This window comes from Rhineura floridana, chromosome 8 (genome assembly GCF_030035675.1).
Source record: "Rhineura floridana isolate rRhiFlo1 chromosome 8, rRhiFlo1.hap2, whole genome shotgun sequence".
Classification (NCBI taxonomy): domain Eukaryota; kingdom Metazoa; phylum Chordata; class Lepidosauria; order Squamata; family Rhineuridae; genus Rhineura; species Rhineura floridana.
The window spans coordinates 47044748-47188926 of NC_084487.1; the positions used below are offsets into that span (position 1 = coordinate 47044748).

The following is a 144179-nucleotide window of genomic DNA, read 5'->3' on the forward strand; positions in this document are numbered from 1 at the left end:
TGCCTCTCATGGGCTGTGGCTCCACCTACTCTTGGTTTCCCTGTCTTCTGCCTTACCAGTGCCAACAGGAAACAGCCACCATGGCTTAACACCACCTTCTGGTTCTGCCGTTCCAGAGAGGGCCAGAGCCAGTCCCCTGATCATCCTTGTTGCCCTCCTCTGAACCTGTTCCAGTTTGTCTGCATCCTTCTTAAAGTGTGGTGTCCAGAACTGGATGCAGTACTCAAGATGAGGCCTAACCAGTGCCAAATAGATGGGAACTAATACCTCATGCGATTTAGAAAATATACTTCTGTTAATGCAGCCTAAAAGAGCAAACCGCCTAGAGAGCTTCAGCCATGGGGCGGTATATAAAATGTAATAAATATTTGCCTTTTTGTAGCCGCATCACACTGTTGGTTCATATTCAGCTTGTGATCAACAACAATCCCAAGATCCTTCTTGCATGTAAAGCCAAGTATCCTCCATCTTATAACTGTGCATTTGGTTTATTTTTCCTAGGTGTAGGACTTTGCACTTATCCTGGTTAAATTCACTCTATTTTCAGCCGAATGCTCCAGCCTATCAAGATCCCTCTGAATTTTGTTTCTGTATTCCAAGGTATTAGTTATCCCTCCCAATTTTGTATCATCTGCAAATTTTATAGGCATTCCTTGCACCTCCAGGTTTGTCTCAAACGAATCCCACAGTCTTGGGCATTGGCAATGGTATATTAGCATGTGACTTATCTGTAATTATATTATCTTACAAAATAATCAATAATGCTATTTTGCTGTGTTTTGTCACAGTAAAAAAATGGCATTGATCACCTATCAGTTTCCAAAGACCGTGTTTAGCCAGGGTAATATGAACACATATAGCATATTAACAGAATAATAATTAGGGAAAGAAATGAGGGGGAAATGCACAGGTGGATTAAGCATTTAACTGTGTATTTGAAAAAAAAAAGGAAAAATCAAGAATGGGGAAGAAATTAACAGCCTGATTTACTCAGAAGACCCACTGGATTCCGTAGTTCCTGTTGAACTGTGATTACAGCCGACTCTGCAATTAGAGAAGTTTAATACTACACAGACTGAAACTGAAGTGTGCCCTTCATTTATCTTAACTGCTGTATGGGGAATATGTTTTTTTTTAAAATATTATTTGTGTAAGTGGCTATAATTTTTCAGACTGGCATTTGATATTATTGAGTAACAAGGAAGTCTATGCCTCCTATTAATTTTCTTGGTTTACAGATTACAGTGCAATCCCTTCTGCTTGGAAGTCTATTTATATGCAAATACTTGGAAGTAAATCTTATGGAATGCAATGGGGTTTACTCCCAGGGAAGTGGGGTTGGAATTGCAACCCAAGTCACCACTGGGCTTCAACTGGGAGGAAGAGTGGGATATAAATCTAATAAATAAATAAATTATAGACATAATAAATAGTAATAATGTTGGAGAATTTTGTATTTCTCCTTGGGTTCTTTTGCTGGGGGTCCTCGAATAAAATTTTAAAGACACAGGCTTGGAGCAAAAAAGGTAGGCCTTTATTGGATGACAAGTGTACACTTGGTCAGTCTCCCTCCTAGTGAGTGGAGAACTGCCACTTGGCACTGTTTGCCTGGGGTTTTTATACATTTCAGGAAAAAACTTTAGCATCTACCAACCAGGATTTAACACATCAGAATGACATAGACAAGACAGTATTACGCAGGTATTACACAGGCATTTGCATAGGCATTGCATAGGTACTGTACTTCTCTGCATCGTGTTCTAGTGAATTTGGCAATGTTCAGTACTTCACATGAAAGTACACTTTCACAGTGAGCTAAGTACTCCAGCAAGTGAGCAAGCAATTTAGTTATGCATTTTATTACTGCAATTCTTTCTTTCTACATCTCAGGGATACTGAGATGTTCTGCACAGTGTTATCTATTATTTTGAGTACAAATAGTGCCAAACAAACCAGTACGGTAAAGGGAGTAAGCTCCAAAGAGAAAAGGATCTGGCTTCCTACTAAACTATTAAAATGTTATGAACCTTTGTAGCTTTATGAAATAATATATTTTGCTTATTATTTATGTATATTGAATTCCCCATTAGCCATACATGTATGTATATATAAAATTCCCCATAATCTATAAATAGAATAAGACCGGCGTTCGTTCTCTCTCTCTCTGGTGTTGCAGATGAACTAGTGGGCGATAGGACCTGGAGGGATCCCAGGGAAGCATTTTGCCTTGCTGATGAGGCTGAGCTAGAGAGAGCTAGAGAGACCTGGAAATGAAAGTAAAAAAGACCAAGAGGCACATGGAGGGAGCTGTATCGGCAACAGCTCTAGGAAAAGAATGCTGCCTTCTATAATTAAATAGCAATTACTAGTATTATTATTAAAAGTAATAATGCTCTAATAATATCTCTAGTAATATCATACTATTTAATCGAGGCGAGGTGATCATAGTGTAGAGGGCATACCCAAGCAGAGGCGGTGAGTTGGTTATTTTGTTGTTTTTCTGTGAAGGAAAGGAAAGAAGGAAGCAGGGTGGATGAGTGGATTGGGGGAGAGAGGAGCGAAAATTTGACAAAAGACCTATGAAGTAATATTGGTAGCTTTGCAGATGATTAGCGGAAATATATCTGATACTGCGTTCTGAATATTCCTGTATCTCAGCCATAACCGAATATGATACCAAAGTGACACATTTCTTTAAAAATGTGTTTCGGATCAAACTCTTAAGAGGTGAAATTCTAATAACCTGTACTCCCTCTTTTGAGGTTGGCGGGAGTTCGGAAGTAAATGGTGAGAAACCTTTTGAATGATGGAAAACTTATTCCACTATTTTATTTAGGGTCTGCGGTTCTAGGATTTTATTGCTTGTTAAAAAGCACTAATTATATGCAGTTGCAATGAAAAATATTTGCAAGAAATGCTGGTCTCAAACGAGAGGGAGTTGTGTAAGAAAGGTTTGACTGTTGCCTGATTTGGCATTTTATAATCTGACTTGTAAAAGTTACGTGTTTAGCACAATGCAAGTGTTCATTATATGTGTGCCTGTGTGTGTGTACATATTTTATGAGGTTAGATTTTCAGTCTGGAACCAGGCCTTACATCTTATTGTGAGTTTAGCAGTACCAAGGTGTGTGTAGTGAGATTGTGGCTTCCAAAGGCAGGCGGCTCTCGTCGATTTCCGCGATCGAGGCGCATCTGATACCGGTTACTTTTGCTAAGCGAGGCCGGGGATTGGAGGCCTTGGATTGGTGGGAATGGGATCGATTCTATGGAATCAAACCAATAATTTGTGTGTGTTTTTAGGGCTGTTAATGGGGGTGAGATAAAGGGTAACCGTTTGAAGGAGCAGGGCAATAAAGGCAAACAAACTAGACGGAAAACTCTGCCAATGCGCATAAACATACTACAATCCCCATCCAAAGGGTTAATAATGTGCGCTAATGCGCCTGTTGCATTAGTATACTGTAATAGCTAAATCAAAATATATTGAAAATTGGGAGAATGAACACTAGGGGAATGGGAAACATGTTTAAACGGTTGCTGTAAACGAGAATCTATTCCCTCCCCCTCTCCTCTCCCTGCATATTGCTGGGATCTTTCTGGTGCCTGTAAATACTCGGAGACTGAAGCGCTGTAGAGACGAGTGTTGTAAAAGTAATATTAAATTATAGTTTGCAGCTCAAGACTACACTGTTAGTGTATGATATAGATGGCTGCAGCTAACCTGCACATCTTTCTTAATACAAAACAAAATAGCACAATTTGCATGAATGCAAGGAACCTGTTCTGTTTGTGCCAGGCCTTTTGTACAATTCTGGAGTCTCCTTATCGCATTCAGATTGGATGATAAAAGCTTTTTATTACTGATCCCAAATGTTCAGGTTTGGAGAGAAGTTTGGAAAACATGAGATTTGAAACCATCATAATAAATGTGTACTGTATTCCTTTTTGTTTGTTTTGTTTCTCTTATGCATTTAGAGCGTGTTATGATAGCAGTTTCAAGCTTTTACTCTGCAGTTTTGTTCTTTTTATTTTATTGATTTATTGTATTCATATAACACCCGCATATAACTTATCTGGGCAGGGTATAGACCCAATTAAAAATATAAAAACAATCCAAAGTTTAAACAATAATTAAGACCAGTAATAAAACTGCAAATAAAATAACATTCTTTAAAGACCAGCGTACACAGCAGCTAAAAACATTTTAAAACCAGCTAGGGGAGTAATTTGGTGGAAGGATCTGAAAGCACCATAGTATGACTGTGTCCTTTGTACATAGCAGTGGTAGCTGCCTATACATAGTTAGACCTTCTATTCCAGTATTGCCTACACTGACTGAAAGTGACTCTCCAGGATTTCAGACAGGGTTCTCTCCCAGGTCTAAGAGATGCTGGGCATTGATCCTGGGACCTCCTGCATACAAACCAGGTGCTTTTTCTCTGAGTTATAGCCCTTCCCCATATTAAATTGTAATTAAAAGGCCTGGGAGAACTACAACTTGGTCCCTAAAAGACCATAGCACTGACATCAGGTAAAGCTCTTTGGGGAGGATGTTCGATAAGTGAGGCACCACCACTAAAAAAGCTCTCCCCTTTAGTAGATGGGGGAACCTGGAGAAGAGCCTCTGATGAGTTTCTCAAGATTTGAGATTCTTTGTATTATAGCAGCCAACAAAATGAATTTATCTCTCCATACCTTGGATAACCTTGATTTAGGATGGTTGATTTCGGTTTGCAGCAATTGGTCATAGAACCACTGAGATTTGTGGACATAGTTTTGATAAAGAATCTTATAGGCATATAATACCAAGCGAGGATCATGTATGTAGGCTGAGATGCAGAAAAGGTGGAATAAGGTATCTGGGGTAAGGGAGTTGGGTGGAATAGAAAAAGGCATAAGATGGTGTTAGTACTTAGCATCTGTACTGGAACCCATGTTGGAGTAATGGTCAGATGGGGGATGGATAGTAGTTAGATTTGTTGATTGAAACTAGGTTTGCTAGAGATGGACACTCGCTGTGATAGCAGAAAAGCTAACTAGTCAATAGAGGGTCACCAGTGGTCAGACAGACTGACTCACTTTACGTGATGTTAGTGTGAGTTGGCAAGGTTAAACAGTAAAAGAGATGTAGGTGAGTTGTGCAACTTCTCCTCTTCCAGAAAATCTCAGGCCTTTCTTGATTATGATTTATTTGTGCAATAAATGGGGGCATTGTCTTCCCTATAATGAACAACTACTTTTTGTTGGGGCAAAATGATTCCACCCCATGCAGATCAGTGCTGTGTGAATTGTGGTTGTATGTCATGAGCACCTATTGGCTAGTGCCTGTAACCTCAGATCACAAGTGACATTTTTTTCCTGCTTCCTATTATGCTACCTCATTTTTGGAACTTCAGAAAAGAAATTCAGAAGCAGAAAGTTTCCAAGTGTGCTGCTGTAGCAGGAGTACTCGTGTAAATCATTAACAAACCCCCAAACCACTCCCCCTCTCACAATAATGATGTGTTGACTTTAGGCTGTCTGCTGCACCTCTCTAGTGCTGGAGTGCCTATCTATCAAAGAAAAGTGTGGTGAAAAGCTCTCCTCCCAGCATTCAAGCTACTTTATCCATTAATTTCATGGATATATTGCATTAGCCTAGTGCTAGTTTAACAGTATGATCAAATTCATGGCTCCTCAGAAGTAAGTTCCACTGAGTTAAATGGGACATATTATCAGATAAGTGCATGTAGGATCTCAGCATAAGAGAACAACCTGGACGGTAAATAAACTTGATAACTCGATCAGAAAGAGATTTATTATAATACCCAATAACATACTAAGTACTTTACAAAATAATAAATAAAAATGTTCTTGCCCAAAGGGACTTATGTAAAAACTGTAAACAGACAAAAAAGAGGGGAAGGAAAGGACAGGTAAGTAATGGTATAATCAAGCAATCTTAACACCTGAAGGTTACAAAATATAATTTATATTGAAACAGTATAATGATATTCTAAAGTTTTGTTTAAATTTAATTAGGAATTGCTACTATTCTGAGAAGGACTCTTACAAAAATGCATTTCCACACTATACCATCAGCATATTTAGATTATAGTTCTGTGGAATATATGCGGGCAAAGTTATCTGGAAGATGTTATGTATTACCTTTCGGATTGTCTGCTGTGTAAGAATCCCAAAGGTAGATCTTTTTTGTTTATTGTACTAGTAAGAAATTTACCTCAAATGATGGCTTCTGACATGATTATATATTTGTTGGTTGATACTTTTATTAATAAATAATAAGCTAATGGATAGTTTTTCACATTTATCTCAAAAACAGCCAAAAATAGTTTCAAAAACAGTATCAACACCCAAGTTAGGCTTCAGAACAATACAAAATGAAAACCTAAGGCAGAGACCTTTTCATCCAGTTGGAAAAGCTTGTATAAACAAAAATTTCTTCAAATGTTTCCTAAAGTATAGGTAGTAGGCACCTGTCATATCTCAACAGGAATGCTCTCCCACAAAACAGGGACAGGCACACTGAAACCCCTGCTCCAAGTTATTTCGGAGTAGGCTTCTGATATTTTGGGGACTTGAAGGAGAAACACTCCTGCAAAACACAGGACTGTAAGGTAAAGTGGTCTCATGTAACCTGGACCTGAGCTGTATAGGGCTTTATATGTTAGTACCAAACTTGAACTTGGCCCAGCAGCAGAATGTTGGCAGGATTTGCGTTGGCTGCCAAAGTGCTGGTGATAGATTGCCACCACAAGCAACGTAGCTGCCATGTTTTGCACTTGCTGCAGCCTGCAGACCTACCTCAAGGGTAGCTTGCCCAAAACATCCATCCACCTGTCAAATTTGGCCTGCAAGGCGGCTTGTGGAGCCAAAAAGGTTCCTCACCCCTGGTCTATAGTCTGATTTGTGTTGTACATCATGGGATGTGCTGAATCTCATTTGGGCTTTATTTTTCTATGTTAAACTTTTTTGTTTTAGTGAAGACACCGTGGTTTTAGCAAATAAAAATATTCTGCCTCCAGCAATTTGGAATTCTGCTGTAGATTCAACATATCAGTTGATCAGTTGAAAACTCCTTTTAAATTTGCCTAGTGCAGTTATGTTTAGCTGAGAACAAATGTTCCTGCTAAATATTTGTAATCTGAAATGTCAGAACAGCATGCTGAATCATAACATTTGTGTGCTTTGAATTTTTCTCATGAACAATTTGGAAGATGCAAGCCAAAAGGAAAACATGTAATGTAGTTAGGCGGGTCTTTGAATCTGCATTGCCATGAATTGTATAGTAATGTCTTTAATGCATAAGCTGATAGTTTCTGTGGTATCCTGGAAATAAAGGATCACCTGTAGAGTTTGTTTTTCTAAAAAGTGGGCACTTGAGGATGTGTGAAAATTGAATGTTGAAAAGATAATGCATGAGTCTATCTGAGAGAAGATGTGTGGACAGAAAGTAGGATTTTGCCATTCTGCACAGACCTCACTCAGCCCATTGATGTTCATTGGGGCTAAAATGGTAGTACATCAACTGAGGCCATTTCTGGGCAGTAGGGATCTAGCAGCCTTTATCCTTGCTTTAAAAAGTTCAGGGATTGACTACTGTAATATGCACTACATGGAGCTGTGTTTGACAGCATTTGCATCACCCAGTCTTCTTTTATTTGACTATTGGTTCCTGGGCCCACTTGAGGGTGTAAGCTATTGCCTATAAAGTTCTAAATCAGCCTTGTCCAACCATTGGGCCACAGATGTTGCTGGACTACAGTTCCCATAATTCCTGACCATTGGCCATGCTGGCTGGGGCTGATGGGAGTTGCAGTCTAACAACATCTGGGAACCCAAAGGTTGGACAAGGCTGTTCTAAATGGTCCGGGCCCAGCATCGTTGAGGAAGCAGCTGTGAAAGATATTTTTGGGCAGGGGCCATTCCTCTATGGTGGAATACATGCTTTAGCATGAGAGATGGGCAACCAGATGTTGTTGGACTTCCAGCTCCCATCAGCTGCATCCAGTGGTCAAAAATTATGAGAGGTGTCCAACAACATCTGGAGAACCAAAGTTTCCCCACCCCTGGTTGACATGTGCAGTTTCAGGTACTTCTAGTTAAAACTATTTTGTATAACAGGGCTGGGCAAGATCTCTGCCTGAGACTTTGGTGCACCATTGCCAATCACAGTCTAAAACACTGGGCTGGATGAACTAATGGTTTTGCTCAATAGAAGGCAGCTTCATATGTTTGCCTTTCTGTATATGAATCCTCTCGCCTAGTTCAAGGAGAGGCCCTGGTCCCATGTGCCATCTCCCAGGCATTTTAAATTGTGTTTTAATAGCATTTTCATCATTATTTTGTATTCTGGATGTTGTTTGGTTCTTTTATTGTTTGTTGTTTTGTTTCTTGATTCATTGTATTTATTGTATTCATATATTGTGCTTGTTTTTATCTTTCTGTACACCGCCCAGAGAGCCTTCGGGCTTAGGGCGGTATATAAATTAAATAAAATAAATAAATAAATAAATAAGTGAAATTGGTTAGGGCATGGAGAAGAGGCTTTACAGAGATAGCTTTGTGTGTGTGTAGAGCTTTACCTGCATGATGCTTCAGCCAAGGCTGTACACTGAACTTGAGAGTGAGTCTCACTGAATTCTGTGAGAGTTATTCCAATTAAACCTAGCTTGTTGTTGTTATGTGCCTTCAAGTCGATTACGACTTATGGCAACCCTATGAATCGGCAACCTCCAACAGCATCTGTCATGATCCACCCTGTTCAGATCTTGTAAGTTCAGGTCTATGGCTTCCTTTATGGAATCAACCCATCTCTTGTTTGGCCTTCCTCTTTTTCTGCTCCCTTCCCCCTCCCACAGTATTATTGTCTTTTCTAGTGAATCCTGTCTTCTCATTATGTGTCCAAAGTATGATAACCTCAGTTTCATCATTTTAGCTTCTAGTAACAGTTCTGGTTTAATTTGTTCTAACACCCAATTATTTGTTTTTTTCACAGTCCATGGTATGCGCAAAGCTCTCTTCCAACACCACATTTCAAACGAGTTGATTTTTCTCTTATCTGCTTTTTTCACTGTCCAGCTTTCACATCCATACATAGAGATCGGGAATACTATGGTCTGAATGATCTTGACTTTAGTGTTCAGTGATACATCTTTGCATTTGAGGACCTTTTCTAGTTCTTTCATAGCTGCCCTCCCCAGTCCTAGCCTTCTTCTGATTTCTTGACTAGTGTCCCCATTTTGGTTAATGATTGTGCCGAGGTATTGATAATCCTTGACAAGTTCAATGTCCTCATTGTCAACTTTAAAGTTACATAAATCTTCTGTTGTCATTACTTTAGTCTTTTTGACTTTCAGCTGTAGTCCTGCTTTTGTACTTTCCTCTTCAACTTCCATCAGCATTCGTTTCAAATCATGACTGGTTTCTGCTAGTAGTATGGTATCATCTGCATATCTTAAATTATTGATATTTCTTCCTCCAATTTTCACACCTCCTTAATCTTGGTCCAATCCCGCTTTTCATATGATATGTTCTGTGAATAGATTAAACAAATAGGGTGATAAAATATACCCGTCTCACACCCTTTCCGATCGGGAACCAATCTGTTTTTCCATATTCTGTCCTTATAGTAGCCTCTTGTTCAGAGTATAAGCTGTGCATCAGGACAATGAGATGCTGTGGTACCCCCATTTCTTTTAAAGCATTCCATCGTTTTTCATGTTCTACATAGTCAAAGGCTTTGCTGTTATCTATAAAGCACAGGGTGATTTTCTTCTGAAATTCCTTGCTCTGTTCCATTATCCAGTGTATGTTTGCGATATGATCTCTGGTGCCTCTTCCCTTTCTAAATCCAGCTTGGATGTCTGGCATTTCTTGCTCCATACTGTATATGGTAAGAGCCTTTGTTGTAGAATCTTAAGCATTACTTTACTTGCATGGGAAATTAAGGCAATAGTTTGATAATTACTGCACTCCCTGGGATCCCCTTTCTTTAGAATTGGGATATATATTGAACGCTTCCAGTCTGTGGGCCATTGTTTAGTTTTCCATATTTCTTGACAGATTTTGTCAAAATTTGGACAGATTCAGTCTCAGTAGCTTGTAGCAACTCTATTGGTGTGCCATCTGTTCCTGGTGATTTGTTTCTTCCCAGTATTTTAAGAGCAGCTTTCACCTCACATTCTAAAATTTCTGGTTCTTCATCATACGGTTCCTCCATGAGTGAATCTGTCATCCTGGCATCTCTTTTATAGAGTTCTTCAGTGTATTGCTTCTATCTTCCTTTTATTTCATCTTGATCAGTCAGTGTGTTCCCCTGTTGATTATTCAACATCCCTAGTGGTTTAAATTTCCCTTTCATTTCTCTGATCTTTTGGAATAGGGCTCTTGTTCTTCCCATTTTGTTGTCCTTTTCTATTTCTATACAATAACTATTGTAATAGTTCTTTGTCCTTATGTACTAGTCGCTGTATTGTTGCATTTAGGGTTCTGACTGTGTTTCAATCTCCTTTTGCTTTTGGTTTCCTTCTCTTTAACCATTTTAAGAGTTTCTTCACTCATCCATTGAGGTCTTTCTCTCTTTTGAACCAGAGGTATTGCCTTTTTGCATTCTTCCTTGATAATGTCTCTAACTTCATTCCATAGTCCTTCTGGTTCTCTGTCAACTAAGTTTAAAAGATCCTTATTTGATCTTTATATTCTTCTGGGATGTTATTTAAGGTGTATTTTGGCATTATGGTTGCTTTGTTGTTCTTCTGCATCATTAGTCACAGCGCTACTTGTAGTTGTCCTTTGTTCTTCCCCAGTAGCTCAGTGAGTGCCTTCTGACCTGGGGGTCTCATCTTCCAGCACTATCTCATGTTGCATTTTTGATACTCTGTTCATAGGGTTTTTGTGGTAAGAGGTATTCAGAGGTGGTTTACCTAGCTAGGATTATACATTCTTCTTAGCCCCATCCTTCAGAAAAGTTGTATGATGGCTTTCACTCTAGAAGATTTTTAGTGACTCAGAATGGAGTTTTGATTTTAGTACAGTGTGTGATATTTGATTATAGCTTTTATATAAGCTGATTTAGTAAACGTGAGGGAAAAAATCATTAATTAGATCCCTGATTTTGCAGATATAAGAAGAGCCCTGCTGGATCACATCAAAACATCCCATTTTCTGTTGTGGCCAACCAAATACTTTTGGGAAGCCTGTAAGCCTAACATGAAGGCCACAATGCATTCTAGCAACTGGTGGTCTGTGGCATACTACCTCTGAACCTGAGGAGCACCTTTTACTGATCATACCTAATACCACTGATACGCAAATTCAGAGAAGATATGTCTCTGTGAAAACCTCCAAGAAATTGAGGAATGTTACCTCTTATACCTCCCCTAGTAAATCAACCTAGTTTGGTATGGGGATGGGATGGCATACTGTGCCGGCTAAGAGGGCAGGTTAGCTTTCTGCCCCTTGCCGCAATCAAAACAATACCCAAAATCAGGATGAGAAGGGTTGGAGGAGGAGTTTGTACTTCCCCCTAGCAACTCTAGTTTATGGAGCCTGTATTTTGTATTTGAGAAACCTTGTCAACTCATACACTCTATCAATATGGGAGTGAGCCTGGTGGGAAAAGGTATGGCACATTGCTCTAATGTAGCATTTAATGCATCAGAACCAACTTGATAGGGGAATCCCAACAAAATACACTTTTAAAGGCATATGGTGGCCACTTTTGCAGTTTGCCAATACTGATCAGTTGTATGTGTAGACCTAGAGGTCAGCAGTCAGCTTTTTGGACAGGTATAATTCAAGAGTGCTAGTTATAGAGGGTACACTTGTTATTATGGGGCGGGGTGCTTTTGTTGAACTGGTACTATGCTTCTTCTGGGAACCTTGTTATTTAACTATACTTTGTATTTACCAGATGTTTGTTAATGGTTTGTTTGATTTTTTTTTTACTGTTCTTGCATAAATGTATTCATTGCACACAATAAAATTCAATAAAAAAGTGTTTAAAAAAATGGGAATAACACCCTACCAACTAGCCTTGTCTCTGATTTGGATAGTCTGACTAGCTCTGCCCCCTGGCATTCATGCGTACAGCACAACTGTCTGCTGAGAGGGAGCATTCATGTATATGCAAAGACTCCCTTCCTGCAGACATGCAGACAGTTTGGTTTTATGCAGTGATGCCAGGGGTGGGGCTAGATAAAGTGCACTACCGTATATTGAGGGCAGGGCTAGTTGGTGTGGATTTGCTCCTACATTGATAGAACACTTGATGGGTTCACCTGAAAGGGGCTATAAGTACAAGGAATTCCACACAGGTGAGTGAGCAGGCTAACAGAGGTGGGAAGGAACATTCTGCGCCTCCTCTGCACCCAGTGTAGAATGCAGTGGGCTGCATTTAAGAGGAGAGGAGTTCACTGTCCCTTCTCTGCCAGCTTGCAGCAGGTAATTGGCTAGCTAGTTACTTTTTGGGAGGTTTATTTACAAGACTAATCAAGGGCATTCCCGGGGGGAGGAGTCAGAAGAGCCCTGCTGAATTGAACCAAAGGCCTGTCTAGCCCAGCATCCTGTTTCTGCAATGGCCAATCAGATGCCTGTGGAAAGCACACAAGTAGAACATGAACACAGCAGCACTTTCCTGCAGTTGTTCCCCTGTAACTGGTATTCAGAGGCATGCAGTTTCTGATCCTGGTAGCAGTATAGATAGGCATTATTGCTAGTACCTATTGATAGCCTTATTCTCCATGAATTTGGCTAATCCTTTTTTTGTTAGAACATAAGAAATAAGAGTTATCGGTCTTCAGCTGACCCACAACTGCATCATACCCTGATCTAGGGAGGGTTGCACTGTCACACCACAAATGTTTTCTTGTTTTATTGAGGGGCAAAGAAAGTAAGGAAGAAAGATTAATACATTCCAAGGGGGAAAACTCCTAAAAATTGAATGTTATTGTTTAAGTTGGATCCTGGGTGGGCTGAGCCTATAACTCAGACAAACTGTAAAGGTTTAATATGTGCTTTTCCCCGCTGCAGTGACTGTAATGGAGAGACAAAAAAGGAAAGAGGAGATAGAGAAGGGACTTCAGTTCATCCAGTAAGTGAACAAGTTTGGAAACTCTGATGTATATTTATAATTTATTTTTCCTTCCAAAGGAAGACCAAAGTAACTGACACAATAAAGTGTAAATTTCATAAATAGTAGCTGCCATCTAATACACTGCCATCAAAATGCCTAATAAAAAAATCTCTGGAAAGAATCAAGCTAGAATTCCTGTAATGCTTCATAATTCCAAAAATATGGTATCACTACAGAGGAAGTACCACTCGATACATGGAAAAGTGTTCTCAGTCCTTAGTGAATGTATTTTATTTTTTACATTTGTAAGGGAGAACTATGAGATACCAGAAGTTTGCAATCATGACTTTCCATTTCTCTATTGCTTTGGGTAAGTAAGGCTGCAGATGGCAACCCATTTGCTCCAGAAATTTCCCACTAATTTTAATAGGATATTCTAGAGTAAAGGGATTGTCATGACAACTGACTATGATTGTAGGCTCCACACTTGATGACTGCTTCCAGTTTACACAACTCCCTTAAAAATGAGGCTAAAGAGTGACCTCAGATAGCCTCACTGAATAGAACAGGTGCTTCCCCCCCTCCGCCTCTCCCTTTGTGGTGTAGTAGTAGTAGTAGTAGATTATTATTATTATTATTATTATTATTATTATTATTATTATTATTATTTATACCCCGCCTTTCGGCCAAAGGCCCTCAAGGCGGCTTACAAAGAAAAATAAACACAGGTATAAAAATACAATATAAAAATACAATAAAAGCGATACAATTTACAAAAATTAAATAAAATAACAAATAACATTATAATAACAAATAAAATTAAATAACAAATAACAGTATCATTATTGGCACCGCCAAGAAAGAGGAGGTGGTGTTAGCGGGGGCGGTAGCTCCCGAGAGGCAGAAGGGCAACAGGCATTTGTTACAGCAAAGCTGTGCAAGAAGAGTTTGTCCTTTCCTAAGGTGATCAGATGCTTCTGTTTCAAAGGAAAACAACTTGGCCTCCCAGCTAGCATACAGTACAAATCAAACTGTTTCTTAATACCTCTGCTTGCTTTTCCCGTTCTGACATGTGCTAAAGTTCCAGTATGCACTTGAATTCCTTCTGCAAAATGGTGACAGTCTGCACATACCCATGGTGGTGGAGGTTATTATGGTGATGCAGCTCTTTTGGACCCTGCCCATGGTGCTTCTTCTTGGGCACTGATGGTCTTTCTGTCCCCAATGGCAATGTAAAGCCTCTGCTTATACATGCTGTTTACCCTGGCATCGGTTGGCTTGGCCAGGTCAACAATAGGGTAAAAGGCAGCCACTCCCTGGAAGCATCCATATTTGTATTTTGGAACTAGGATAGTTCTGCTTGGCTAAGATAGGAGCTGTGAACCAAAAAGTCCTTGCTTCTAATTTTGCCTCTGTCATTATACAGGCAGTGGGGTAACAATGCGTTCTACCATGTTAAATCGAGATTACCACCACCACCCCAGGCCCTTCTGGCGGTTCACATCAGCACAAAAGTTAGGTAATTTTAGACTCTGGTCAGTACAACTTCATGGGATAGAGGGGTCAAACTCAGTTGAAATCTGTGGTTCCCACACAGCTTCCTCATCTGTATAGACTATGGAGCTGTTAACTAGCTACACTTTCCTGAAAGGCCTGGGTACCTAAGCAACAGCCTTGACTTTGCCTCCTTTCATTTGTATACTGAAAAGTGTTGGTTCATGCTATTGAAGAAGCTAACAAAATACTTGACAAACACAATTAACTGAACTGGATACTGTGCTTATGATGTGGGCAACTAGTAGTCATTTGATACACTGAAAAACAAAAGTGTGTTTGGGCTGGTAGCTGATGTGGAAAAAGTATTGCCTCCACAGTGCCACCTAGTGATGCTGACCTTGTCCAGGGGATATTTTCTCATTATAGAAAACATTTGACCTTTTGGAGGGCAGTCTTAATGACATAAAGGAGCTGAAGTACCCTGACTTATTTATCCCCTTCAGTTTAAGTTGCCATCGTTGATGGTGTAGGAATGATATCATGCTGGCTAATAACTGTAGTTGGTGGTATCATTGCTCACTTGTTAGGCAAAGGACTCTATTGTCTTGTGCTAGTCACTTCTACTGCCTTGAAAGTAAAAAGAAATTTAAATAAATACAGATGTTCAGCCAAGTTGTGGATGATCCCATGTTAGCAGCTTTCTGAATGTTGTTACTTTAAACCTGCTCTCTTGCACAAACATAGTTGTTAAAAGTGTGTGTGTGTGTGTGTGTGTGTGTGTGTGTGTGTGTGTGTGTGAGAGAGAGAGAGAGAGAGAGAGAGAGAGAGAGAGAGATCTTTCAATTAATGTGGATTTTTGTGGTAAAGTTTTTTTTGTTTGTGAATGTAAGTGTGATTGTAAGTGAGATTAAAGTATTGTATACCCACAGGTAATTTTGTACAAACCATAGCACTAGTAGCCAAAGGAGCAATGCAGTGTCCCACATGTATTGTTAATAGAGGGTATGGAAAAAGGATGCTAAATGTATTCTGCAAGCTCATTTCTGAAAAGTGAGCAAACCAAGCAACAATGTTCATAAATGAAAAAAGAGATGTTCCCTATTTCTGATTATACTGTACACTTAGAGCTGCGCCCTTTTGCATATCAGCCTGATGCATGTATTTGTACATTTCTGTATTTCACAACCTCTTTCTTTTTGTCTAGGTCCACACTACCCCTGAGCCAAGAAGATTATGAGGTAATTTTAAGATTTTTCTTTTAAAAAAATAGTACCAAATGATGTATTATTACCAATATGCTTAGTCATCTTGTCAAAATTAGTGTTTGTGACTGGGGACAGGGTATGGCAGGGAGGGAAGCGGAAGTAGTTACTGTTGTGACTGGATGGATATAGTTGCACATAGAACAGGGGTAGGCAGGCCCAGCACCATCGGGCGGTCAGGTGAGACATTGGCTGAGGGCCTATGCAGCTTTCAGAGTTGTGCATGCTTGTGTCCAGTAAGACTTACACCCAGGTAACTATGTAGAATTGCAACTTTAATCTCTTAAAACTGAATCATGACCATCCATGAAACCTATAGAGCTAAAGGCTGCTTTTGTGTGTTAAAAAAATTACTGGAAAATGTCCAACATCCATGGTTATGCATTAGAAATAAAAACATAACAAGTTGCTCTGGGCTTCCTACTGGATCCAAGGACTAGGAAGTTGTAATGGCACTAGGATTCTGGAGACGCCATTCTGAATTGCATTGGGATTATCAACTGAGCCCGTGTGGGTGGTTTTTGTATTCCTATTTTGTACCCTCCAGCTACCTGAGCTCCCACAGGGTTCAGTTCTCAAGCTATTAACCTAGCAAAATGGGCATTTACTTACCAATGATATTTTGGAGTTGGACTAAGTTACTTATGTTTGTGAATTTCAGAGGGTCTACTCTGAGTATGACTAACATTGGGTATTGCCTAATATGCTTTTATTATGCTATGCTTGTTCAGGAAATAAATGAATTTCAAAATGGGGAAACTGATTTAAATCAAGCCCACTTATGCACTGTTATTGCCTGGCTCTTAAGGCTCCTCATTTGAGACCTGCAGCCTCTGGCAGGTTATCCTTGGCAAGTGTCCCCTCTCCAATCTTAATTATAAGGCCAGGCAATTCCCTAGGTGGAGAGCTGCACCATAGTCAGTACAGGTCCTGGGTTTTTTTGTCAAGTCCTTTCTACACTCTGTTGTGACATCAGCACACTGTGCAGTATGGGTAGGTGCATAGTCTAATATTGTGATGTGATAAAGCACAGTACAGTATAATTGGGGTGAGAGAGAAAAAACAGGCATGGGCTGTGTTCGCACATCATGCTAAGCCATAAACCATGGCTTAATGTGCATGAGCAAATCATGTCTGCTGTACTCTCCCCACTCCTCCAGGCTGACATTGGAAGGAAACAAACAGTTCATATGCCCATTCACAACAAAGGAACAGTGTTTTTCTCACAAACCTGTAATTTGTTACTTTCTAGGATTGTCTAAAATAGGTACCTCCTTTATATTTTTATGAAAGAGTAAATACGGTGATTTAGATACTGCTTGGGCACTGTAGAAAGAGCACCATAGTATGGCACACTGAGGATGGTACACTGAATTATGCCATAATTCTTGTGTCTTTTTTCTTTCTACAGGCCTTTTTGCAAAAGCTGGTGCAAAACCTATTTGCAGAGGGCAATGATTTGTTCAGAGAGAAGGATTTCAAGCTGGCGCTGGTACAGTATGTAGAAGGGCTCAATGTGGCTGAATATGCAGCTTCAGATGAGGTGACCATTCCAGTGGATCTCTTATGCAAGCTGCATGTCAACCGGGCTGCCTGCTACTTTGCCATGGTGAGTACTTTTATGGCTAGTTCATGCATATATGTGCTTCATTTGATTTCTCATCGCTTGATAACTTGCTGCTGAATATGCAAGGAGGTTTCAATTGCATTGAATTAATTTTGGGAGAAATCAAAGTTTTTAATGCAATCCTATTGATTGAGGTTGCAGTCATCAAGTGATGATCGTGTTTGTGATTCATTCCTTCACCCCCTTTTTTTTAAAACTGACTAAAGGCAATACATATCAAGGAGAAGTATGGGGAAACTGGTCCAATTTTGAAGGTGTTAATGTGACACACTGTTCTAATATGGAAGGGGGCATAGCACACACATGATTTCTTGTTGTCTTTGCCTACACCAGTCTTAGCATGCCTACTTCTCTGAAGTTTGTCACTTTGTGTCTGGTACTTGGTGAGAATTGGCATGGGGGAATGCTGCGCTTAGAGCCATGCTGATTAAAACATGAGGCAGGCCTCCCAAAAGCCATATTAATCTTTTGTGAGAAAACCAACAAGGGATTATGTGGCACATCTATTTTGGTGTAAGAATTCATGGGCTACAATGTTTTTGTAGATGTATGTTTTCCTACATTAACAGAGGTGTGTGTGTGCATCTATATATACACATGCGCACACATGCACATGCAACTCAGATGTAATTACAAACCACGATTTGTTATAAGAATGAGCATCAGCAATCCTCAGACTCATGCACTCCTTCCTTTGCACATGAGGGAAGATTAGAAACAGAAACTTCTCATTTTCTTCCAATGTGAAGGAAGGGGAGGATGGAGTGTGTGAGGTTGAAGTTTGCTGCCTTATGCTCTGACAAGGACAAAACATACGAATGGAGACACTTGTACACACATATCTATGCACATACCTGTGTGTATGCATGCATGCATGCGCACACACCACATGGACAGAGTCTGGAGGCAGGAACAGTTTTTGCACTTTGATATCCAAAAGCTAAGAACTGAGAACTGGACAGGAGGATGAAGTTCTGGTCAGGTCAACAAACTTCTGGCCAAGTGACAACATTTACAACTTTAATTTTCTTCAAGTCTTTGGACTGTAGGAAGTATGTATTGGAAATCATGGCAATATCCAACTAAGTCATAATCAGAGTAAACCCATTGAAATCAAAGGACTTAAGTCTACTCTGCACATGACTAATGTTGGATATCACCCCATGTGTTTGCTGGTCTCATGAAGGAGATGGGGAACTGCTAGTCCCTGTTTGACAGGCTAGGTTGGTTGTCAGCTGCTTGGGCTACAGCCCATATTTATTTAGCACTCTGTTTTGCTCCTCCTTTCCTTTCCGTACAGACAGTACTTAAGAGCAGCGGATTAGTTGGGACAGATCTCACATGGAAAAGACATGGAGGATCTGTTTATGTTAAAGTTCTCATGGTTATGATGGCCTCTTTTTCCAAAAGGGCCTGTATGAGAAGGCTCTGGAAGACAGTGAGAAGGCTCTGGGATTCAGCAAGGAGAACATCCGTGCGCTCTTCCGGAAAGCCCGCTGTTTGAACGAGTTAGGGAGGCACAAGGAAGCCTATGAATTTAACAGCCGTTGTCTGCTCTCCCTCCCGCATGTAAGTAATGGTTTACACATTTGCAGTTATTGAATATTTTTTATGGAAAAGCAGCTTAAATGCCTTGAAATAAATTATATTCATACTTCAGAGATTCCCCCCCTCTCCTTTAATTGGCTCTCTCCATCTTTCTTTTTAATCCAGAGAGCAATCTACAAATCTTCCAGACCTTGAGCAAACTAATAAATAGAGCATCCTAGTACAAATATGGCAGGTTATCATAGTCTTCAGCATTATTGCACATGCAAACTTGATCATATATGACAGCTTCTGCAAAAGAGTTCCTGCCATCTCTCACTGCAAGTTCTTCTTGTTTTTCCCTTGCTTTCCTGCCTCTACATCCCATCTATCCTAGTTGCCTTCCCCTGTTCTGTTCATATCTTGCTCACAGCCACACTGGTACAAGTTTTAAAACAGCACTAGAAGTGGAGCAAATCATGCTAAGTAAATGGATGCAATGTTAACTTACACAGTTCTGCAAATGGAAATAGGATATTTTGGCACAAGTGTAGGCATAGTCTAACACTATGCCCCCCAAAAAAGGACTTGTTTTCATGTGACACTAAACCATGGTATAGCCCTATGTGCATGAGCTGGAATAACCCTGAGCAAAGTCGCACGCTCCCCCTACCTCCTGTGCTGTTTATTAAAAACACTGCTCAATTTCAAAATAAGCCATCTTCAAGCCATGGATTATGGAGCTGCTTAACGAACCCTAGTTTGTGATGAACCTTAATTCCTTGTCCTGGCAACATGACAAGCCGAGATCTGTGGAAAGATCTGAAAGGAGCTGCACAAATCCTTCGCCCAGCTGTGCAGAACGGGGACATGTGTAAGTCTGAGGCTTTGTTTGGGTTTACTCAGCTCATGCCTGTAGTGCTGGTACCCTGAGAATGCCTCTTTATCTCCTTGGTTGCTTAATGTTCGGTCTGTGGGTGACTGTGCAAAGCAGGAGGCTTTTGCAAGCACAACAGAAGAAGCAAACCTTGCCATGCAAGCAACTCTCCTTAATAAAAGATAAACTTGTTTTCATTGTCTGGAAGGAGCAAGAGCTTCTGAAGGATGCAATGCCTTACTCAGTACCTGATCAGTTTACAAACAGCTAACACAAGCATGCATCTCTATTTTGCTTGGCAAGAACAAAAGCATCTTTCCGACTAGCACTGTCCCTACCATTTATATGCATCTCTTAAGATGAGGTTCCTCTACCTCCATTTTGCATGTAGTGCTCTCTTAGCACTTGTGCTTTTGCTCTTGGCGCTCAGGGTCGTGTACAGTCTGGAGCTAAAATCCTTATTCAGTTTTTGTACTGGGCCTGTAACTTTCTTCCCTATGCTTCCCCCTGGATCTTACGTGCTGGAAAACCTCAAGTATCCTGTTAGCATACTCATCTTTTGTTTTTGGAAACTCTTCCTCTCACCAGCCCAGATAATCACCCAGATAACACCTCCCCACAGGAGGCAAAGTCTTTAAGTTCTTGTCTCCAGGAGTCCACATTGTTAACTTACTCAGCCACTGACCGCCTTGCATGGGATGCTCCAAGAAAGACTGTGCCTCTTCATTGTGTATGTTGTTTTCTCTAGTCTAGTTGGGGACCCAAAAAGGGAACTCAATTCTGTGAGTTTCCCTCGAGAGCCCTTTCCCTACTTTTTAACATTTTGGAAGAGTACTAGCAAACCCAGAGTGCTTGCTTTGGTACCACACCATGCAGGGCTCAGGGCAACCTATGAAGGTGTACCTACTTCTGGTCCTCCCACTTCCTCACCTATAATAATTGCGAACAAGAGAAATTCTTTAACAGAGAGTGTTGTAACACCCAGATATTTGTGTTTATCTTTTCCAAGAAGTTTGACATATTTCAAACTTTAGCGCAGTGACCCTAAAACATTGGCTTACTGTGAAAGCCAGGAAACCTACTCCTCCTTTCCTTGGAACAGGTAACTATCTATATTTTAGCCCTTCTCTTTCCTCTTTTTCCCAGATCTTGCTGTACTTCCTGCCCTCATATTTCAGTTGATGTGGCCTGATGATGTGGACAAAGTGCTTGCAACAAGGTGGCCAGCAACGTGTCTTCTCGACCCTTGCCTTTCTTGGCTTATTAAAGCTTGCCTAGGGAGTATGACAGAGGGTGTGGTCAGTGCATCTTTGTGGGAGCAAGTGGTCCCAGCTGCCCTGAAAGTGGCGGTGATCCATCTATTCCTGAAAAAGCCCACCCTGGACCCATTTGTTTGTGACAACTACCGCGCATTTGCGAATGCCCCCTTTTTAGGGAAGGTGATTGAGAGGGTTGTGGTGCAGCACTTGCAAGAATTCCTGAATGAAACAGATTATCTTGACCCACTCCAATCTGGGTGCAGGCCTGATCATGGGACTGAATAAGTCTTGGTCGCCCTGATGGATGACCTATACCGGGAGAAGGACAGGGGGAGTGCAACCCTATTACTCTTATGTGATCTCTCAGTAGCTCTTGATACCATTGACCATGGTATCCTTCTGAGCTGACTTGGTGAGATGGGTACTGGAGGCGTGGTTTTATAATGGTTCCGATCCTATCTCTGGGCTCGGTTTCGGAGAATAGCATTTGGGTTGTTGTCTCTCGGGTCCCTGGCAGTTGTAGGGTGCCACAGGGTACCATCATGTCCCCAGTGCTGTTTAACATTTATATGAAGCTGTTGGGAGCGGCCAGATTTGGGGCAAGTGGTCAACAGTATGCTCATGATACCCAGCTCTATTTCTCGGTAACAGCTGAATTAGGAGAGGCCATGCAAACCCTGGACTGGTCCATGGACTCAGTGGTGGGCTGGATGAGGGCCAAGAAACTGACTCTGAATCCTAGTAAGACGGAGGCGCTGTGGGTAGCTGATTCCCGAGTCTGGATAATTGGTCAATTGCCTGTTTTGGATTGGGTCATATTCCCTCTGAAAGAGAAAACTCATAGTCTGGGAGTGCTCCTGGATCCATCTTTGTTGCTAGAGGCCCAGGTGACCTCAGTGGCTAGGAGTGCCTTTTACCAGTTTCAGCTGGTAAGACAGCTGTGGCCCTTTCTGGTCCAGGTTAGCCTGGCCACTGTCATGCATGCTTTGGTAACCTCCAGGCTCAATTACTGTAAGCACTCTCTGTGGGGTTGCCCTTGAGGTTAGTCCAGGAGCTGTAGCTGGTGTAAAATACAGCAGAGCAACTGGTGATTAGGGCAGGATAGTGTCAACATGTTACCCCGCTGCTGAAACAATTGCACTGGCTGCCTGATAGCTATTGGGCTATGTTCAAGGTGTTAATCAGGGTGTATAAAGCCCTATGCAGGTTGGGACCAGGATGCCTGAACGATCATCTTCCCACTTATATACTTAGTTGATCACCCCACTGCCGGTGAGGGCCTCCAGATACCATCTCATCAGGAGGTCTGTTCCACACAGCGTAGGAAGCACACCTTTAATGTTGTGGCAGCTACTCTTTGGAATTCACTCCTCTTAAATATTAGACAGGCACCGTCTCTCTTGTCTTTTTGGTGCCTGCTGAAGACCTTCCTCTTTCAACAAGACTTTTAAGTAGAGACCGTATCCCAGTCCACATCTATGTTGGAATTGTTTTAAAGAAGTTTTCCAAGTTTTTTTAAAAAAGTGTTTTTTAAAGATTTTTGTTTTTATGATTCTTTAAAGATGCTTTGTTTTTAAGGTGCTTTATTGATGTTTTTAAGGTTTTGTCATTTGTTTGACATCCTGGGCTCATTCTGGGAGTAAGGGTGGAATATAAATCTGATAATAAGTTGTAGTTGTAGTTGCCCAGACCCCTTCCATTTGTATTTCCCCTGTTGCATCTAAGTATCCGTTGCAGCCTGTCAAATCCCTTGTGTACCTCACTGCTCTTTATATGGCAATAGTTTTTCCTTCATTTCTGTCTGTTTCTTTCTCTTTCTCCATAGAAATAAGCAAATACATGGCTTGGTTCCAGCAGGGTGGTGGTAAAGAAATCTATGCCTAAGGGGTTTCTTTTGCTCTAACCAATCATTTTATTATCTGTAACCGTCTTGGCTGTTCTGCGTTGCACAGCTGTTTTACTCTCTCTACTGTTTTGGAGCTTTGTAGGAAACAAACATCTTTTTTACCCAAATTGGGACTATGCAATATTTTGCTAATTCCCTACCTAGTAATTAAAGTGTAGTGCAGCCTTTCCCAACTAGTGGGCCACCAGATGTTGTTGGACCACAACTCCCAACAGCCTCAGCCAGCATTGCCAATGGTCAGGAAAGATGGGAATTGTGGTCCAACAACATCTGGTGGCCCACTAGTTGGGAAACACTGGTGTAGTGCAACACCTCCATGGTGTACTACAACTCTGGGCTCAGGATCTTGAAATATCAGGGCTTCTTGGTGACCTGTCTTTGCATGCGTGTTTACATGCAATGTGTGATCAGAGACAGTGAATGAAACTGAATATATGTGTGTATTGTTGTTAATGATCAATTTAACCTACTAAGTGGAATGCTTCTATCCCCTAGAAGAAAATTAGTCACTTTCTTGATATATTTATTATGAGCTTTAAGCTGGTACCTCACATTATTTGCTTGTCTTAAGGTGAAAACACCTGGGGTTTTTTCATTGCCAATAAAAATGAGAGGCATACAGCTTCAGTTTCTCTGTAGCTGAAACTCTTGTATTTTTGCAAAGAATCGAGTGAAATACTTGATACAAAAAATGTTCTCATTTTTTTTCTCCCTGAAGGATGAAAGTGTGGCACAACTTGGCCAGGAGCTTGCACAAAAACTGGGATTAAGGGTCCGGAAAGCCTATAAGAGACCTCAGGTATAGTATTTGTGTTCCACTCTTTTTCCATATAACATATAACCCTACATGTGTATCATTTTATTCTCCCAATAATCCTTGGAGATAGATTAGACTGAGAGATAGTGATTTGCCTAAAGGCTCTCCTGTGAGCATCATGATGGTTGTGCAGGGCTGTGGGCTTGGGGTTTCAAGATCCAAACCCAGTGCTCTGCTCTAAGCCTGCACATCCACCAAGCAGGATTCAGCGGGATTCACCCCTGTTTATGTAGTCCTAGAGAGAGAGAGAGAGCGCAGAAAAAGGAAGTGTTTGAGTTCTGGCAGGCCACCATTCATGGCCAGTGCTCATTGTTGGCCTTGGTGCAGTTGAGCAGGTCTGGGGTACAGATCCTGTGTGACCCTCCAGATGTTGTTGGACCCAAACTCCTATTAGGCCCAGCCAGCATGGCCAATTGTCAGGGATGATAGGAGTTGTTATCCACCAACATTTCACCAATTTCTGAAGAGCCACTGCTTCCCCATGTCTGCTCTAGTCAGTGCATCACGGTGGTTTTGGGGGAGTGCTAATTGGTGTGTATATTTGAGTGTAAAAGACTTGTGAACAAACCAGAAGGCTGGACTGATGACCACTCTGTGCTCTGCAGGCCTCTGCCAACATTAGAAACAGTGTTTAATTAGAAAACACCATCTGAATTCAGCTAGCCAATTCAGAACAGAATCATATTGTTTGGCTATCTATGAAGACTTCAGAGGGAGTGTCTCTCTACCTCCTCTCCTGTCAAAGCTTATCATTATTAGTTTTACCCTTCATGAAATCCCTACCCAGTAGTCAAACAGAGCTGTCTACTCACAAGTTATGTGCTATTCCAAACACAGCAGTCAGTTCTGTGATGGAAATAGCATGCAACTTGTAAGTACATTGTCATGTGCCCTGGGAAGCTAGGATTTGCTGCAATTTCTGGTTTGTGTACAGGGTGTATGCATAATGCATACACTCAGTGCCAATTTGTATGTTTACCTGCTCTTTTTTATATGGAAGTGTCTTTGCATCAGAATCTTGTAAATGCTCTTTTTTCAGTTAAGTGCCTGCTACTTTCTCTCTTCCTTGCAGCAGGAATTGGAAACATTTTCTCTACTCAGTAATGGCCTGTCATCTGCCTTACCAAATCAGGTAGGCCGTTATTGTTCAAACAATATTTTGTAGTGTGGAGTGTACCTGTTCAGCATGTCAGCCAGCCATAACCTCATCCATGAAACTCTTTCATCTCTCCCCCCACCCTTTTCCCCTTAAAGAGTTTTGTTGTTCTCAAATTATGGGGTTCCACCAAATATGCTGATATTTCCCTCTTGTTTCTTAGTGATTCTGTTTGGTTAGAATCTTGCTGGCACTCACTGGCTGAGTTTGCTATTAGAAGGAGTGATACTATCTAGGAATGTTTCAGTAAATGCAATTGACAGCCTTCTAGAATTTTAAACATTTCTTCCTCTCTTTTTAAGTGCGTATTATTGTATAGTTTAAAATGCTGCCCTACTATGCTGAAAATGATAGTTTTGGTAAAGCATTACCAGGGCCGGTTCCAAGGGGCAGTCAGGTGGGGCACTGGCCCGAGGGCCCCTGAGACTATAGGAGCCCCTGGGGGGGCCCTCTGCTCCCCTTCCGTGATTCGCGGCAGGATCGCTGCCGCGGATTGCAGGGCAAGAGCTTCAGGGCTCTGCCATTCCCTTCGTTAACTTACCTTGTTCTGCGGTTGCGCACACAGCGGTGCCCTTAAGAAAGATGGCGACTGAGGTTTTCCTAAGGGGCTGAAGCCTCTGCCGCCATCTTGGCTGATAAGTTAAAGAAGGGAATGGCGGAGCCCCGAAGCTCTCACCGTATGTGAGTCGCGGAAAGGGAGCGCTGGGGCCTGGGGCAGGCTTTTGCCCAAGGGCTCCAGAGTGTCTGAGGCTGGCCCTGAGCATTACAAACTTCTTTTTTTCCAAGTCATCCTAGAACTGAAGTCCCAAAATTGAACAGTAGCAAATGTTTTACTTGCCTTAGCCTGGATCTGATTCCCCTTCTTTCTCTTGCTATATGTGTTAAGCTTCCCTCCCTCAGGCTCTGTGGATCCCTTTTAAGGATTTTTAAGAGACCAACCTAACATTTCAGACTGAGCTTTTGAAAATGTGTGCCTTCCACTGAATAGTAAATATGGAATAGTAAATTTCACTTCATGTTTCTAATGAGCAGAGCAGTCCTATTTCCTAATTGTGCCAGAGCAGGGGAGATAATCCACTGCTATGGTGGTGGGATGGTTGCTGTATCCTATACTTGCCAAGACAGGAAGCGCACACCACTTAAAAATCCCCCAAAGCCCCCCATTCAGTGACTGTCCAAATGATATGGAAGGAGCCATTGAACTCTGCTTAGTGGGGACATGCCCCTAGTGCATCTCCCTGCATTGAAACACACAGTACCCCCCCATTCCACAAGCCTCAGCAGCACTGCCAGTTCCTAGGCATCCATTCAGGCAGATGTTTGAACCCCCTAGTCCTGCTCACAATGAGTGGTGGCTGGTCCATTAGGGCATATGGGGCACTGCTGCCCCAGCCAGCCCCCACCTGCCTGCCTTCTTATTTACATACAGTCCAGGGGGTGATCCTGGCTGTTAGCTCCCTCCACATTAGTCTCAGGGCTGCCATTGTAGAAGCAGGGAGGAGGATGGGGGCTAAACTAACATTAGTTGGCTCTGTCTGTCATTGGCTTTGGCTCCATCTACCGTTGGGCTCTTTGCTTTCTGCCCCACTGGTCTCAATGGTCACCAGCCACCACTGGTCACAATCACTGTTTTGAAGTGAAAGCCTCAAAGGGGAGAAAGGAGGAGATATAACTAATTAGTATAGCATCCATATAACTCCCTGGGCATGGCACCTACAGGGAGTGTACACAGCCCTCCCTGGGAGAAGGGTTCAATATCCTCCCAGGGAGGAGAAGTCTTTCTTGCCAAACAGCCAAAACATGAGGCTGTCATGAACTTGTAAATTTGTTAACCTGGTTTTCTTGTAACATGGCTCGGATACAGGGAATTGTGGGAGTTACATCTTGGAAGGAGACAGGCCTCTGTGAGAGGAAAATGTTAAGTTTTGTTTCCAGCTGCAAGCAGTTGAGAGGCCTGAACAGAAACACCTGTTTATCTCTGCTAATCTGCTGGGAGCCTGGTACTCAAGGCCATGTGTGCCTGAGAAGGTTGAGATCAGAGATGGGAGGGGGCCTGCAAGGCACGAAAAAGCGAAGAGGCTTCGGGAATAGGATTGCATCAGAAAGCCCCCTGATTGGTTAATTCACCCTGAACCGTTGTGGTCTTTTCCTTAAGTATAGGGGCTGAGACCCATAGCTTTTGTTCCCCCTGGACATTTTACTGGATGTTCCCCTGGGGCGTCCTTGGGATACCTATATGGGGTTCCACTGCTTCTTACCAACCTGATGCTATTCTCTCTGAGGAGAGATGAGACTTACCAACAACTACCTCTTCAGTAAGTAAGAACAGGCTGGTTAGTTTATTATTTTCTGTTGTGTGTTGAACTCTCTTATGTTATACCTAAACCCCTGGTTGGGTGTGGTTTTGAGGAATTGTTTTGCTGCTACGTCTATATTAAATGTGCACGTATATTTTTAATAAAGCTACTTCTTATTAACCTGGTGTATTCATTGAGGGAGATAAGGTTGGTTCTGAATCCAGCACCTTGACCACTGACCACAAACTACCAAGAGTAAAAGCACAATGTTCTTTGGTTTTTCCAGAGGTTTCTGGACAAGGAGTGTTTGTTTGGCTCTTGTCTTTTTGAACCTTGGTTTACCTATTTCTGGGCTCTGAGTTCCCCTAGCTCAGAGTTGAATCAGTGAAGGGGTGGTGGCAGCCTATCTTCTACCTTGCAGGGTTCGTGTTGGGTTGCACAGCCTTGGCAAGGGGAATTTGGTGATTGGGTTCCAGATCAATTGCCCAAGGTGAGGGAATTGGGTCTGAAGCATGCACCCCGTGGCTCTTGGGGGCGCGAGGGCATGACAGAGGCCATTGGCAGAGAAACTGGAAATAAATCGTTATCAAATAGAATAAGCTATTTAAAGGTAAGGCACATGCAGAAAAACCCTTTACATATAATATCTAAAAACTTTATTGACATCTAGTTGTTACTGGATTTTACAAAACCTGCTGTGAGCCCTAAATGGTGTGTTTTCAGTTGCTTTTAGAATTCAGTCTTGAATACAGTACTATAAAATCTTGTGCAAGAGAAGCATTGCATGAAACAAGCATACATAGGTGACTGGCCCTAATGATGTCTTGATGAGAGATGGCTATTTAAATAGCTTTAAAAAAATTAAATCTCTCTCCAAAAAACAACCCCTCCCCCCCCAAAAAAAACCTTTTTCATGAAAGACCTTCCATGATGGGAAACAGGAATATAAAATAATACTCTTTTTGCTTTCTCTCTCATATTTGAAGTCTCTTAAATATTTGTTTTCTTGGCATTTTGATTATTTTAAATCTGAAAATGGACCAAACATGTTTGGCTGCTTTGTTTGAAGTTTGATTTATTGCATGGTCAGCAGCCTGGACCTGTGCAAGTCCCAATGAATTCAATGGGACCTATGCCCAAGGAAATGTTCATAGGATATTGCAGCCTCTTGGTTGGTGCCAATTGTTCATATGGGGGTGCTGACATAGTAGGGGTGGGTGTTCAGCTTTGTCAAGTAACTTACTGGCATTTAACCCTGCCCTGGGCTCCTTCTGGGAGGAAGGGTGGGATATAAATTTAATAAATAAATAAATGCATTTGAAAGGCTGCTACAAAAAGGGCAGTTAGGTAAGACAATAAAAGCACTGTGCTTCCTGAGATTAGCTCTGGTTTATATGACTTTTAAGCATGATAAATATACTGAATCTTGCAACTGGCCTCAAACAATGGGTTTTCACTTTCCTGTGAAGCATCAGTACTCAAAGTACAAGAGTACAGTGAAAGTTCATCATGACAAAGGCCTGTCGAAATAATTGAAGGTGAAATTAAATAACTTGTCCAGTTGTATTCATTTTGAGCTTCAGGACATGGTCTGAAAGCACATGATGCAGCAACCTTACTGGAGTTAAGCTGGTTTGGGTTTGATCAGTGTCTGGGTGGGAGACCAGGGAACCTGCCTTGGAAGAAAGATTGAATACAAATGAAATCAATTGGGTCCATGTTCCCACTGCAAATAATATGCACTTTAATCTGGCACCTTAAGGTTTTCCATATTTGTCTTGATGCTAAGAAAACTGGAAACTAATTGTTCCCTAATTGGAATTAGGCTTGGAATTTATTGCACGTATGTTGCACAGGAGCATGGACTCTGTTCTCCTGTATATTTTCTCTCCTTTTCCCTAATTTTTAAAAAATCACATAAAAACTCTAGAATTTGTGAAATTTAAACCTTTTTTCTTTTCTTTTCACATGCTTATAGACTTAACCCAGATGCATACACTTAACTTCAACAACTATTTTTACCCAGAGCTGTTCAGGTATTTCAAAGTTGGTGCTACAGTCCCACTAGTGTTATCTGAACTCCATATAAAATGACGGGGGAAAAGTAGACTTACCCCCCCCACACTGTATTCATTCTGAGCTGTCATTTTTCAGTTAAAATGGAAATTATTTTTTTTTACCTACTTCCGCTTTAATTTTGAATTGGACTTGAAGTTTTAAATTGTGTAACATATTTTAAACATTTGCTTTTGCCATCTTTAATTCTGGATGTGATTCAAACTGTTCTAGTTGTGTATAGGAAGGTTCAGTAGTAGGCTTGCATGCTCCAATATGGGACAGGCTGTAGTTTATTTAATAGTTAAAAAGAGGGGGGAGGTTCAACATGTGCCTAGAGTTGCAATGACAAGTGAACTGCCAGAATTTCCAACTTATTGAAGGCATAGAAGCCCTATTCTGTATGAAATTTGACAACCCCACTCGCTAATAGAAAGGATTAGCAGCCATTTTCTAGATGAAAGGGAAACTAAAGCTGCATATGGTTATACACAGCTTGAGTGCTGAGTCCATTTCTCAGTCCATTCTGGATATGCACTGAATCCATTTTGGTCAGACGTACAACTTCTTCCAGGGAAGTGTGGGAGCAACTAATTGTTCCACTTATGCTGAAAAACAGGAAGTAGTTCTTCCTGTTTTTCAGCAGAAGCTGACTGTACGGAGTGCTGACTGGTTAGCCAGTAGTCCTTGTGGTAATCATGAAGTCAGCCAGCTGTGCAGAGTACTTATTGTCAGACGGGCCAGCCAGTTGCACAGTTCACATACTCCAGCCTGAGCAGTATCTCCAATTTTTTAAATCTGTTTAAAAGAAAAGGGGGGCAAAGAACATTTAACTAGATGAACATGTGCCTCAGTTCTTTTTTGAATAGTTGAAAGCCTGCCTGAAGCATGGTGGGGAGGGTGAAACTAAGAGAGGAAATTAATGCTGGATTCAGAGCCAAGTATCTGTGTGTCAGTAGAGGAGTAAAGGCAGAGGAATCAAAACTTGCTCTGCAGAATGAAAAAAACCTGCACAGCTCCTTTAGTTAGGTACATCACTGTGTACCCTGAATTAACTCTTTGTAAAAGGTGGAGAAGAGAATTGAATGTTAAGAATAACAACCTTTTTTTTTCAAGAGGAATTTGACTATACTGTGTTCGTTCTTTTTACAGGCTGTTTCTAACGGATTAGGCTCTGTAGATGACATTGAAACAGGTGATAGTTTTATGTTCCTTTGATTCATAGCATTCTTTGTCTGTCTCAATGACTCAAGTACCTTTGATTTTAGGAAGTCTCAGGACATGTATGCAGGACCTCTGGCTCTTCTGCTCGGTTTGCCAGTAAGGAACATAACTGGAGTTGCAGGAAATGTTCTTGGAGGGAAAAACAAATTCTCTTTCTCTTGTGACTTCCCTCCCTGAGACAGCTTTGGGAACCTTGCACTGGCCTTGCAGCTGTTCCCTTCACCTGTGTAGGTGGGCAGAAAAAGCTAAAGTGGCCAGCACATGTGAGTGGTGGTGATGGAATCCACTGCAGGAGATGTCCAGTTTCCATGATACACATTTTGCAAGTATGCTCTAAATGCTGGGAGATATGAGCGACCCACCTGTTATAAAGAAGCCGCTGGAAGCATGACTTTAGATTGTAGTCTGTCTGAAAGACTGGCAGCTGTATTTTGAAGGCAGGAGACACTATAGACCACAGGCTTTGCATGCAGAAGGTCCCCGGTTCAATCCATGGCATTTCCAGCTCTTTTTTTTTTTAAGGATCAGCACAGGAAGCTGCCTCCTACTGAGTCAGGCCATTGGTCTGTCTAGCTCATGATTGCCTATACTGACTGGCAGCGGCTCTCCGGGTTTCAGGCAGGGTTCTCTTCCAGAACTAACTGGAGAGGATGGGGATTGAATCTGGGAACTTTTGCATGCGAAACAGATGCTCTGCCACTGAGCTACAGCCCTTCCCCAAAGTAGGTGAAGAGAGTGTAGGTGATTGGGAGGAGGGGGGGAAGAGACATGAGAGAGAGAGACCTCTCCCTGAGACTCTGGCAAGCCACTGCCACCCAGAGTAGAGAGTATTGGGCTAAATGGGCAAATGATCTGGGGTGGCATCCAGTAGCTTCTTATATTTCAGAGATGAAGATTCTCTGAGCTTTATCACTTGATTGGTTTGTGTGTGTGTGTGTGTGTGTGCGCGCTGTCATTCAGATGTGCTCCAATAATTTGCCTTGCAGACAGCTCTATGGACCTTCAGTGTGTCACTGCTCCCAATCCTGCCTCTGTTTATGTGAGCGATGGCTCTGCCTTTTCATCAACCGACTTGAACACAAAAGGCACACCAACTTCACTCCCTGCCGTCACCCTGCTCCCTTCTGCAGATGCTGCATCCGTGCCAGGGTCTGAGAGTGTCGATGACTTCACTGAAGGAGGAGTTCTTGGGGATGAACTGGACTCAATCCTGGATTCTATTGCAGATGGGTCGCAGTACCCTCTAGTAAGAAAGGATTTGCTAGGTCTATCTGTCCATCTATTCTCTGCTTTCAGTTCCTCCGTTATGGTCTTCTCTTACTTTTTTTCTTGAGCACGAGACCATTCTGTGTATTTCCCCCTCCTTTTGCTTTCTGAGTATCTGAGGGGATCTAACAGGAGAGCAGAACACATATTATACATTTCCATGTGTCAAGAACTTGCAAGTTCCCACTAGGGTCAGCTCTCAAGCCCAGGGCAATTGATCCCAGCCAGGCACTCCCTTACCCGGGCTGAGTTAAACCAACTCCAACTCTGCAAGGTAGGTAGACTGCCACCACCCCTTAAACCTGGTCACCCACTCCGGGCCAAGGGGAAACCCAAAGTGCCAGAAGTATACCTGCCAAGGATTCCAAAAGACAAGAGCCAAGAATGCACTCCTTGTCTTGGAGCCTTAAGCCAAAATACCCCACTATATGGTCGTCTGTGGCTAATTGGCGAAGGTGCTGGATTCAGAGCCAGTTTCCCCCTGAAATGAACACATGCTGGTAAATAAAGAGATAGCTTTATTAAAATAAAATATAAGTGCAAAAATGTAACAACAAAATAATTCCTTAAACCAGACACTGCTAGGGTTAGGTAAAAATACAAAAGGCAAAGAGTTCAAGTCACAACAATAACAAAAAATAACAATGCTGTCTAGCCTAACCTATACTCACGCAATATAGGTAAACCAGCATATTAACTTCATGGTTCCACATTGATAGCAGATGGGAGATGGAATCCCAATATCGGGTAGCACCAAAGAACACTGGGGAACAAAAACCCAGATTCACAGTTATAATTTGATGGGGAAAAGCCCAGCAATAGCCAGGCATTAATTTGCCAGTCAGAGGGCTTTCTGATGATGACATCTTCTGGAACTTGTGCGCCTAATGGTCACACTCTTCTCCAACCTTCCCAGGCCTGTGGCCTTGAGGTACCAGTCTCAGGCCGACAAGCAGGTGTTCTTGCTCACTGCCTAATTAACTGAGTTCAGCTATGAGAAGCAATAGTCTTGTGGCCGTAATTCAGGCAAGATGTTCTCCCCACAATTCCTTGCCACAGAACCATTTTAGTTAACAACCCCACAAACCAGGCGTTCTTGACACCATGTGGCATTGTTTATCACCTCAGGTGCAGAAAGGGGGTGTGTGCATCTAATGTTCCCAATTGTATACCTTTGGTTATGTAATTGGAAGCATGCTGCAGGGTTGTGCACTCCTGCCCACACACCCTGGACAGGGTGCAAATTGCTCTCCTCCAGTCTTAGATGCAGTTAATGTTGGATTGTGTCTGCGTTGTTGTGTGAAACAGCATACATTACGTTGTAGTTAAGTTGCTCAAGAAACCGTTCCAGAGGCATTAAATCATGTAAGAGTCTTTATTCAGACATTAAGGCCAGCGGCTTTAAGATCCCCCCCGCAGGAGAGAAGTTCTACTACGTTCAAAGTACAAAACTACTACAGACAGCTCAGCAGACAGCAGCAATAGTAAAAGCACTTTTTCCCAAGCTGTTATCTCGTTACCATGACAACCACTGTCTGGCCTTGCTTCCCAGACCATACTAGATAAGACTGCTTCTCACACTTCTCCAAAACTTGCAGGCTTCATGGAAAACAACACAAGGTAGTAATGCCTATCAGTGACAGCCCAACAGTCCCCCCTTTTCCATTAAGACTGAAATATACACATAAAACACATTTTCATAATACATAGTCAAACAGTAATACATTTCTACAATACATTGTATCATACCTTTTCAGTTCAGTACAGTTCAGAATTACATCTCAGTACATGTCAGGACATCTCTGTACATTCAGCTAGAACTTTATTCAATCAAACTTTGGTTCAACACATGTAACATAAAGTGTCTCAGGATCCATTTCAACCTGTTTATGCATTCCTGGGCTTGTAATCAATCCCACTGTAAATCTGTCAGGCGGTCTGCCTATATTCTCTCTCGTGGAGCGTCGTAAAGGAACCAGAGCTTCTGCTCTCTCTGCCCCCCCATTTGTGCTTAAGCCTGTGCTTGTACTTGGCACCGCTTGCCCAGGATCATCCATTTCCTCAGCTTTTCGTTTCTTTGATCTGCGTCTTCCAGAAATGAGCTCATTCAAAGCATCTCTGAGAGGAATTTGTGTACCTTCCACTTTAATGTCAAAATCTGGCTTAAATGTCTGTTGTGATTGTGTTCGTGTTTGTGTGTCATTTGACCCTGTAAGAATAACTGTCTCTCTTTGATCCCAAGGCTTTTCTGAGACTTCAATGCTTCTGCTCAGAATTAACTGCTGTGTTTCTGGATGCCAAACTCTGAAATATGCATTCTGAAATCCCAAAACAAAACCTTGCTGTGCTCTGGGCGCAAGCTTGCCCCTCCTTTTTCCCTGTGGAATGTGGATCCAGCACCTTGCCCCAAATTTTTGAATGTGTTGTATTTTAGGCTTTCTGCCAGTCAGTTTCTCATAAGGAGACATTCCAAGTGCACTATGTAACAGCCTGTTGTGAATGTAATTCGCATAAAGAATTGCCTCTCCCCAGAAAGAATTCCCTAAACTGCAATCCAGCAGCATGGCTCTCATTGCTTCCCCAAGCACCCTATTTTTTCTCTCAGCAGTTCCATTGGAAAACGGGCTGTGTGGAGCAGTGAAATTCTGGTTTATTCCCTTACTCTCCAGAAAGTCACTCAATGCTTTACTCGTAAATTCCCCACCTTGGTCTGAGCGTATAGCCCCCACCGTAACACCGTGTCGAGTTTCGATTCTCTTAATGAACAGTTTCAGCTTCTGCTCAGCTTCACTTTTATGCTTTAACAGAAAAACATGACAAAATCTTGAAAAATCATCTACCAATACCATGTAGAATTTCGCACCTCCTCGTGAAGCATTTATTGGCCCTGCTAAATCAACATGTACTAGCTGGTAGGGAGCTGTTGTGGTTCTCTCAGCCTCCCGGTTTATTGGTGCAATAGTCATTTTAGCTTGATTACAAGAATCACAATCCATTAACTGACCACAGTCTTTCAAACGCATGCCTTCACTGTGCAAAGGGGTTTTCTTTATCTTGTCAAGGTTTACATGCCCCAGCCTTTGATGCCATTCATGGACGCAGCCCTGATGTACCTGTGCCTCAGCGTTTAACACAGCACACCCTGCTTGACTGCTCTTTATTACAAACTCTGAATCATCATTAAGGCTTCCCTGCATGCACACTTCAGCTCCCCTCATTATAAAACATTGGTCTTTGTGGAACAACACTGAATAATTACAACTTACCAGTTTGCTAACTGATAAAATATTATGAGCCAAGTCCGGGACGAGCAAACAGTCTGTCATAATGCCAAGCTTGTCAAATTTAATCAGACCACATGCTTTTACGGAATTCCGTGATCCATCAGCAAGTAAAACAAAATCCTGCTCATCAGTAGACGTGTAAAACAGACTCCTGTCCTTAATTAGAATATGGCTTGCTCCGCTGTCGAGCAACCAGTTCACAGGTCGTAAATCTTGAGAGTTCTGTTTACAAACAAAGTTCACACTGCCTTGCTTCAAGCCTCCGTCCCTGGAGTTTCGCTTGACTGGACAATCGCGCTGGAGATGTCGACGGTCTCCGCACACAAAACAAGCCTTCAGCCTCTGTTGCTGCTCCTGTTTATTATCCTTCGGCACGGCATTTTTCACCTCCTGCCTCCGGACAGCTTCCAAAGACTCAGTTCTTTTCGCCTCCTGTCTCCGCTGCCATTCTTGGGTCAGTTTTTCCTCAATAAACGCAACGTTCAAACCTCCGTCAGGCATGGCTTCAAAAGCCATGACCATATTATTCCACGTTCCATCGAGTGAAGCCAGGATCAGATAGGTCTTCTGAAGTTCAGAATGTTCGACGCCTCGGTCTGTCAACTCAGCAAACAGGCGTCTGAATTCCGTGAGATGCTCACTCATGTCGCACTCACCCGTGAAGCACATTTGATACAGCTTCCGTGCCAAACACAATCTAGATCCCGCAGTCTGTTGAACGTCCCACATCTGTTTGGCGTTTGTAACATCTCTCACGTGTAGCAGTTGAGAGTCAGATAGAGTCAGAAGTATAAAAGCCTGCGCCCGCTCATCATTCCTAATCCAAGCCGCTGAAAGGGGTGCAGGGGGTGTACCTTCAATAGCTTCCCATAAATCTTCTTTTATCAGCAAAGCCCTCATCCTCGGCTTCCAGCTGCCATAATTCTTCTCATTAAGTCTTTCCATCGGCAAGCCTCCCCCAGACAGGTTTACAGCCATGTTGCTCACCTCCTTCTGGTGCAATCAATCAAGCTGCCCTCTCTGGAACTCAGTCTGCCGTTCAGACCAGCAACTTACTCCCGTGTAATGCGCTGTGGTTCGGAACCATCCTCTGCTACCACTGTTGGATTGTGTCTGCGTTGTTGTGTGAAACAGCATACATTACGTTGTAGTTAAGTTGCTCAAGAAACCGTTCCAGAGGCATTAAATCATGTAAGAGTCTTTATTCAGACATTAAGGCCAGCGGCTTTAAGATCCCCCCCGCAGGAGAGAAGTTCTACTACGTTCAAAGTACAAAACTACTACAGACAGCTCAGCAGACAGCAGCAATAGTAAAAGCACTTTTTCCCAAGCTGTTATCTCGTTACCATGACAGCCACTGTCTGGCCTTGCTTCCCAGACCATACTAGATAAGGCTGCTTCTCACACTTCTCCAAAACTTGCAGGCTTCATGGAAAACAACACAAGGTAGTAATGCCTATCAGTGACAGCCCAACAGTTAAGTGATCCAGGGACATCAATACTGACCATGGTTAAAGTTGCCCAGGGTTCTCTCTCCACCCCCCACCTTCAAATCCTGGTTACGAGAAAACCTGGGTATCAAGGAAGGGGAAGTTCATAGCTTAATGGCAGAGCATGTGCTTTGCATGCAAAAAATCCAGGGTTCAGTCCAGTTAAAAGAATCTTGGGTAGCAGTGCTAGAACAGACTCTTGCCTGCATTAGGTTTTAGAGAGCCACTGCCAGTCGGAGTAGACAGTACTTTGCTAAATGTACCAATGATCTCACCAGAGCTTGGAAAAGTTAATTTTTTGAACTACAACTCCCATCAGCCCCAGCCAGCATTGCCACTGGATTGGGCTGATGGGAGTTGTAGTTCAAAAAAGTAACTTTTCCAAGCTCTGAATCTCACTCAATATTATGCAGCATTATATGTACATCTGGGGCCATTTGGTTGTCCCTGGCTCTGTCCTTCTAGCAGCTTCTGTAAAAAGCAAGCAGGATGAAGCTTCTGGCAGGCTAGTCGACAACTCTTTCATATGCTCCTTGTCTTGCTCTGCTTTGATTCTCCCTGAACCTCCTTCTCTATCCCACTGGATCTGCTTGTCTGTTGCATGCCTACCCCCCCTCCACAATCCAGTTAATGCCACCAATGTCCTGGTTTGCCCTTGATACCTGGTTAGTCTTAACAGTGGTTAGCTTTGCCACTATAATGCTGAACAGCAGGGGGGGCGAGATTTCCTTTTCAGAAGAGAGAGTCTGTGTGAATCTGTATCCAGGCACTGGCTGGTATTGTTGCCATAATAGGGAAAGTTACTGTAAACTAGTCTTGATTCCGACTGTCATAGTGCCCTGTACTACCTGACTTGTGTGTCTACTGCATTTTATCTCTTCCCCTCTAATTGTAACGTGTTATCTTTCCCACTGAAGTCTTTGGTCCAGGGTGCCATCCCTGCCAGTCTGTCTAGCGAGATGCCCCAGTTGATCCCCGTGTTTCCAGGGGGTACTCCGCTGCTTCCTCCTGTGGTGACAGCCAGCATTCCAGTCTCTACGCCACTCCCTCCTGCCTCCTTTGGCCTTGTGATGGATGCCACAAAGCAGCTCTCCTCATCATCTGTGTTGGATGCCTTTGAATCGCCTGTAGGTGGCAGTGGCAGCTCCCCTTTGGACTCACTGGATTCGCTAGACTTGCTCCCATACACAGAGTCCCGGCTTGACGTGTTGGATGCTTTTGGAACCAATAGGGGATCACTGGATGCGTTGGATTCCTTTACTATTGGTAGGTGTAGGGCCCATTTTGCATTGTCTTGTGAGTCAGGAAGGATAATGCAGCATAGCTTCTAGGCATATCCCTGCCAGGAATTAGCTACCCGAGGTTCATATTACATGCTCCTCTGCTGCCATATAACTCTCTTCTTCCTGCTACTCTTCCACTCAAGGCAGTCTTTGACCCTGTATCCTATCTCCATATCAGATTGTAAACTTTTCTTTTTTCTTTTTTAAATAGGCAGGACATGCGGGTTTTAATAAATAAATGAATAAATAAAAGTGTCTGTACAGTGCCCAACGTGGTTAATACTATATCTTAAATAGCAGCAGTATTAGTAGATTGTTGAATTATAGATTAAGAGAAAGTTACAAAGAATTACAGGTTAATGCTGGGAAAATTAACATGGAAGGGAATGAAGAGATGGAGGTATGCTTCAGTACAGTCTAACTCTAAAGCAAACGTTAAAAAAACCTTTCCCTAACAGTGGTACCTAACAAACTAGAAAATCATTTTCCTCTTATTGAGAGCTGCCTTTCTGGAGTAATTTGAAACTTAAGACTGGAGAGACAGCTCACAGGGATATTCCCCCATGCAGACCCCATTGCAATGAATGGGGGCTGTAAAACAACATTACAATGAATTTTTTTCCTAACTCTTTTTTTAATCACTGAAAGTATTTGCATAGAGTGCTGAAAGAATGTGGAACTTGATTTTTGCTACCTGTTGGGAATTTCAGAAAAGAGAAGATACTTGTATAAGGTAGTGCTCCTGTAGTTGGCAGCAGTGCTTTTAACAATGGCCAGATATCTTAGTTTCTCTCATGTTTTTCTTCCATTGTTAAGAGGAAATGAGCACACACGAATCACAGCAACCTGCTGGTATCCAGAAATCGCGACTTATGGTAAGTAGTTCTCTCTCTCAAATGGGAGATAGAAGGGAATAGGTCTTCACTTGCACCATCAGAGCAACCTTTAGTACCCAGATTTCATCCAACCTATTACTAAATTGACATAATAGGACAGCCACCCCAAACTACTACTTTCCTATCCTGCCTAGAATTCATGGGAACATTCAAGATTGTATTTTGGATTGAACACAAAAGTTTGGAAACGCAACTCTTTGCAGAGTTGTGGTAGAGAGTAATCCTCCTTGCATGTAGAGTCATGATTGAGAAGGGCTAAAGTCTGTCTGTCTTGACTTGTTCATTTTGAAGTGAAGATTGCCCTGGATTTTCCCTATGCACCCTTGTAGGGTAGTGACAGACTGTTTGGGACTGTGTTAATGAACTTGGGAACAGCATGGAAGGGAATGGATTATCTCTGTGCTGCAAGGAGAGCAGTGTTTGTTTTAATTAAATCTTGCTACAGGTGCTGAGAGTTCCTTCTCTGCTATCTGTTGGGTGTTGAGAAAAAGTAATGACCTCTTTTGAGCAACTTACTTCTGCTGGCTTGCTTGTTTGGGAATTGAAGAATTGAAGAACCTCTGGAGAGGGGTGCATTTGGTTGTCATTGAGATTTACAAAGGTTTGTTTTTATTGTTTTTCCAGGTAAACCATAGTGGGCCAAGTCATACAACAGGACCCAAAGTAGTAGAGTTGCTGATGTCTCAGCCAGACTCGATGATGCCTAACACAGCCCTTCTTGTGAAGAATCCTCTGGCATCCACTCACATCTTCAAACAAGCTTGCCGCATCTGCTATCCCAAAACAGGTCATCTGCTGCTCATGGTGACATGGGCCAAATGTCATTGGCAAAGATGAGCTCTTGTTAATCTTGTCCTCCCCTTGTAGGACCCAAGGCTGGTGATTATACCTATCGAGAAGGTCTGGAACACAAGTGCAAGCGGGATGTACTTTTGGGCAGACGGCGCAACTCGGAAAATAAAACCTGGAAGAGAATCCGACCACGCCCAACCAAGACCAACTTTGTGGGATCGTATTATCTGTGCAAAGGTAAATTGAAAGAGACAGATGCACTAGGGTGGGGACTCCTTCAGAGAGGAAAAGGGTTCTGTGCAATATGGGGTAGGAAAAGGTAGGGGGCTTTTGTATTGACTTACCCTCTCCTTCATGAACGTGTACACACTTTTTCATTATTAATTACCAGGATGTATACTTTGCCCTTCAATCAAATTCCCACAAGTTTTTAAAAATTCAATAATAAAACAAGCTAAAAACATACGAAAATACACAAAAAGCCACAAAAAGGGCAGCATAAACCCCCCAAACACCACTAGCCAAGATCAAACAGATCAAATTTAAAAGCCTGAGAAAATCAAATGGTCTTTGACTTGTGCCAAAATGGGTAAGTAACAGGCCAGCCTGTCTGGGGAACGCATCCTGTAGTTGGAACACTGCCGCTGATGAGGCCCTTTCCCCAGTAACCACCTGCCATACCTCAGAAGGCAGAATTATTCATACATTAACACGGACATGTATGAACAAGGATGTGAAGACAAGGTGATTTCTTTTAAAGTCTCTCAGGTGAGTGTCAGGATACGAGAGGGGTTGTAAAGTCTCCAGTACTGTTTGTAGGAGCTATGCCAGTAATTTTCAAAATGTATTCCAGGGAACTATGGCTTCTTCAGAAACTTATCAGGGTACCTCTGTGAGAAGATTAGTGATGGCAGGCAGGATTCCCTGAACAGCAGCATACTTGCTGCTAGTCATCTTTCCCTGCAATATGCAGCTGCAGGAGAGAGTGTTGAGGCTGTCATGTCCTGCGCAGTGATGGTGAGACCCTGTAGTGTGAGCACTCTCGGAATCTTAAGCAGATATAAAGAGGATCAGTTTGAAGATAATATGCTGAGTGAGAAGATAGTTTACAAGGAGTAGAAATACTTGGGAAAAGTCAAAACTTGATTTGCACATGCATGTGGTTGTTGCACTAGTTCCTACTGATGGTGAAGGAAAGGAGATTGTGTCTCCTTCAAACACTAACTCACTAATGCGTTCTGTGGTACTGGCTGTGTTCATGCTTGCCTTTTCAAAAATTTTACATTCTGTTTATTGTAACTGCTTCACTTTGTAACATCTGCAAGCTCAGCAGTTCATTTTAGATATAACTAGTCCTGTTTTCCCTCTGCCTGTGCCTGTAAGATCAACATTGAGGCAATTCCATATCACTTTACTATAATTTAAGTAAGTAAGTGTGGATGAGGTTCCATGACACTCAGCTCCATTGTATCTAACTAGAAGGACATAAGTAGTTACTCTGGGCACTTGCAACTGTTGTGCTCATCCTTTAATTATGGCTCCCTTGGAATGCTTAATGGTGATTCCCCTGGGAGCTTGGAAGTACAGCTATTTTTCTACAGAAATAATGAACTTGGTCTTAACATCAGACTACTGGTAAAATGCAAAACTCCCATGTGATGGGGATTCTTCATTGGGCGCTCCGCTGACTAACATGCAGTCTGTTTACTTAGTTGTCATGGTGGAATCTTAATTCTGTAATGCTTGACAGGATACCTCTCCATATGGAGTCTCCTGTGCCACTTCTTTCTGCATCACCAAGTCCAGACTTGCTTGGCCAACAAGGTCTGAATAAATTAATCTCTAGTAAACATGACCTGGAACTTGAGTTATTATGATGAAGGATTATACCAACCTTCTCCAGCCTGCTGCTGTCCAGATGTTATTGTTAGTTGGTGTGGTCCATCAACATTCAGGGGGCATCCAGTTGGGAAAGGCTGGGTTACACCAAGATTTGACATTTTGAACTTAGTTTCTTTTTAACTGCTTGTGAACTTGGAGTTGGGGGGAGAGAAGGAAACAAAATAAGGGGCAGCAAGAGAGCTTGGTTCTGATCCTAGCCTCCACTCCGTGTGTGGTGGTGTGATGTTTGTTGCTTTGTAGATATGCTTAACAAGCAGGACTGTAAGTACGGGGATAACTGCACCTTCGCGTACCACCAGGAGGAGATCGACGTGTGGACAGAGGAGCGGAAGGGAACTCTTAATCGCGACCTCCTCTTTGACCCCTTGGGTGGGATCAAGCGGGGCAGCCTGACCATTGCCAAGATCTTGAAGGAACACCAGGGCATATTCACCTTCCTCTGTGAGGTACGGAGTAGAAGGCATGCAAGATGTCCTTCTACTGCATTCTTCTCCTTATCTATTCTAATTGCAGAACTGGACTATTGGGCTATTCCATCCAGAATACCATCCAGTGCTGACTTTAGTCATTTTTTTGGTTTTCAGATAAACCACCAAAATATTGCTTGCTCTTTCACACACTTTCTCTCCATACTGGGTTGCAGCTCAGTACATTGTTTTAAAGAGACCCAGGAAAATGGCACCTCTCTGGAATCCACTGCCTAGTCTACTGCAGTTACTTTGTACATAGCTTTGTGGCCAGCCTAAAGGCAGCCTGCAGAAGATTCTGCGAGCGTTGAACTACTGGAATTGAAAACAACACTGAGAAATGGTATATAATTAGGATAAGCATCTTGTTTTCTGTAAGGAGCATTGCAGAAAGCCACTGTGTTTTAGTGAATGGGGTGTTGTGCTTGGTCCTGCAAGATCTGGGCTCATGGACTTATTGAGTGGACTTGGGGAGATTGCAACCTCCTAGCCTCAATTCCTCATCTGTAATTATAATGACCTATATTTACAGGTATTCTGGGAGAATGATTTAGAAGCAAAGGAAGTTGCCTTGTACTGACTCAAGATTGTTGATCCCTCTAGCCCAGTATTGTTGACCCTAACTGGCAGCAGCTGTCCAGGGTTTCAGACAGGACTCTTTCAAATTTCAGGCCTTTAGGCAAAGGAGGCAATGTACTAAACTGCTATAGAAAGTCTTGTTTTAAAAAAATAATTTGTAGGGACTGAAGAGTCTGAAACCTTTTTCTAAATGTGTGCTTGCAGATCTGTTTTGATAGCAAACCCCGGATAATCAGCAAAGGGACCAAGGACTCACCAGCAGTGTGCTCCAACCTAGCTGCAAAACACAGCTTTTATGATAACAAGTAAGTGGGCTAGACTTGTCACAGAACATAGGAAGCTTCCTTATATCTAGTCAGAGCATTAGTCCATCTAGCTTAGTATAGTTTACACAGACAAGCAGCAGCACTCCAGGGTTTCAGACAGGGCTGTCTCCCAGCCCCACCTGGAGATGCTGGGGACTGAACCTCTAATCTTCTGCATGCAAAGCATATACTCTACCACTGAGCTACAGCTAATTGTTTGGCTAGTAATGCCCAATCCCCACCCAATATGGGAATAAGTTTGGCCTATCTGGTAGTATTATGCTAAGACTCACTAGTTCCGTATTCATGTATTACCTTTAGCAGAGTGGAAACAGTTGCCAGATGGTTGTGCTGTGGCTGCTGGAATTGTCGGCTGATTGTTTAAAGCAGCATTCCACACGGTGCCGTTGTATTAACTATCACAGCTAAGCACTTCAGTTTTGGAAGAAACACTTTTGCAGTGTGTTTTCTGATGATTATGTATCTGCCATGCTTCCTGAATAATGTATGAATCAGGCCTGAAATATAAGTTTATTTTGTATACTATACTATACTATGCTGTGCTATACTAGACAAAATATTTTATATGTAGTCTGATTCATATATTACTCAGGAAGCATTGTAGATACTTTATCATCAAAACTCAGCACTTTTCTATGGTGATTTAAAATCAGCACAGTTGTTATATATCTGCTCTGCTTTTTAGCCAAAATTGGCTTCCAAAGTGATTTATAATTAAAATCCACAAAAAGATACAATATATTAGGGATTAGTGGAGGTGTTTTATGGCAGTCTCTTGACAGCTAACACTGCAGTCCAGGTTTGAGGTTCTTCCTTCTAGAGCAGGTGTGGGAAACCTTTGGCCCTCCAGTGTTTGCTGTACTACAACTCCCATCAGCCCCAGCAAGCATGGCCAATGGCCAGGGCTGATGGGAGTTGTAGATCAGCAACAACTGGAGAACTAGACGTTCTCTACTCTGCTCTGGAGGCAAGGGGAAGAAGGAACTGCAAACTCAGGCTCAGTACTATTTATATCACTGGTGTGTTTTTAAAAAGTACTTTTATGAATAAATAATCCTGTCCTTGATGCAGGTGTCTGGTTCACATAGTTCGTTCCACCTCTCTAAAATACTCCAAGATCCGCCAGTTCCAGGAGCACTTTCAGTTTGATGTGTGCCGGCATGAAGTGCGTTATGGCTGCCTGCGCGAAGATAGCTGCCATTTTGCTCACAGCTTCATAGAGCTTAAAGTTTGGTTGTTACAGCAGTACTCTGGTGAGTGTGCCACTTGGCTCAGCCTGTGGGCAGGAGAGTGGAGAGGGAGATCTGTAGCATCTATGGCTCCTGAGATTACCTCCCTGGGACTAGAGGGTTGAACCCTTGATGTATTAAATTCCTACATACATGAATTATAAGAGCTGAGAAACTTGATTTGAGCTGCTGGGTATTGTTGCACACTGCAGAGAATGTGAGCTCCAAAGTGGATCATTGGATGTCACTGCCAGCTTGGCAAGAGTGGCTGGAAATGGTGTGTGCTTGTGTGCGTGTGTGTATAAAGTGTGGTGGTGGTCTTTGGACTCTTATGACCTTTCATTGCTGCTTCTGCAGTACCTGCAGAGGAGAGGGAGGGAATCATAAAGATGAACAGAGCCATTTTCCCTCTCCCCACCTTTGGAAAGGGTACCTGCGCACCACAGCATGCTGATTTGTCCCCAAGAAGGGGAGGTCCATTTTACCTCTTGTATTCCCATCCAGCCTCCCTCTTGGACCAGGCACAAGTTGGCTGTTCCTAGTAAAGTTTTGTTGAAGTATGCATGTACGCTGAGGGAGGAGCCAGGGCTCTGTTCCAGTGCTTTGCTTTTTGCTTTATAATACGTATCAAAGAATTGTCCCCCTGGGGTCCCTTGTCCTTAGTTCCCCAAGGGGGGTCCTTTGCTTCCGAGAACAGTGCCAACTCTTCTGGGTCTCTGCTTCTCAGGCAGAAACTGTCCTTCCTTTCAGAACACTTTGATTCCTTAAAGCTAATCACCCTCAGACAGGCTACAACGAGGTACATTGGCATAACAAGGGAGATAAGTTCAGTACAGACAAAAGAATATAACAAAGGTCTATCTAAGCTAAGATCCTATACTTACAGTAGCATATGTCCTATTCTCCCAGTAGAATAGCCTGGTTCCCAAACGGCTTTCTCTGTCACACTTCAGGCGAGTTGAGTAGATGGGAAAAGGGAACAAAGGGTGAAGGGGCATCCTTCATTTTTATGGAGTTTATCGGTCAACGGGGGGGGGGGAGGCAAAACGCCATATTCTGCCCCTCCCGTGATCCACTCCTTTGGACGTAAGGGGGCTAGACAGCATCACCCAGGTGTCCTGATCTATAACACCCCCTCTTCCTGACTTTTGATCTCAGGAAGCTGATAAGAGATAGCAGCTAAGGTTTACTTGCATCTTCTTGCAAGGTTGCAAATTGTCTGTCTGACACTGAGCTGCGGATCTCCCCCAGTAGGGAGTCCTAGGGAACCACAGGCTCCCAGAATTCTCTCTGCTTGACCCATTTCAACTTGACCAAAGTTAGCTATTCTTGACAGTAGGTATACTTAGGATTGTGGCCAGAATCCTATTCATACATTTTTACTTGTTAGCAGATCCCATTGAACTCTGTAGGACTTGCTTATGAGCATGCTTAAGACTGTTTAGTGCTGTTAAAAACCATGCTACAGAGGAGGCAAACCTCACCCAGTCACCAGCCAGTTTGACGAAGGGAGAACCCTTTTCCAGTATTAAACCATTTAACTTTAAAATTTCAGGTGGAAGATTTATCTTTTTATACATGGAGGGTGGGGCAACTCTCTTACCTCTTTAATATATGTCTATTTTCTCCAATATCCAGTTTAGTCTAGTGGGTTGTCAGTGTCCAGTGAGATATAGTGATGGAGCTCGGGTAAATTCCTGGAAAAGAAGCATCTACATCTCAGGAACATTGGTTGCCTTGTTAGTGGCTTTAGCATGCTATTGTGTTGACAAGGGATATTTTGTTTGTGAGAACCATCTTTAAGCAGGACCTATTGATGAAATTACTTGAATGTTGAAGTCTGTTGGTTCATTGCTTTTTAAACAATGCTAAAAGTAAAACCATTTTTTAATATCTGAGAAGATTCTAGAGTTAGGAAGATCTTAATATTAAGTTTGTTTTATTATCCCAGGGATGACCCATGAGGATATTGTACAAGAATCTAAAAAGTACTGGCAACAGATGGAGGCACATGCCAACAAGGCTAACAACAATATGGTAAGGAGCTTCAAAGTTCCAATGTTATGGTTGTGTTTTATGAGAACACACATGCATTGATCATTGGCAGCCTTTGATCAATGGGAGATAGCCTTAGGAACTCTAATTTCAGGAGGGTGTACCTTCTGTACTTGTGTACATAAAAAATACATGAAGCTTCCTTAATCATCCACACAGAATCCTGTTCCGGGAAAACTGTGCATAGTTAAAACTCTGGAATTTGCTACTACAAGATGTAATGGCCACCAACCTACGGTAGCTATAAGGGGGATAACACAAATTCATGGAAGATACAGTTATCTGTGGCTACTAGTCATGATGGTTATGGTACCTCCAATACCAGAGGCAGTATGCCTCTGAATATGTTGCTGAAGAACAGCAGGAGAGGGCTAATGTCGTGCATGTGGGCTTCTCAGAGACATCTGGTTGGCCTCTGGTCTGCTCTAGCAAGGGTCTCTTTCTCTGTGTTCTTTTAAGTGCTTTATAGAGATTAAGCGGATACTATCTATATAGTGGTCCCTTAGGAAATGAGTGAGAGAGCCAGTGTGGTGTAGTGGTTAAGGTGTTGGACTACGACCTGGGAGACCAGGGTTCGGATCCCCACATAGCCATGAAACTCACTGGGTGACCTTGGGCCAGTCACTGCCTCTCAGCCTCATGAAAACCCTGTTAATAGGGTCGCCATAAGTCAGAATCAACTTGAAAGCAGTACATTTACATTTAGGAAAGGAGTGAAATTGGGTCTTACTCTAGTATATTCATATGATCAAATAGTGTACGTATTTTACCCCTTCCTTGCTTTAAACTCTTCTCTCTCCCTCATTCAGAATAATATGGGGGTTAAAGCATGTTAAGGAGTTTGTTAAATTGAAATAATTGTTTATGTGAAAACAAGTCATATGTTCTTCTGAACAATTAAGCCATGAGGTAGCTTCCAAGGAAGGGGGGAGAGGATGTTTATGGGCTGTCATTGTGAAAGGCTTTTCATGCTGCAGTGGAGAGAGAAGGCATCTCAGGTGGAGATCATGATAGTAGGAGTGGTTGGCATGGTAAAAGGTGTGGCAGCATTGTACAACTGGCTTCTGGATGCCAAGCATCTCTGCTGCCTTCCAAGAGGGGGAAGTGCAGGGAGCTCAGTGCAAGGCGGGCACGGCACCGGAGCCAATCCTACACTCCTGCCACTGTGCCCACACTGCATGGAGCTCCTCCCCCTCTCAGTAAGCAGCTTGGTGTCCAGAAACCAGCTGCGTGATGCTTTTGCTGCCATGGCAACCCCTATTGGATCCTGAGGTTTATTGCAGCTATTACTCTCTCCCTTCTCCCCTTCCCACCTTGTACCTTCAGCTGATTGTGCGTGCTGGTATCCGGTGTGAAGCTGTCTCGGTGCAGCACTTTCATTTGTTTTTGTTTCGTTTTGGTTATTACTTTTAACGAAAAAGAAATTATGCCCAGAAAGCCAAAAAGGACAAAAACAGGGACAAAGCAAAATCCATAGACCACATACCTGTAGGCTGATATTCAAAACCAAAATGGCACAGCTTTTTAAGTACTGCTGTGTAATTATAACCTGTTGCTCTTCTCCTGGGTGGCATTTTGGAGTCCTGCACAAGTGCCTAGCTAGTGAGTAACAAAAGGAGCCCAACCCTGGCCCTGGATTAAAACAGCTTTTGGACTAGAACACTAAGTTCTTTGCCCTTTAATAACTTTTGGAAGGTGTGGCTGATAAGAGGAGAGCATGGGCGGGGAGGGGAGACTGTAACTCTTCCCATAATTTAAAAGTCGGTGGATGAAAATACTAAATGATGTTGCCTACCACTAGGACCCTGTTCACGTGTAACATTCAATGAGTGTACAATCTGTGTACAGTTGAGCTGTACACTCGTACAGTTATTCACATATAACATTCAACGAGTGTCCAGACTATGTACCTGGTTACACAGGTAGTACACTACTGGGCTCCTGCTGGGAGGAAGGGTGGGATATCAATCAATCAATCAAAGTAGTTGGGCTATACCCTCGTACAGTTATTCACATGTAACATTCAATGAGTGTATAGTCTCCGTTATATATACATTTGCTGCCAGGAAAAAAAAATAGCTTCAATGACACTTATTAAATGCACTATTAAAGCAATTCCCTCTTACTGGCAACAAGGCAAGGCATGCTGGGTCTGTTACACTTCCTGAATGTAAATGTAAACCAAACTTTTTTTTTTTTTTAAACCTAACAATTTAGACAGCCCATGCCTAACTCTGGCTTCCCTGACAGGGATCACTCCACTTACCTGTGATTAAACCCCATTGAAGGAAATGGGATTTACTTCTGAGTAGATATTTTTAGAATCACAGTAGGAGCCCTCAGAAGTTGCCCCCCTTATCTTCCCTCACTAGGTTTCTGCTTCCCTGTGCCTCTTTTTGCCTTCTCTCAGAACAGCAATTTCCCCTTGTCTAAGACCACAAGAGGCTTGAACTCCACTTAAGTTTGTAAAACAAACTTAATTTGTTAGAATTAACCATTTAGACAGTCCATTCCTCGCTCTAGCTTCCCGGACAGAATCCGGGAGGAGGCATCCAGAAAGCATGAGGAGCACATGCAGCTTATGAGGCCATATCAAAGGTTAGAAAGCAGCTGGTCAAGGAGGATTTCCCCATGGTTAGGGTTCAAGGGAGAAGGTGATCTTAAACTGCTCACACTCTCCTTACCTGAAGCTGCAGCCTTCCAAGGCTGGATGACTTCCCTTCTGATACTTGCTAACGTAATATTTTGGAGTACATTCGAACCAAGGATTCTGAAGTGAGAAATAAAACATTCAATTCCTTCTGGACCCTTGTTCTCTCTGAGAAACTGACTCATTCAGTCAGGCAAGCAAGGTGCTAATCTAAGACAGGGATTTGAGATGGGGTGGTTTCCTGTCCTTTCTTAATGAATCCATTGACGTTAAGAAGCCACCGACTTCTTATGAGTTTTTGGAGAGACTCTATTCAACATAATGTTAAGCCAAGGAGGATCCTAATGGGTTGAACCTTAATTACTCATTCCCTACTTGTGTGTAACACATTTACATGAGACTTGTATTTGGTTTCCATTGTATCTTTATTTTCCTGTTGGTTTTGCCTTGGGCTGTATGATTGTTCAAATCAATAAAACAAAAATTTGAAAACACAACATTCTGTTTTTCACCATAAGAACATAAGAAGATCATTCTGGATCAGGCCAATGGCCCATCTCGTCCAGCATCCTGTTCTCACAGTGACCAGCTAGTTGCCCATGGGAAGCCTGCCAGCAGGATCTGAGTGCAATAGCACTCTGCCCTCCTGTGGTTTCCAGCAACTGGTATTTGATAGCATACTGCCTCTGACTATAGAGGCATAGCATAGTCATCATGGCTAGCAGCCACTGATAGCCTTATCTTCATGAATTTGCCTAATCCTGTTTTAAAGCCATCCAAGGTGGTGTCCATCACTGCCATCAACCATGATGGGAATTGAAGTTCAACAACAATCTGGAGGGTTGCAGTTCTCCTGTTACTGGGTGATTGATGTATGATTGTGTTGTAATACATTTAGGTTTAATTGTATGAGTGTGGATAGTTTTTATTTAATTTATAATGTATGTTGGAATATATGAATGTGGATAATTTAGGATTTAAATCTTTCTTCATTACTGCAGTTTTAAAGGAGCAGCTAGCAGTCTCCGGGGTACATCGGGTGATTTTCTTGTTTTTTGCTTTTATTATTGGAGGGTAGGCCTGCCCTTCAGGCAACAGAGATAGGGGCATGTGTAAACCTAGGGGGGATGTGATAGAGAAGGATGGGGGCCAAGCCATACCAAGTTTGGGCGGCAGGTGCTGGATTGATGTTAGTGGCAGACCACGTCAACTTAGAGGAACAAGGGATAGATGCTTAATACCCATCCCCTGTTCTGGGTCTGCCCAAAACCAGAAGTCAACTGGGGGAAGCAGGATCCTACCGACCTTCGACTGCTGCTGTGTAACGCCAGGTCTGTAATACAAAAAACATCTGTCATCCATGATATGATTCTGGATGAGTGTGCAGACCTGGTGTGTATCACGGAGACCTGGTTGGACGAAGCCTCAGCTCCCATTCTTGAGGCCATGTGTCCACCAGGTTTCCATTGCGTGCAGCAACCGAGGGTAGGAAGGCGGGGAGGGGGAGTGGCAGTCATCTATGAGGAGTCTCTGGTTTTCACCAGGCCTCCGCTCCCAAGGACCAAGTTCATTGATTGCATGTACTGGAGGTTGGGCCCGAAGGGCAGTTTGGGGATTCTGCTTGTGTACCACCCACCCCGCTGCACGGCAGACTCCCTGACCGAGGTGCTTGAGGTGGTCTCGGATGTACGAATACTGACCCCAGAACTGTTAGTGTTGGGGGACTTTAATGTGCATGCCGAGACCACTCTCATTGGAGCCCCTTGTGATTTCCTGGAAACCATGGCTTCCTGGGAACTGTGCCTTAGTAATATTGAGCCCACACATGTAGCCAGTCATGCTCTCGACCTTGTATTTGTCCTGGGAACGGAGGTGAGTGGTCTGAAGTTGGGGGCTATTTCTTCTACCCCCGTGTCATGGTCAGATCACTATCTGGTGAACTTTGATCTCTCGATGCCACACACCCTCCGCAGGGGTAAAGGACCTATTAGAATGGTCCGCCCCAGGCACCTGATGGATCCGGTTGGATTCCTGACTGCGCTTGGGGACTTGGAACCTGATGTAGGTCGCCTGGTCGAAACACTGGTGATGGAATGGAATGAGGGAATCACCAGGGCATTAGACCGGGTGGCTCCGAAACATCCTCTCCCCCTGAACAGAACCCAGACAGCACCGTGGTACACACCCCGGTTGCGCAGTCTGAGACAGGAGGTGAGACGACTAGAACGCCGGTGGCGGAAATCCCGTTCTGAGGATGTTCGAACACAGGTTAGAGCAGCAATAGCTGCCTACCAGGTGGCAATAAAGACAACAAAGAAGGATTTCTTTGCTGCCTCTATTGCATCTGCCGAGTGCTGTCCCAGGAAGCTGTTCCAGGTGGTCCGAAGCCTGGTTGGTCCAGTTGCCCAGGAACCCCTGGAACATTCTAAGGCTTCCTGTGACAAATTGGCAAGGCACTTTGCCGATAAAGTCGAACACCTAAAGAACTCGATTCCGTACGCCGTGGATGCAGTAGATGATCCAGAGTTGGCCAGCTGCAATCCGGTTCAATGGGATCAGTTCCGGCCTCTTCCTTCTGAGGATGTGGACAAGGTACTTTCAACTGTAAAGCCTACCACCTGTCTGATTGATCCTTGCCCTTCATGGTTCCTTATGAACTGCAAAGAGAAATTGGGCGAAGGGATCAGGGCGGTGGTAAATGCATCCTTGAAGGAGGGTGTAATGCCATCGGCCCTCAAGGAGGCAATTGTAAGACCTATCTTGAAAAAGTCCTCCTTGGATCCCCAAGTTTTGAACAACTTTTGCCCCATTTCGAATTTGCCATTTTTGGGCAAGATCATTGAGCGAGTGGTGGCAAATCAGCTGTCAGCACACTTGGAGGAAACGGATTATTTGGATCCATACCAATCGGGTTTCAGGACTGGACATGGTACTGAAACAGCCTTGGTCGCTCTGGTGGATGATATGAGGAGGGCATTAGATAGGGGAGAATTCACCTTTCTTGTCCTCCTGGATCTCTCAGCGGCTTTTGATACCGTTGACCACGGTATCCTGATGGATCGCCTGGGAGGTTTGGGAATAGGAGGCACTGTTTTACAGTGGTTCCGTTCCTTTCTCTCTGACAGGCATCAACAGGTAGCATTGGGGGATGAGGTTTCAGACCCTTGGCCCCTCACTTGCGGAGTGCCACAGGGTTCTATCCTCTCCCCCATGCTATTTAACATCTATCTAAAACCGCTGGGAGCCATCATCAGGAGATTTGGGCTGCGGTGTCACCAATATGCTGATGACACGCAGCTCTATGTCTCGTTTAAATCTTCACCAGAGTTGGCTGTGGAGACCTTGTCCAAGTGCCTGGAATCCGTGAGTGGATGGATGGGAAGGAACAGGCTGAAGCTCAATCCTGACAAAACCGAGGTGCTTCTCGTGGGTGACAGGGGAAGGTTGGGTATTGTTGACCTGGAACTCAGTGGGATAAGATTACCCCTGAAGGATCAGGTCCGCAGCCTTGGGGTTGTTCTTGATTCCAAGCTGTCCATGGAGGCACAGATTTCGGCAGTGAACCGGGCAGCTTGGTATCAACTACATCTTATCCGGAGGCTGCAACCCTACCTCCCTATTCATCAGCTCCCACTGGTAGTACATGCCCTGGTCACCTCTCAATTGGACTACTGCAATGCGCTCTACGTGGGGTTACCCTTGAAAACGGTCCGGAAACTACAGCTGGTACAAAATGCGGCGGCTCGTCTGCTCACAAATAGCCGCTGCCGTGACCACATTACGCCGGTGTTAGTTCATCTACACTGGCTTCCAGTTGTTTTCCGGGCCCAATTCAAGGTGTTGGTATTAACTCCCTATACGGTCTCGGCCCAGTTTACCTGAAGGAACACCTCCAGTACCACCAATTAAGCCGCCTGACCAGATCAGCCACGCAGGGCCTTCTCTCAGTACCACCAACAAAAACAGCTAGGTTGGTGGGAACTAGGGAGAGGGCATTCTCAGTGGCGGCCCCCACTCTCTGGAACTCCCTCCTGTTCGATCTTCGACATGCCCCCTCCCTGGATGCATTTCGCCGAGCATTAAAAACTTGGCTTTTTGAACAGGCCTTCGGGACCTCCGGGGTGGGCTAATCTTTATCAATATTACTGAATGCCTGTTGTTTATACACTGTTTTATGATGCTGTATTGTATTTGCTCTGTATTTTAAATTGTAATTTTACTGGAATTTAATTGTGTACGTCGCCTAGAGTGACTTCGGCCAGATAGGCGACACAAAAGTTAAATTATTATTATTATTATTATTCCTGTCTGTGAGCTAGTGGGTGTCTTGAACAAAGACAAAAATGTCCAGTTATTAAGCAATGCTGCTGTGTTAGGTACAGCTGATAGCAATGAAGAATTTTTAAAAAACATAGTGCAGGCATGTCAAGGGCATGATAATCGTGTTGCTGATACCTTGCTAATTAAACTCAGGGCTCTACAGGACACCAATGTACAGAACGTTTGTAGATTTTAAAATGGAAGAGAAATACATATATAACCAACCCCAGACAAGTTCATCACAGCTTTGTCAAAGCCCAGACACCACTCTACTAGCTTTTAGCTAACTTTCAAAGGAAGCAGCAAGAACTCTGTGCTGCTGAGGTCTAGGCCTAGTGCAACCAACAGCGGAAAGTTTACTTTTTCTTTTTCTCAAGTCTAAGCAGGTTAACCTGGCATAATGCTTATTCATCTGTGCTTCAAGCTAAATCTCTCTTGAATGGAGAGGGGGTGCAAGAACTTCCATGGAGAGAGGGACTGATGTAGAGCCACATTAGGGGAATGGATTCTGTGTCCCCTGGAACTGTGGTGAAACCACTCACTCCCTTTTTTATACATGTTTTGCTCTTATGCTATCATGGCTTAGGTTTGGAAAAACTATAAAGTACAACAGGATGACTTGCTCTCTTATAACTTTCACAGATTGCAAAAGCATCCTACATTTTTCTAACTTATGAACTAAACACATAGCTGCCCAGGAACTAATTTCATCATGTCTGAACATGTTCATTTTTGGATTTAACTGGAGCAGCTATTCCATATAGCTAGCTTCACTCTGGACTACCAATAATGCAGGTTAATGCTGAGTTGCTTATTTATTTATTTTTGCAACTAAGTGTGTGAATAATTGTGAGTGACTGGAGAAGTGTTGACTGAATTAGGGTTGGGTTACAAGAGAATAATAATCCTGTATTTTTAAGTGAAATCAGACCCAACCCACATTTGTGGAATGCTACCTTACACTGAGTCAGACCATTTGTCCATCTAGCTCACAGTTGTCCTCTCTGACTGGCAGCGACTCTCGAGGGTTTCAGACAGGGGACATTCCCATCCCTGCCTGGGAGGAGATTGCACTGGGACCGCCTGCATGCTAAGTAGATGCTCTACTACTGGGCTACAGATCTTCCCCAAAGCGTACTCAGTGGCCATAGAACACTGGAGGGGGAATGAAAACTGGAGGAAAGGAGAAATGGAAAAGAGTATCCTGAAAGAAAGCATGGCTGGAACTCTAAAAGATGCACTCCATACTATAACATTTTGTTGGTATTCTTATTTGTGTGCTCTACCACTGAGCTACTGTCTTTCCCTTTCTCCTTGTGGTGTGTCTTCTGCCTTATTTGGAATAACAAATCGAAGCATTGCTGCGCCAAAGCATTTAATCATGTAGTTGATATGTTTTAGTTGCCAACTATATATTGTTATGTTGGCCTCACAACAGTGCTGTTGCTAACCTGAAGCCCGATGGGTTTAGTTGATCCATGGAATTCTTAGGAACCTCTAATTTCCATATAACATTGACTAACTTGTTAGCAATCTGTCAGGTATGTGTCTTGCCTTTACAAATACAGTCATGTACAGTTGGTGCTTTGGCTTCTTTCTTCAATTCCTTTAACCTCTGGGAAGATGGATTTACCTGGCAAGGCTTCAGATGCCAGACCTTTGGGCTACTCACCTGAAAAGGCCTGTTTAGTCTGTGCTTGCCTCATGTTCTTGGAAGTTGCTAAAGCTGGGTAGAAGGAGCTTTTCAAGACCTTAATCAGTGTGATCTTCGTATGTACCTGACTCAGCCCCTAAATCACAGCCCTTGAATCAGTCTTCTCTTTGCATATCTTGGAGTGTACTATCTTGTTGGCCAGTAGTTGAGATCATAATGTTTTCTGGATTTTTAGGTAGTATTGTGATTTTCTTTTTTAAGGTGAAGACAGTGGTTTTGAGACAGATGGCTAAGAGATAAATTCCATCTCCTATAATGACTTAAATAGATTTATTTGGTGGAAGGGCCCTGATATTAAGACAGATGTTAGCTTTCCTCATGGTTAATTAGCTCAGTAGGAGGAATAGGTGTCTAGTAGTGAAAGGGCCTTTTTTTAAAGGTTTTGTGTTTTGTCATTGTTACTCCTTTTTGCACTGTACCTCCTGCACTGATCCAGATTAGCCCTGGTTTACCATTTGTACTTGCTGTGATCAGCAGGGGGATTGGTACTGTCCCTATGAGGCTTGTGATGGCCTGGTAAGCTTATCCAGGGTGCTTGAGACGTGAACAACACACTGATGCGATAGCTGTATCTTACTACTTCCACTATTTCAGGCTTCTTCCTGCTGTAGGCTTGGCGCATGCAAGCAGGCAGGAACCCATTTTCTGAGAAGATTTCCTTGGCCTCCATTTGACAGTTTAATTTTATTTTAACTTTGTTTTGTAAGTCTCATGAGTTTGTTTATAAAGAAAAGCCCCCCTGGGCTCGTACTGGGAGAAGGGCGGGATATAAATCAAATAATAAATAATGAAAAACAGGATATTATTTTTTCTTCAAACACTGGTAGGACTGAGGATTGTAAGTCACTACTGTGATTAATAGTCCTCTTCCTCTAGAGTTACTGAGTACCACAACCAATTGAGCCCTCCTTTTCCTCTTTTCCTCCCTGCTTTTTTTCTGGAGTGAATTCCCATATCTGAGGGCAACAGTACATGATCCACAGTCCTGAGAGACCCATCTCTTAACATATTTCAGCATCTGATGATTCTATGACTTCTCCCCCTCCCCTTCAATTTCTTTCACAAATTGTCCTTGAGTTATTAGCAGCTCTTTTCTCCCCTGCTTGTGTTACCAGTCATTCATACCTTAAAGTCACATAGTGCTGTGTATCTTCCTTAGGCAGAGAGAGTTCACATTTGGTAATAATCTGTGTCTTCAAATGGCGAGTGAGGTGTGTCTGTGTATGTATGTGTGTGTGTGTATATATATATATATTGTTGGAGGTAAATTTTTCCACAGTAATAGTCATATGTTCCCTTTACTGCACTCTTGGGGCTTGTTTACTGTCTTCTTCTGTGTTGCATTTTGTGTGTGCTTACGTTCCTGTTGGTTCAGGTGTGTGCAGTGCTTGTAACCCCTATATGGACATAGGAAGCTGCTTTATACTGAGCCAGACCATTGGTACCTCTAGCTCAGTATTGTCCACACTAACTGGTAGCAGCTCTTCAGGGGTTCAGGCATGAGTCTCTCCCAGCCCTACCTGGAGATGCCAGGATTGAACCTGGGATCTTCTGCATGCAAAGCAGATTCTCTACCACTGAGCTATGGCCTTTCCTGAAGTGTGACTGAGTCCAAGCCCAGGACTGTAAAGGAAGTCCCCCTGCCCCAAGGGGCTGGGTGCTGTTGCAATTTCAGATCTCACAGGTCAAATATAGGCTCTGGCGTGGATTGTGCAGCCCAAACTGTTGATTAGATACAATGCTGAAGAAATGACTTATACTAGCACATGAAGAAATTAAGTTCCTGTAGTGATACAATTGTAAATTCAACAGTGAAGATCATAAAAAGATTTGCTGATTTTACTATGAGTTTTGTATTGTGCCATTTCATCCTCTCTAGCACCGCATCCCACATTACTAGAAAACAGGAGCAGATGGCTTATTACATTCTTCAAGAGCATGGAAAAAGTGTGTCGTTGTATGTACATCAGAGTGTGTGTGTTTTATCTCCAATCCCTTATGTATGGTCTCCATCACCTTTTCACTTCAGAGAATGTCTGTCTGGAAGTTAGCAGCAAAGACTATTTATATAGCACCATCCATTCTAATCTGATTTTGTCATATTGCTAGGATTTATTTTTACAGTCTTGTTTTGCTGTTAGCTTTATTCTGCAATCCTCATAAAAGTGTGTGTGTGTAAAGTAACGTGCATTGTTTTAGTGAATCTAGATTGTCCGGTCTTGTAAATGAAGCAGGCTCCTCTATAAGCTTTGTTTCTCCCTCCTTCCCAATCTCAGGCTTCTACCAGGGCTCCCACATCAAACACTTTTGACCTCCAGATGAAATTTGTTTGTGGCCAGTGTTGGAGGAATGGGCAGGTGGTGGAACCAGACAAGGACCTCAAGTACTGTAGTGCCAAAGCACGCCACTGGTAGGTGCCCTTACCTGTTCTACTCTCTCTGGAATTTCTTCCCACTGTATGTTTTGTAGTGTGCTGTCTGTTATTGAAATAACTGCTGAGGTTTCCAAGGGATTTGTTGGTGTGTTTGTCTGTGTGTTTGTCTGTGTGTGTGTGTGTGTGTGTGTGTGTGTGTGTGTGTGTTTGCAGACTGTAGAAATTATCTGTGGCTGTTTTTAACTCTAGTTGTGCTAGGTGTACCTACTCTTCTGGAGGAACCTGGGTGAAAACATGAGAGTGATGGTTAAAAATGATGGATGGTTGCTGGGCCGATTACTTTTGTTCTTTACTGTTCAATGTATGTTTTAATGCAGTGTATTCCAAATTCTTGATAATGGTCAGGGGTTTGCATTTTTTTTCTTTCTGAATTTTAAAATTGGAGGTACACTTCAGTCTTTCACTAAAAATGTTTCTATCATTCCTTGATTAACTCCCAGAGCAGTGGGCAAGTGGTTGCAAGCCAGTCCCAGGGAAGGAACTGCACTTTCTAGGCAGTGTGTCAGGGATTTCCCCCATGCCTGACAGCTCTCTGCTCAGTGTAGGGTATCCAAATTAAGCCGCTTTCCTTTTCAAGTAAAGTGACTTATTATTATTGATAATAGCAAGGTGCCTTCAGACACTGCCATGGCCTTTGATGTAGCAGCTTAAGTTTTCATGGCCTAATTGTATATCTCTTGCAGCACACTAGTGTGCCCAGACGTGCAGTTTTGAGATCTCTTCGTTAATGTCCATAGATTAGACTGCCATATCTGAGATGCAGAACTAGATGATCTGTCTTAAGTAAGGCTTTTCTTATGTGCTGCTGCTTTGCACAGTTTATTTTGTTAAGGGCCCCCACCTACATGTCACAAAGCTGTCCTTTCATAGAATCATAGAATGGTAGAGTTGGAAGGGACCTATAAGGCCATTCAGTCCAACCCCATGCTCAATGTGTGTAATTCTGGATTCACCACCTCCAACTGTTCATTGGTTGTCATGAAAGCCAGACTCTGCTAATAAAGATCAATTGACTCTAAATGTGTTTTAATGGTGGGACATTTTCTTAGCATCTTTTTGGGCTTGTCCCTTCCTCACAGTTGGACCAAGGAGCACCGTGTCCTGCTTGTAATGTCCAAAGCAAAGAGAAAGTGGGTGTCTGTCCGACCATTGCCTTCCATCCGCAACTTCCCTCAGCAATACGATGTAAGTAGCAGCGCTGTTTTGCAGATGGCACTTAGCAGAAGAACATAATGAGAGCCTGCTATATCAGAACATCTAGTCCAGCACTCTGTTTTTGCAGCGTCCAACCCGTTGCCCATGGAAAGCCCAGAAGCAGAACCTTAGCACAACAGCACTCTTTCCCATTTGTGATTCCCAGAAACTGGTATACAGAGTCATACTACCTTTAACAGCAAAGGTAGAATATCACCATTCTGGCTAGTAGTCACTGATAGCCTTATCCTCCACGAACTTGTGTAATCTTCTTTTAAAGGCATCCAAGTTGGTGGCCATCACTGCCTCTTGTGGGAGTGAATCCCAGAGTTTAACTATGCACCGTATGTGAATAAGTACTTTCTTCTGTCTGTCCTGAATCTTCCAACATTCAGCTGCATTGGATGTCCATCAATTCTAGTGTTATGAGAGAGGAAGAAGAACTGTTTTGTATCTACTTTCTCCACGCCATGCATAATTCTGTACACCTCTGTCATATCTCCTCTTACTCACCTTTTCCTCTAAACTAAAAAGCCCGAAATGTTGTAATCTCTGCTTATAGAGAGGTTGCCTTTCCTTTTATCCTTCAGCTCTGTATGCAGTGAGAAGGGAACCAGAACGCAGATGCTGGAGAAATAGGTGCTTCATAGGCAAGAGAATGACAGAGTTGTTGTTAGACCAAACAAAAAAAGAATTTGCTGGCTGAAGGCCAAGATTAGTCAGTGGTGCAATCCTGAGAGAATAGTTTGATGCCTGTTGAAATCAGCCATGAAGATTTGGTGTTTGATTAATAGCTTTGTCTCATGAAAGACAGGTTGGCTCTGGACTGGAGTTACAGTATTTCACTTCAGGTCGCCTTCCCCTAATTCAGGCGTGTGTGTGTGTGTGAAAAGAAGCTTGTGATATTCCTGAGTTTGTTTACCATCAGAAAAGGTACAGCACCGGTTTCTGGGGCATGAAGATAAATTGATTTCCAGGTCCATTCAAGGATGTGTTTTTAGAAAGCACTCTTCTTTCAAAGAGAAATAACAAAAGGAACGCTAACAATGACAACCGTCACAGGTGAACATGTGACAACACTTTGTTGTATCCCTCTTTTTTTCTTAAGGGATGGGAGGATTCAAAATAACCACATCTTTGGCAAGTAATAATACATGCATGCATTCACACATGTATGTTCAGACTCTCGGCCAGTGGTGGGGAACCTTTTCTGACTGGTGGGCTGGATCAATATCTCCCCAACTCCTGTCGGGCCAAATTGGACAGGTCGGTGAGGCCGCCCACCTGTCAATCACCTGATGTCATAGTGACATCAGGTAATGCTGTGCTTTGAAGCCCTGATTGTCAGGACTTCAAAGTGCAATGGAGGGGGCTGCTCTAAAGCCCTTTGCTGCTTACAAAGGGCTTTGAAACAGCTGTGCTATTCCTTTAAACCTCAGTGTGTGGCTTGCTCAGTCCCAGCACTGCTCTTTGAACCTTTGTGCTGTCAGAAGAGAAAAAAGGCTGTATTTAAAAGGCAGGGAGCAGGTACACGCTTTGGGAAGCAGTATGGCTGACAAAATGCTTATTTGTGCATCCTCCTAGGGGGCACATGCAGCCAAACTGAACAGATATTAAGTGCCACTTGGCATGCTCCTCCCAGAGGGAGGGAAGAAATACGTCCTTTGCAAACTTATTTTTTGCCATCAAAGGGATGGCAAAACACTTATTTAAATGCAGGCTTCTCCCCCACCCAGGAGGGAAAAAGAAACCTGCATGTACAGTAACAGGCTTTATTTGGCTGCCTGTGCCTATTCCTTACTGGGAACAGGCCTAGTCAGCCAGACTGAGCAGAATTTAACCTCCATTCATCAGCAGAAAAGCAGGGGTTAAATCCTGCTGCACTGTTGGAAAGAGGCACCCGCATTTAATGCAGAATTTCCTGCCCTCCTGCCCATCACCTGATGTCAACTGATTCACAGGTGGCATGGTTTGGGGAAAGTGTCTTCACAGGCCAAAATGGCAGGCTTCTTCTGGGAGGAAGAGCAGGATAGAAATTTACTAAATAAATAATAAGATTGTCCTGTGGGCTAGAGCTTCCCCACACTTGCTCTAGGCTTTCCACGTACCCCTGGAGTTAAAATGGTTCTCCTTTTAGGATTTTTTCCTACAAACATGCTCCATTGCCTTTTAAAAACTTTTATTCTGCTGTGAAGGGAAGAAGAATTTTACTGCTGTATTCTTGATTATTAAGGGCATGAATGAGGAACTTTTGGCCCTCCTGATGTTGTTGGGACTCTAACATCAGCCAGTAGTCAAGGGTGATGGGAGTTATAGTTCAGCTACATCTGGAGACCACAGGTTCCCCAGCCCTGACTAAGAGGGCGGTTCTTGTTTTGTTTTGTTGGAAATGTTCATTAAATCTGTTTCTAATCTGAGTGTCTGTTGCCTATTTCCTTGGAGCACAAAGCCAATATCTTCTGTTTCCATGTGTGAGTAAGTGCAAGGAAGAGAGGTTTAAAAAAGTTGCTTTGGAAATCATTCCCTTATAACACATGTATGATTTTCACTGTGGATGGGGAATGGGCAGTTGTGATGTAGCCTCAGGGTGTGGTCCTTCCAGAACTGAAGAGGCTTTGTTTTTGCTAGAAGAACAGAAAAGGAAGATATGAGGGAAAGAGGAAAAGGCAGCAGTATTGCTTGGGAAGAAAAGCTTCTCTTTAGTTCTCCTCCTATGAATTTTTTTTTAGTATTTTCTTTCCAACTCTGCAATCCAGAAGGTTCTTTGAGAGGTTTACAACAAAATTAAAAACCATAGCAATAAAATAAAACAGTAAAACAAAATAAATGTCACAGCAAACAGCATAACTGGCAAAGAACAGAGTTAAAGACCAACAAAACTTAAAAGGCAAGGAAAAATAAAAAAAAAGTTTTCACTGGGTGCAAAAACACATCTAGCTCGGCACCAGGAAAATTCCTTGGGGAAAGAATTTTAAAACCAGGGTGCCACCACTGAAAAGGCTGTATCTCAAGTTGCCACCCACCTTACTTCGAATGACAGTGGGATCTGGAAAAGGGCCTTAAGATTAAGAAGATCTTAATGGCTGGGCAGGGTCAGATGGGAGAAGATTTTTAAAAGTTGAAAAGGATGTGGGTGAGCTGAAGAGAGGCCGACAGCCACCTTGTCAGAGGGTTTAGGGCTGGAGCAAGGGAGAGGGACTCCCTATCCTCAGGGCCAGCCTAAAGAGATTCAGCTTGGATGTGAGGAGGAGCACAGCCCAGCTAAGGATCACTGGAAGCTGGGAGGTGGTAGTCGGGAAAGGCTCATTTCCCTCAGCTGGAGAAGGACCAGCCCTTGAAGCAGCACTTAGAAGACTAAAAGGAAAGGCAAAGGGAAAACACGCTAAAGAATAGATAACCAAAGGGAGAAAAGGGGGAAGGACAAGCTAATGAAGTACCTAGGCTAGGTGTGGGGGACCTTTGGCCCTCCAGATGTTCAGCAACAAGGTCATTGGCCATGCTTGCTGGGGATAATGGGAGTTGTAGTTCAGCAAAATCTGGAGGGCCAAATGTTCATCACCCCTGGCCTAGGCTGTCCTGAAGCATGCTACTTACCTGCAGCAACATGGAAAGAAGATAAAGCTGTCCTTACTTATTCGAAAGGAAGTCTGTGGTGCTGGCAATCCTGCTAAGAGACAGGTGTGGAGGAGCCCATGACTCCAGTCCCTATGATATGACAACTAACATGGTATTCTGCACAACAGTTGCTTTTTTGGGGGGCGGGGGAACTGTGCCATCCACACTAATCCTGCTAGACAATGCACAACCATTCTGATTAGTAGTGATAAGTATGAAGAGATTGTTGTGGGAATTCTTGGTGAAGGGCTTTTGAGTATCAGGTGCACAACAAATCGGTGCATTTTGTATCAGCAAGCGACATAGAGACTGCACCAATTGCCAGCCTTAACACAGTCCAGAATTCTGGCAGAAAGTACAGGATTAATTTCACAGTAGTCCTTGCAGAATGACAGTGGGTTCTTGAATAACCTCCATAAGCCCCAGTGTATCAGTCTTCATTTGTTTGCTTGGTGCATTCAACATGCATACAATAATGAAAACCAGAATAAATTCATACCAATATATTAAGTGAAAATTAAAATCTTAAAACTCATAGAAACAGGATATCTGTACCCATAAAACAGCCTTCAATTATTAAAAATCAACCACCTATATGCTGAGTGTGTGTGTGTATTTATCACTTTTCTAAAAGAAAATTGTCAGTCTGTAAAGAGGGGGGGGTGTACCTGTGACCCTCCAGATATTGTTAGACTCCAACTCCCATCAACCCCAGCCAGCATGACCAATGGGCAGGAACGATGGGACTTGGAGTTCAGGAACATATGGAGGACCAGAGGTTTACCACCCCTACTGTAAAGCTTTTTTGGGGAGAGAGTTCTATTCTGAGGGTGCCACAGCTGAAAAGGCCCTGTTCATCTTCCTCAATCTCGCTTTGCATAAAGCAAGGATTGGGGAACTTGTGCCCTTTCAGATGTTGTCAAATTACAGTTATCATCCCTGACTGTTGGCCAAGCTGGCTGGAACTGATGGACATTGGTGCTGAATTGGGGAAGGCTGAGGACCATATGCTCCCCATCCCTGAGAAAAGAGTGGAGCAAGGCCTTGTCTGAAGATATTGGTGCATGGTGGGCTCTTATAGTAGGTCTTTGCAGTTGAAAGAGAAGAGAATATGTTAGGAAACATCATCTTTTGTTCTTTTAAAAAGCCCTTCATTTCTTCAAGACCACCATCACTTGTTCTGATCGGAAGGACAAATGTAGGTGTTGTTTTGCTATGTGGACACAGTTGGAATGAATTTATAAAACTTGCTTGCCCCCTTTTTGTATAACTTGGCATCTTTGCTGGCTACTCCATCTTTCTTATTTTTACTTTTTATGAGATTAGATGAGGGCTTTTTGTTTTGTTTTTAGGATTGTGTGTGTTTTTCTATCTCTTCACAGCTATGCATTCATGCCCAAAATGGCAGGAAGTGCCAGTATGTTGGAAACTGCTCTTTCGCCCACAGCCCTGAAGAGAGAGAGATGTGGACCTTCATGAAAGAAAATAAGAGTGAGTGGAATGTATGTGTGGGAGCAAGAGAACCTCTCTTCCATTCTAGCCCCTCCCCTCCATTTTTAGGGAATCCAGCCTTGAGAGTATGGCCTAGTACAGGTGTAAGCCTGGTTCCCTGCATAGCACAGTTTGCAAACTGAGGACCAGCCTTGTCAAGCTCACTCCTCCTTCCCTCACAAGAGCAATTCTGCCTTCCTTCCCTGTGCTAAATAAAGTCTTGCATTATGTGGACACCGACACATTCAATAACTGATTTGCCGAGTTCAAGGAGGTGAGCTTGGAACTCTAAGGGAGGTGTTCCTTCAGCAATGAAGCAGCTTAGACTGAGAGTTCATATAGGAGCTGGAGACTCCATCCCTTACTGGCTCTCTGCCAGGTCGATTCAGACAGGGGATTACACATACATATCCCACCTTCTGAATGGCCTCACACATGCTAGCCAGGCCCATCAGTGATGACCCTGAAGCTCCTGCCTTGCTTCTGTCTCCTTTGTTGTAGCCCTGGATTTTTTTTTTGCGGGGGAGGAGGTCCAGAACCATGCAGGAAGCTAGGTTACTGGTGTTAAGACTTCTGGTCCTGGGGAATGAATGTCTGTTTGCTGCCAGTGAAATTTGTTGGGGTATCCTGCTCCCCTTATGAAGAGACTCCAGGTTTGGGTAGAGCTAGAGTTTAATAGGATTAAAACCATGGCTTGGAATTGGTTTGTAAAGTGTAGTTTAATGGGACTCTGGTTTAATGCAAGGAAGGGGTAGGGGAGATGATTCCAGAGAGCAGAGGAGGGAGGGGCACGTGCATGAAGTTGACTCCCAATTTGCAAATCATAGTTTACAGGTGCCTGCCTTAAATCTGAACCAGGTCAGTGTGGGTTGGAATTCTGTTCCCAAATGTCACACACATGTATAGCTGCATGCTATTCCAGATTTGGCTCTCTCATCTGACTTTGAGTGATCTGATCCAGCTGTTCCTGTACTAGGAATTAAATGCAGACCTACTATTGCATCCTAATGCTTGACACTAGACTTGTGAGATCATCTTCATAATGCACACAGAAAATCATGTTCACATATGAATTAAAAATGCTTTTGGGTGTGCTCCTATTAAAATCTCAGTTCAGTGTGCAGTACTGACAGAGTTGTTTTTTGGAAACTGAGGAAGCCATTTTATCCAGAGCCAGAAGAAAGGAGATGGGATGAATAGTAGGATAAATGTTGGTCAATGGCATCAGGTCTAGAGGAGACTACACTCCTACTAATTCATTTGATGCAATAGGTTGGAATCCCAAAGGAATGAATCAACAGTCTCTTCTAATGTTGCAGTAATGACATGTGCTCAATTTTGGTCTGCATCCTTGTCTCTTTTTAGTACACTATGCGAAAATGCATATTTCTATAATTCAAGATTCTGAGTTATCCTCTGGTGTTTTGGGGGGGGGGTTGGTTGGAAATGGACCATAAGCCTCAATCAGGTCTCCTTGAGTGCTTTTTCAGCTGTTAAAATAAGGATGGAGAACCTTTTTCAGCCTAAGGGTCTCTTTTGCTTCTGGACAACCTTCTGGTGGCCACATTCCAGTGGCGGGGGGGAAGGCAGGTGAAGCAACAAATATACGTTTTACCTTGTATAGTAGGCTAGTGTCTACATGCACTCACACACATCTTTCTATTCTCCATCTAGACCAGGGAGAGGCATTATAAGTTCATGGACAAATCCCAGCTTTGCAAAATCACTGGACAAGTTTGCAGAGTGGGGTTGGGGAGGAGGGATGTGGCTAGGGAAGGGGAGTGATGTGGGGAGAGTCCCAAGAGGCTGATAGAGAGGCTTGGAGAGCTATATTTGGCCCCCAGGCCTGAGGTTCCCCACCCCTGCCTTAAAAAAACAAGTGCTTCTGAAAGTCCTTTCAGCTGGGGAGGGGCTTTAGCTCAACAACAGAGCACGTGTTTTTTATACAAAAGACTCCCAGATTTAAACCCGGGCATATCCAGATAAGGGTTGGGAAAAGACCCCTGTCTGAAACTCTGGAGAGCCCTGACAATACAGGGACAATACTGAACTAGATGGACTGTTGGTCTGACTTCGGTATAAGGTAGCTTCCAATGGAAAGCTTTCTTCTTCAGAAGAAATTTGATTGTGCTTGATATGTTGGAAAGGAAGCACTGGATAATCAAACTGATATTTCATTGCAGTTTTGGATATGCAGCAGACATATGACATGTGGCTGAAAAAACATAATCCTGGGAAGCCAGACGAGGGGACACCTTTGACATCACGGGAAGCGGAGAAGCAGATCCAGATGCCCACCGACTATGCTGACATGGTAACATCTGTCTCTTTTCTGATCGTGGCTGATGGCCTGTTGGATGAAATGTTCTTGCTGCGGAAGTTTCTGCTGTTTTTCTGCTAAGTTTCTTTATAAATTGTTGGATTGGTGTTTTTTTTAAAGTGTTGTTTTGTATGTTATGCCTTTTTCGGCTTTAACCTTTTTGTAAGTTGCTTAGAGACTTTTTTGTAGTAAGCAACTAATATGTTGCTTTTGTAGTAAGCAACAAATAAGGTAAATAAATACTTTTTTAAAGAAGAACCTTTCTGAAGAAAGTGCACCTTTAAAAAGAGAGAGAGAGAGAGAGAGAGAGAGAGAGAGAGAGAGGCCACTTCATAAATTGCATGTATTTTGCTAGAATGAAGTTCAAGGTTCTGGTTGTAGTATATAAAGCCCTAAGCAGCTTGGGCCCCCTCTAGGGTGCACACCTTAATGTAGTGAGGGGGGTTGAGAGTGTCGAAGAAGCTGAGAGCAATGCCGTCAGGAGTCTAGACCAAGAGACTAGACTCCTAGCAGAGGCACTCAAGGCAGAATGGTCAAATCTGAGATACCAGACTAAGATGCATCCAGACTCAAAGGAAGGCAGTGGTTAACCACCTCTGAATATCTCTTACCACGAAAACCCTATGAACAGAGTATCCAAAATGCAAAGCGAGATAGTGCTGGAAAATGAGACCCCCAGGTCAGAAGGCACTCACCGAACTACTGCGGAAGAACAAAGGACAAGTTCGGGTAGCGCTGTGACTAACGACACAACTGGGTCAAAGCCAAAAGGAAGCTCAGAGGCTGATGTGCACAGATGCAAAAGGAGAGTCCGGAGTTGTATGAAATAGAAATTGTCAAGCAAGAAATAGAACGTATCAACATTACAATACTTGGCATGAGTGAATTAAAATGGACGGGAATGGGAGATTTTCAATCAGGCAACTGCAAAATATTTTATGCAGGAAATGAGAAATGAAGAAGAAATGGGGTTGCTTTAATAGTGAGAAGTGATGTAGCAAAAGCAATTAGGAGCTATACTCCAAGTCTATGCTCCAACGGCAAATGCAGAAGAAGAGGAATTGGAAAGATTTCACACAGAACTACAGGAAGAAATTGATCACATGCCAAAACAAGATGTGCTGATAATCTTGGGGGACTGGAATGCAAAAGTAGGGAACAGAGAAGAACTAGGAATTCTGTTGGGAAATGAGGCCTAGGATGAAGCCAATAATTTGCTTCTTGCAAACACATTTTTTTAGCAACCAAAAAGATTACTGTACACTTGGACATCACCAAACGGTCAATATAGGAATCAAATTGATTCTATAATTGGTAGCAGAAGATGGAGAAGTTCCATACTTTCTGCGAAAACAAGACCAGGAGCAGACTGCGGTATAGATTATGAACTGGTAATATCGAAAATCAGAGTAAAGAAGAACAACAAAGCAATCATAATGCCAAAATACAATTTAAATAACATCCCAGAAGAATATAAAGATCAAATAAGGAACAGATTTGAGGCTTTAAACTTAGTTAGAGAACCAGAAGAACTATGGAGTGAAGTTAGAGACATGATCAGGGAAGAATGCAAAAAGGCAATAACTCTAGTTAAAAAGAGAGAAAGACCTCAATGGATGACTGAAGAAACTCTTAAAATGGTTAAAGAGAGAAGGAAAGCAAAAGCAAAAGGAGATAGAACCACAGTCAGAACCCTAAATGCAACAATACAGCGACTAGTACGTAGGGACAAAGAGAACTATTACAATAGTTACTGTATAGAAATAGAAGAGGACACAAAAAGGGTAGAACAAAGCCCTATTCCGAAAGATTAGAGAAATCGAAGGGAAATTTAAACCAAGAGTAGGGATGTTGAATAATCAACAGGGGAATACACTGACTGACTGAAATGAAATAAATGAACATGGAAGCAATACACTGAAGAACTCTATAAAAGAGATGCCAGGATGACAGATTCATTCATGGAGGAACCATATGATGAAGAACCAGAAATTTTAGAATGTGAGGAAAGCTGCTCTTAAAATACTTGGAAGAAACAAATCACCAGGAACAGATGGCATACCAATAGAGTTGCTACAAGCTACTGAGACTGAATCTGTCCAAATTTTGACAAAATCTGTCAAGAAATATGGAAAACTAAACAATGTCCCACAGACTGGAAGCGTTCCACATACATCCCAATTCCAAAGCAAGGGGATCCCAGGGAATGCAGTAATTATCAAACTATTGCCTTAATTTCCCATGCAAGCAAAGTAATGCTCAAGATTCTACATTTACATTTACATTTAGAAAGGGAAGAGGCACCAGAGATCATATCGCAAACATACATTGGATAATGGAACGGAGCAAGGAATTTCAGAAGACAGTCGCTCTGCTTTATAGATTACAGCAAAGGCTTTGACTGTGTAGATCTTGGGAAACTATGGAATGCTTTAAAAGAAATGGGGGTGCCGCAGCATCTGATTGTCCTGACGCACAACCTATACTCTGGACAAAGGCTACTGTAAGGACAGAATATGGAGAAAACAATTGGTTCCCAATCGGAAAATTGTTCAATCTATACAGTATGCAGAACATATCATACGAAAAGCGCAATTGGACCAAGATGTAGGTGTGAAAATTCGAGGGAGAAATATCAATAATTTAAGATATGCAGACGATACCATACTGCTAGCAGAAACCAGTAATGATTTGAAACGAATGCTGATGAACGTTAAAGAGGAAAGCACAAAAGCAGGACTACAGCTGAACGTCAAAAAGACCAAAGTAATGACAACAGAAGACATGTAGCTTTAAAGTTGACAATGAGGACATTGAACTTGTCAAGGATTAACAGTACCTTGGCACAGTCATTAACCAAAATGAGTAGAGAAAGAGGAAGACAAACAAGAGATGGATTGATTCCATAAAGGAAGCCACAGACCTGAACTTACAAGATCTGAACAGGGTGGTTTATAACAGATGCTATTGGAGGTGGCTGATTCATAGGATCGCCATAAGTTGTAATTGACTTGAAGGCATAGAACAACAACAACAAAGCAGCTTGGGACCAGGATACCTGAAAGATCATCTTATATACCTAGTCGATCACTGTACTCTGCAGGTGAGGGCCTCCTGAAGATACCATTTGATCAGGAGGCACCTACCTTTGGGAATTACCTCCCCCTGAATATTAGACAGGCACCATCTCTGTTATCTTTTTGGCGCCTGCTGAAGATCTTCCTCTTTCAACAAGCCTTTTAAGTAGAGACCTTATCCTAGTCTGCGTGTGTGTTGGAATTACTTTTTTAGATGTTTTAAAGCTTTGTTTTTAATGTTTTGTTTTAAAGTCGTTTGTTTTTAAGATGTTTTGGAATAAGTAAGTAAGTGTTGTGAAGCCCCAATCCATGTATGAGTACTGAAATATACACAATTACAACAATACCTTCTAAAGTGGCTTCACGGAATGATCATTGTTGACCTGGGTCATTCTGTCTTTATTTTGTTTAATTCTTCATAAGCTGAGCAAGCTTTTTTAAAAAAAAGTTGGTTTACTACTAGAAAACACATTGTACTGTTCCATCAGGCCACATATGAGTTGCACTATGGCGTGAAAACATTGTTATGAGTTAGTTCTGCTCTGATGATACAGGGAAAATGACTCAGCTGGTTTTTCTCAATCAAATTTGCTCTGTTGAAGAGTCTGGTACAAGTAGACTTTAAAGAAGTGTGCCTCCTGTAAGGGTTCAGCCTTATTTTCTCAGGCTCTTGCTTCTGCCCACACAAGAAACCAGAGTGTCTTTGGCAGTGGCAAAACCAATAACAATGAATTTATTTTTATTTACAGTGTCTTGCAAAAGTAATCAGACCCTTGACCAGTGCTGTCATATTACTGAATTACAAATTGTACATTGTAATTTCATTTTGTATGATATTTTATTTTGAAACACTGAAAATCAATTATTGTAATGTGACTTTGGTTTTATGTTGGGAAATGTTTGTAGGAAACTTAAAAAACTGAAATACATTGTTTGCCTAAGTATTCAACCCCTGAGCACAGTTGGATCAATCATCAGGAAGTGGAAGCTGCATCACACCACCAAGGCATGGCCAAGAAAAGGCTGTCCCTCAAAACAGTGCTCGAACAAGAAGGAGACTTGTGAGAGAAGGCACAGAGAGGCCAACAATCACTTTGAAGGAGCTACAGAGTTCAGTTGCTGGGAGTGGAGTAATGGTACATCAGTCAACCATATCAAGAGCTCTGCACTGGCCTGTATGGGAGGGTGGCAAGAAAGAAGCCGTTACTCAAAAAGTACCATCTGAAAGCATGTCTGGAGTTTGCCAGAAAGCATGAGAGTGCCCCAGCTGAGCTGTGGGCAAAGGTTTTATGATCAGATGAGACCAAGATAGTTTTTTGGCCCAAACTCAAAGCACTATGTGAGGCGCAAACCTAACACTGCCCATGCCTCAAGACACACCATCCCTACAGTGAAGTGTGGTGGTGGGGATGCTTCTCATCAGCAGGAATTGGGCATCTTGTTAAAATTGAAGGAAGAATTCATAGGGCAAAATACAGGGAAATACTGCAAGATAACCTGCTTCAGTCCACTAAAAAACTGAAGTTTGGGAGGAAATTCACTTTTCAGCAGGACAGTGATCCCCAGCACAAGGCTAAAGCAACATTGGAGTGGCTCAAGAACAAAAAGGTGAATATCCTGCAGTGGCCCAGTCAAAGTCCTGATCTCAATCCCATTAAGAATCTTTGAAAATTGCGGTGCACAAGCGACGTCCAGCCAACCTGAATGCCCTGGAGCGAATCTGCCAAGAAGAATGGGCCAAAATCCCTCTGACACTGTGTGCAAAGCTGGTACATACTTACACCAAAAGACTTAAAGCTGTTATTGCAGCGAAAGATGGCTCTACCAAATATTAATGTGTGGGGGTTGAATACTTATGCAAGCAACATGTTTCAGTTTTTTATGTTTCTTACAAACATTTCCCAACATAAAACCAATGTCACCTTACAATAATTGATTTTGAGTTTCAGTGTTTCCAAATAAAATACCATACAGAACAAAATTATTTATTTTATTATTATTTTATTACGGGCCTTTAGTATAGTGACACCAACCTTTTGGAATTCCCTCCCCTTAAATATTAGACAGGCACGATCTCTGTTATCTTTTCAGTGCCTACTGAAGACCTTCCTCTTTCAACAAGCCTCTTAAGTAGAGACCTTTTCCCAGTCTGCATCTGTGTTGGAATTGTTTTTTAAGATATTTTTAAACCTTTTTTAATGTTGTTAAAACTTTTTTAAAGATGTTGTGTTTTAATATGTTAAAGTCTGTTATGATGTTTTAAAGTGTTTTTAGTGCTTTCGTTTGCTGCCCTGGGCTCCTACTGGGAGAAAGGGCGGGATATAAATAAAATAATAATAATAAAAAATCAGTGTACCATCTGTAATTCAGTAATATGAGAGCATTGGTCATGGGTCTGATTATTTTTGCAAGGCACTGTATTTGAGCCATTTATATACAGTGTTAATCACTGGAATTTTTATATCATGGGAGAGTAGGTTTTATTGAACACTAGGGGGTTGGGAGAGCCCTTTCTAACCATTTTAAGGAGTAGATCATTACAGCCAAATGAAATTACAGAATTGTATTCTCCTGTTACCTGTTGGTTAGATGGGTTACCATTGCTGGCTTTGTGGAAAAAACAGCAACAGCAAGAAGCAATGGCAACAGCACCTTCAGTCAGAGAAGCATAAAGAAAAAGTCTTCACATCTGAGAATGACTCCAGCTGCTGGAATTACCGTTTCCCAATGGGGGAGTTCCGGCTATGTGAAAGGTACTGGGCACAAAACTCCTTTCTCATCTGGTTACATATATTGTAAATATGTAGCTCCAGGTTAATAAAGAGAACAGCCTATATTAAGAGTCCATGGCTTTACTATTGTTCAATTTTTCCCTCCCCTTCCCCATTATCCATCTAGCTTGCATACTATTTTGTGATGTTTTGGTTGGTCTTGCAAAGGTATTGCCCTAACCTGGATTTGGATTTTTCTTATGGGCCAGCACAGCTACTTTCTACTTGTTCAGTTAAATGCTTATTGCTAATGCTCTCTAGAACAAAACTAATGACTCTGGTGTCTTTGCATGAATGTCCTGACATGCCACTAAAATTCTAAATTTAAAGCTTAAGTACCGTAAGTGTATGTAGGTACAATGTGGTGGTGGTGTTTCTTGCAAGCTATAGGTAGAATCTCATTGTGTTTTTTCTTGGGACCTCATCAGCCAAAAGATTTTGTGGCCATCTGGTGTGCCAAATCAGTATGCTGGTGCCCACAATTGATATGAGAACTGTGTTAATCCTTGTTACTCCAGGTGAACTGGTAGGGTGGATACGTATGGTACAGTAACTCCTGCCCTAAACCTCAATGCTAGGTCAGTTCCTTCCTTCTGGATCTATTTAATCCTCACTGCTGGAAGCATCATATTCACATGTAAATTGTAATTCAAGAACCGTAGCTTAAAACATACTGTGCATGAGCTGCATACTGGTGCACATTGTGTTTCTCCTGCTTCGCTGCTCCCCTGGTAAACAGGTAAACAAACAGGAATGGGATACCTTAGCATTGATTCCAAACCCAAGAGTGTGGCTTACTTTGTCCTCACAAGCCAGGAATCATAAGCTAACAACAAACCATGGTCTAACCCTGTCTAGTGAACCTGGCTTGCTAGGAAGAAGCAAACCATGACCCCACATGTAGCCATAACACTACATTATTCTCTTCCTGGCTTGTTCACTCCTTCTTTGGTGCGAGAAGCTAAAGTGGGAGCAAATGGACTGTGTGCAGCAAATGCACAGTATGTTTTTTTTAAAGCCAAGGTTCTTAGCTTATTACTGTATGTGAATACGGACGCTGTCTAGAAGCACCGTTAAAAGGGGGACTTGAGGAAAGCAGCCTATATGAAACAGTTACTTTATGTCTTTCCTTTTTTGTATCTGTAATACTGTTGAAATAACTATCCAGGGTTGCTTTTGAAAGGTATTGTGCTGCAGACAGTTTTGTTACTTAAGACTGGAACATCTGGAAGTCTTTAGCACTGATGTCCATTTTAAAATATGATAATGTTTTTATTAGCAGGCGTCCAAATCTCCAGATCTATGGTTTTCATTAAAATTGCAGGTAGTCGTGTTAGTCTGTTAAGAAAATAATCTGAATGGCAATGATTGGCTGCTAGCTTTTACATTGTCACCAGGAGAGTAGCCCTTGCTTGTTCATCTCAGTGTGTCTTGATACACCTTGAGGTCTTTTGCAGCAGACATGCCCTACCCTAATTCAAATGTGCATAACGCCATCCTCTCTTCCATCTGGATATGATTTTGTTGCTAACTTGAGCTTTCATCTTAGCCAGCGGTATCTCTCTCCCTCTCTCTTCTGCCCTTTGTTTGTTTGTTTTTGCTTAACGTCCAGGCTGTAAAATAAGGCTGTGGAACTTGAAAACTAGCTTGCTACTTTGTGACTTTTTAGTTGGTCCTAATAAAACAGGAGAGCCAGCGTGGCGTAGTGATTAAGGTGTTGGACTACAACCTGGGATACCAGGGTTTGAATCCCCACACAGCCATGAAGCTCACTGGGTGTCCTTGGGCCAGTCACTGACTCTCAGCCTCAGAGGAAGGCAGTGGTAAACCACCTCTGAATATTGCTTAACATGAAAACCCTTTTCATGGGGTTGCCATAAGTTGGAATCGACTTGAAGGCAGTCCATTTCCATTTTTCAGTAAAAGAGGAGTGGCGAAGCTGTGGTCTTTCAGATGTTGCTGGACTCCAATTCCCATCATCCTAAACAATTGACCATGCTGGCTGGGGATGATATGAGTTGGAGTCTCTCATCTGGAGGGCAACAGATGATCTCTGTAATAAAAGGTACTATGATCCTATTACCATTTCTAGTTTTATTGTTTTCATGTTGCTCATTTGCAGCTGTTTGTTGCATTGATATGATATTGTTGCTAATTGTTCCAGTATGCGCTCGTAAATTGCCTGGGTTGTTTACTGAATATCTATCCCTGTTTTGCCCTGAGCCCCAACCATGTTTAGTGGGAAAATCCCTCTGTAGTTTAAGCTTAGTTTTCTAACTTCAGATACTGAAAAACTGAAGGTAGTAGAAAGGGTGCTGTTCCTGTTTGAAAATAAGAATGAAAAATCCCACAGTCTCTTAAGTCATGTGTTGTCCTCCTACAGATTCCAGAAGACAAAATCCTGCCCTGAAGGGGAGAAATGTCGCTTTGCTCATGGCCAAGATGAGTTGACAGAGTGGCTGGATCGGAGGGAAGTAATGAAGCAGAAACTGGCCAAAGCCCGCAAGGATATGCTGCTCTGCCCCACAGATGATGATTTTGGCAAATACAACTTCCTATTATGGGATAGCGTATAATTTACTGAAGGTGGTGAAAAAACAAATGTTCTGAACTGGAAATGAGAAGGGAAAAGGAGCAGGGCAGTGACAAAGAGCCTGATAATTGTTCCACAAATCTTTCTTTGATTGTAAGATAATCAAGATGATTTATTGTGTTTAATGGGATTATGAATTGATTCATCTATAGCCAGTGAACATGATGCTCCTAGAGTTTTGCCATTCTATCTTCTCCCCTACCCGTTTTTAAAAACATTATTTTTCAATCTACCACCACTAGCCTCCTTTTAAACTTCAAAAAGATACTGATTTGCAGTATTTGGTGCATAAAAGAGAGGATGCTTCTTGTTTTGGTTCCCTAACCCCCAAATCCTTTATTCAGGCTGCCTGGTTTTTGAGATTGCAGTGTCATGCAAATGAACATAGAGAAACAGTGGAGAAGTGACAAGGAAGTAGAGTTTTGTTCACTGTAGGTGTCTGTGTAGTGCTGTGTGCCTCTTCTCCACAGACACCCAAACCATTGTGTAGATAGTCTCAAAAAAAGAAGAAAAGTAATTTTAAACGTCCCTAATTCAGTCTACAGTTAAAGTTTAGAAATTACTCTGGTGGTTGCTGTAGGTAACAATAAAATAAGATGATGATGATCTTTTTCTCCTTGTATTCTGGATTAAATCTTACCTCCTACTTGCTGCCCCCTCCAATCCTTCTCAGGTGAGGGAGGACAGTAAATTTCTAATCTAGCTAGAAAGATTATCAGTATGTTGTCTTTGGAGGCAGAGGCAGCATTGTATTCCCCCTGCCCCCCATATTGTGTATTATGTTATCCAAAAAGCAAATTGAGAACAGATTGTGTTGGACCTGGAACGTATGTAAAGCAGAACCATGAAGATTCTTCTTCCTATAGTTGCAGCAATTGCACTAGACAGTCTTTACTTTTCCATAGAGACACTTAATACCGTGATGCTCTTACCATTGTATTTTGAGGATTGACGTGCGCTTAAGACAAAACATTTGCCTGTTGTGTAGAAAGCCTATTTAGTTGTTATAGAAAGTGAGTCAGTGGCACCTTAGTGGTGCCCTCTGTATTGGATGGAGATTTGCATATGCAAAGACCAAAAAGTAGCAATAGCGGAAATGGACAGAAATTATATAAAAGAATGTGAAACTGTCATCCAGTAGTTTAGATTTAAAAGTTTGCCATTTAGAGAGCAGCATTTTAGAAATCTGATTGCATCAGAGTGAAGTTTGAAATCTTCCTTTGACAAGTAAGTAGCGTGGTGCTAGTCAGATGATAAAAAAATGCAACCATACTTGAAATCAAAGATAGAATTGAACATGAAGCGAAAAGTTTAAAATGTTTCCAAAAGAGAAGCTGGTTTAATCAAGATTGTAAAGAAGGGGAATAAAATCTTCCTTGCATCTGAATGTATAGTTTCAAAAATTAATAGAAGTTAGTATTTACATAAAGCCTCAAGCAATAAGAAAATATTAAATGAACTTTCTCTCCCCTCTCTAACAGAGGACAAGGTTCCTAGAAGACAGTAAGTTTGTTTGTATGTCAATACTATTTAATATACCTTTTGAAGTGAACTTCCAGAGGCTATAATCCAAAGCATTATTACTAAGAATTGAGTTCCATTGAACTCAATGGGGCTTGCTTTGGGGGTTACGGTGTTCAACATTGGGCTGTAAAAGTCTGCAAAAATGGTGGGAACATTTTTGGATGGTTGTTCTATGAAATGGGGACTAAAGAAGAAGAAATTGTGCTCTAATGTTATGACACATGGCATTATGTGAGGGATGGCCACATCTAGTGCTGGTAATTCATAATGCAGATGATCCATAATGTGTGGGGGTTTTATTTTTTGCAAGCCAAAATGCTCAGCATTTGTGACTGATTAAGATGGTGGAATTCTCTTTGGGGGTCTAGGAGGGAATGCGCTAGTATGTATGATACAGACTATTATTACAAGCTGGATGATTACGCTGTGTGATCTGAATGGGAAAGTTTCATGCTGAGATGTATCTATCCAGGATTTGCAGTCTTGGTTATACCATTCATTCTGTCTTGTACAACTAAGACTTTCTGATATTTCATCAAATTTTATAACCCTTCCCTATTGAAATAATATGAATTAAGGTAACATAGGCTATCCCTACACCTATGAAAAGGCTCAAATAATTATGATAAACAAAGGAAGGTAGAGTGACCAGGGAAATATAACATCAGTAGGTTAGGGATCTCTGAAACCTCATTTTTGTGCTTCCTCCTCTTACTTTAAACTGATTATCAAATGCCCCATTACTCACTCATTTTTGTCAGTGTCTGGCCTTCACACTTATTGACCCACTTGTACATATCATAAAATCAGTTTAAGGTTATTTGCTTCTTGTGTAAGCAAAAACAGATGCTTCAGGCTTATTTTGTGATACAAAAACACATCTCTAAAGAGGAGATGTAGGTAATTTTCATTGCCATCTTCTAAAGGAAGGATGTAGCTGAAGGAAGATTTTTGTGTGTTTGACTGCCTGTGAACAGTATTCATGTACCCTGACCATTATCCATTCTGTGGCATAATCCACGAATACTTTGCTTGAAAGCTATGTTTTGAAATGAGCAGTAACAATATATTTCCCTTGTATTATTTTACTATTCTGGAATTTGAAACTAGGCCTTTCAGATCATGTTATGTGCTTTCCACTGTCCTAGATTTTGATAAAAAAGGGAGTTGGTATTTTTCTGTTGTCTTGCCAGTTTAATAGTCTTAATTAATTTGACACTGGATTAAGCAAAGCCTGAGGAATTTAACTGCAATTGAATCAGCCAAATCCCTCCCCTTGCCACACACAGGTATTTTGCTTAGTTGTCTGCTGTCTGCTTTACCATTATACTTTCAGCTTGTTGGTCCTATTTCTCAAATTACCAATAATAGTGATGGGCTGGCTTCTGGAGTTGAAATGTTAACCTATTTGGGACAGGCAGAGGAAAACACACGCAAGAAAATGGATGTTTAAATTTCTTAAACTATCTGCATCTAGAAATGTAACTATATAAGTGTATGCTCTGCCCTGACTTATGATATGTAGATTTATTTAGATTATGGGATGGGACATGTTTCCTTTCCTCATTAATACAAAAATAAACTGCTTTGCAGCCTTTCCCCCCCTCCAATCAGTACTACTTTGATGGGGAAGAAAAGGGCTTGTGGTTTATGAAGGCAGAGTTTATGGGGGTGGGAGCACATATTCCTGGGCATCGACTTTTGCTTTTTCCTGATATGATAACTTGATATGTGGTGTTGCAGTATTTTGTCACCAGACTTGTTCTAGTGTGTATATATGTAACCCTTCCATAAAACATATATACACAGGTATTAAATATATCACTCTATATAATATTATATATGTATGTGGTATCGAAGGAAACATTTTATTGAGGGTTATGGAAAAGGACTCTAGCTAGGGAATGCAGCATCTCTCAGTGAAATAAAGCTGATGTTGGGAGGGGAGGAATATTTCTTTTGGGTTAAAAAAAATCATTTGTGTTAGGAGGAGATCATTATCCCAATCAGTGATGATTTTGCCCTTTGTAAAGAACTGTAAGTCCATTCCACAGAAGTTATTTGTTAATCTAATAAATAAGGTGCTAAACAAAAGTCTCCTGGTTATTTTCTTGAGAAAAGAGACATTGTCAAGAGCAGGAGAGGTGGTACGTGTCCTTCTGTTTATCTTTTTCCCTTTGTCTTTTTTATATAGAGTATATGGGATTATTTATTTGTGTTATAACATCTCACTGTATCCATATCACTAGCAATTCTTCAGTTATTAAGGGTATAAGCCCAGTACTCCAGAACAACTGAATAAAACAAACAAATATTTCGATGACTGCTATAAATGAGCTATCAAGGGAAAGATTTTTAGAGGGCAGACACATCTAAGAATTATAATGGAATTAGGTCACTGGTTGTGTTTGTTTATTAATACAAACATTGCTTCAAAAACCTTGGCAATGTCCCTTTCTTTACATAAAAGAAAAGTATTTGTTCAATTACCATATTATAAGATGTTCAAAAAAAGTAAGTAGGGCTCCTTTCCCAGACCCTCAAAGCTGAGGGAACAGTAGATTTGAATAGAATGCTGGTTAACCAGACCTTAAATCAGGCTATCCCTCAGGAATGAAGTGATAGAAGAAAGCCAGAAAGGGGAGATGCTATATTTCTAAGCTGAGCTTGTAATAAGTTTAGAGTCCTTCAAAATGTCTTTGTATTAATATATTTTAAAAATACCACGCTTTACTATTACAAAGAAATTCATAGTACCTTTCACAAGGTCTAGTATCAAGATAATAATGTAGATGTTCTAACAACATTCTTGTTCTTAACAAGACATATTTGCTTCTTTTAGCCTTTGTAATAGAAAATAAAAGTGTGCACTTTAAACCCTCGCTATGTGTGTGGTATTATTTCTTAGCTAAGAATGTTAAGATGTATTTATTTATTTATTATTTGATTTATATCCTGCCCCTCCTCCCAGCAGGAGCCCAGGGCGGCATCTGTTTGCCCAGATGGCGCATCTGTTTCTCAGCCATCTGGGCAGTAGGGTTGGTATGATGCATGAGCAAAGGAGATTCATCTGTGGTACAGGATATATCTTTCTCTTTGAACTACCTCTGGTTTTAAATATTTTGCAGCACCAAATCTCTGACACACAGTTCCTGTTATGTCACAGATGTGGACTGGGATGAATCACTGGAGGAGGGGTCAAGCAGTCGAATGGACTTAGAGGGTGCCCCGACCCCTGCCTTTGACACCACAGCCCCCGCAACTCCAGGCCCCCCTGAGGGAGCTCGGCCTGACCCATCAGATGCTTCCCAGCCAGGTTCACCTTCACTTCCCATGCCTAAACTGACAATTAGCAGCCCCACTCCATTGGAGGGGGAAGATGAGAGACTGGCCAAGGCTCCACCTTTGCCCTGCACTCGGAGGCTCTTGAGGCGGGAAATTCAACAGACCCAGCTAAGGAGAAGTCTCCGTTTGTATGTGCGCTCCCAACCTACGTAAGCAAACTCGGGGGGGGGGGGGACAGTTGTCTTGGAGTTGCAAAGTCATGCTTAGCTAGTACCAGAGAGGGATGCTGAGTACCTAAGAAAAGTAGATAGTTACATGAGGCACTCTGCACTACAGTTGTCTATTACTTTAATAAAAAGAGAAAACACCACTGTTCAGTCTTGAGTCTCTCAACTTTGGGCAGAACATATAATTTTGTACGTATTTGAGAATAGCATTTTAATGCCCCCTACCTGTCTTTTTTTTTAATCACAGGAAGGCCTCTCTTATTTCTTCCATCACTATGGGCATTTGCTCATTTTCTCCCGCCCACTGTCAGGGTTGGTGGAAAAGCTTTGTCAATTCAGTCACTAATTGTATTTTCTTCCCTCTCACCTTTTAAAGGGGCACCTTGTGTATACACCAATGCTAAAACCCATAGCAATACTAGAATTTTAAAAACTGACAAGGCATCAGTAAACTTAAGACTTTCCTCTGTTTTACAGACAACAGGTGAAGGAGGAATGGTGAAGGACATGAGGGTGAGGCAGGGGCAGTAATACAGAAAGGATGTTGCAAGCTGCCAGACTGGATTGTTCTGAGCCCAGTCACAAGACAATAAGGGCCAGCATCCAGGGTAAGCCAATGGAGGGTTTTTCTTTTCCTACACTAGCTGGAGTAGTCCAGATTATGAAAGGTGGGAATTTATATTAACTTGAAGTGAGGGACAATTTTCACATGATTAGTGCTGGGAAATGCTTGTGTGATTGTAGCTAACATCAGGGCTTTAGTTGTGGAGGCTGCAATGAAGAGAACCGCAGCAGGCTTAACTCGGGGATATTCCAGCTGTCTCCTCTGCCTTCATTTTTTTAGTCTTTTCTGTTTGACTGAGATATAAGAGGATATTGCCTGCACATTTTTCACCCAATGGCTCAGCATATAGTAAGCCTGTTCACAGCTTATCAGTGCTTTGACCAATAATGCAGAGACAAACATATAGGATAGGAATTTAAATTTTATTAAATTTACATTTTATTATGAGTGCAAATACATCCAAATACTTGTGAAATGGCAAAACCCTAGCATGATAGCCATTTCCAGACATTGAGTATTTGTTGATAATTAATTCATATGTTGGAGTGGAGGGAGTGGCAGACTCTAACCCCCAGCTTACATGTGTTCATGAAAATATCTATAGAGGGCCGCTGCATAAGCCTGCCACCCACCCACCCAATTCCCTTTGTGCATTAATTAGGCTTAGATATTGAATGATTGAATAGGAGTAGTGACTTAACAATGTCCCACTAACAGTACAAAATTTCTGGCTAAGGCATGGGGTGGTAGTTGGTCAGATCCTTGCGGGAAAGATGGGATATAATTTAAAAATAAATTGAATTGCTCCTGCCAGCAGTGTCAGATTCTGTCTCCATGTGATGAAGAGCAAGAAGCCTTACTGGAAGAGGATAAATAGTTGCTCACAGCTTTTTTGCAGAATGTTATAGCATTCTTCTATGCTTCATTTTGGCAAAAAAGAAAAAGAAAAAACCCTTTGTGACTCACCCTGGACGACAACACACACATATGAATTTCAAACAATTAAAATGTTTCTAAGTTGTAGGTTAAGACAGCTGTGCCTCAATAACATCTTTGAAACCAAACACCTAAGGCCCAGATCCACCCTTCCCCCTGCTTAAAAGCAAAACAACCAACACTTCAGTGGCTCCAGCACCTTGAACAGCTTGAAAGTTTGAACTAAAACCCGGAGCAGATTCCACTGCCCCACTGACATGGAGCTGCCGCTGCAACAGTTCCTCAAACTGCATCAACAGAGAACAGGAGTAACCCCACTTGAGGGCATCTGCCCCAACGGTTCCAATCTCACTTTGCTGCTGCAGCTCTTCATAAGAGTCTCAGGCAGAGTGGGGAGGGAACAAACAGAAAAATTGACTCCTACCGGTTCCAAAGACTGTCTCTCCCCTGCAGGTAGATGGGTGCTGTAGCACTAGCTTTACACAACAGGTGAGCATACAGCCAGCGAGGGAGCTAGAAAGAGAGCACAGAGTGAAAGTTCACAAAATGGCTTGGTGTTGTCTTGCAGAGGAAAGGAACTGAACTTGTTACTTTGTGTTTTGTTTTTAAATTGGAACTTGTGTCTCATGATTATACCAGTCATTGCTCATCAAGGTGAGGAAAGTACACAGCCACTTTTTAAAAAGAGCAAGGGAACTAAAAGCCCACACTATGGCGTGGGCGTGGGAAGTGGTGGTTGCTTGTTGCTTATATTAGGATGTCACATGCACTGTTGAATAATTGTGACCATGCAATTGCATTCCACGCACTGCTCATAATAGTGGCTAGTGAAGTTAGGCAAAGACATTGTTGAGCTTCTATTGGCAGGGGAACATTCAAAGTATAAAAGTATAAGTATAAAAACTGACAAATCACCGGGCCCGGATGGCATCCACCCGAGAGTTCTCAAAGAACTCAAATGTGAAATTGCTGATCTGCTAACTAAAATATGTAACTTGTCCCTTGGGTCCTCCTCTGTGCCTGAGGACTGGAAAGTGGCAAATGTAACACCAATCTTCAAAAAGGGATCCAGAGGGGATCCCGGAAATTACAGGCCAGTTAGCTTAACTTCTGTCCCTGGAAAACTGGTAGAAAGTACTATTAAAGCTAGATTAACTAAGCACATAGAAGAACAAGCCTTGCTGAAGCAGAGCCAGCATGGCTTCTGCAAGGGAAAGTCCTGTCTCAGTAACCTATTAGAATTCTTTGAGAGTGTCAACAAGCATATAGATAGAGGTGATCCAGTGGACATAGTGTACTTAGACTTTCAAAAAGCGTTTGACAAGGTACCTCACCAAAGGCTTCTGAGGAAGCTTAGCAGTCATGGAATAAGAGGAGAGGTCCTCTTGTGGATAAGGAATTGGTTAAGAAGCAGAAAGCAGAGAGTAGGAATAAACGGACAGTTCTCCCAATGGAGGGCTGTAGAAAGTGGAGTCCCTCAAGGATCGGTATTGGGACCTGTACTTTTCAACTTGTTCATTAATGACCTAGAATTAGGAGTGAGCAGTGAAGTGGCCAAGTTTGCTGACGACACTAAATTGTTCAGGGTTGTTAAAACAAAAAGGGATTGCGAAGAGCTCCAAAAAGACCTCTCCAAACTGAGTGAATGGGCAGAAAAATGGCAAATGCAATTCAATATAAACAAGTGTAAAATTATGCATGTTGGAGCAAAAAATCTGAATTTGACATATACGCTCATGGGGTCTGAACTGGCGGTGACCGACCAGGAGAGAGACCTCGGGGTTGTAGTGGACAGCACGATGAAAATGTCGACCCAGTGTGCGGCAGCTGTGAAAAAGGCAAATTCCATGCTAGCGATAATTAGGAAAGGTATTGAAAATAAAACAGCCGATATCATAATCCCATTGTATAAATCTATGGTGCGGCCGCATTTGGAATACTGTGTACAGTTCTGGTCGCCTCATCTCAAAAAGGATATTCTAGAGTTGGAAAAGGTTCAGAAGAGGGCAACCAGAATGATCAAGGGGATGGAGCGACTCCCTTACGAGGAAAGGTTGCAGCATTTGGGGCTTTTTAGTTTAGAGAAAAGGCGGGTCAGAGGAGACATGATAGAAGTGTATAAAATTATGCATGGCATTGAGAAAGTGGATACAGAAAAGTTCTTCTCCCTCTCTCATAATACTAGAACTCGTGGACATTCAAAGAAGCTGAATGTTGGAAGATTCAGGACAGACAAAAGGAAGTACTTCTTTACTCAGCGCATAGTTAAACTATGGAATTTGCTCCCACAAGATGCAGTAATGGCCACCAGCTTGGACGGCTTTAAAAGAAGATTAGACAAATTCATGGAGAACAGGGCTATCAATGGCTACTAGCCATGATGGCTGTGCTCTGCCACCCTAGTCAGAGGCAGCATGCTTCTGAAAACCAGTTGCCGGAAGCCTCAGGAGGGGAGAGTGTTCTTGCACTCGGGTCCTGCTTGCGGGCTTCCCCCAGGCACCTGGTTGGCCACTGTGAGAACAGGATGCTGGACTAGATGGGCCACTGGCCTGATCCAGCAGGCTCTTCTTATGTTCTTATGTTATGTAAAGTCCCAGTGTCCATGGCCCTGGTCCTCCTTTTTTCAGCACACAAAGAACCACAACCACTGGACTGTTTGGCTTATTATTTATTGGGGACAGGGAGTTACATCGCACCCATACTTCTCCCAGTGAACACACAGTTCCTGTGGGCCCTAGGCTGAGGCTTCACCCTTCACCTTGCCAACCCCTCAAGTTCCTTGCTAACCACTCACTACATGCTCAGAGGCATGTTATCAAATTCTTCCAAGCTAACCAGGAAGTGGATTGGACTGTGAAAGACCAACCCACGTTGTGTTTGCATTTTTACAAATTTGTAGGGCAGTCCAATATCTCAGAGAGGAGATTAGGTCCCCTGCTCCCCTAGTGCATTCCTATAGCTGCCCAGTTTCCCTGCTTTTCAAAGCTTGATAGAAATATTTGTTGGCTATAGGTACATTCTTAAACTGCAAGGGTTGCTTTGCCTATTAGTTAATTTCTCTGCTTTTTAATCCGGGAGGTAAGAAATGGGATCCTGTGCACGTTTGCTGAGACTGGATTAATCATTTGCATGCTTATTGAGTTCAATGAGATTTACTCCCCTGCAATCATGCTTAGGATAGGTGAAACTGACCATGGGAGGGGGGAGAGCAGGTTTGATCATTTGCCTGCTTATTGAGTTCAGTGGGATTTACTCCTGTGCAATCATAGGATGGATAGGTGAAACTGACAATGGGGGGGAGAAGGAAGAGGGGAGAGGAGGGAAAGCAGAGGATGAGGGGAGAGGGAAGGAGAGGAGAGGAACAGGGAGATGGAAAAGGCAGGTCTGATCATTTGTATGTTTATTGAGTTCAGTGGGATTTATTCCCTTGCAATCATGCTTAGGATAGGTAAAACTGACCATGGAGGAGGAAGAGGAGAAGGGAGGGAGGAGGGGTAGGAGGGGAAAAGGAAGGGAGAGGGAGGAGGGGAGGGCAGGTTTGATCATTTACATGCTTTTTTAGTTCAGTGGGATTTACTCCTGTGCAATCATGCTTAGGATAGCTGAAACTGACCTTGGGGAGGGGCAGAGAGGGGGGAAGGGGGAGAGAGGGGAGGGGAAGGGGAGAAAGGGGAAGGAGAGAAAGGGGAGGAGACTGGGTGGACAGGCACTGGGCAGAGGCAAAGCCTCTTTCCAAAAGGAAAACATTTTGAGCAGTATCAATGTTTTTCAGGGTTTCCCCCACCTTTTAAATCTATAGCAGGCACATCTCCCACCCAAATTTAAACCAAAGCAGTCACTGGCCACATCCACACCAGACCTTTATTTCACTTTACACAACCATGGCTTCCCCCAAAGAATCCTGGGAAGTGTAGTTTGTGAAGGGTGCTGAGAGTTGCTAGGAGACGCCCTGCTCCCCTCACAGAGCTACAATCCCCTGAAGAGGGGCTGACTGTTAAAACACTCTGGCCACTTTAGCTTTGTCAGGGGAATAGGAATCTCCTAACAACTCTCAGCACCCTTCCCAAACTACACTTCTCAGGATTCTTTGGGGGAAGCCATGACTGTCGAAAGTGAAATAAAGGTCTGGTGTGGGTGTGGCCACCTGATTAGCCAAACCAAAAAGTTGTGAGTCTGGTTTTTAGAACACTGACAGTTGGTTCTTACTGAGCATACCTGCACTTATCACTGACTCCAATGTTAAATTTCTTAAATTAAAAATCAGCCAGGCATTTTTTAAACTTTTAAACTGCAGAAGATGGTCAGAGTATGGGGCAAGGTCAGAAATAAGATTAAAGGTACTTTGTGAACATGGCTGATTTTTAATTAATTTCAACAAATTATGAGACCACTGACAAGAAAAAAGTCCAATAGGGGACTGGATTTTTTCTCTTGTTTTACACTTTGAAGTCTCAATTCTCTCTGAGTGTTTTGTGTATCACCATTAAAACTTAGAGGGTTATTAAGCAAGCATTTCTGAGTTCAGGACTATACGTTTTGTAAGTTTTTGTTTTGAAATGAGCTTATGGGAAGCAGCAGAAGGGAGGCATGGGAGGTATTTTCAATTTAACACTGCAGAATGTGAAAAATCCATGCTGGCTACAGTATATAACCACTCTAGAGTATATATGGCTATATAATTACATGATGATAAGTTAGACAGACTTGCAGTGTGGAGCATTATATTAGGCAGGGCTTCTTAACCTTCAGGGGTCTGTGAGCTGGGTGCAAAAGTAATCAATTTCCAATGCAATAAAATAAATTGTATGCAAAATTTTGTGTTTATGTGCATTTTTCTGAAGAGAGGGTCCATAGCTTTCATCATATTTTCAAAGGGGTTGGTGACCAAAAAAAGTTAACAACTGATATAAGGAGATATTAAGAACACTAAAAAAAACCAGAATTCAATATAGAAGAAGAACAGAGACTATCTAAGGTCCTTAAAGTGTTACCTTTTAAAGCAGAGACAGGAGCCTCTGGCCCTCCAGTTGCTGTTGAAATCCTCCCATCAGACCCAAGGCCCAGCCAGCATGGGCAGTGGTCAAGCATGATGGGAGTCCAGCAACATCTGGGGAAACAGGTTCTCCACTCCTGCATTAAAGGTATTGCAAGACATACCTGTCTGAAGATACAGCCCCCAAACCAAACTGTCCAGTCCTGGCAAGGAGGAGCCCATGGTGGAAGCTAGAGGGAAGCAAGTCAGACAGTGATCTAGAGCAGGTAGCTGAAGCAGGGGCACTAACAGGCAGGGAGCATAAATCCATTTGAAGAAACCCAAGCCGAAAGCATGAGTGGCAAGAAAGATAGGACCTTCAAAACCATGGTCAGATCCCAGCCAAGTTGTTGGGTTCCAACAAGTGTTGGGCACAACTAAGACTTTGTATAGGTCCTAAGCCCAACTACTACTCAGTGGCCTACCCACTTGCTGGAGATGGAAATCTTTTAAAGGGCAGATCTAGAGTCTATCATTTTATCACTGTTCCATCATCTCTTGCCAGGCACAGTGCTGGCACTGGTGAGCAGGTTTAATGTGGGGCCCCTGGGGGCAAAGATGCTGATTTATTTCTTGATAGGGTCCATCTCAGAGACTGCAGTCCCTGGGGTCCTGGGTTACAGGTCTTAGATTCTAATGGTCCCTAGTTGCTGGATCTGAGCTTAGTGTCAATATGATTTACTTCCACTACTATGGACTCAGCCAGGACCTCTGCTTTGGTGTCCAAGTCACTCCTGGAAATATGGGTCATGACACAAAATATTTTCCACATATATTTTGTTCTGAGTCAAATTGGATATTAACCATTCCCATGAATTATATTTGTAGACAAGAGAGCAACTTGCATGAGAACTTGACCCATTCGTTTAAATTTGGTCTAGCAGGTTAGTTCCACCCAGCATGGGCAATGGCCAGGAATTATGAGAGTTGTAGTCCAGCAACATTTAGAATGGCACAACTTCTCTGCCCCTATCCTACAGACTTTGATCCCCTCTAGTGTCAAGTATGGCTCTAATTCCTAATGCTATGTGCCTTGACACTGATAAGAATCACCTAAAGTTGCCAATTAATTTTAGCCGTTTGCCATCAGTTTGAAAAACTGTGTTAGGGATCATGTACTTAAAGCACGTAAATAGAATTAGCAATTTTATACCAAGGGACAGGTAGCAAAAATTTGAAATCAGTTGTGTGATCTGTGAACATCGAGTCCAATGGAGATCATGTCATAAAGCCTGCTTAAAACGGTGATCATTTCAACTGGTTCAGTCAGGTATCCCATCCTCCAGTCAAGCTTTTATCTCTCTCTCTCTCCATCCAGAAGCAATGCTAACAAGCCTCAGCTCTTCCTTGGCAGCCCTCACACAAAACCTTCCCACACACTGTTTTCAGCCTGGAGGCCTTATCACCTGTAAGATCCCTGCACAATGCATGTAACCAAATCGCCTGCCGCAGTCACCCCCTTCACACTTGTGGGTGTGCCAAACTAATTAGCCTTGCTTCAAAGCTGAAGTCAGCTGTCGCCTAAAGAGAATAAGATGAACATCCTGATGGCTCATGTGAGAGCTGGATCTGACACTGTTGAGTTGGCACACGCCTGTCCCAGAGCTTGGAAGATTACTTTTAAAAAGGAATAAATTACAACTACTGTTACATGGCCCCCAAAAGGAATAAATTACCATTACAATTAAAATTGTTTTGAAATGAATTTATTACTTTACTGTTACTCAAAAGTAATAACTACAATTACACTTAAGTTACTTTTAAAAAACACGAGTGTCTACAAGGTGCTGGCCTTGGCTGCTGCACGTTAAGTCACCTAAAACAACATTAAAAATAAACACACACACAGAGGTAGTGGAATAATTATTTTTATCCATAACAGTGGTGGTCTCTCCACTCGTAAGAGAGGCGGGAAGGGAGGCAGAGGTCACTACTCAGATCTTTGCACGTCAAACCAAGTGCCACCCCCCTGACACACACACTCTCAGCCAGCAAACATAATCTATCTCACTTAACCACCTCCCGGACCCTGCCCTGCCACCAACTAAGGGACACCCACCCAAGCAAACATCTTCCCAAGGTGCAAAAAAGTTAAAACACTGCAAATGCAGCAAAGTAGTCAGGGATGGCAGTGGAGGCCACTTTCTGTGCCAAGTGCAAACACAGTATTCACACACACACATCATCTTTCACCTCCACAGTTCTTTATCTCCATTCTACTGCTGCCTCCTTCTCCTTTATCCATGTTCTTGCCCTCCGGCTCCTTTTCCCCTCCCCTCCATTCTTCACCACCACCATCCATTTTTTAAAACTATCGTTTTCTCCACTCCACCCCGTCTCACTCTCCATCTCCTCCCTCGTCGCCTCCTACCCACCCACAGAGCACGAGGAAAGAGCGATGCTGCACAGAAGTCCAGTTTGAGGCACATGATTTTCATTCATGAATCAGAGGAGCAGAATGTTTCCCCTGCTTCCCCCCCCCCCAGTAATGCCCAAAAGTAATGCTGGAAACATTACTCCACAAAAGAAATAAAATTACTCCTAGTTCTATAACAATCAAAATGTAAAGGAATTACCCACTCGTTCCTCAAAAAAGTAATGAATTACAAGTACTTGTAACGAATTACTTCCAAGCTCTGGTGAGCACACATACATTTAAAGCACCTTTCCCTCCACCCTGAAGAATCCTGAGAACTGTAGTTTACCCCTTGCAGAACTACAATTCCCAGGATTCCTTAGGGGAAGTCATATCATGTTTGTGAGTAGCAGTTGATTCCATTTGGAAGATAGATTTGTTGCAAACACGAATAAACTGTACTGCTTCTGCCTTGCAGGTTCTATTACCAGGTCATACGTTAGGTAACTAAATCAGCACTATTAAATCAGCTTTATTCAATTCACACTTGATCATCAGAGATAGAATTGTGGTTAGAGTACGTAGCTTTGTCTATATTAAGCCTAAGAACTTTGATCCCATAGGTCATCACCGCACACAAGATACTGACTATCATGTTAAAACAAACCCTGAATATCATTTATGTTGATGGAGAAATCAGAAATACAGACTAACAGGTGGCCGCTTCCCTCTAGAAGGTGGCAAATAATTTGCAAAGCCATTCCACAGTTTCAAAGAAAATTGGTAATAATGCTAATGCATTTCTTCTACCAGATCCAGAGAATAACCTCTGATTTACTGGTGCGTGTTGCATTGTGTTTTATTATTGTGGTAGATATGTTGTGCCGACTGTCAGAATTCTCCTTTGATTTGTTGCTTGTCTGCTCACACTTGACATTAAGGCTACGTACACGTCATACCTTTAAAGCACATTATTTATCCCCAAAAATCCTGGGATCTGTAGTTTGTTAAGGGTGCTGGCAACTTGTCACGCTGTGATGGGTAAACTACAATTGTATGGTTTATACACAAGCCTCAGGCCTTTCCTATCATCAAGATATTTCCCTTCACAAGTTAGGTAACCGGCCCATTTCTTTGCAGCCTCATTGGCTTAGGAGGGCCCTGTAAACCAGTCCTGGGAGCCCAGGCCAGCCCCGTCTGTCATTGGCCAGTTGAAAGGGGGTGGGGGGGTGAAGAGTGCTGGGCTGTCTCTGTCTCTGATTGGCTGTTCGTCTCTGAGACTCTCCCTGATCTTCACAGTTTAGAGTTGTTTAGCAATATAGCTCCATGCACCTCTGGAACGGCTCTTGTGACTTCTCTTAAAACCGGTTCTTTGCACTCAGATACGCTCCCGTCAAACCCACGTGGCCCTTCCTTTGGAAGTAAAAGGGATTTCTCCTCCCACCCCAGAACGGGAAATGTCCAGCTGCCACAGACTAGGAGTTCCTTCTGCCATGGATTTTCCTGAAGTGCTGAAGTCTCTTCTGGAGTACTCTTTACCCTGGACGGAATCTCTGAAAGGTAAGATACACATACGCTCGTTTCGCCCTAAAGCCAGTTTAAGAAAGGAAGGGGTAATGGCATGAAAGTTACTAGCTTGGTCTCTTCTTTCCTTTCGAGTTCGGCTACTAGGGACGCGACTCCCGCCTGAAATCGTAGTCAAGAGGAAAGACACGTGCCGACAGCCATAGTTTCTAGTGCTGCTGAACTGTCTCTGTGTATGTGTGGGGTAGAGGAGGGGGACAAGAGACAGCGAAAGAAGCTGTCAAGTGTGTGTGAGCTGATGGACCGGTTTTGATCTCTCTATTCAAGTAAACACTGGCTGGAGCCGTTCTCCTTGGTGGACGCTGATACAAGTAACTCCTGGGATTGCTATCTATTTCATTCCTCAAGGTATTGGTCGGCTATGACATGACCACCACTGTGCTTCTGTTGAGACCAACGGAGATCATTTAAAGCTGTTCGCCGGTGTTCTGTGGTATTCTGTGTATGTTTCGGAGGCATAAATTGGAAGCCTTGGGGTTGCTTCTTGCCCCCACCCCCGCATATTTTATTTCCCCCTGTTCGAAGATATTGGAAAGAGGAAAGGACTCACCAGAGGAAAGAACTGATTACTTGAAGCAAAAATTGAGTCATCCTACAGTAGGATGTAGCAAGTGCTATGATGGGGCTTGGGGGGGGGATCCGTTTGTTGATGCTTTCTTTTTCCATTGTGTAGGCATCTTTTGTTTTGTTTTTAAAATTCACTCACTGTATTCCTGGGTGCTGGCCAGGTGTATACTAAATGCGGTGGTGTATACTCTAGATGTGCTCCTGGTTACTTCATACAAGCTGGTTGTAATTTCAGGGTCCCAAACATATGAGAGAATGCAGATTTATGTGGGGCAGTATAATAAATTGATGTAACAGAATAAAGTCTCCTGAAATATATTGTTCCCAGATTATGTCAATAGGAAAGAGTGATGATGGCAAAAGTTCAGTTGGGATGTGGTACCATAATGAAAAAGGGAGTAATGGAGAATACACATTCTTCATTGTTTGGGTCCCTCTTTCTTCTGTTATTTTCTTGTTAGTCTTCTACTTCTTCCTTTATGTGCGCAACAATCTACTTGTATAAAAAGGAGCCAGATGTCTGTTCTGTGACATTCCCCCTCCTAAACTCTTTGGTACTACTGTGAAAGAATATTGGCAATGGGAGTTTCTAGCTCAGGCAAAATAATTAGTACTCACTCAGAAGGAAAAAAATTGCAGACCAGACAGTAAAGAATCAAATAATAATTATTCTTACAGTTTGTTCCTTAATTTTGGTATTCAGTTCCAAAGAGCTGAAACGACCTAGCAGATTTTGGCCAACGTAAAGTGGAGCAGAGCAGAGGTGGTCAACCTGTAGCTCTCCAGATAATGTTAGATTCCTCTAACCCACCCCCATCATCCCCAACCAGCACGGCCGATTGTCAGAGATGCTGGGAGTTGTGGCCGAATAACATCTGGAGAGCTACAGGTAGTCCATCCCTGGTGTGGAAGAATGTATGAAGAAAAGGAAGGGATCTTTGAGGACAATAATTTACTGTCAGCTGGATGCTGTTTATCTTGGTCTTGGCTATTTTGAAGCTGGAGTCTTAGATTATGGTATCTTTGTGACTGTTTCAGGGGAACAGCTTTCAGTCTTTATTCACATCATTCCATGTAAATTAAACATAGTACCCTCACCCCCGTTATTATGCATTTGTCTCTAATGGGATGGTTAACTCTTCTTTTCTTTTTTTGCCAATGGCCTCTTTCACCCTTGGTCAACTGTCTGGGGGCTACATGCTAGCAGTAGGTGTGGCCATCCACACACTCGTATATACATGCACAGAACATATAGGCTCCCAGTTCCCTTCCTCAGTTGATCCATGCCAGTCAGCTGAGAAGGATATTAACACACCCTCTCCACTAATCAAATGATTGATGTGATGTTCTGGAAAGGAGTAATTTTCACCCCCACAAGGTTGCTCAGATTTACCTACCAGTGTGGTGTCTACTTTATTTATTTGTACTTCTGTCACCAAAATTGGTGGGGGCTTGGGAGGGACAGAAGAATTTGCATGGGGGGCTGGATCAGTTCACCAAGCTGGGAATTAATGACCCTTGCTCTATATTGTGTTTTTTTATGGTATTTTATGTTGTATTGTACTTGCATATTTTGTTATACACCATCTTGATATTTTATATGAGGAGGAGCTTATAAATATTTTTATAAACAAATAAGAAATGATTTCCCAATTGCCTGCATGGCACCATATTTTCTCCCTAATCATCCTAATAATCTAGCCAATCATCCTCTTACTTGTATTCTTTTTTGGATCAGAGCTGATCTTTCCTATATCCAATATAAAATGGAATATTCTGTCATAATTTTAATTGTGGAATAGTTATTAATCTCCCAGAATCCTCTGCTTTATTCTTTTACTGTTCATGAGTACTGCTAAAAGTTTAAGAGGACTGAAGCTGACAGACTGTAAGGAGCATCTGGTGGTTTAGTGTGCAGGATTTAATCTGCTTGGCCATGAGAATATCTAACTCCAGAGGAATCCTAAATAAAAGAGCCTAGAGTAAGTTGCCTCATCGCTAGCCCAGCAAAGCTACAAAGTCAGTTCCTATGCATTATGTTGTGTGGGTGGCAGCACTGAAAGCTTGCACAGTTCCTAATTAGTGTATATCAAGCCTGGCTATGTGCAGAACCATATGCCTGTACTGTGGCACAATATGAATCATCTGTGCACACAACATACATATAAAGTACATAATTTCCCCCAAAGAATCCTGCCAAATATAAGTTGTTAAGGGTGCTGGGACTTGTAACTCTGTAAGTGGTAAACTACAGGTCCCAGGATTATTTGCGGGAAATAATGTGCTTTTCATGTATGGTGGGTACACAGCCTTAGTTTGGAAACATTGACCCTATCAGTGATTCTGCTATGCCAAAAGGTGACTCACTTAGTGAACTGAGGCCTGATTTAAATAAGCTGTCAAGCAAGTAAGAACTTCCTTGTGAGGTATCCCATACACTTGGTGCTTAAACTAGGTTGGTGTGCCTTAAGGTGCGGTGTTAGCATGCTAGTGAACAGGTACCTCACTGGAGTGTTAGCACTGCATGCACAGCAGCTGAGGGGATGGCTAAAATGAGATGATGGATGTGGAATGCCTGCCACACAGGTACATTCTTTTTGCTCTGGGCATGTAAGAGGGCTACTTTCTGTTTCTGTGCATTACTGACCTCTACTGGATAAATGTTTTATGAATATTGACTAGTTGGTAAAGCTTCAAGTAAAAGTTTGGAGATAGATTGAGTCTGGGCAAATTGCCAAGGGGAGGATGCTGAAGAGAAGTGGTGGTCTGAGAAGTTTGCCAAATGGAATGTTCTTTACATTTGGGGCAGCCACTATAAAGTGCATTTGTTCCTTTGTTGTTGTTACAGTTTCATGACCTATTGTACCAAACAGGCTTCTGCTTGTTTCCTGCAGTTCCACTAGGACCCTTTACATTCATTGTCTTGTTTTTTTCCCTTTTATCTCTGTCCTAGGCCACATTCACATTGTATATTTATTCCACTATTATTCCATTTTAAACAGTCATGGTTTCCCCCAAAGAATTCTGGGAAGTGTAGTTTGTGAAGGATATTGAGAGTTGTTAGGAAAGCCATAGTGTCCTTCAAGGCTGGCAATCCCAGAGTTCTCTGGGGAAAAGGACTGACTGTTTAACTACTCTGGTAATTGTAGCTGTGTAAGGATAATAGGGGTCTCCTAGCAACTCTCAGCACCCTTCACAAACTACAGTTCCCAGGATTCTTTGGGGGAAACCATGACTGTTTAAAGTGGAATAATAGTGGAATAAATGTACAGTGTGAATGTGGTCCTACTGTTCCTTGTAAAGGAGCCTAGGGTGGCAAACAAACAGCGCATAAAACAAAAACATATTAGAAACTATTACAAGAGATGCAGACTGGGAAGATCTCTACTTAAAAGGCTTACTGAAAGAGGAAGGTCTTCAGTAAGTGCCAAACAGACAAGATATGGCATCTGTCTAATATTAATGAGAGGGAATTCCAAATGATAGGTGCCAGTGGATTACTGCAATGAGCTCTGTGTGGGGCTGTTGTTGAGATTGGTCTGAAAGCTGCAGCTGGCATAAAATGCTGCAGCTCGACTGCTTACTGTGGCAGGATATTGCCAACATGTTACGCACTGGTGGGGGAACTGCACTGGCTACCAATTAGTTACCAGGCTAAGTTCAAGGTGCCACAACATGAAAGGCCTAATTCCTATATTGTGCAGAAGAGGCCTCCTGATAAGATGGAATCTGCAAGAGGCCCTCGCCTACAGAGTGCAGTGATTGATTGGGTATATAAGGGGTGAGAAGATACTTCTACCAAGCTGTATAGAGCTTTATACACCAAAACCAGCACCTTGAACTTAGCCTGTCTAGAGGGCCCTTTAATATTCCTATAGAAGAACATTCTGAATTAAAATGTCAAGGGATTATTATTTACGTAGCATAATCAGTCTACATGGTACTTAGATTTTCACAGGCAAAAATAGATAATGTCCCTGTTCCCAATGAGCCTACAATCTTCAGTGGACAATGGGGAACGGAGAGGCAGAAGAGGGAGAGACAAAAGTAGTTAGTGGTGGGTATAGGAAATGAACTCAAAATGTGGTTACAGTTTGGAATAGCAATAAAGGAGTTCAGCCAAAGGCCTCACAGAAAAGGTGGACTTAAGAAGGAATTTGAAGAAAAAGAGATGGTCCTGTGTGATGTTCAGGGAGGAAGTTCTGCACCCCAGAGGGGGGCAGTATGGGAGAATGGGTGGTATCATGCTAGAGCAAGCGATATTGAGGATGCATATGATCTTCTATTCCATGGAATACCTAAACTCGTAATATTTGTAGTTCGGCTAAACTAGGAAAGCATGTGAGCAGATTTTATTTCTACTCAGATCATAGATTTTGCTTTTAAAAAAAAAAAACACTTGTCATGAGCCTCTGGGCAAGCTAGAAATTAAAGTGTGGCTTATGAACATTGGAAGTATATTTGTACAGTCTGGCTGCTTTACCTATGACTAGGGATGGGGTAGAAATTCAGTTCAACTTGCATTTAGAAGTGAACTTACTTAATTCATACAATATGCAAACCAAAATGCAGCTATTATCTGAAATTCTCACTTCTCTAAAATGTAATTCTCCAGACAAATAATTTGTACAAAACTGCATTTACTAGAAGAAAATGTGCATAAAAATGCATATAATGTGAAAATAACAGAGAGAAATACATTAGGGGAAAATTGTTTGCAAAAAATGGGTATATTAGGCAAGATTGCAAAAAAAAAAAAACCCACAACAAGCTATGCATACTAGCATTAAAATGCTGATGAATGCTCATAAGTTTTTTTTTTTTAAATGCAAGCTACTGGAAAAATGAGAAACTGAGAGGAATCAAAACTGACAGTTTCACCCATCTCTAACACAGATTCTGTATTTATTTAGATTTATAACCTTACTCGTCTTAGAAGGTTCAAGGTGGGGAATGTTTGTAACCTAGTGCAGTTAGTTCCCTACAGATGCTCAGAGCAGAGCTCTGTTGGGTCTTCAGGATATACCACAGAATGTACAAGTTCTCTCTGAGGGATGGCTGGTAGGAAACTGAAGCTATCTGTAAATAGAACATATGTATATTACAATAAGAATATTCACTTTGCATCTGCCCATTGGAAGGCAAGTGGCCTACAACCATAAAAATAAAGGCCACATAGTTGCTTTTTCTATATGGCTGTGCAATGCTTGCCCCCATCTGTTGGAAGCAGCAGGTGGTTTTGGATTGCACTCCCTGTCCTATAGTTTCTGAAAAGTCTCCAGGAAACATGTAGGGTCACATAAGGCTGCAATTGTATATTTCTTGGACTTGGAGTAAGTTCTACTGAGCTAAATTGGGCTTACTTCTGAGTAGACATGTATAGGATTGCTCTGTAAATTATTTTAAAGCCCATGTTCCTGCCAAATAGCACTTAAACCAGCTTGCAAAAAGCAAGTGCACATAATATAAAAACAAGTTAAAATAGAATACCACAGTTTAGAAAAATATATATTTAAACACTAGGTATACATTAAAATCAACATTATAGTCTAGACCTAGAAGTTTGGTGAAGAGAGGTTTGCTGGCCCAAGTGAATGGGCCTGTCACATCTTATTAGCGGGAGTTCCATAACACTAATGCTAGTGAAAAAACTCTGCTCTGCCTTAACAGGAGAGCAATGGCACCTAAATGCAAGATTTTAATTCCTAAAAGGACAGAGTGGAAGGCATTCCTACCTCTAGAAATTTAGGTCTGCAGACTTTTACACATGGTCTGACGTCTGAGATGAATTGTACTTGCACACTTGCTGCTAGTGTGCCTTCAAGACTGGTACATTTCAGAATTTGATTTCTGGATATGAATTTTTGTATTCCAGCGATACCTCAACTGAATCTAACTCTTTCATGCCGTGTCATCTCCTTATGTGAACTGAATTATTATGATAAGAATTATTCACTTCAAGGCTCATTTGGGTTTTAGAACCGCGGGCGCGCGCAGTATGAAAAGCAGTAGGCATCTCAGCTGGGCCGCCAACGCCTGGGGCGGTGAGGGGGTGGGGCCCCCATGCTAATGAAGCACTCACCCCTCCACTGCACGTGCCGGGTCTGTGTTAAGGGTTGTCTCTAGCGGCCACCCTGCTAAGCCGACTTGCCCAGCCCCGCCTTTCGGGTGGCATAACCAATCACAGGGCGTAGAATGTGTGGGTGGGGAAGATGGGCTCATGAATAATAAGTTATTGGGGCCCACGAAGAGACCACTCTCTGAAGGAGCGCATGCGCACTTTTGTATTGGGTGGCGGTGATTTCCACTCTCCGCTCGCTTTCCTGGGCGCCCCCTTAGCCACCTTCGTTTGTTGGTTCGCTCACCTCTGTGGACCCTGACGGGGGTCTCGGACTCCGCCAGTCGACCACTAAACGCGAATAGTATGTCCAGCAGTGCCGCGCACCAGGAAGCGGGAGCAGCAGCCGCAACGGGGACCGCGGGAGGCGCGCAACAAGAGCGGGGCCTGTCGGGCGCCTTCCCCATGGTGCTGAAGAAGCTGATGGAAAATCCGCCGCGGGACGCGCGCCTCGGTGAGGGTGGCGGCGGGACAGCCGGCGGCTCTAGCATTGACGGCCGCTGCGGAACGAGCGAGCCTGAGGGTTGGAGGGGAAAGAGGAGCGAAGGGAAGGCACGGCAGGTCGCGTCCATTTTGCCGGGCGCTGGCGCCCTGGTTTGTCCTTCGTCGTTTCTCCGAGGGGGGGGGGAAGCAGAGCGCGGCAGGTTCATTGCGTGCGATCCTGGTTGCTTATTTATTTAAGTGCCTTAGATGAGTAGTATTAGCGCGACCTATTTCAGTGCCGCAGGGCGATCCTGTGTACGCTTACCTGGGAGTAAGTCCCATTGGGCACAACGAGACTTCCTTCTGAGTAAACATATGTTGGATATCATTGCAAGAGTAGCTTTAGGAGCAAAATAGTGTTTCCTGCCATATTGGGGCCGATTTTATCTCCTTTTCCAGATACAACAGTTGTAGCTGCCAAACTACACATGAAAAGGACACGCACTCACACCCTTCCCTGCCCCCCCTTCCCAGTCCAGAGAAATACTCTGAAAACAGGTGGGGATTTCAGTAGAGCTTCAAGCGAATATCGTTTGTATATATTTAAGGTTGAACTGCAAGGGGAAAAGGCAGTGTAGTTCAGAAGTTGTTTGTTTTTGTTGTTTTTATGCTTCATAATAAACCGGAGATGGAGGTGCTCCTGATTAAAATAGTCATACATGGTGTGAAACGGCCCTTCCCAAGTGTTAAGCCTGGATACATATTTCTTCATCAGCATTCCATGATGGATGTGAATGAAAATCCTATTTTGTAGATGTGGCGGGAATGGAGATTTCATTCAGTGATTTGCTTCCAGTTTACCGTTTCCACAATCTCCCAGCTGAATCAGGATGGATGGTAGATTTTGTGTACTACCATTTAATTTCCCCCTTTTAAAAAATAGTTTGAAATAACAAGTCATATTTTTGCTCATGGTGGGTGACAAGAAAATTGGCAACAAACTGTTTGCTAACCTCAGTAGCAAATGTTAGCCTTCAGTTTTGGACATACAGCACTCAGCTTGGATAACTGAAGCCCTGGGTTTTTTTGTTTTTTGTTTTGGTTTTTTTGGCAAAGTTCCCTAGTTTTATGCAGTCTCCATCTCTGGAAGAAAGTTCCCTCCGTGTACAGAGGGCTGGAGTGCTGTAGATTTGATATCTCAAAATTAATGGCCACTTAAGGGTGTGATTTTGTTTGTTGCTTGAGGAATGCAATGTGGTTTGGTTAAGACTGTATGGGAATGTTGTTCTTTTCTCACTTGGGATACTTATTCTCCATATGGATGAAATAAGAACTGCATTTTTGGAAAGGCCTGTGATTCTTTGCTTTGATCTCTGAACTTCTATGGTTTATTACATTTTATTTATACTGTAAAGAAACAATATTATTATTATTATTTATTAAATTTATATTCTTCCCTTCCTCCCAGTAGGAGCCCAGGGCAGCAAACAAAAACACTAATATGTGGTGCTGAAATCCAACTAAGCAACAATGTTGGGAGCATTGGAAATTGCCTTACACTAAGAGGCCATTAGAGAGATCTAGCTGAGCTAGATGGACCAAACTGACTGTCAGCAACTCTCCCTGTGGTTTTAGACGGGTCTCTTCTAGACCTGACTGGAGATGCCAGGGATTGAACCTGGGACTTTCTGCATTCAAAGTAGATTGCTGTAGCACTGAGCTACAGCCTTTCCCTTATTCTTAACATTTGTTTTTTATGATTGATAGTTAATGTAGTAGAACATTTTACATCTATGTAGGTTTTCAAAGACGTACTGATTTTCTTTCCTCTTTTATTTGTGGTCAGTGAAAACAAGGAAAAGCACAAAAACAAGAACAATATATACATGCTATTGCAGGCTAAATAATATGTAGGGTAAAGTAAGTACAAACTATCTCCCCCGCCCCCTGAGCCAACAAGAAGTGCCCAGAAGGAGGAATGCATTACTAGTGAAGACTGTCCAGAGGATCCTGTGTTTATATATGATATTAAGGAAAACCACGGTATCTTACTTAATTATCTCTCTCACTGGCTAATTTTAATGTTATACGTTATGGCCATGCTACTGGGCACAGTTTCATAGAAAATATCCAAGGTGGGTTTTTTTGTCCTTTCCCCTCAGTTAGCTTACAGAATTAAACTGCTTGCTTTTATATTTACACAAGATCTGTAATCATAAAAACAAATTGGGGACACTTAATGCTCTGGGCAGATGTGTGTGTGCATGTGCCAACCTTTCTATAAATGAAGATAATTCCCCTGTCCCTGTTTTCTCCAGCGGAAGAAATGGAACTTCAACTTAAAGCATCCAGGGATCCCACCTTGTTGCTTAGAGGGGGTAAAGGAATTCAGACAGTTCTGAGCCTCTTCTTACTATCTTTTCAAACCTCTCCAAGTCTTCTGTAGCATGGTAGAAGTTTGAAAACAGCAAGGGGAGGTTCTTTCTTCACAGAAATGCATCTCTTGTTGTTTTTGCTCCCCCTTCTCCAATAACAATGTACATCAAAGCTTCCTCCTGCTGCAGGAAACTCTTGGGGGAAGTTTGAAAAAACAGCAAGAAGAGACTAAAGACTGATTTGATCCCCACTCCCACAACCCACAACCGGGCAAGTAACATGATCAGATCCCTGAATTCTTTAAGCAGATGTTGAATGTCTGTTGGAGAAGGCTGGGGGAGAGGAATTGCCTTAAGTTATAGAAAGATTGGCATACTCACCTCACCACTCAGAGCACTAAGCAGCCCCAAATATTTGTTTTTATTATTGCAATCTTGTGCAAATCTGTTCATGCGAGGAGCAAATGGAAGTAGGGTTGTGGCAATAGATACCACCCATTGAAATGTTGCCACATATGTGACAAACTGCCCCCCCCCAAAAAAAAAGATGCGCTAAGGAGCTTCTACATCAGCAGTGACTGGAGATCATAGAATCATAGAAGAGTAGACTTGGAAGGGATCAATAAGGCCATTGAGTCCAACCCCCTGCTCAATGCAGGAATCCAAATTAAAGCATAGGGTACCTGACAGGTGGCTGTCCAGCTGCCTCTTGAATGCCTCCATTGTTGGAGAGTCCACCACCTCCCTAGGTAATTGATTCCATTGTCTTATAGCTCTAACAGTTAGGAAGTTTTTCCTGATGTTCAGCCGAAATCTGACTTCCTGTAACTTGAGCCCATTATTCCATGTCCTACACTCTGGTTTGATCGGGAAGAGATCCTGGCCCTCCTCTGACAACCTTTCAAGTACCTGAAGAGTGCTATTGTATCTCCCATTGAGCTTCAAGACTGAGTGGAGATTTGAACCATGGTCTCCCAGGTCACAGTCCAACACCCTAACTATTACGCCACACTGATAATGATGGTGAAAAACCTCCGAGCATGAACAGCATTGAGTCCACAACAGACTGCCATGTGGAAGGATCTATATTCTTAGAAACCATTCCTCTGAAGTGTATCCTAGATCTATCTTCCAAAGCCTCACAATTTCTTGCCTGGCCACCACTAATAAAAATTGGATGAGATCCTTGTACAGAGCCTGTCTATGTATGCCATCAAACATTGAGAAAAGTTCCACCCCCTTTTATTGATTTTGGGCTACAATCCTATACCGTGTGTGTGTGTATGTACTGCCTTCAAGTCGATTCCGACTTATGGCGACCCTATGAATAGGGTTTTCATGAGGCTGAGAGGCAGTGACTGGCCCAAGGTCACCCAGTGAGCTTCATGGCTATGTGGGGATTTGAATCGTGGTCTCCCAGGTTGTAGTCCAACACCTTAACCACTACGCCAAACTGGCTGTCTATACAATGTGTAAACCATATTAAATTCATTAAGGCTTATTTCTGAGTAAACATGCTGCGGATTGCACCGTTAAATGTATGTTGATAATGTACAAATTTCTAAAAAGTAACATGACTGAAGTAGCAGAAATGTTAGAAGGTTTATCTTTCTGTGATTTGCTAATATTTATGTGACAATCATGTCTGCCACATCCTCACTGGTGACTAGCAGTAAACATATAAAAAAGAAATGTACATCTCCAAACATGCAGTGCACATGAGTCAGCCAGTTGTGGCTTCTTAGAGTGGGTTTACCATAGTACTGAAAAAAGACAAAGTAAACAGTTTACTTTGTGTTTTAGAGGTATCACTCAGAGTTGCTTGTAGTCCTCTTGAAAAGAGGTGTGGGGTGGAGCTTGATTTTGAACATGAAGTGTATAATTATATCCTAAAGGTACACACCAGCTTTCATTCTGATAGCTCACACTCCATGTCCGATATTCCATTTGCACATAATTGCTACCCTCACTTGAAAAGGGATATGGCAATTAAGCCAGATTTTCTTATCTTGAATGGTGCTATCTAGGCACTGGGTAGACTTAGAATTGCTTAGCTGCAGCATATGCCTTCAGATTGCATCTTGTTATTGTTTAGTGATTGAGCAATGTACATGTGTGAAACAGTCCTAATTGTTAAGCATAGTTCTCCATAATATTTAAAGCATCATTTTGTTTTATATTTAGATAAAGAGAAGAAGGAAAAACTTGAGGAAGATGAAGCAGCAGCTGCTAGTACAATGGCAGTCTCTGCCTCCCTTATGCCTCCTATCTGGGACAAAACAATTCCTTATGATGGGGAGTCTTTCCATCTGGAGTACATGGATCTTGATGAGTTTCTGTTGGAGAATGGAATCCCTTCCAGTCCTACTCGCCTGGATTTGAATCAGAACCCACTCTTGCCTGTGGCTGACCTGGAAGGAAAAGAACCTGCTAGTGCTTCTGCTGCTGCCTCCCCACCCTCATCATCTTCCACAGTGGTTTTCCAGCCATCAGAAACTACCACAAGTGAAGGTATGTGTAATGCTGATAGGGCAGGCCAGGAATGTCATACAAAATTTTGCTTGATGGGTTTGGGATAGTTTAGATCTCAAGACAACAGACATTGTTTGTGTGACTTGGGTTGCTTAAATATTTGGGCTCATTGCAATCAGCTGGAAGTAGAATTAAATTGGTGATTCCTCGTGGTACTTAATATATGGCTATGGTATCCAATAATGCCCATCTTCATGCCCAAGTTCCTACTACAATACTCGGTTCCTATTTGTTTAAGCAGTTATACACTACCATCATTGTACAGTAAAAAGGTCAGGGTAATGTACAGAACATATCAAAACAACTATATACAAAAAAAGTACATTAAAATAGAAAGCTATTCCAGAGGTCAGGTACCATACAAAAAAAGGCCTGCATTCTGGTTGCCACCAGAAGTACCTGCACAGGCGCAGAACAACCAGGAAGTCCTTATCTGCGGATCTCTCTGAACAGGCAGCCCTGTATGGGAGAAGGCACTTTCTCAAGTAACAATCCCAAATCGCTTAGGACTTTATACATCAGTAACAACACCTTGAAACAGGCCTGATAGCATTGCTTGTAAGCTTCCCACAGGCATTTGTTAGAAAAGAATGCTGAGTTAGATAGACCCCTGGTTGGACCATCAGTATGATCTTGCTTGTTGATTATGATCAACTACAGAGGCCCTTGCTGAGTGCATACCAGTATGGTCAATTAGACTGAGAGTATAAGGTGGTGGCCTTGTAGTTTTGGAATTCTCTTCCTATGGCACTACAAAAGGCCCCTTCTGCACAGGGTTTTAAACATGCCTTGAAGGAATGTTTTGTTCCAGCCTATATTTAACATTCTTTTTTGTGCTGATGATTCTTGAGACTTGATGTTTCCTTATGATTCTAGATTCCTATCATTTCATCATTCAAATGTATCTTGGTTGGATCTCCTTTAGCTGTACGCTGCCTAGTGAGAGCCATACCTTAAATGGCAGCATATCAATACTTCAAATAAATAAATAAAATCGACTGCCAGTGCAGTTCCCTGAGGGAAGGCGTAATATGCTCATAGTAGGCTGCCCCAGTCAGCAACCCAGTTGCCGAATTCTGCACCAGCTACTCTCCCCACTGCATCGCCCAAAATGGAACAACAATAATTAAGAACTACTTAAGGGGCAATTCATTTATACCCCATTCCCAATGAACAGGAAAGAGTTACAGGGAAGAAGATACAAGGAGGAACCCCCTAATTAAAGGAACAGTAGGCAGGCATGGCCTCAATATCTTGTTGCCAGTCCACACTGGACCATCTAGCAATTGTATGTCAATACTTTTTTCCACTTTTCCTTGTTGCAAGTCAAGTCTTGGGGTGGGGAGATAATGTAGTGTAACAGGTTGGCAACAATGCCATTTGGGATTCTCTGTCAATTGCAATTTCAGACTAAACAGCTACAATGGAAGCCATGGTGCTTCAAGTGAAGTATTCTTTCTCTTCTCCCCCCCCCCATGTTTTGAAGCTGCATGGCAGGTTATTGTTGCTTTTATCTGTCCCTTGTGTACTGCTTCTGTGTCATTGCTGTAAGAATCTAGTACAGAGGGTTTTGCTCTGTGCACTTAACTTCTTAATTGTTGTGTTATTCATATTAGCCACTGGGCTTCAGACCTAAAGATAAAGGAGGAAAAAATGTTATTTATTTATTTATTTTATTATACTTGTATACCGCCACATAGCCGAAGCTCTCTGGGCGGTTTACAGTAACTAAAACATTAAAACAAATACAATTTAAAACAGATCTTATAAAAACGATTTAAAACACAATTTAAAAATTTAAACAGTATAAAACACATGCTAAAAATGCCTGGGAGAAGAGGAAAGTCTTGACCTGGCGCCGAAAAGATAACAGTGTTTGCGCCAGGCGCACCTCATCAAATGGATCATTCCATAATTTGGGGGACACCACTGAGAAGGCCCTCTCCCTTGTTGCCATCCTCTAAGCTTCCGTTGGAGTAGGCACCCAGAGGAGGGCCTTTGATCTTGAACGTAGTGTACGGGTGGGTTGGTATCGGGAGAGGCGTTCCATCAGGTATTGTGGTCCCAAGCCGTGTAAGGCTTTGTAGGTCAAAACCAGCACCTTGAATCGAGCTTGGAAACATACAGGCAGCCAGTGCAAGTGGGCCAGAATCGGTTTTATATGTTCGGACCGTCTGGTCCCTGTTACCAATCTTTGATTGTTTCCATCTCTCCTTTCCTGTGGCTCATTTACAGCCAGGTGGTCTAAGAGCCCAGTAACAAGTTCTTTTCCTTCCTGTGGTTATCGTGATCCATCTTTCCAATTGCAAAGAATTTGTGCCCCTTGTTAAGTGGCATTGCTGTCTCTGTAGCTTTCTAATGCCAGACATAGACCTCTGATCAGATAGTTGTTTTGTTGTTGTTGTTTAGGTTCTCCACCATATTTCAGGAGCTTGTTCTTTAATTTTTACTTCTATTTTGGTTCATCTTCCCTTCCTCCTTTGACGGGGGTCATCCCCCCCCCCCCGGAAAAGCTGAACAGACTATACTGAGTCCTGTGGTTTATAGGATGCTAGTGGCTGATAATCCTCTTGGGGTATATACTGGCATATAAATTCATAGCTTTAGTTCTTACCTGGCCTGTTATATATCTATGGAGCCCATTAGCATGCCAGTAGCACCAACTCACATACTGCCTCTCAGAAAGTCACTTAAGACTGTCACTTAAGACAGTTTTCATGGACTGCTCCCGCTAGACATGCTGAAAATTCTGAAAATACTTCGGCATATCTGTGCCTTCTTTAAAGTAAACGTACACAAAAGTATTTTCAAGGTAACAACTTCTCATAATGGAAGTAACTTTTGGGTGCCCATCCATGAAAGAAAATAATGTGGGAACTAGTCCTCCATTACATTAATTGCATTTCAGAAGCCTTTGCACATGAACATACCCTAACACTGTGATGGAAGTGCAAGTCTCTTCGAAGAGTAAAGTGGGCTGTGCTTTCAAATAGAGTATGCTTTGTTACGAAGCCAATGTCAGTTTCTGCTTCTTGATGTGTATTTTTTGTGACAGATAGGTTAATAAATGGTTGCTAGGAGATGTATATGAAGCAAAAACTACTTCAGTGTGTGGGGCAGTTTTCCATTCAAGTAAGCACCACAGAGAAGGAATGTATCTTTATTTTGACTTTCAAAAAGCTGACTCTTGGCATGCCAGAATTCTACCTAACTTTGAAATCAAGTACTTTGCAGGACTGTATCTGTGTTGTGAGATTAAATTCTAGGACAAGTTTTTCAGAAAGTTTTGTTGAACTTTCACTGGAAAAAGAGTGCAGGTCAGGCAAGCCATCTCTATACAAGATAGGAAATACAGAGCCACTATCTGAAAAAGTGCAGAGTTCCAGTAATGATTGTCACAGCTAAACTTAAGAACATAAGAACATAAGAAGAGCCTGCTGGATCAGGCCAGTGGCCCATCTAGTCCAGCATCCTGTTCTCACAGTGGCCAACCAGGTGCCTGGGGGAAGCCCGCAAGCAGGACCCGAGTGCAAGAACACTCTCCCTTCCTGAGGCTTCCAGCAACTGGTTTTCAGAAGCATGCTGCCTCTGACTAGGGTGGCAGAGCACAGCCATCACGGCTAGTAGCCATTGATAGCCCTGACCTCCATGAATTTGTCTAATCTTCTTTTAAAGCCGTCCAAGCTGGTGGCCATTACTGCATCTTGTGGGAGCAAATTCCATAGTTTAACTATGCGCTGAGTAAAGAAGTACTTCCTTTTGTCTGTCCTGAATCTTCCAACATTCAGCTTCTTTGAATGTCCACGAGTTCTAGTATTATGAGAGAGGGAGAAGAACTTTTCTCTATCCACTTTCTCAATGCCATGCATAATTTTATACACTTCTATCATGTCTCCTCTGACCCGCCTTTTCTCTAAACTAAAAAGCCCCAAATGCTGCAACCTTTCCTCGTAAGGGAGTCGCTCCATCCCCTTGATCATTCTGGTTGCCCTCTTCTGAACCTTTTCCAACTCTAGAATATCCTTTTTGAGATGAGGCGACCAGAACTGTACACAGTATTCCAAATGCGGCCGCACCATAGATTTATACAATGGCATTATGATATCGGCTGTTTTATTTTCAATACCTTTCCTAATTATCGCTAGCATGGAATTTGCCTTTTTCACAGCTGCCGCACACTGGGTCGACATTTTCATCGTGCTGTCCACTACAACCCCGAGGTCTCTCTCCTGGTCGGTCACCGCCAGTTCAGACCCCATGAGCGTATATGTCAAATTCAGATTTTTTGCTCCAATATGCATAATTTTACACTTGTTTATATTGAATTGCATTTGCCATTTTTCCGCCCATTCACTCAGTTTGGAGAGGTCTTTTTGGAGCTCTTCGCAATCCCTTTTTGTTTTAACAACCCTGAACAATTTAATGTCGTCAGCAAACTTGGCCACTTCACTGCTCACTCCTAATTCTAGGTCATTAATGAACAAGTTGAAAAGTACAGGTCCCAATACTGATCCTTGAGGGACTCCACTTTCTACAGCCCTCCATTGGGAGAACTGTCCGTTTATTCCTACTCTCTGCTTTCTGCTTCTTAACCAATTCCTTATCCACAAGAGGACCTCTCCTCTTATTCCATGACTGCTAAGCTTCCTCAGAAGCCTTTGGTGAGGTACCTTGTCAAACACTTTTTGAAAGTCTAAGTACACTATGTCCACTGGATCACCTCTATCTATATGCTTGTTGACACTCTCAAAGAATTCTAATAGGTTACTGAGACAGGACTTTCCCTTGCAGAAGCCATGCTGGCTCTGCTTCAGCAAGGCTTGTTCTTCTATGTGCTTAGTTAATCTAGCTTTAATAATACTTTCTACCAGTTTTCCAGGGACAGAAGTTAAGCTAACTGGCCTGTAATTTCCGGGATCCCCTCTGGATCCCTTTTTGAAGATTGGTGTTACATTTGCCACTTTCCAGTCCTCAGGCACGGAGGAGGACCCGAGGGACAAGTTACATATTTTAGTTAGGAGATCAGCAATTTCACATTTGAGTTCTTTGAGAACTCTCGGGTGGATGCCATCCGGGCCCGGTGATTTGTCAGTTTTTATATTGTCCATTAAGCCTAGAACTTCCTCTCTCGTTACCACTATTTGTCTCAGTTCCTCAGAATCCCTTCCTGCAAATGTTAGTTCAGGTTCAGGGATCTGCCCTATATCTTCCACTGTGAAGACAGATGCAAAGAATTCATTTAGCTTCTCTGCAATCTCCTTATCGTTCTTTAGTACACCTTTGACTCCCTTATCATCCAAGGGTCCAATCGCCTCCCTAGATGGTCTCCTGCTTTGAATGTATTTATAGAATTTTTTGTTGTTGGTTTTTATGTTCTTAGCAATGTGCTCCTCAAATTCTTTTTTAGCATCCCTTATTGTCTTCTTGCATTTCTTTTGCCAGAGTTTGTGTTCTTTTTTATTTTCTTCATTCGGACAAGACTTCCATTTTCTGAAGGAAGACTTTTTGCCTCTAAGAGCTTCCTTGACTTTGCTCGTTAACCATGCTGGCATCTTCTTGGCCCTGGCGGTACCTTTTCTGATCTGCGGTATGCACTCCAGTTGAGCTTCTAATATAGTGTTTTTAAACAACTTCCAAGCATTTTCGAGTGATGTGGCCCTCTGGACTTTGTTTTTCAGCTTTCTTTTTACCAATCCCCTCATTTTTGTGAAGTTTCCTCTTTTGAAGTCAAATGTGACCGTGTTGGATTTTCTTGGCAATTGGCCAGTTACATGTATGTTTAATTTAATAGCACTGTGGTCACTGCTCCCAATCGGTTCAACAACACTTACATCTCGCACCAGGTCCCGGTCCCCACTGAGGATTAAGTCCAGGGTTGCCGTCCCTCTGCTCGGTTCCATGACCAACTGATCTAGGGAATAGTCATTTAGAATATCTAGAAACTTTGCTTCTTTGTCATGACTGGAACACATATGCAGCCAGTCTATGTCTGGGTAGTTGAAGTCACCCATTACTACCACATTTCCTAGTTTGGATGCTTCCTCAATTTCATATCTCATCTCAAGGTCTCCCTGAGCATTTTGATTAGGGGACCGATAGATCGTTCCCAGTATTAGGTCCCTCCTGGGGCATGGTATCACCACCCACAACGATTCTGTGGAGGAGTCTGCCTCTTTGGGGGTTTCGAGCTTGCTGGATTCAATGCCTTCTTTCACGTATAGAGTGACTCCGCCACCAATACGTCCTTCCCTGTCCTTCCGATATAGTTTATATCCAGGGATAACCGTATCCCACTGGTTTTCTCCATTCCACCAGGTCTCCGTTATGCTCACTATATCAATGCTCTCCTCTAAGACCAAGCACTCCAGTTCTCCCATCTTGGTTCGGAGGCTCCTAGCATTAGCGTACAGGCACTTGTAAGCAGTGTCTCTCTTCAAGTGTCTTTGGCACTTGTGGTTAGGCCTGTGGTAATTTTGCTCTTCTGAATTTATATCCTGTGCCCCTGCTCTCACAATGCCTACTTCTAGGCCTACCCCTTTTAACATTTCATCATTTCTTTGGTTTTTATCCCAAGGGGGGAGGTTTATTCCGAGCCAGACCTTTCTCAGCTCCTGTCGGGTTTCCCCCCTCAGTCAGTTTAAAAGCTGCTCTGCTACCTTTTTAATTTTAAGTGCCAGCAGTCTGGTTCCATTCTGGTTCAAGTGGAGCCCGTCCCTTTTGTACAGGCCCGGCTTGTCCCAAAATGTTCCCCAGTGCCTAACAAATCCAAACCCTTCCACCCGACACCATCGTCTCATCCATGCATTGAGACTGCGAAGCTGGGCCTGTCTGGCTGGTCCTGCGCGTGGAACCGGTAGCATTTCAGAGAAAGCCACCTTGGAGGTCCTGGCTTTCAGCATCCTACCTAGGAACCTAAATTTTGCTTCCAGGACCTCACGGCTGCATTTCCCCATGTCGTTGGTGCCAACGTGCACCACGAACACTGAGTCGTTCCCAGCACTGTCTACCAAACTATCTAAACGACGGGCGATATCCGCAACCTTCGCACCAGGCAGGCAAAACACCTTGCGGTCTACACGCCCATCACACACCCCACTGTCTATGTTCCTAATGATCGAATCACCCACTACAAGGATCCCTCTACCCCCTGGAGATATATCCTCGGCACGAGAGGATAGCTGCTCATCCCCCAAGGAATGGGTCCCTTCTAAGGGATCGTTTCCCTCTTCCTCAACTGGATGCTGTCCTTCCCTGAGACCATCGTTCTCCATGATAGCAGGAGAGCTATCATCGTTGGAGTGGGACACAGCTATAACGTCCCTGAAGGCCTCCTTCACACACCTCTCTGCCTCTCTCAGCATTTCCAGGTCAGCCACCTTGGCCTCAAGGAAATGAAGTCGTTCCCGGAGAGCCAGGAGCTCATTGCACCGAGAGCACACCCACGACTGCTGTCCAACAGGCAGATAGTCGTACATGCTGCAGGCTGTGCAAAACACTGGAAAGCCCCCACACGCCTGCTGGCTTCTTACCTGCATAGTTTTGTTTGAGGTTTATTACGTCAATAGGTTGGAGACTGTGGTTTAGTTGAGGTCAGGGAACAGAAGGGCAGAGTGGGGGGCCCTGGCCTCCTCGCCCTGCTGCCGAACTCGCTCTGCTGCTTAACTCGCCTTGACGCTTTGTCAGCTGGGGCCTTGACGCTTTGTCAGCTGGGGCCTTGACGCTTTGTCAGCTGGGGCTCCCTCTAGCATCCTTTCACAAGTCCACTGAGCTCTCTTTCTCCACACATCATTGTTCAGACAGGGAGGAACAGCAAAATGACAAAATAGAGCACCTTAATACCGGCACATCTGGCTGGCTGTGTTGGCAAACAAGGAAAAGAGGAAAAATCATTTTTCTAGAAATCGTGACCTTGTTAGCAGCTGTCATGTACAGGGTTAATCTTATTTGATACATGGAGAAGATTAAACTTGTTCCTGAAAGGAAGAATCTTTACACTCTTCCCATAGGTGTTATTGCATTCAAGCTGGTACACAAAGATTGTGGCAGGATACATGTGAAGATTGCAGACACTGGCTTCTGGGAATGACCCTATCCATGCCAGATTCAGAACACATTTTTAATGGATTGTTAATAGAATGTTCAGTGGGATTAACAGTCTCCTCCCCATCAGACGTGTGCACCCATACCTGTTTTTTTTTTGTATGGGACTTGCATATATAGTGACCTCCAACTGGGCTGAGGCAATCCTGGGGCTTGAACTTAGAAAAAGGGGCATACTTCTTTGCCTTAAATTGGATCTCTTCCCAGCTCTTTCTGCAAGTATTGGGGCTTCTGGATGGGTTGAAATGTATGTACTAACTCCTGTCACAACAGTACAGGGCTTAAGGCTCCTTAATAGAGATTTTTTTCTCCTCAGATTTCTCTTTCAAAATTACTCTGCTGTTCTGGTTCATATTCTTTTCTGCAAAGCCTTTGACAGAGCCCCTTAGTCTCTTGGTTACCCTCCTGTAACTAAGGTCAAGTGCATGTAATGAAAATAGCATATTCTTCCCTTGCCTTCATTTCCATTATGCCTAGAAATAGACCGTAAGTCCTTGGAATTAAGACCTGTCATTTCCCCCTTTGTAAAGTAGCTATACAGGGAGGATGCTAAATAAATATTGGTCATTGCAGCAATGTGCTGCTTTTGACCTTTTGATCCTTGTTACTATTTTCCTCATGCTGACTCACTTTTGCAATTTCTTCTTTCTCTGCCAGAATCCTCACCAGATAATGAGAGACTGACTCCCAGCCCTATTGATCCAGACTGTGTTGAAGTTGATGTGAATTTCAACCCTGATCCTGCTGATTTAGTGCTGTCCAGTGTACCTGGAGGTGAGCTCTTCAATCCTCGAAAGCACAGGTTTGCTGAAGAGGACCTAAAACCACAGCCCATGATTAAAAAAGCCAAGAAAGTCTTTGTTCCAGAAGATCAAAAGGTAACAGGCTGGTTTTTATCAGTGTTGGAATATGAGTTTAATTATAATGTCTGCATGCATTACTTTAGAATATATTATTGCTTAGATGGTAGTCAATAATCAAAAGGTTCTTAGGAGCTGGTTTGTTCACAACGCTGCTGTTCTGGTTCATAGTACTGGTATTTCCCACAGCTGACTCCTTTTGACCCATTGTGGAGGTGTTTTGGTTCAGATGTGAGAGCAACGTGTTATGGTGTGTGTATGAACGATATATATGTACACACGTGCACACTGTTTACAAAGTGTATATATATATTTGAAAGTCATCAGCATTTGGTCAAGCATACTTTGTTTCAGTTATGTCTAACAAAGCAAAATTGCATCCCACAAAAGCCTATTATATTCGTAAATCCAGCTGCTGAAGTGGATGGTAGCCATTGGAACTATTCTAAGATGTGTTCCGTCTGTTGACCAGGACTAATCAATCTAGCCACTGTTTCCTGGGCCAAATTTCTCAGTAATCTTCAAAGACAGCTGCGTATATGAGACACTGCCGTAGTTAACCTAGAAGTTACCAGAGCATGGTTAATGGTAGCCAGGAGGGATTGCAGCAAGTCACTATAGCCACAGCTGGTCATGAGAGGAAGTCGTATCATAGGCTGCTTATCTGGCTGCTTTTGATTATTCTGATTTTCCCCCCCAGGATGAAAGATATTGGACAAGGCGGAAGAAGAACAACGTGGCAGCGAAGCGATCTCGTGATGCTCGACGCTTGAAAGAGAACCAGATCACAATCAGAGCTGCCTTTCTGGAGAAGGAGAATACAGCCCTGAGGACCGAGGTGGCAGAGCTGCGAAAGGAAGTGGGAAAATGCAAGAACATTGTCTCTAAATATGAGAGCAGATATGGACCCTTGTAAGCAAACCCTTTCCCCTTATTTTGTCCCTTGGATCACTTGACTTTCTGTAGAGACTCTCAGAAATAATGTTTGTGGAACAGTTGTTCTATAACCCTAAACAAGATCTACTTCTGCTGACACAACTTGGTCAGGTGCTTTCTGATCTTTGTGTTGCAATATGCCAATTTTTAATATTTAAAAACAGAAACAATATAATATATCTTGAGAACATATTGTTGCTAATCAAATAACATTAATTTGACGAATTAAGGAATAAACTCATCTAGATTTCTAAACGGACAGGTTTTTACTTGCTATTCTGATGTTTGGAATGGAAGGGAAATAGTGCAAAAATATTTTCTTTGAAACAATGTGGAAGAAATCATGCTGGGAGGATTATGAAATAATTGCTTCCTTCCCCGAGTTATAAAGTACATACTAATCTTACACTTCAGATGATTCTAACAGTTGTCTCTTACTTTGAGAACAGATATGAATCTTTTTTCCAGTCTTGGACCTTTTAATACTATAGGGTCAAAAATAAGGATTAGACTGCAATCCTAACCATGTCTTCTCACAAGTAAGCCCTATTGAATTCAGTGGGGCTTGCTTCCAGGTAAATAGGGTTAGGACTGTGCATCTGTCCAAACCATACTGCTGTGGCTGCATTACTTCTGAAACTTATCATAAATACCCTTGCCTCTTGTAAAATGGAAGCATTTTCTATGAGCTAACTGACTTGCATTTTATTATTTTCATTTGAGACCATTTGTCTCTAAATCACTTGTATTAGTTTTTTTAACTAATATGAGTGACTGATGAAAGATTAATCAGATTTTCTTACGTTACAGGTTCATTTGATTGAAATCGATTCCTACACTTCATTCTTTAAAGTAATATTTTTTCTTAAAAAGTAACAAGTTATAGTATTTGTGACTTACGGTGTAAGGGTAATATGAGTAATGGAATAGCTTGCTTTGGAGCCATCAAAGTGATGCATCGCTACAGGTTTAGCTCTGATCTCTTGACCAGTATGGGCAGAGGCACATTACCTTGAAGTGAATTATTTAATATCATTATCTCTTGCATTGCCTTGCATCTGGTTTCACTGACAGCTGTATGTCTTGTGTCTCAAGCATGTTTTAGCTCTTTTCTTGAAAAGAACATAGCTGATAATATTCTCCTCCAGCTAAAGCAGCATATATATGTGTAATACTGGGGTCTTTCTCCAAGGCTGTTGGTTGCAAGGATAAGTAAGCATGTCAATGGTACAGAAGTAAATGGATACCTTCAATTTTATTGGAGCCAGTTTAGGTCTATAGAATGCACATGGTGAGTTGTTGGTTCAAAAGCCACCCCCACATACAAAATTCCCCATCATATGAGAGACTTAATGCATCAAGGAGAGAAGGAACCCTGAATGCTTGAGTTGGCTTTCAGGCATAATAAAGGTCAAGTCAGTGGTGTAAAAACCAACAGGATTGGGATGGATCAACAGTTAGAAAAGCTCTAACATGGCTCTTTAATAGAAATGGAAAACAGTCTAATTATGTGCAATTAAAATAAATTTCCTAGAATTGTTGTTCCCCTTCATGATACCCTTGACTCAGTGGAGTGACTTTACTGGAAGTGCTAGTTTAATGCTCCCCAAATAGCCTTGTTCCTTTATAAGGAGGAATTGGTGATATCCCTGGGAGCAAATGTAACAAGGTGCTGTCTTACAAATATATAGTCATAATCTTGCTTTGCTTTGTTTAAAGTGACTTATCCGATTCCGAGTGATGCAACTTTAAAGACTCTTAAAATCTCAAAGAAACTAAAAACTACACATGAAACCATCTGTCGTCAGAGTGAATAGTGAAAGATGTGAGGTATTCTACACAAACAACTGATGATGACCCTTCTTTCATGCAAGTACCTCATCTGAACTACCTAAGGGCTGAGAATGGTGAAAAGGTCAAGGTTCCTAATGCTACGCTTCTCTTTGTACTGCTGTTTTTCCTGTAACCACAACCTGCAGTACAGTTATTAACTCTTTTCAGTTACACTTGATGCTTGAGTTCAGTTTGAATAAGTAGTGGTGATCCTTTGAGGGCAGAAAGGGGCAAGTTTTAACTGAATATGACTTAAACTATAATTTAAGATTTCTCTCTGTTTTTTTATCTGTTCTGGGCTTTAGAATGGATATCAATATTGCAACTAAATTCTGTTAATCTATCATCTTGTACTATAGGAACAGAAACAGCATATGTGAAAAATAGACTAAAAAGAAATATGTTTTGGTGAAATATACAACCAATATATCAATTGAAATAGCAAGTACCCCAAGATGCACTATATCTTAAAAAAATGCTAGCAAGTTAGATGCACCTTATTTTCTCAGTTGATAAAAGTTCACAGTCAGTTTCTGAAATTAGCATTTTTTCTTAAGCTTGCTGACCTCTGATAATAGTGTTGTAAATTGTGATAGCAGGCCAATGCATTTTCACAATCTACTCTTTGTAATAATCCTTAGAAAACCCTATTTCTTTATTTTCATAAACATACTCATGTAATGTAATAAATAGTGGGGAGTGTGATAAAATTACAGGTGCAAAACTAGGGTGACTCAGTTATTTGCTCAGTTACTCACTTTATCTGCTCTGTTGCCTACCTTTCAGATGGAGGAAGATATGCCCAACATCTAGTTTTCTTTATCTTATTGAACAAATTATATGACATTCTTTGGAGTCTCCTGTCAGAATTGGGGTATCCTTCTTATTGCCCCAACTGCATAAAAACTTAATGCTGATTTTGACTTCTTCCACCTGGTCCTCTAAAGTATCAGAAATCAAATTAGCAACCTTTATGTTGTCTTCCCTGACTACTTTCTCTTAAAGATTTTTGGATTTCACTTGAGTGCCTAACAGTATGATGAACATTGGACTCAGAAATCTGAGACATCAGAGCACAGTCGCTTATCCTTCAAATACATGCTTATAAGGTAACAGAAACTGTTGCTAGGCCTTATAGATAGCAAAGTGGGTTATGGAAATGGGGAACTTCTAAACCCTAAATGTGATCTACATGAAATTTGTATCTTGTGTCAAAAATAGATATATGTGGATGTATTTTATTAACCATTACTCTTTTAATCAAGGATATTTGAGAAGCCTTTAGAGGTTAGGTGTCTCGCTCTTTGATATGCTTGAGGAACGGAGGAGTTATTGAGAGAAACATACTGCTCAGCAGACACATATTTCTAGAGGTTTAGCCAAATAGTTCCCAAACTGGGTAAAACCCACACCAATTTTTCATAGAAGCTTTATAACTGGATTTGCAGATTTCCAATTCAACAGCATAGCACACGCTCATGGCACATTTGGATGTTTGAGCAAGTCGCTTCTCTCATCTAGATTAGGCTCCCCACAGACAGGGAGAGCACGTGCATACACTTCACTTTTCCAAGCGATCTAAAAGTCAGATCCAGAAGAATTAATCTGAGCCTTGAAAAGAGCATAGAGCTGAAAGAGAAAGTGGGAAAGAGTGTTACTCTTCCAACTTTCTCCTTCAGCTTTACGTGCTTCTCATGAGAGAAGAAGGTAACTACCTATACCAGTTTATAACCTAAAGGGCATGAAGTGAGGTGGGGCTCAAAGCTTTTACAGAAACTATGGGAAGACCTCAAGGATACTGTTGCATCTTCAGGTGCCACATTGGACACTCTGGCATAGCGAAAGAGGCTTAAAGAGATCTCTTTCAGATTCAGAAGTTGAAACTGACAGGAAAGTCCCAACACAACTATACTGGTAGATTATCCTTTGAAAAACACTGATCTAGTTTGCTGTTTTCAAAGCATCATCCTAACAAAGTCAATAAATACCCTGCCCTACTTGAAAATAGATGTTCATTATTTCTAATTAATACATCAATATGCATACTGTTTAATAACATTGATTGTGGACTTTATAGAATAGTCTCTCAAATCTTGGACAAAATTGGTATAAAGACTAAATATACCAAAAGAAAAAAATAATCATACTGGAAATGTAGTACAAATTTAAATGATGTGCTGCATACTTATATGCACTCAGAGCCAGATTTCCAATACCTGTGCTTACTATGGACTGCCTTCAAGACGATCCCAACTTACGGCGACCCTATCAATAGGGTTTTCATGGTAAGCAGTATTCTGAGGTGGTTTACGATTGTCTTCCTCTGAGGCTGAGAGGCAGTGACTGGCCCAAGGACACCCAGTGAGCTTAATTGGCTGTGTGGGGATTCGAACCCTGGTCTCTCAGGTCGTAGTCCAACACTCTAACCACTACACCACACTGGCTCTCATGCTTACTATTGGAAATGTAATGTATGTCTCTTCATGTTAGCTGTTAACAACTTAAGTTCTCCATCCATATTCTTTATGGATGTTACAGCTCAGCAACAACATAATGAAATACAATCTTTCTTAGGTCTGCATATATAAAGCTGTTGGCATTATGTTGCACTGTATTCTATAGCACAGTGTTAAAACAATTGAAATAGCGTATAAATTCCCACATTTAATCTGCTTTGGTTAGTCACTTGGAAGACTTCCACATGTTATACTTAGCTACCAAATAATGCAACTGACATGTGTATCTTTTTATAGAAAGGCAGCATCACACTCTCTGAATGGAATAGTTAGAACTTTTTACTTCACCCAGCAGAAAACAAGACATGGAGGGCATAATGCTGTGTTACAACTTTGCATTTCTTTAAAATGCATTATTTGTTGTGTGAAGTGGATATGTATCATGAAGCATAACCAGGCCTGCCAGCTTCGTCGTCTTATAGCTCCATCTTGGCAGCCAAAGGCACAGTCCAACACAGAAGAGGCTGGCGGGAAGGGAAGGCAGCAGAAGGGGCCACTACATCCCACCTCTGTTCAGGAGCACAGGGAGGGGAGCATTCTGGCTGAGCCAACAAAGCTTGACAGAAGGAAAAGAAATTCATGTTTCCTTCTGCCACGCTTCTGGCGTAGTATCTGCCAGCACTAAGGGCTGCAGGACGGAGCTGCAGGGGGCAAGGATGCGACATAAGTCCCCCCTCCCTTCAGTTCCACTTCTGACACACACACACCCCGAACGCCTGGTTTTTTTGGCCTTGGCTGTGCCGGCCAGACCTCTGCTGCTCCCAGGTGGCGGTGGAATTCCCTAGCTGTGCTGCAGCTGCACCCAGATGGGGGATTTCTGCCAGCACAGCAGAGCTGTGCCAATACCCTCCCTCCTTCCCCACAGCTACTCTGCATCCTGATTCCCCTGGCCTAGCGTAACTAGGACAAGGATGGTGCCCCAAGTTATGGTGATAACAATAGAGAAGAACATTCTTAATTTGCACTAATGTTTAACGTTTGTCTAAAGAAGTAGTGCAGGATGCAAGCAGTAAGTATGCAAACTCTTCTACGTACTACTATTTAATTATATAATGGAATGACCAGATTACATTAATGTGTGATCTGTAGGATTAATAACTTGGTAGGAACAGTTTGAGGGCAACAGTAAGTTCTGTATGAATACACAGTTGGTAGCCACATGCCACAGAAAAGCCATGGGATAACTTTTAAATTTATTCTAAATATTAGGGAGAAGAAAATTCTTCACAAGCCAGTAATATTCTGTATAATAGAAGTTTTGCTATGGTAATCTTAATGCACATGGTCATCCCTTGATAGAAAATAAAATATCCACTCTTAACAGGGAGCCCACAACAATCCACATATGAAATTAAATAATTCGTATTTTAAAAATAATTTCAGAGCTGATCTTCATGTTCCTAAATATTTTGTTTCACTTGAACAGACATAACATAGGCATTTAACCTCTGTTTATTGGTTTTTAATAATTATTCATTGATGTGAAGTTTTCACTTTGCAACTAGAGCACTGGGTTAGGTTTAAAGGACAATTTGTGGCTCTTTGTGATCTCTGTGCAGGTTTTATGTGAAACTGTGATGGAGTTTTCCCTTTCTTGTTACTTTTGTATCACTCATTTATGAAATAATGGAGGCATTTACTTAATGCTGTGGATACTGAAGCCTTTATAAGTTTTGATATTAAACCTGTGATACTAATCTTGGTTGCTGTTTTGTGTAACTGTTAAATTCTCAGTGTCCTTGCAGGTGGGTTTTTTTAAAGCTTTGATTGGCATTTCTCCTTTCTGTGCTATATTGTGCTATGCTGCCTGGAATAACCAAGTATTCTAGATGTAGAACTTGCTTCAGGTACTACCTAGAGCACAGTCGTTCTGTCAAGTGTTAAGATAACAGGTGCAGTGAAAGAGAGCCAGCAGCCAAAACTCACAGAGATTGCCAATTTGTTAGAACAAATGTATTTTGAATAGTTAGAGGTACCGAAAGCTGGATGTTGTTATTTTTACAAAATTCCACACTTCTGGGCCATAAGCTCCTGATTGTTCAAATAAATCTTCTCCCCCACATCCAAGAGTTTGAGGATGTTTAGCAGAGAGATTCTCATGTTGAGGCTGATTCACCCACTAAGGGAGCTATACAAAATTGAATTGTTTCAACTTCTGCAGTAACAAAAATCATACAAATCTAAACTTTTACTAAGGAAAAAGGTGTATTATCTGTCTTGCTTTATACATGCCTCTGCTTTCCTGGAGAAATGTGTATACTGAGCTCACTAGTCTTCACAAACTCTTCAGCTGAAGAGCTACTTAATGTATTTTATATGTATTCCGTTTTAGGTCTATGCTTTTAAAGACTCGCCTAAATTTATATGAAGTGCAAATATGATAACTATGTGTTTGCAAACATATACAGCAGGGTCCTGCTTCTTGGCGCCCCACTTTCTGGCGTTCTGCTAATACGGCGCCAGCAGGGTGATCAGCTGGAGCTCCCTACACTCCAGCTGATCACGCCGGAGGAGGGGAAGACCTTCTCTTCTTCCCTGCTCGAGCTGATCATGCCGGAGGAGGGGAAGATCAGCTGTAGCGTGCTACAGCTGATCTTCTCCTCTTCCGGCATGATCAGACTCTCACTCGAGCGATCACGCCTGAGGAGGGGGAGATCTGATCTTCTCCTCCTCTGCTGCGATCAGTGGGTTAGGTTCCAGACCCCTGCGCTACAGCTGATCCGCTTTTCTGTGGTTTTTGCTTTTCGGCGGGGGTCTGGAACCTAACCTGCCATACATAGATACACTAACAATATATTTATATCCTGCATTTACATCAGGCTTCCAGTGGTCTCCCTTTCAAAGAATTGATCAGGTCCATACCTGCTTGGCTTCAGCAATGCTGCAGCCTCAGTTATCCCCAGACCATTCATAATATCTCATAAGTACACACACTGCCAGGCAGCCTTGATTGACTGTACGTCCTTATTGAGGAGCAAATGGAGTTTACCTCCATAAAATGTATAAACTGGCCATTTTCCTCTTGCAGCTATAATGCCGATGAATCAAAAATTCTTAACTGATTACTTTTTTTAGTGCTTTATATAGATAAAATTTATTAGAATTTTCAAAAGGCACAAAACTGTTGGCACATTACATTAACAATGAGAAAGTATGATCAATAATGGTTGAAACATCATGTCACAGTCCCAACAAGAAAAGAAAATAGGCTATACCCACTTACAAAACCATGAATGAATTAGCATAAAAAGAGAACCAAGAACCAAGACCCCCTCCCAAAAAACCTCAAACCTCCCTACCCCTGACCTCCTTTCATCCCGTACAACGGCATTAACTGAGGAAAAATGTGGCAGAGTTACTATGATATATTAATGTAGGAAAGCAAAAAATGCCCCATGCTTGAATATCAGCACTGGGCAATCATCTGGTGATGGACATAAACCTGAGTCAGGGAAGAGACATGAAAATATAGGTTGGCGATTGCATCGTCCTGCATAGTAAAGTTGCCTGGCATTCCAGATGTTGGCGTAATGTGCTGGAGAGTCCTGACTATTCTCCCTGTGGTTTACATAAGCCATAAAAGAATACCAGTCCCTGGCAAATAGGTCTTAGAAATTCCCTGCACCTCCCTAAGCTTGGAAGTACGCTTTTCTGTGAATCCTAGGTACCACACCTTTTGGTACCAGTACTCGAGGCTGGCTCCTCTCAAATCTCTCCAGTGCTTTGCAGCTGTCAGTCTTGCTGCCATAAGGAGGTATCAAATTAATGTTTTATGTTTTAGATCTTTGTTAACATCCAAAATTTAAAAGAGCCAGTTGCAATGTCTTGTGTAAGTGTTGCGCAGTGTTGAGAAAAAAATCTAATTTCAGAAGAATTGAACATGTGCATAAGATCACCACATGTGATATGTGCCATGTGCATCAAAGCCCCTCTGACATTTGGGGGAAGGGGTGTGGTTTATTCATGATAAGTGGACCGGAGTGACATACCACCTGTGGACAATATTCAACATAGTCTTCCAGACTGGATAAAATTCTTAACTGATTACTGTCCCTTCTTCAGTTTGAAAACCAGTTACAGGGAGAAGTCAGGTGCAACATGTATAAAGCAGTGAGATTTGGTTGGAAGAAGCCTTGCCATGCTGAGTTGGAGCATACCTCCTTTTCTCCAGGGTTCACCTCTTAAAAACAAAACAATTCTGTGAGTTTGCAGCAGAAGTTGGGTGTGCATGGCATTGAGTGGATGACATCTGTGACAACACCAACACACCTCTGCCCACCTCCTTGAAATCTGTAGAGCAGTTTTGAACTTTAAAAAACATTTTCAGGATTCAACTCACTGGCGCACATCTCGTTAAGCTGAGAAGCAGGGAGGAATTCACTCTCTTCCTGTGGCTGAAAAACATACTCTTTCTACATTGCATCTCTTTTCCTTACATTTGTTACAGAACCTGTCAAAATGCTTAAGTCAATGTGACTGTATTCCTGGTAATTGCATTGCAGATATGTCCCCCCTGTGCCTTGCAGTACATCTCTCTTATGCAAAGGATAGAAGTTTATGCTGTTTTGGTTGAATTAAGCCCTACAGGGAAGATGTAATGGTGCAAAAGGGGTCACATTTCCCTAACCAGCATGCTAGGTCTAAAGTTTACTCTCACTGTGAACCTTAGACCCTAATTCTCTTGGTTTGAGTTAATTTATAATGAGAATTACTTTTGATGTGAAAGCTTGTCCTCCTGGTCATGTTTCTGATGAAATGGTATCTAATGATAGTGAGAGAATGTAAGGCTGCGGAGAGTAGGTAACCCTATTTTTCAGACCCTGTCTTCCCCCCTCCCTCCCACCTGGTCTTCTAAGGCATATGGTTCATCCTTGTGGGTCCTAGTAATGCTTTCTTGTGAACTTTATTTGAATTAATCAACAAGACAGCCTCCTAATATGGAACTGAGTCAGGTGTTTTTGTTTTGTTTTGCTGAACTGGGATAATAATGTGCTTTGAAACATCAACTGGCAAGGTGTTTAGTAGGGTCCAGAATAGCAGAAGAGTGGTGTTTTTACATTTGTGTCTAAAACATGGTGAATAACGTTATTGGAATACTGTATTTTGTATCACAAAATATGTAAATACACTTTAATCCCAGTCCTCATGGAGTAATAAGTGCTTCCATTGTAACCTCTGCAAACTTGTTACAATGTTTTAATGTAGCATGGCTTGAATATTTTTTTCTTAGAAAACTGCAGAAATCAAACAAAATTACATTGTTGTAGAGTTTTTGTTTGCGATGCTTTCTCTTTACAAAATGTTTAATAAGCCACAAAAAGCAGAGTCTCTAAGAACAGGCATGAGAGGTATTTCCATGGTCACTGAGTTTATTCATAATAGTACTCAACCAGTCTTAGTTAGAGGCAAGCCAGTCTGCCAATTACCAGTGGCTCCATGCATTACTGTAGACAAAACACACATGGTGATGTCAGAAACAAACTACTGAAATTTGACAATACAGTGCACCCTTTATCAGTCTGGAGTGAATTGTAATTCATCATACTATAAATTAGGTTTATGACATTTTAGCCATGAAAGTGCTGAACTCATACTCTATCACATTATACACACATTTTTGTACACATACTTTCCCCCATCTAATCAAATATTTTACATAATGGTTTTTTTCCTGACTGAAATGTTGATGAAGTAGCGTTTCACTGAAGGTTTAGCAGCCAACTTGGTGTTTTGAAAGCTCAGATGGGAAACTGGTAGATGAATATGGAAATAATATTTTGCCCTTTATCACCAGGTTGTATTGGGGCCCTTGCATACACCATACTTTCTTTGGTCTTTTTTTTAGCTTTGTGACATTAATGTCTTCTGTTACAACTCCACTGTTATTGGCATGGCGCTGACACAGTGAAAAACTGATCTGCTTATAAATCAGATATGGAATCCCTTTATAAAGAATATGTTCTCAGATAATCCTACAGTGTAGCTATGTGACTTTTCAGAAGTTAGAAAGACTACTCAAGAGTTTTATTGTCTTTAGCCCATTCAGTTTTATTTGGAGCAGCAGTTAGGTTTTTAGATCCATTTGTCATTATATAGGGGAAATAAAACTGAATTACAAAATGTATAATTTTTTCTGTCAAAATTAAACTTCATTTTGCTGTATAATATTTGCATTTCTCTTTGTGTCCTGTGTGTAGCAAGCAAAGTTTCTGTGTATAATGTGTACAAATTAGTCTGTAAAATGCTTTTTGATTCCTGAATTAAAGGCACTATATTAGGATTGTTAAAATATCTGGGTAAAATTATATCTTATTATCTGTTGTTTCTATAAATTATCCATGCCCATTTTTTAGTACAATTAATGGATGACTGGTGAAAGGACTTAAAATGATAATCTTATTAAGAAAAAAATCAAGGCCTACCTTGATTCTTTACTATTCTTTACTATTTCTATTACACTTTTTAAATTACAGAATTATGGGTATGAGCTCTCTGATTATGGAAACCTGAGCTGGATTGTTTGGGTATATTAAAGTCTCTCTGCTAAGTGTATTTTTTAATGCTTTTGTTTTAAAAATGTACATTTTGACTATATTGAATTATTGGTATTTTCCCTTTAAAAAATAAAGTGTGTATTCTACTAAATTGGATATAGTCACTATGACACAGCAGAATGTTATGATATGATGCAGAGCCTTCAGCTACCCCTTATTTCTGTCAGAAGTTGTTGGTGCTAATCATTTCCGAAGTCAGGCTCTAATGTGTTTCCTATTTACAACCTAGTTCTGGCCATGAATGTACACAAGGTTTATTTCATTCATATTTCTTTGTCCTCATGCTTTTATGTGGTGGGGTTCTTAGAAATATCTGAACACAATTGCCCTCCTGAGAAGGAAAAGTGTTATATCCTCCTCGAAATGTATGTGGGCAGTACAGAAGCAGGATACCACAACCTGAGTAATCCTGTCAAAAGTGCTTAACACTGTCCTAATATTTGTGGAAACACTGCCTGTATCACAAATGGCTTCTAACAGCCTTTTGAAACAAATTGGAAAAACTGATGCACCCAGACTCAGAGGAAGGCAATGGTAAACCACCTCTGAATACCTCTTACCATGAAAACCCTATGAACAGAGTGTCCAAAATGCAACATGAGATAGTGCTGGAAGATGAGACCCCCAGGTCAGATGGCACTCCACAGACAAGTACGAGTAGCGCCGTGACTAATGATGCCACTGGGTCAAAGCCGAATGGAAGCCCAGAGGCTGATGTGCACAGATGCGAAAGGAGAGCCTGGTATTGTATAACGTACACAATAGGAACATGGAATGTGAGAAGCATGAACCAGGGAAAGTTAGAAATTGTCAAGCAAGAAATGGAACGCATCAACATTACAATACTTGGCATGAGTGAATTAAAATGGATGGGAATGGGACACTTTGAATCAGGAAACTACAAAATACTTAATGCAGGAAATCAGAAATGAAGAAACGGGGTTGATTTAATAGTGAGAAGTGATGTAGCAAAAGCAATTAGGAGCTTATAGTGCAAGGTCTGAGCGAGTGATATCAATGAGACTCAACGGGAAACATTAATGTAACCATCATTGAAGTCTATGCTCCAAAGGCAAACATAGAAAGGAGGAATTGGAGAGATTTTATGCAGAACTACAGGAAGAAATTGGTCACACACCAAAACAAGATATTTTGATTATCATGGGGGACTGGAATGCAAAAGTAGGGAACAGAGAAGAACTAGGAATTGTGGGGAAATGGGGCTTAGGGGATAGAAATGAAGCAGGAGAAAGACTTATTGAATTCTGTGAAGCCAATCATTTGTTTCTTGGGAACACATTTTTTGAGCAACTAAAAATATGACTGTACACTTGGACTTCACCAATGGCTAATATAGGAATCAAATTGATTCTATAATCGGTAGCAGAAGATGGAAAAGTTCCATACTTTCTGCAAAAACAAGACCAAGAGCAGGCTGCGGTACAGATCATGAACTGGTAATACCGAAAATCAGAGTAAAGCTAAAGAAGGAGAACAAAGCAATCATAATGCCAAAATACAATTTAAATAACACCCAGAAGAATATAAAGATCAAATAAGCAACAGATTGAGGCTTTAAACTTAGAGAACCAGAAGAACTATGGAGTGAAGTCAGAGACATTATCAGGGAGGATTGCAAAAAGGCAATACCTCTTGTTAAAAAGAGAGAAAGACCTCAATGGATGACTGAAGAAACTCTTAAAATGGTTAAAGAGAGAAGGAAAGCAATAGGAGACAGAAACACATTCAGAACCCTAAGTGCAATAATACAACGACTAGTACATAGGGACAAAGAACTTTTACAATAGTTATTGCAAAGAAATAGTGTAGGACAAAAAAAAAAGGGTAGAACAAGAGCCCTATTCCAAAAGATTAGAGAAATGAAAAGGAAATTCAAACCAAGAGTAGGAATGTTGAATAATAAACGGGAACACACTGACTGACCAAGATAAAATATAAGGAATATGGAAGCAGTACAATGAAGAACTCTATAAAAGAGATGCAAGGATGACAGATTCATTCATGGAGGAACCATATGATGAAGTACCAGAAATTTTAGAATGTGAGGTGAAAGCTGCTCTTAAAATACTTGGAAGAAACAACTCACCAGGAACAGATGGCATACCAATGGAGTTGCTACAATTTACTGCAGCCTTTCCCAACCAGTGTGCCTCCAGATGTTGTTGGACCACAACTCCCACCAGCCTCAGCCAGCATTGCCAATGGTCAGGAAGATGGGAGTTGTGGTCCAACAATATCTGGAGGCACACTGGTTGGGAAAGGCTGAGTTACTGAGACTGGCTCTGTCCAAAAACAATGGCCCACAGACTGGAAGCATTCAATTTATATCCCAATTGCAAAGAAAGGGGATCCCAGGAAATGCAGTAATTATTGAACCTTAATATCCCATGCAAGTAAAGTAATGCTCAAGGTTTTGCAACAAAGGCTCTTACCATATATGGAGTGAGAAATGCAAGATGTCCAAGCTGGATTTAGAAAGGGAAGAGGTACAAGAGATCATATCGCAAACATACATTGGATAATGGAACAGATCAAGGAATTTGAGAAGAAAATCACCCTGTGCTTTATAGATTACAGCAAAGGCTTTGGTTGTGTAGATCATGGAAAACTATGCAATGCTTTCAAAGAAATGCGGGTGCCACAGCATCTGATTATCTTGATGCACAACCTGTATTCCGGATAAGAGGCTACTGTAAGGACAGAATATGGAGAAACCAATTGCTTCCCAGTCAGAAAGGTTGTGAGACAGGGTTGTATTTTATCAATATTTGTTTAATCTATATGCAGAACATATCAATCGTAAAGTGGGATTGGACCAAGATGAAGGGTGTGAAAATTGGATGGAGAAATATTAATAATTTCAGATATGCAGACGATAAGAACATAAGAAGAGCCTGCTGGATCAGCCCAGTGGCCCATCTAGTCCAGCATCCTGTTCTCACAGTGGCCAACCAGGTGCCTGGGGGAAGCCCACAAGTAGGACCCGAGTGCAAGAACACTCTCCCCTCCTGAGGCTTCTGGCAACTGGTTTTCAGAAGCATGCTGCCTCTGACTAGGGTGGCAGAGCACAGCCATCATGGCTAGTAGCCATTGATAGCCCTGTCCTCCATGAATTTGTCTAATCTTCTTTTAAAGCCATCCAAGCTGGTGGCCATTACTGCATCTTGTGGGAGCAAATTCCATAGTTTAACTATGGATAACTTACTAGTAGCTAAGACCAGTAATGATTTGAAACGAATGCTGATGAAAGTTTAAGAGGAAAGCACAAAAGCAGGACTACAGCTGAATGTCAAGAAGACTAAAGTAAAGACAACAGAAGATTTATGTAACTTTTTAAGTTGACAATGAGGACATAGAACTTGTCAAGAATTATCAATACCTTAGCACAGTCATAGTAAAAAAAATAGAAGGCTAAGACTAGGGAGGGCACCTATGAGAGAACTAGAAAAGGTCCTCAAATGCAAAGATGTATCACTGAACACTAAAGTCAGAATCATTCGGAACATGGTATTCCTGATCTCTATGTCTGGATGCCAAAGCTGGACAGTGAAAAAAGTGGTTAAGAGAAAAAATCCACTGATTTGAAATGTGGTGCTGAAGGAAGCTTTGTGGATACCATGGGCCGCGAAAAAGACAAATAATTGGGTGTTAGAACAAATTAAACCAGAACTATCACTAGAAGCTAAAATGGTGAAACTGAGGTTATCATACTTTGGGACACATAATGAGAAGACATGATTCATTAGAAAAGACAATAATGTGGGGGAAAACAGAAGGGAGTAGAAAAAGAGGAAGGCCAAACGAGATGGATTGATTCCATGAAAGAAGCCACAGACCTGAACTTACAAGATCTGAACAGGGTAGTTTATAACAGATGCTATTGGAGGTTGCTGATTCATAGGCACTTGAAGGCACATAACAATCCTTTCCTTAATGCTAGAAACTGCCTTAGGCATGGTGGGACTTTAGTAGGAATTAAAACTTCACATGCTGTTAAGAATCTGTTGGCTGTTTCTGAAGCACCACAGATCAATAACAAGTTAATCTTCAAGCACCAGAAATTGTTGCTTAAAAGACTACTGAAACTGTTCCCTAGAGCATAAGAATTGAGGTTAGATGCCAATCATGCAAGTCAATGAAAACCATATGTAGATTGAAAGAGAGAACGCTAAACATCCTACTGGATTTGAAGTCTGATAGAATATGACAAGTCACTTATTGTTTCCTTAGCAATGAAATCAGTTTCCAGTAGGTAAGATAATATGGCAAACAGGGGGGGGAGACTAAATGTTTCCCACTTGACAGCTTGAACTAGAATTTGCTCTACATAACTCCTAGACCCGTCCCTTGCCCTGAATAAATGCTGATGAGCAGAAGGAGTGTGTTAAGAACCTAAGTATAGAAGTAGCTTAACTACTACTTGGTGGTAGTGTTTGGCATTAGGACAGAAACTACTGATCACAGATGTTCTGGATTTTTATGTATTTGACACAGGTGGAAGATGAGAAAAGATCTGGAATAAAGAGGCCCCTTTGAACTCTTACTTGGTTGTCTTCAATATACAATTTCAGCTAAATGTAACTAAAATGGTAGGACAGACATTTGTGGGGGACTGAGTGTGTGCAGATGAGAAACAGTGTTATGCTTCTAAGAAAATTAGATTTAATAAATTCTTCACTGAAAATACTGGTAATATACAATGTTAGTCATACCCAGAATAGGTGTATTGAAATTAGTGGATCTACTCTAAGTATGGCTTTATGTCTTTTCTGGCAACAGAGTATCAAATGTTTCCAAAGGGACCTTTACAGACATGGAGCTATCTTGGGCTAGAGACAAATTGCTTTTTCAAAGAGTTTATTATTTATTTATTTTTTATTTATTTTTAAAACTTATATACCGCCCGACTAGCAATAGCTCTCTGGGCGGTGAACATAGATACAATAAAATACAATATGGTACAAAAAAAACATCACAGTCTAAAATCAAATATCACGGTCTAAAACAGCAAAGGCTCAGAATCAAGTTTCAGACATTACAGTACATTAACAAAAATTAAAATTAAAATTAAAATGCCTGGGAATAAAGGAAGGTTTTAATAAAGGAAGGATGACAGTGTCGGCACCAGGTGGACCTCCTCAGGGAGACTATTCCACAGTTCGGGGGCCACCACTGAGAAGGCCCTTGATCTTGTCACCACCCTCCGGGCCTCCCTATGAGTCGGAACCCGGAGGAGGGCCTTCGTAGCAGACCGTAGTGTACGAGCCGGTTCATAGCGGGAGAGGCGTTCCGACAGATATCGAGGTCCCGCACTGTATAAGGCTTTATAGGTTAGTACCAACACTTTGAATTTGGCCCGGAAGCATATTGGGAGCCAGTGCAAGTGGGCCAAGACAGGTGTTATATGGTCAGACCGCTTCGTTCTTGTTAGCAGTCTGGCCGCCGCATTTTGCACCAGCTGTAGCTTCCGAACCGTCTTCAGAGGTAGCCCTACGTAGAGCGCATTACAGTAATCCAAACGTGAGGTTACCAGAGCATGTACTACTGATGTAAGGTCCTCCCTACTCAGGTAGGGACGTAGCTGGGCTACCAATCGAAGTTGGTAGAACGCATTCCGTGCCACCGCGGCTACATGAGCCTCGAGTGACAGGGAAGAGTCTAGAACGACTCCCAGACTACGAACCTGTTCCTTCTGGGGGAGTGTAACCCCATCCAGGACAGGATATGTATCCACCACCAGATTGGAAAATCCATCCACCAACAGCATCTCAGTCTTATCAGGATTGAGTCTCAGTTTGTTAGTTCTCATCCAATCCATTGTTGCGTCCAGGCAACGGTTTAGCACATCGACCGCCTCACCTGAAGAAGATGAAAAGGAGAAGTAGAGTTGCGTGTCATCAGCGTACTGGTGACAGCGCACTCCAAAACTCCTGATGATCGCACCCAACAGCTTCATATAGATGTTGAAAAGCATGGGAGACAAGACCGAACCCTGCGGGACCCCACATTGGAGTACCCACAGCGTCGAGCAGTGTTCCCCAAGCACTATCTTCTGGAGACGGCCCGCCAAGTAGGAGTGGAACCACTGCCACGCAGTGCCTCCAACTCCCAACTCCGCAAGCCTCTCCAGAAGGATACCATGGTCGATGGTATCAAAAGCCGCTGAGAGATCAAGTAGAATCAACAGAGTTACACTCCCTCTGTCTCTCTCCCGACATAGATCATCAAACAGGGCGACCAAGGCCGTCTCAGTGCCAAAACCGGGCCTGAAACCCAATTGAAATGGATCTAGATAATCGGTTTCATCCAATAGCGCCTGGAGCTGGCTTGAAGGAGGGATTGCTCACTGTGGTGTGTGTATACTCCATCCTACTTTTGCATCTGCTAAGCAGGTTTTGCAGGTTTCTGTACTGGTTTCAAAAACCTTTTTGAAAAGAGGCAACAAGGGAACCAAAGTAATGTGTGCATTTCTTGGAAACAATTTCTCCAGCCACTTCCAACTTTTAAACTATTGTCTTTCTAAAACATTGGAATAATCTCCTTTCCTTCAACCGACATTTAGATAAAATGAGACACCAGGATGATGCTTTTGCAGCCCTTCACACTGTTGCCTCCTAGTGACTGATGGAACAGTTTTTTGCATCACCCTGATCATGTTGAATCCAGTCACACTACCGGCCCCAAAGAAAAGAGTTTTAAGTTTTTTATTCATTTAAAATATTTGTATTCTGGCTTTAAGAGTAAAATCCTTTCAAGGCAGCTTCCATAAAATAATACATTATCAGAAAATTACAAGCATTAATACACCAGCAATAATAAACATCCAGCCCCACTAAAAAAAAAAGCAAGCAAAAAATAGCCAAAAACAACAGCAGCAAGAAACACACAACATAATAACTCTATTTATTTATTTATTTATTGCACTTGTATACCGCCCCATAGCCGAAGCTCTCTGGGCGGTTTACAGCAATCAAAAACAAATATACAATTTAAAACACATATTTTAAAAATTTAAAACACAATTTTAAAATTTAAAACAATATAAGAACAATTTAAAACACATGCTAAAATGCCTAAAATGGGAATTCAAGGGAAGACCAGTGAGAACAGGTAAGTTTCAAAATTTTCCAAAGGCCTGAAGTGGTGTGGTCCCAGCTGGAAATGGATTCTAGGACTAAGGGGCCAAAAGAGAGAATGCCCTTTTATACTCACCAGTTTAACTTGTCTTGGCGTCAGGCAGGTGAGAATGCCCTCCTTTCTGTTTTTATTTATATATTTAAAATATTTCCATCCTGTCCTTCCCTACGGTGGGATCCTCAGGGTGGGCTGGAATGGATATAGGGAGTCCTTCAAATAATAAAGGTACATTAAGATTAATTGGGTGCTGAGAAAATTACTTCAATACATGTCCTTTAGGCTTTTTGTATTCTGAAAAGAGTGACCATTCCCTTTTATTTGTGCAACATGGTTTGTTCTGTTTTTGGCTTATATCTCACCTGTCTAATCCCCATACCTGTCACTTCATGGCGGATGTACTGAGCTCCCATTTTTGTCATTTCCCAGTTATTCTGGTACTATTTTGTGAACCGTCCATGTGATATTTAAGGGTTTTATGTCATAACTTGGCCTATTATTTTCATACCTTCATAGTACATGAAATGTTGTCACATAGAGGAGGGCCGGGATCTCTTCCCAATCATCCCAGAGTGCAGGACATGGAATAATGGGCTCAAGTTGCAGGAAGCCAGATTTCGACTGGACATCAGGAAAAACTTCCTGTTAGAGCCATACAACAATGGAACCAATTACCTAGAGAGGTAGTGGGCTCTCCGACACTGGAGGCATTCAGGAGGCAGCTGGACAGCCATCTGTCAGGAATGCTTTGATTCGGATTCCTGCATTGAGCAGGGGGTTGGACTCGATGGCCTTGTAGGCCCCTTCCAACTCTACTATTCTATGATAGAACTGGAAGCTTTAAAAAAGCCTCCTCATCTGGAGATGAGAGAGTGAGAGCTCGGGGTAGTGGTTGAATCAAAGAGCAGTATGCATCTAAACAAAAGGGGGAGTGACACCAAAAGAGCCAAGATTGGTGGAACTGAGTGGGCTGTTGGGAGTTGCAAGGTTTTAGAGTAAAGGTACTGGCACTACTCCAGGCCTGGCAATAGGTGACCTTATGTATGATTTACCTGCAGGACACTTGAGGTTACAATGTTGGACATGCCACTCACTGCTTTTCTGGTTCTGAACTTTGCTTTGGGAGACTAGAGCAGTCAGCAATCTTGACTGTTTGGCCTGAAAACAGTTTCCCACACCAATAGTGCCAGTGGGGTTCAGAGTGAATGGACAACTTGTATCCTTTCTGATTTTGAGAGGGGGGGTTGATTTCATTGCCTTCTGGTCTATTTTAGTCCTCTGTATTCTGTATTCACCTTTCTAGCCCTTGCATCTAAGTTAGCATTTTACTCTGAACAACTCATCAAGTAACTATGCAGGTTCTCCTTGCTTTCTTCAGAACCTGAAACCTGCCCCCTCCCACTTCAGCTCAAGCATGTCTTCAACTATGTACTACCTCTGGCCAATTTGATCCTTAGTTGCTCACCCCTGAACTGAACCCCTCACATGAGACCTTAGATTTTGGCCAAGGCAGTAGAGCAAAGGAGTGCAGAGAAATTAGGCATGGGAAGGGTGCATCTTCCCTCCAAACATGCATCTCTTCATGTAAAGAACTGAACCTTTTCTAACACACACACACGGCTAGCTTTATACATGGATGGGGTAGACATGGGAATAAACAAATGTGGCTGCCCTCATCACATTTAATTTGTCCCTTGTCCAGTTTCCTATTTTGAGTAAGGAATGTCCCAATTCTGGTTTTTTAATGATTGACCACCAGATGGCTCTGTTGCAGCATAGCAAGTGCTGTGACCTTGTCTCTTTAAAAATAAATAACATTCTCAATGGGATTGCACAAGAAACTAAAGGTTATTGATATGAAATTAGAGAGAGAGAGAGAGGCACACTGCTTTGTCCTCTGACACTAATCCAGCCTAAGGTCTGCAACCTATGTTCCAGCTGCCTTGGAATGATATTTTAATGAAAAGCAGTATAAAAATGTGTTTAAAGGTGGAGGGTTTTTTCTACCCTTAGCAAGCAATCACATTTTCTATGTCAGCTGAATTGGCATGATAGATGATCAGGTTAGTCCTAAGACTATACATTCTGGTCTCCTTCTTTTTGGGTTTGTTTTGTATGGATGAGGGAGCTATTTCAAGGAAAATGAATTACAGAAAAAAGCCTTTGTGCCCCAAGTGAAGAGCACTGCACCCTTAAGGATTGCCAATCTGGATCAAAGAGCCTTAGGCTTGTCAAGACCAATGCTGGGAACATGAAGCTGCATTGAGAAAGAATCAATTTGCCTGCCCACAAGAAGTTTCTTCTGTCCTCTCCCCCTCACAGAAAATGTTCCGCATTTAGCCCAAATTATATAAATGAATGTTTTGACAGATAGAACAAAGTCACAAAAGTTAAGTCCTTTCCTTCCGTACTGTGTGCTTATCTGAAGTGCATTGAAAGGAACATTTGGCCAATTTACTGTACGAGTGCTCTTGTAGCACTTTAAAAAGAATGCTGTTGAACTCTCAACTCCCATCAGCCCCATTCAGCATGGCCAATTATCAGGGATGATGAGAGATGTAGTTCAGCAACATCTGGAGGACCACAGTTTTTCCACCCCTGCTGTACAGCAATGCCCTGTTATTTCAACAGCTTTTCTCCCTGGCCACTCTCCCTGTTAACTACCAGGAAATTCCCTTTGTAATTGCCTTCCATAAGGGGCTTCCCTTAGGTCACCCTCTCCTTTCTCAGTGCTTGGTGCCATTCTTTATTGTTAAAGTGATGTAAGAGTGCTTTAAATGTATGGTGTAGATGTGTGTGAGTCTATATGTGAATCCAATTTTTAAATTATTTTTATATCTTGGTTTATGTAAAATGTTCATACATCAATTATTCTCTTAGATTTAAGTTGCTTTGCATTCTGGGGTTGTGGTTCCAATGTGTGATTTTAACATTGTTTTTTGTTTGCATGCTGTATTTGAGGAAGCTGCAGGTTAGATAGCTAATGAGCAGAATTGAATTACTTGTACAGTACTTTCAACTGTGATAAGTGCTTTACAGCCTTTGTTAGCTTTCTGTTTTAATCCTGGGAAATGGAAACTACTAACAATGCACATCCACATGCATCTGAATGAAGTTGGGTTAGGACCTAGGACCAGTTCTAGCACTGGCACCCCATTGATTGGTCTAGTTTTAGCTTCTGAGGACATTTCTTAGTTGCAATGAAACATGAAGCCGTATAAGATGACAGATTAGCCCTGAAGTCACCTGGCATATTTCATTTATTTTCGTTTCAGACAGAACTGGAACATTTGCTTCAACTGTTCCATGCTTCTCCATATTGCTGCTTTTAACAATTAGCTCAGGTGAGAGACTGGGATGTGGTCTCAGACCAACTTCAGTGCCTTCTCTATGTGTCTATGGCTTCCTGGCTCTAAATTGACTTTATTGGCTCCAGAACAAAACTGTGTTTCCAGTGTCTTGGGCTTTTGGCTACGGTCTATAATAGCTGGTATGCAGCAGCAGAGTGTGGATTGTTGTAACCCTTTCCCTTGAGTAAGCTACTTACTCCAGTACTTCTAACGTTTGTAGAAACAGAAATTGTATTATGTGCAACTTTCCTCACTCCTACAGTGTTGAACAATGATAAAGGACACCTGCTACAATTCCCCTGTTAGAAAGGACAAGAGCCAGACTTCCTGCAGGACTTCCAGGCATGATGAAGACAATCTGAGCAGCACCTGCACCCCTTTGGAGCCCTCTTCCAGGCTGTTTTGAAGGTAGGATTCAGTCATATTCTGGCAAATGTTGGTTGTGCAACTAAAGTGGATTTGACAATCATGTGCAACATACAAACTTCTTAAAAACAAGACATTTTGTGGCAAGGAAAAAGACGCTGGAATGTGTGAGATAGTAATTGCTTGATGTCATATAACCTCAATGCAAATCACTTTGGATGAAATGCTCAATTAACAGGGGACATTGTATAAGCTCTGTACAAACTTTGTGAAAACAAATAAAGATGAACCCTCCATAAACAAGTTATCAGCCCAGCGTAATCCTGAGGCATCTAGGCTGCGGGAACCGTGCAGAGAGGCAAGCAAAACCCTCTTCCCTTCTTTGTTGTTGTTGTTATGTGCCTTCAAGTCGATTACGACTTATGGCGACGATATGAATCAGTGACCTCCAGTAGCATCTGTCATGAACCACCCTGTTCAGATCTTGTAAGTTCAGGTCTGTGGCTTCCTTTATGGAATCAATCCATCTCTTGTTTGGCCTTCCTCTTTTTCTACTCCCTTCTGTTTTCCCCAGCATTATTGTCTTTTCTAGTGAATCATGTCTTCTCATTATGTGTCCAAAGTATAATAACCTCGGTTTCATCATTTTAGCTTCTAGTGATAGTTCTGGTTTAATTTGTTCTAACACCCAATGATTTGTCTTTTTTGTGGTCCATGGTATCCACAAAGCTCTCCTCCAACACCACATTTCAAATCAGTGGATTTTTCTCTTATCCACTTTCACTATCCAACTTTCACATCCATACACAGAGATAGGGAATACCATGTTCTGAATGATCCTGACTTTAGTGTTCAGTGATACATCTTTGCATTTGAGGACCTTTTCTAGTTCTCTCATAGGTGCCCTCCCCAGTCCTAGCCTTCTTCTGATTTCTTGACTATTCATTTTGGTTAATGACTGTGCCGAGGTATTGATAATCCTTGACAAGTTCAATGTCCTCATTGTCAACTTTAAAGCTACATAAATCTGTTGTCATTACTTTAGTTTTTTGACTTTCAGCTGTAGTCCTGCATTTGTACTTTGCTCTTCAACTTCCATCAGCATTCGTTTCAAATCATTACTGGTTTCTGCTAAGAGTATGGTATCGTCTGAATATCTTAGATTATTGATATTTCTCCCTCCAATTGTCACACCTCCTTCATCTTGGTCCAATCCCACTTTCCGTATGATATGTTCTGCATATAGATTAAACAAATAGGGTGATAAAATACACCCCTGTCTCACACCCTTTCCGATGGGGAACCAATTGATTTCTCCATATTCTGTCCTTACAGTAGCCTCTTATCCATAGTATAGGTTGCGCATCAGGTCAATCAGATGCTATGGCACCCCCATTGCTTTTAAAGCATTCCATAGTTTTTCATGATCTACGCAGTCAAAGGCTTTGCCGTAATCTATAAAGCACAGGGTGATTTTCTTCTGAAATTCCTTGGTCCGTTCCATTATCTAACGTATGTTTGTGATATGATCTCTGGTGCCTCTTCCTTTCTAAATCCAGCTTGGACATCTGGCATTTCTCGCTCCATATATGGTAAGAGCCTTTGTTGTAGAATCTTGAGCATTACTTTACTTGCATGGGATATTAAGGCAATAGTTCGATAATTACTGCATTCCCTGGGATCTCCTTTCTTTGGAATTGGGATGTATATTGAAAGCTTCCAATCTGTGGGCCATTGTTTAGTTTTCCATATTTCTTGACAGATTTTTGTCAAAATTTGGACAGATTCAGTCTCAGTAGCCTGTAGTACCAACTCTATTGGTATGCCATCTGTTCCTGGTGATTTGTTTCTTCCAAGTATTTTAAGAGCAGCTTTCACCTCGCATTCTAAAATTTCTGGTTCTTCATCATACGGTTCCTCCGTGAATGAATCTGTCATCCTGGCATCTGTTTTATAGAGTTCTTCAGTGTATTGCTTCCATCTTCCTTTTATTTTATCTCGGTCAGTCAGTGTGTTCCCCTGTTGATTATTCAACATCCCTACTTTTGGTTTAAATTTCCCTTTAATTTCTCTAATCTTTTGGAATAGGGCTCTTGTTCTACCCTTTTTGTTGTCCTCTTCTATTTCTATACAGTAACTATTGTAATAGTACTTTGTCCATACATACTAGTCACTGTATTGTTGCATTTAGGGTTCTGACTGTGTTTCTATCTCGTTTTGCTTTTGTTTTCCTTCTCTCTTTAACCATTTTAAGAGTTTCTTCAGTCATCCATTGAGGTCTTTCACTCTGTTTAACTAGAGTTATTGCCTTTTTGCATTCTTCCCTGATAATGTCTCTGACTTCACTCCATAGTTCTTCTGGTTCTCTGTCAACTAAGTTTAAAGCATCAAATCTGTTCCTTATTTGATCTTTATATTCTTCTGGGATGTTATTTAAATTGTATTTTGGCATTATGATTGCTTTGTTGTTCTTCTTTAGCTTTACTCTGATCTTCGATACGACCAGTTCATGATCTGTACCGCAGTCTGCTCCTGGTCTTATTTTTGCAGAAAGTATGGAACTTCTCCATCTTCTGCTACCAATTATAGAATCAATTTGATTCCTATATTGACCACTTGGTGATGTCCACGTGTACAGTTGTCTTTTTGGTTGCTCAAAAAATATGTTTGCAAGAAACAAATGATTGGCTTCACAGAATTCAATAAGTCTTTCTCCTGCTTCATTTCTGTCTCCTAAGCCCCATTCCCCCACAATTCCTAGTTCTTCTCTGTTCCCTACTTTTGCATTCCAGTCCCCCATGATTATCAGCAGATCTTGTTTTGGTGTGTGATCAATTTCTTCCTGTAGTTCTGTGTGAAATCTTTCCAATTCCTCTTCTTCTGTGTTTGCCTTTGGAGCGCAGACTTTTATGATGGTTATGTTAATCAGTTTCCAGTTTAATCTCATTGATATCACTCGCTCAGACCTTGCGTTGTAGCTCCTAATTGCTTTGGCTACATCACTTCTCACTATTAAAGCAATCCCGTTTCTTCTTAATTTCTCCTTTCCTGCATAAAATCTTTTGTCATTTCCTGATTCAAAATGTCCCATTCCTGACCATTTTAATTCACTCACACCAGGTATTGTAATGTTGATACGTTCCATTTCTTGCTTGACAATTTTTAACTTTCCCTGGTTCATGCTTCTCATGTTCCATGTTCCTATTGTGTACATTATACAATACCAGGCTCTCCTTTCGCATCTGTGCACATCAGCCTCTAAGCTTCCTTTTGGCTTTGACCCTGCTACTCGTAGTTGTCCTTTGTTCTTCCCCAGTAGCTCATTGAGTGCCTTCTGACCTGGGGGTCTCATCTTCCAGCACTATCTCATGTTGCATTTTGGATACTCTGTTCATAGGGTTTGCATGGTAGGAGGTATTCAGAGGTGGTTTACCATTGCCTTCCTCTGAGTTTGGATACATCTTAGTCTGGTGTCTCAGGTTTGACCATTCCGCCTTGGGTGCCCCTGCTAGGAGCTTGGTTTTTGGTCTAGACTCCTGACGGCATTGCTCTCAGCTTCTTCAACACTCGCAAACCCCCTCACCACGTTAAGGTGTGCATCCTAGAGGGGGCTTCCCTTCTTTAAGGAGCTTTTATCCCTGTGCCCATTTGGGGGGTAAAAATGAGATTAAAGGTGAGGGCTTCAGAATCTCCTTGAAGTGCAGCAAGAGGAGAGGGACTTAACTTTTAATGTTTGCTCTTTTCAGAGAGGTCACTTGGGACACTAAGGGTGCATCCAGATGGGTGTTTATTGTGGGATTGATGCTGCTCTCTGAAGTTTTTTTTTACAGCATCCCTGCAATGTCATTGGCAGCAAAATGCCAGCCTGTTTCTGCTCTCTCCTTTTAATCTGGATTTACCCTTTCCATGGAATTAAATAAATTAAAAACCCTTTTTGCCAATGACCCATTTATAATATCTAAATGATCTGTTTGTGACATTAAGGCCCCATCTGGAAGCATCTAGAGTCATTAAAGTAAGGAGTTGATGCAATCGGGCAGGAAATGGGAAAACTGTGTGTAAGGGTAGAGAAAGTAAATATCTGAGTGAACCTGCAGAACGGAAGATTTCTGACACAGAGGACATGATGATATGGATGCCAGCCAGTCATCTGACATACTTTGTTTACTTCTTTATAAAAAAAAGTTATATACCGTTATTCATTTAAAATATCAGAGGTTTACAACAATCATATACTGTACATAAAGTAAAATCATGAAAATACTGAAAATCAGAAGTCATTGACTAACTGTTGCAGGAAGATATCCTCAATTGCCAGCATAAGCCTGGCAGCATAGAAAGGTTTTCAGCAGGTGTGTAAAAGTCAAAACAGAAGAAGCCTGCTGAATTGCTATTGGCACAGCAAAGGCTTCATTTCTTTTGCCGTCAAATGACCCTCACCAACTCAGGAATGGCCAACAATGCTTCTGCAGATGATCTTAGTGATAGAGCTAGAATATAAGGGTTCAGGCGGTCCCTAAAGCACCCTGGACCTAAGTTGTTCAGGGTTTTGTAAATTAATACAAGGACCTTCAACCTGTCTCGGTAGTAGATGGGCAGCCAGTGCAGATGTGATATCAGATTAACTTTTTTGGCCACAGTAGTCTTCAGAAGCCTCTTTCAAAGTGGTCTTGCATACAGCTTGGCAGGCACTGCCAGTACCTGATACGTGGTGCCTGCAACACCCCTTTTGGCTGAGCCAGGCTGTTACCTACCCCACACCTGATGTCATATATTACATCAGATGTAGGGCAAGTGGACATAGCATGGCCAAAATACCTTTGTGGGCCAAATGGGGAGGCCTGGTAGGTCTAATTAAGCCCATGGGCTGGAGGTTCCCCACCCCTGTGCTAAATATTGCAGAACTAGAAAGAAACCCAAACCCAATCCATCAATGAATGGATTCAGGACCTGCTGGCTTTTGGTAGCACATCAGAAAAGAACCAATTATGTCAAATTACAAACAGCAGACAAATTCTCAGCCACATTAGTCCTTGATTTCTGGGTAGAATGACATGAAAGTGAAGGCACTGTTTATGAAGGGGTACTGCAGGAAGCTGGGCATTAATCATCTATTAGGTGGAAATGGTTCCCCTCCTTCTCTTTGTCTCCATGTGTCTCTTCCTCTGTTGCTGTTTCCTGGTTAGCATCTTGGCTGGAGGCTTCCATACATATCATGGAAGGTATAGAGCAAAGTGAGATGGGGACGAGTAAGTGAAGGGGGAATGGGGAGAAAGGGTGGACAGGGGAACATCAGGGCAGTTGCTGTTTTACTGCATTTCTGTACAACATAGGAAAGTTTCAAAATGTATGGGCTGTCTGTATATGGGGGTGGGTGGGGAATGGAGAACTAGGAATGGTTTGTGTATAACCATTGCGTACTTGAGAGACTGTTTTATCCCTTACACACCAATAGGTCACTGCATTCTGTTGGAGACCTGCTTCTTCCAAGTTCCAAAGATATCGGAAGCCCACTCCACAGTAACTCATCTGACTGCCCCTGCTCCGCAGAACAGTGTACGTATTGAGAATTATGCACTTTCTGGAAACAACTGAAGACATTTTTGTTCCAACAAGGTTTCCTAGCTGGATGAATAGGTCTCTGCAATGGGGTCCACTTTATCTTGTTTTTTAATTCATTTTCTGGATTTTTGGTGCTGTTTTCTAACTATTGATTATATTTTGCATATTGCCTTGGGACATGTGGAAGGGATTGATAAATAACAACATTAAAAATGTAAAAATTCAATAACAACAATTCAACAACAACAAAAAGATGAGAGCCTTGTCCTCTTTCACATCTGCTTGATCTGCAAGCATCGGCCAGGGCCTTTGCCTTGATGCTGGTGGATTCAGCAACACAAGGGGCCAGCCCGGGAGTGGAGTAGATGAGCAGGGCCTCAAGAAACAGCTGGTCACATGCTGCCTCTTTATGCAGGCATTCTCTTGCTATGGATCATCTGTCTCTCCCTCTCCGTTCAGCTGATGGGGCAATACCAGGGTGTTGGGTTCCCTTATTATAGTGCAGTTTCTACCACCATCCTCCCCTCACCAACCCTTCCTTCTCTGGTCCTGGGTGGGAATGGCAGGGGAGTGACCTTTCCAATATTACCGCAAGAGAGAGGGGACTGGCAGTACTGCAGGGGACAGAGATTAAGAAAACACAGCAGGGTCAGGAGAGGGGGAAGGGCAGTGGTTGAAATGGGAAGGTGTACAACCTTCCATGTTTGAGTAAAAGTGCTTCCTAGCAGAGAGATGTAAGTTTTCTCTCTGCTACCATACTTGCTGCTAGGATGATTAGGCACCTGCATTTTCTCCCAATATGTCTTGTGCCCCCCTTGTACAAGTCTCTAGGCTTCTAGCGACCCACCTGGGAGGTCAGACTCTCCAGGTTTGCCTTTGCTTTGTTGAGTTGCTGAGTGTCCATTAAGATACCAATAGCCTTCAGTGAAGGGTAATGACATAATGTGAAGAGATTATTGCACTAATTTCACCAAAAGTTTGCAATATCTTGCTTCTCTGCTTAGCATTATGGAAGCACAGTGAAGAGCTGGAGGGAAGAGGAAAGGAGAGAGATGAGCTGTAAAAATAGCTCTGTCTGATTGCTCCGGCTGTGCCACTTGCTGTCTGCAATCCACCCTGTGGCATCCTGGTTCCCATGTGCACTGGGAGTTACATAATGGGAGACACTCAGGCGTCATTTCAGCCTTGGAAAAGGGAAAGAGTGACGTGACATTTACACCGCTTGTGTTTCCCAATCTGTTCCTCCAGCTGGGCTTCTTTCCAAAGCCTGTATTGGCTGCGCTGCTTTTAGGGGGTTGACAGACACCTGGGAGCTAGTGTGGAGTGTCATGAATAACAAAAAAGGAGGGGGTTCCTTTTTTGCATCTGAGGGCAGTAGCTCTGGACTTGTGCTAAGGTGGGCAGGAAGGGAGTAGTGTGCCTTGTGCTAAAATGGATATTGTGTGAGAGAATAGGAAGGGGGAGAAATACAGTGTGAGGGATCAGGAAGGGGATTTTTTAAAAAAAGCCCTAGGGTGTCCCAGTAGGAGTATTTGCTGTGGAAAGATTAAGCTACTGACTAGTAACCAAGGATTAGATTGCTCTGAATGAACATGTAGTTTTTTAGTCTATGGGCTCGTTCACACAACGAGTTAATGAGAGATTGGTGCTACTTGCATCCCTGTTTAATTCGCAGGGTTCACATGACATTGCAGGCAAAGAGAAACTTCCCTTTAAATTTGCATTAAACAAATCCGGGGATACAGTAGGGCCCCACCCATATGGCGGGTTACATTCCGGATCCCCACCGGAAAGCAGAAACCGCTGTAAAGCGGAACCCATTGATTAGAATGGCGTGCGATGCCAGAAAACAGTCATAAAAGTGGAACTCTGTATGAGTGGGGCTTTAGTCTAATTGTGTCTAACTGAGACCGCCGCATTAGCGAAGCGCCGTAAAGCAAAGCACCATAAAGCGGGGCCCTACTGTAATACGAAAAGTGAAGGAAAAAAACACCTCCGCTTCGCAGTGTTGCTCCCACTCCCATGTAGGTGCTTTGCTCCAATGTGTTTTGCTGGGGGTGGATCGTCACTTTCAGATACTCCCCTTTATCCGCCCACTAAACTCTCCATGAATTCCATTTTGTTTCCATCGGCTTAACAAGCACCTTCTGGCTGACTGCTCCTGAACTGCTGCAGCCCTCCTTTCTTTCACCCCTTTCTTCCCCAGTAAACTGCCTTCCTTTTCTTTCTTTCTTTCTTTCTTTCTTTCTTTCTTTCTTTCTTTCTTTCTTTCTTTCTTTCTTTCTTTCTTTCTTTCTTTCTTTCTTTCTTTCTTTCTTTCTTTCTTTCTTTCTTTTTTAAACTTCGGCACAGTTCGAACACTTTTCATCCAAACTCCCTTGGGCTTTGTAAAAGTGAAGCTGAACTATCCCTGCGACTTTTCCACACAGCACCGCCAATCTGCAGGAAGGGAATGTTGGGCTGCAAAGCATGTGGCAGTGTCAGCATCTCTGCTCTGGTGCTATAGAAACAGGGCAGCCCAGAGTGTATAACGCGTTCCACTGAAATAACTTTTATGACCCAGGCGAACAACTTCAGCAGCTGCACACAAGGTGCTGCTTTTCCCTTCCAGTTAACTGCACGCCACCCCAGCGAAGGGGGAAAGGAGCAACTTTGGGGATAGCCTGAGCCACCTCCACATCTCCCCAAAACCTACCCGCCAACACACACATCTGTCTCCGGCTAGCTAATAAAAGAAAAGGAAGAAAGGGTTTTATTAGGAATGAGGGAGGGGTATAGTCAGTGTCATGTCAATTTCACGCTCAGTCTTGAAGCCAGAACAGTCATGGGGATTGCAAATTGTTTTTTCAAGGCAAGGGGGAGATTTACTCTGAAAAAAAAGAGACCTTGGAGAAACGGGGGGCAGACGACCCCACTTCTTTTCAACTGCCAAACTTCTGGAAGCGGTTGGGTGCAGGAGGTAGTTGAAATACTGCACAGGTGAAGAATGTTTGCACATGCCCAGTAGCTGAGCAACCAGAGGGAGTACACATGTAAAATTAGAGGGTGGGGCCAAAAGGAAACAGCGATACTAAACCTTTTGAGAGGGACACCGACTAGTGTGAATGGAAAACAGCAGATTGGAGTGAACCTTGTAAATCTATCATTATGGCAAAAGCTGTGTCTTTAATATGAAGTTCAGCTCCCATGCGGATCAGCCCAATGTGAGGTGCTAACTGTCACATGCTCAAAAAGAGGTTTCAGTGTTTGGAAAAGGATGGCTAAGTTGGAATAAGACATAAGGATTTGCTCATATAGGAAAGCTTGGATGTATCCTCAGACTAATTTGGTACTATGAATGAACTGAAGTGCAAGGTGAAACTATGTATATATGAAAGGAAATGGGGCCTTTCCTATGTTAGGACAGTTGGCCAGTGAACCACACTGAAGACTCTCTCTCTCCTGCACGCACATGTGCATGCAAGCACACATACTCTGATAGGCCCAAGACTTGTCTTCTCTCATTTGCCATATTGTTTTCAGCTGAGTGGAGTACCAAAAAAGAGGCTGCTTCTAGGCTTCACTTTTGGCTGTTGTTGCCTCCCAATATCAAAGCAGCACAAGCTGCTATGAGGCTTCCTGCCAGAAATGCTCAGCTGCAACGAAAGGGGTTCCCTCTATTGTGTTTCTCTCTTAGAAGGTTTTACTGAGCCACTTTTTCTTCTGCAGAAGGGTCTGGAACTGGTTGGAACTGTGTAAAAGACTGGCCTGTGAGGAAGTTCTAGAGGCCACTGGAGTATGTGGGTGGGTAGGGGACAAGTGGTTGAGCCAGAAATTCTTTAGCCATGGATTAGAATAGTTGGTCAACAGCAGTGTAGTGGCAAATTCAGAAGTGCAGGGTCCCTTCATGATAGTCACAGCCAAGCCCCCTCTCCTTCACCTCCTATTTTGCTGCTGGATTGAGAATGAGATCCTTGTTAATGTCTTCACCCACCACAACAGGTGTTCCTAGGCACCAATGAGCATGAAAGAGCTACTGAGAAGAATCTTCTTAGTGGCTGACTTGCCTCCTTTCACTCCGATTGGATCCAGTCAGCAAGAAAGGACAAGGAAGCATGTTAGAATACTCTTCTCAATGGCTAACACTCCCTTCATGCTGATTGGCTCACAGGACGCTGGAGACATAGAGTCCCTGCTGGGACCCTGTTCTTTAAAAAGTAAGGGTAGGGCCAACCGAAAAGTCACAAAATCGTGGCAAGCTTTTGAGTTCTGCAGAACTCTTCATCAGGCTAGATGTTACACAAAGCAGGGTAGTGGAACAAGGAAAAATAAAAAGGCAAAAATGAGGCTGAGTGGTGTAGCCATAAGGTCAGTTTTTAGAGAAATTGTAGACTGAATAAGTTTGCTTCCAGACAACTTGTTTGTTGAGCATTCATCCTGATTTGTTTGCAGGAAGGTTAGGCGACATTGGCTATTTATTGAGCATCCATTTTTATTTGTTTGTGGGAATGTTAGATAATGTTGCATCAAGCATTATCCCACCACTTTTCCAGTACGTTTTTCAATACAATCTTTTAGGGAAGCAGGTTTGTTGTGCAAGATCTCCAAATCAATTTTAACTGTGCAACTGAATCTGCTGATATGTGAAAATAATGTGAACATTATTTTAGAATTCTGGACATTTATAGAGCAGTGTTAAGTTTCCTGAAATAGCAATAATAGTTTCATATTAAAATACATGGACCATGATATTCGCTTATTGAAATAACTGTTCCAATATTTTAGAAATGAATGTTAAAATGCCTCTTGGCATGACATGAAAAGTGTTCTTTTGAGTACACACACACACACACACACACACACACACACACACACAGTGAGCACTGATAGTTTAAAAATGATCTGTGCCTATATTTGAGGTGGTGGAGTGGTTCTTGTTTCTTAATGTTGTCTTTTTGTTATCATAAATAAATAAGTAAACAAACACAATTTTGAAAAAGAAAAGGGTGATTCACCTGTGCTAGTGATAACGTTGCTATAAGTATTATGAGATATAAATAACTACAAAAAATTATGTGCGCCAGTTCCTGGCTCAAGCAGTCTAGTCTGCGTTTTCC

The 144179-nt window shown here is 42.2% G+C and overlaps 2 protein-coding genes and 1 long non-coding RNA gene across 16 annotated transcripts; all 3 read left to right on the forward strand.

Moving 5' to 3' along the window:
* The first annotated feature begins 2250 nt into the window (after window positions 1-2250).
* Window positions 2251-78727, forward strand: ZC3H7B (zinc finger CCCH-type containing 7B). 11 transcript variants are annotated; one of them, XM_061639260.1, is made up of 24 exons: window positions 2251-2475; window positions 13033-13093; window positions 14502-14594; window positions 15777-15810; window positions 17246-17443; window positions 18872-19030; window positions 23749-23829; window positions 24920-24979; window positions 30508-30550; window positions 31566-31825; window positions 37537-37885; window positions 38719-38777; window positions 39423-39585; window positions 39666-39827; window positions 41733-41938; window positions 42743-42843; window positions 43936-44117; window positions 46045-46130; window positions 57109-57242; window positions 58346-58451; window positions 63458-63566; window positions 65750-65880; window positions 71553-71716; window positions 74118-78727. In XM_061639260.1, exons 2-24 carry the CDS (start codon window positions 13041-13043, stop codon window positions 74308-74310), a joined length of 3126 nt encoding a protein of 1041 aa, XP_061495244.1. In that variant the 5' UTR covers window positions 2251-2475; window positions 13033-13040; the 3' UTR covers window positions 74311-78727. The 11 variants fall into 11 exon arrangements, with proteins under 11 accessions (XP_061495244.1, XP_061495251.1, XP_061495245.1 ...); XM_061639261.1 differs by lacking the exon at window positions 2251-2475 and adding an exon at window positions 2579-2787; XM_061639262.1 differs by lacking the exon at window positions 2251-2475 and adding an exon at window positions 2579-2727.
* Window positions 78728-89607: 10880 nt separating this feature from the next.
* TEF (TEF transcription factor, PAR bZIP family member) lies at window positions 89608-114307 on the forward strand. 4 transcript variants are annotated; one of them, XM_061639272.1, is made up of 5 exons: window positions 89613-89812; window positions 101504-101830; window positions 110609-110829; window positions 111512-111723; window positions 113467-114307. In XM_061639272.1, exons 1-5 carry the CDS (start codon window positions 89710-89712, stop codon window positions 113486-113488), a joined length of 885 nt encoding a protein of 294 aa, XP_061495256.1. In that variant the 5' UTR covers window positions 89613-89709; the 3' UTR covers window positions 113489-114307. The 4 variants fall into 4 exon arrangements, with proteins under 4 accessions (XP_061495257.1, XP_061495256.1, XP_061495255.1 ...); XM_061639270.1 differs by lacking the exon at window positions 89613-89812 and adding an exon at window positions 96641-96975; XM_061639273.1 differs by lacking the exon at window positions 113467-114307 and having other exon boundaries at window positions 89608-89812; window positions 111512-111727.
* Window positions 114308-132399: 18092 nt separating this feature from the next.
* LOC133363405 (uncharacterized) lies at window positions 132400-139264 on the forward strand. The gene is made up of 4 exons (XR_009757669.1): window positions 132400-132567; window positions 133081-133149; window positions 133418-133563; window positions 138977-139264. It is a non-coding gene; the product is annotated as an uncharacterized LOC133363405 (long non-coding RNA).
* The last annotated feature ends 4915 nt before the right edge of the window (window positions 139265-144179 follow it).

Excerpts from the sequence above, each read along its gene's own strand:
- TEF (XM_061639270.1), top strand. The coding sequence starts at position 96,828 with ATGTCCAGCAGTGCCGCGCACCAGGAAGCGGGAGCAGCAGCCGCAACG. Across the intron at positions 101,831-110,608 it reads AGAAACTACCACAAGTGAAG|AATCCTCACCAGATAATGAG; the intron begins GTATGTGTAATG and ends TTTCTCTGCCAG. Across the intron at positions 111,724-113,466 it reads GAGAGCAGATATGGACCCTT|TGACTTATCCGATTCCGAGT; the intron begins GTAAGCAAACCC and ends CTTTGTTTAAAG.
- ZC3H7B (XM_061639258.1), top strand. The coding sequence starts at position 2,915 with ATGCTGGTCTCAAACGAGAGGGAGTTGTGTAAGAAAG. Across the intron at positions 2,952-13,032 it reads GAGGGAGTTGTGTAAGAAAG|TGACTGTAATGGAGAGACAA; the intron begins GTTTGACTGTTG and ends TCCCCGCTGCAG. Across the intron at positions 63,567-65,749 it reads CTTCATGAAAGAAAATAAGA|TTTTGGATATGCAGCAGACA; the intron begins GTGAGTGGAATG and ends ATTTCATTGCAG.